Below are 142,283 nucleotides of genomic sequence, written 5' to 3' on the forward strand. Positions count from 1 at the left end.
GGGATAGCATAATGGCTTTGCAAAGAAACTGAGGCTCCAAATCCCCAGGTTTAATCCCCCACACCACCATAAGTCAGAGCTGAGCAGTGCTCTGGTGTTTATTAAAAAAAGATTAAAAAGAAGAAGAGGAATAATAATGATGATGATGATAAAAGGGGAGATGGAGAGGGAGAGAAAAGAAAGACACCTGCAGAACTGCTCAGCTTCTCTGCAGGTGGCGACTAGAGACTTGAACCCACATCCTTGTGCATGATGAGAGTGTTCCACTATCTGGCCCCTCTTCTTCCTTCCTTTTATTTTAATTTTTTTTATTTTTAAATTTCTTTATTGGGGAATTAATGTTTTACATTCAACAGTAAATACAATAGTTTGTACATGCATAACATTTTCCAGTTTTCCATATAACAATACAACCCCCACTAAGTCCTCTGTCATCCTTTTTGAACCTGTATTCTCCCCCCCTCCCTACCCACCCCAGAGTCTTTTACTTTGGTGCAATACACCAATTCCAGTTCAGGTCTACTTCTGTTTTCTTTTCTGAGCTTGTTTTTCAACTTCTGCTTGAGAGTGAGATCATCCCACATTCATCCTTCTGTTTTTGACTTATTTCACTTAACATGAATTTTTCAAAGTCCATCCAAGATCGGCTGAAAACAGTGAAATTGCCATTTTTTTATAGCTGAGTAATATATATATATATATATATATATATATATATATATATGCATGCCACAATTTGCTCAGCCACTCATCTGTTGTTGGACACATGGGTTACTTCCAGGTTTTGGCTATTACAAATTGTGCTGCCAAGAACATATGTGTACACAGATATGGGTGTGTTGGGTTCCTTAGGATATATCCCCAGGAGAGGAATTGCAGGATCATAGGGTAGGTCCATTTCTAACCTTCTGAGAGTTCTCCAGACTGTTCTCTACAGAGGCTGGACCTATTTACATTCCCACCAGCAGTGCAGGAAGGTTCCTTTGACCCCACAACCTCTCCAGCATTTGCTGCTGTTACCTTTTCTGATGTATGACATTCTGACAGGAGCCTTTTTTAAAAATTTAATTTTAATTTTGTAGTTCCTGGGCTTCACAAATATGTGATTCCACTGTACCTGACCAGTTTTTTCTCTCACTTGTTTAGTTGCAGATATAAAGAGCAGAGAGGGAGAGACAGCTATAGACACAGAGAAAGGCAATATCACAGCACTGCTCCATCATTAATAGAACTTCCTCTACTGTCTTGTTGCTCTCATGTGGTGCTGGGCACACACAGTACCAGGTGAGCTAGCTCCTGGCCAGATGAGTTTCTTTTTCTGTGTCTGTCATCATGGGCTACATGGTGTGGGGCGGGGGTGGGGGGCAGCAGCTGTACCTGTTCTCTCTCCGATGACACACAGATATTGCCTGGCAAACATTTATTGAGTAAATTAATGGACACAACACCACCACTACCCATTATGTTGGCTTTGTTTATTTAGTATATTTATTTATTTTTAAAGATTTTATTTATTAATGAGAAAAATAGGAGGAGAGAGAGAAAGAACCAGACATCACTATGGTACATGTGCTGCCGGGGATCAAACTCAGGACCCCATGCTTGAGAGTCCAATGCTTTATCCACTGTCCCACCTCCCGGACTACTATTTAGTATATTTAGATAGAGGCAGAGAAGGCAAAGAGGCAGAGAGTAAAAGAGACCACAGTATCAAAGCTTTTTATAACAAACCTTTAATATTTTACTTGTTGGATAGAAACAGAGATAAATCAAGAGGGGGAGGAGATAGAGTGAGATAAAGAAAGACACCTGCACTGCTCATGAAGCTTCTCCCTTGCAAGTTGGGATCTAGGGCTTGACCCCAGATCTCTGAGCATGGGAGCATGCATTCCCAATCCGGTGCACTGCCACTTGGCATTGAAGCTTCCTTCCTTTTCTCTTCTTTTTAATTTTTTTGTTATCTTTATTTATCTGATAGAGACGGTCAGAAGTCAGAGGGAAAGGGGAGATAGATACCTGCAGCCCTGCTTCACTATTCGCAAAGATTTCCCCTAGCAGATGGGAAACAGGGGCGTCAACCTGGATCCTTGTGCACTGTGATGTGTGCACTCATCCAGGTGCGCCACCACCCATTCCCCCTTGAAGCTTCCTTTCAATGTGATGGGGAGCCATGCCCAAATCTGGATCGCTCACATGACAAAGCAACACACTACCCACGTGACTTTATTTCGCCAGCCCCATATATATACTGGGTTCAGCACCATCGTGAAGAAGCAATTATAAGACAGTCCACAAATCTGCCAGCTCTGTGGCCCAGAAGCCCTGTGTAGAGGACCCAGTGCTGGTGGGTAACACTTGTGCAGGGTTGATAGATGGCACAGGGAAGCCTACCCAGTGACTTTGTGCCTAGGACAACATCAGGCCTTTTCTCTGCAGACCTTTCTCAGCCCAATGCACGGCACTTCCTGCTGCTGCACCTCTTTCTCTGGACCCACATACATGCAGCATCTGCAATTGACTCACCATCCACCCTACACACACGTTAAACAGGAGCAGGTGTAGAGCTTATTGGAATCTGCATGCTGTCACCCTCCCGCCCCAGGGTCCCTCAGAAGTGCCCACCAGGTCACCCCTACTCCCAGCCACTTTGAGGGAACAGTGGGTTTAGATTCTTCTCCTCCTCCTCTCACTCAAGAGGAAGGAAACCCAAGTCAGTACCCAGAAGTTCAGAGGTGTGGAGTCCATCTTGCCCTCTTCTTCCTCCTTCCACAACAATACGGTTTTGTTTGCTAGGCATAAGTTTTCAAGGCTGGCCTGCGTGGTCCTGGGAACCTCACTATTAAATACCTTTCCAAGCCCAAGCCTCAGTTTCCTCAACTGGCAGGTGTGTATGGGGGGAGGGGGTAAGGGGAAGTTGGATCACTCGGGGTTCAGTCTCCCCGGTTTTCAGAATGCAACCCAGGGGTATATGTGTGTGATGTGTGGGGTGTGCGTGATGTGTGGTGTGTGTGTGTGTGTGTGTGTGTTTGTGTTGGGGCTGGGAGTGGCAGAAGGTCCCGGGAGGCTGGGCGACAATGCAGCCCCCCGGGAATCCCCGCCATAGCACGGCTGCCTGAGCCCCAGAGCCGGCGGGAAAGGACCTGCAGCGAGGCGGGAAAGAGTGTGGCCGAGCGCTGCCGGGCAGCCAGAAGCCCGGTTCCTGGAGGACAGGGCTGGGTCCGGCGGGGGCGCGGCAGTCAGGAAATTCCCAAGAAATTCCTTTCCTTTTTCCCTTTTTCCCTTTCTCCTTTCCTTTCCTTTCCTTTCCTTTCCTTTCCTTTCCTTTCCTTTCCTCTCCTCTCCTCTCCTCTCCTCTCCTCTCCTCTCCTCTCCTCTCCTCTCCTCTCCTCTCCTCTCCTCTCCTCTCCTCTCCTCTCCTCTCCTCTCCTCTCCTCTCCTCTCCTCTCCTCTCCTCTCCTCTCCTTTCCTTTCCTTTCCTTTCCTTTCCTTTCCTTTCCTTTCCGGCACTAGTCTCCCCCTCTTTTTGGGCACTGACCTCCAGGGACCCTGGGAATAAATTAACGTGAAATAAAGGATTCTCCGGGTTTCCCCGCGTCGCCTCGAGCCCTAGGAGCCCCGCGAGCGCCGGCGCGCCCGAGTCCTGCGCCCCCCGTGGCCGGGCCTGGGAGCGCGTCCCGCCCGCGGAGCCTGCCGGGGTCCCGAGCGCGCTCTGGCGCAGTGCCCGGCCGGCGGAGGCGCCCCTGCTTGGGTCCCGTTCTGCTTAAGTCGGTGTCACATGAGCTGAGGGGGAGTGGGGGGCCCCGGGAGTGGGCGGGGGCGTCGGCTTGGGAAGGGGGTGCCCGGGCCACCTATGCGCCGCCGCCCGGCTGATGGATGCCAGGAATTCCCAATGAGAGGCGAGGAAGGGGAAGTTTGGGCGAGTGGGTCTGGCCAATGGAGAGCCTCGGAAGGGCCCGGCCCCGACCACCGGCCCGCCCCCACCCGCCCCCGCCCGCCCGGGCTCGGCAGCGCGAGCTTGCCGGCCGCGCTCAGTGTGCGCGGAGACCTACCCCAGCGCCAGCCCGCCCGCCTGCGGCCCCTCCGCCAGCCCCAGCTGCCGCCACTCGCGAGCGCCGCGGCAGAACCGCGCGCAGGGCAGACAGCTCCGCCTCGCCAGCCCAACCCCGCTCCGCCCGGCCGCGCCTCCCGCGCCCCCGCGGGCAGCAGCCACCGCAGCCTCGGCGCCCGGAGAGAAGGTGGAGGAAGCCCGCCCGCCCCGGCACGCGCGCTCGCTCCATCATGGACCATTATGATTCCCAGCAGACTAACGACTACATGCAGCCCGAGGAGGACTGGGACCGGGACCTGCTTCTCGATCCGGCTTGGGAGAAGCAGCAGAGGAAGGTGAGCAGCGCCCCCGGCCCGGGCCGCCGCACGCCGGGTTCCCAGCACGGGTTCCGGGCGCCCCGGGGAGGGGTGGGGGGGCGCCGCGAGCTAGGGTGTTGGGTTACGGGCGCCGAGCGGGAGTGGGGGTGTCCCTGCCCTGGAACCCGAGCTCCGGATGTGGTGCCGCGGGCGCGCAGGTTGGCTTGGGGTTTGAGAGTCCTGGCCACCCGGCCGGCGCCGCTGGGTCCTCGCATGGGCAGGGCGCGAGGGCGGTGGTCCGGGGCTGCGGCTGAGCGATCCGGCTGGGCGGGCGGCTGTCGGCTCGGATCGATTTCGCCTTCTTTCCTCGCCTCTGGCCGCCTCTCCAGATGGCGAGCGGCGGCGACGCGCTCCCTGAGCCGGGCACCTGGAGGGGGCTGTGCGCCCTGACCCGCCTCCCGGCCCCGCAGCCCAGCAGCCGCCTCGGGGTCTCCCCGGATGGGAGCCTTCTGGCGCGGGGCTGGGGCAGAGCACCCCGGGGCCCCCGGTGGGTTCCCCAGCAAGCCCTTGGGAGGCGGGGTCCGGATTGGCTAAAGGTTTTATTGCTTCACTTGGGGAGTGTTGGTGGCTCCGCGTCTCCATCCTGTGCCTCCGGCCCCCGCGCGGTTTCAGTGGGATCCGAGTCGAGGGGCTCCCGGGTGAGCGCTTGTCTCCAGGGGGTGCTTAGGGTGAGGGGTGTCTGTAATTGGGAATTCCGCCGGTGAGTTTGCGCTCGGTCACCCCGGCTGCGATCCGAGCTGGGATCTGGGCACACTGGCCGGTGGCAGGAAGAGGTCAGAAAACACTTTTGTGGCTGGGGAGGGCGCCCTACGTTTGCCTCTGCTTCCTGCTGGAGCGGTGAGCTCTTGCCCCCGGCGGCCACGTACCCTGAGCATGTCCCCTCCCTCCCCCGCTGCCCGCTTCCATCCGGTCGCTCACCCCCCCTCCACCCCGCCCTGCCGATCTGGGAATGGAGGGGGGGGGCAGGATGGCGCGTCCCTCTGGATAGTGCGGTTAGGGCTGGGCTTGAGGGAGAGCACTCATGTCCAAAAATGGTAACGCTCATTCCCTTTTTTAAACTTAAAGGGGGGGGGATTTAGGGAGCCGATTGAAAGCTTTTTTTTTTTTTTCAGCCAAAGGCATCCTGTATTAGCTCACTCAGGAATCCTCAACCCCAACACACGGGGCCCTTTTACTCACTTCATCAGACTAGCAGAGGTAATTTAAAACACACGCACAAAAGGCTTCCTCTCACCACCTGAGGGCCCTGCCCTGGGGCTTCTGAACCCAGCCCTGTCCAGAGGTCCCTGTGCAGCCGCTGGGACCTTCCTAGGGCTCTGAGCTGACTTTTTCCCAGTGTGGCAGTTGCTCAAACACCCAAGAAGTGAGACAACCCTTTACTTACCAGATTTATAATCTCCCCCAGATCACTGTGTTGCTGGTGATGCTGAGAATTTATCGGATAATTTGGAGATGCTTTTGGGGGTGAGACAAGGGAGAGAGCTTATTACCAGGTGAAGATTTTTTTTTTTTTAAATAATAATCTGGAATATGTTGACAAGGAGGGGCCAGATCGAGGTGTCTTGGGTGTTTTCATTGTGGGTAAAAGAGGAGGCCCTGCTTGTGCCTTGGAAGGTATAGAACCATCCAGTAATCAGATCTTTCTAAGGACCATGGGACTGGGGGGTGGACACTTATCTTCCCACCGCTGAGCACTGGACCATCACATGGTGTTCAGTATTCTGAATGAATGAATGAATGAATGAATGTGTGGGGGATGTATTTGTTATGTGGAAAACTGAGAAATGTTATGCATGTACGAACTGTTGTATATTTACTGTCAAATGTAAAACATTAATCTCCCAATAAAGGGGAAAAAAACCTCAAAGAATAGGTGTAGCGAGCTTCTGTATTAGTGAACATCATTTGATGATTTGATGACCCAGTGGAGATGATACAGAAGTTCCATTTCTATCTTGCTGTTTTTGAGTTTGGTATCCTTTTATAATAAACTGCTAATGTAGTAAAACAAAAACAAATGAATGAGTGTATTAAATGTAGTTGGGGGAGGGGAAAACATTCTCGTGTATGTGTGTGTGTGTGTGTGTGTGTTTCTCTGTATATCTTTGGGCTCCTAAAACTCTGGGTGGTGGTTATACACCAGGCCTATGGCCAGCAGCAGGGGTGGGGCAGGGTTACCTGGGGAGTTTTGTCATGTAGGGCAACCTCAACAGTCCAGGCTGCGGTGTGTCCGGTAGGTACTGTTCTCATTTCAGCTGGTGTATTGCTTTAGTTGTTAAGGTGGCACAACTCTGTGTCCTGAAATGAGTAGCAGAGGAGGGCTTGACCTGCCCAGAGTCCCAGCTGCTGCCTGATGGGTTGGGTGTGGCAGGCAGGCGGTGCCATCCTCTCCTTACTGGAAGGTAGGAAAGCTGGGCCTGGTATTCCAAGTCTGTGTGGAGCTCTGGTTCGGTTGAGGAAGCCAGGGAGCAAAAGCTCTGGGTCTGACCTGGAATATATTGGTTTCCTGAGTTTTTCTCCCTTAACCCCCTGCCATTTATCGTCTCTGTCACCTTACACTGGCCTCCATTTAATCCACTGTAGATGCATCCGGGGCTCTGAGGTGGTGGTAGGGTGGTCCAGGAGTAGCTCAGTGGAATTGGAGTCTCTCATGTATGAGGTCCTGAGTTTGATCCCTGGCAGTGCACGTACCAGGGTGATGCTCTGGTTCTTGTTAATAAGTGAAATCTAGTAGTAATAATAAGTATAAAAGGGTGGCAGTCCACCTGGAAGGTTGCATTGAAAGCACCTCATGACTTTGTTTTGTTTGTTTTGTTTTGTTTTGTTTGGATCGAGACAAATTGAGAGGGAAGGATGACTCAAAGGAGACACAGCACTGCCTCACAGCTTGTGAAACTCCCCTGCAGGTGGGGATTGGGGACTTGAACCTGGGTTCTTGTGCATTGTAAAGTGTGCACTTAACCAGATGTGGCACCACCCAGCCCCTCCTCATGGCTTTTGACACCCTCCCTGCTGACTTCTGGGTTGAGTGGGACCAGAGCCCATGAGGGTGGGGCAGAGGCTGGCCATTCTCCACTGAGGCAGGAGTGTGAGGGTACTGGGGAGCGAAGGCAGTGAGTGCACTAAGACCCAGCGGCCACTGGATGAGAGGCAGGAGTCCTTAGCCCTGGTGCAACCATGATTGTCTCTGAGACTCTGGGCAAGTCATTTCACTCTCTGAGCTTTTACTAGATTACTCAGCAGCTACTTTTTGAGTACTTCCTCCATGCCAGGCCTAGTTCCTGGTGGTGAGCACACAGCACAGGAGACAGTTGGACCTTCTGGGGTGCCTGTTGTCTCCTCTCTGTTTATGAGGCTCTTTGCTGCCCTGACTCTGAGGGCACAGGGCCTGCCCCAGGATCAGACAAAATGAGTAAATTCTATGCTGGTAGTTAGGACTTCCTGTGACCACAAGGCCTTTGTAGGAGGTGTGACTTGGATACCTGCACTGAGTGTTGACTGGGGCTGGTCCCTTCCTCATATGGTAGACTGATCTCTGCCTCCAGATGGAGGACTTGACTGGCCTCAGAATCTTCCTGACTTTTTTTTTTTTGCCTCCAGTTGCTGGGTCTCACTGCCGGCACTACAAATCCACTGCTCCTGGTGGCCATTTTTTCCCTTTTTCTATCCGTATGGGACAGAGAGAAATTGAGAGGGGAAGAAGAGACAGACCTCTGTCTGCAGATCTTTGTCCCCTCTGCAGGTAGGGAGCAGCGTTCAAACCCATGTCCCTTGCTCAGTTCCTTGCACTTACTACTATGCACACTTAACCAAGTGCACCCTCTTCCTGATCTTTTGGAACTGAGCTCTGTTGCTACTGTGTGTGTGTGTGTGTGTGTGTGTGTGTGTGTGTGTGTGTTGGGGGGTAGTAGCTGACCTGTATGCCTGTATTTTCTAGTTGATCATGCCCCCACTTCATTCTCTCATACCTTTACCATGTGTGTGGTAAGTGGCAGGCAGGCTGGAGAGGGAACGGACTTTGAGGAGCATCCTCAACCTATGTTTTTTCAGCCTTGTGACTGCTTTGGGGCAAGTTAATTCTCCGAGTCTCCATAGTTTCTTTTCTTTTTAACCAGAGCACTACACAGCTCTGGCTTAATGATGGTGCTGGGAATTAAACCTCGTTTCCTTAGAGCCTCTGGTTTGAGAGTTATTTGCATAACCATTATGCATAATGTCTCCCTGGCTCTAGTATCTCAGTTATAGAAAGGAGTTAATCCCTCTTTCCCCCATGGAGTCAATGAGAGTAGATAAATAAAATAACATCCTTTTCCGTGATAGAAACAGAAGGTAGAGAGAAAGTGAGAGGGAACAGAACACCAAAGCTTCCTTCAATGCAGTGGGGGGTGGGTTTGAACCTGGGACAGCAAGTGGTAAAGCAGCACACTACCCAAGTGAGCTATTTTTCTGGCCTAAAATAGCAGCTTCTGTTTGATTTTATTATCTCTGCCTCCTTAGGTCCTGGAGACTCTGTCTTAATGTGTATTCCCACAGGTGTGCCAGTCCTTAGTTGTTTTTTTGAAATGTGTAGGAGCTTAAGCAATATTTGCTGGACTCACTGTTGAAACAGAGAGGAGACCTGGGCAGGAGGCTGTGCACGGACTGAGATCATAGTCTTGCATCCACGTTGATTCACAGAGAGGGAGGCAGAGGGGCACCTGACTCTCACTGGCACCTTGGAACCCTTGCTGGCAGAGCTAACCAAGGCTGTTAACCAAGGCTGTTGAACCAAGGTAGGAAGGGCCTGCTGCAGCTGTGTTCACCTGGGGAGCAGAACTTCCTTCTGTCCTGGAGGTTAGGACTGGGAAGGCCAGGGGCATCTGGTGGAGGTGTAGTACCCAAGAAAGGAGAGAGTTGACTTTTAGCCTGAGTTCTCTTAACCTCACTGTTTTGTACACCAGCGCCTGTAGGGACAGGGTCTTAGCCCCTCCTGCCCTCTCCTCTGCTGAACCTCCGAACCCAGCACAAGGTCATACCTGCTGGAAGCACTTAAGAAATGATGCCGACTGATTGACTGTGTGGCGCCTTGCTTGGCTTTCAGCTCTAGGCTGGGGTGAAGCGTACCCCCTCTCGGGCTTCTGCAAATAGACATGCTCTGGGCACCCTGGGGTGAAAGCCTGACCCCTTCTCCAATGAGCTGGTGTGACTTTGGGTGAGTCATTTACCTGGTGGTGTGGAAGGGGCCAGTGGGGAGATGGGGGTTGTTCCTACCTGACTGAGGTGGGTGTCTGGAAGATTAAGTGGCATAGCATGAAGGAAAGTCAGCATCTGCTCACAGACAGTGGGTGCTGGATAAATATTAAATAGTTTGAGCAGTCTGTTCCTTATTTTAAATTACTTTTTGAAGTGGATTTAATAATTTACTTTTTTTGTTGTTTTACAACCTTATGAGATTGTTTCACACCGGTATATACATATATATATACACACAGTTTACTGCGCCCACCACCCAGGGTCCTGTGCCATTATTCCAGATGGAACTTCCCCACTTCTCAGAGTTCCCCTCTGATAACCACCATTGCCTTCACAGGGTCGAAGCGACAGTGTGGTTACTATTGTTATTTTTGCAAGTCTGTTTCCTTTATCTATATTCCACACGTGTGGAACCCATCTGGCAGTTGTCTTTCACTGTAGTTATTCCACTTAGCACAGTCAGTTCCATCTGTTTTGCAGGACAAATGCACAAAGGAAGAGGAGTTTTCATGACTTTTTATCTAGTAGACTTTGAGATTGAGTTGTGGTGCCTTGCCTAAACTCATTTTAGAAGGTGGTCAAGTTCAGAGGCTGGACGGTGGTACACCAAGTAGAACACACATGCTACAATGTGCAAGGACCCAGGTTCAAACCCCCTAGGGGTCTGTGGGGGGAGGCTTCACAAGTGTTGCATCTCTCTCTCTCTCCCTCCTTTCCTCCCTCCCTTCCTCCCCATCTCTCCCATAACTATTGATTTGTGTTTCTTTCTATCCAATAAATAAACTATTTAAAAAATTATTTACAAAAGAGCAATCAGGGTCGACAGGGAGTGTCTGGGAGTTTTGTTGTCCTTTGACCTCTCACCCTGACATCTGTTTGGGTTCATGCTTTGTCACTTTTTTGATCGCAGGGTCCTTTCCCTACAGACTGAGGCAGAATCCCTCGCTTGACCTTTCCTCTGCTTCTGGGTGTCCAGGCTGAAGAGGTGTATGCTAGAGTGCTTAACTCCAGCAGCTTGCTACACAGCACACGCACACTGACCCCAGAAGTGTTGTGTCTCCTGTAAATGATAGCCATCCTGTGAGGATTCCAGGCCATGGTGACATGGCTTAGGACCCTATTCGGGCCCTGCACACCCAGTAGATGATGCACCTTCCTTTTCAGAACCTGCCCCCTGTGGGTGTGTGGACAACAAAATGATTGACAGCTGGAAGGAGAGGTGGGCGTGGCCTGGGGATGGACACCAAGGCCAGCTGTGCTGAGCCAGAGGCATGCAGGAAGAAGACCTGAGCCTCTGAGACAGATCTTCCAGGTTGGAGGGACGGTGGTGGGACCAAGAAGGGCAGTTGGGGTGACTGGAGATGAGGAAGGAGGCTCCCAGGATCCCACAGGGCCCACAGTTAGGTTCACAAGAGGAAAAAGTAGAGGGGTCAGGCCGTGGTGCACCTGGTTAAGCGCACACACAAGTCCTTGGGTCCCCACCTGCAGGAGTGGTGAAGCAGGTCTGTACGTGTCCCTCTTTCTCCTTCTCCACCTTCCCCATACTTCTTAATTTCTCTATAATAAATAAATTATAATTATAAATAAAATATTTTAAAAACTTGGAAATTCATTTCCTGCGGTGAGACCTTGTGAACTGGGAATACAAGGGGCCCCTGACCCCTGGGTCTTTCCTTGTGGATTAGTTCTTTTGAGTGTGACCAGGACAAACCCAACCAAACGGGTGTCTTGCAGTTTGGGGTTCTGTGGCTGGGCTTTGGGCCTCGACTTCCTAGATCCAGTGCAAAGCCTGGGCTGGTGCCTGGCGCTCAGCCACAAGCTGTCAACCTGGCTCCAGGACTTGTCGCACAGGACCTGGTACCTCCTGTGGGTTTGAGTCCCACCCACTGTGGGTAGAAGCTTAACTGGGGTCAGTGACCTGTCACAGAGCAGTTATTGTGTGTCTCTGGGCATGAACCTGGTCTAGTGAGGGGTGGGAGAACATGGGCATTCTCTCTTTGGGGTGGGGGGAGTCATTGAATGCTGACTGCACCCCCATAGGTAACAGGCTGCACTCCTGTGGGGGGGGGGTTGTGAAAACCTGACTTTAAGTGCAGAGGGGAGGAGACAGGCAGAGAGCCAGCCGCACCAGGCCACGATAACAATGGCCTGAGGTGAGGCCAAGATAAACCTCACTGTGGGCACCTGCCAGCTGCAGTCTGGGGGTAAAGAAGAGGGGGTGCTGGGTTGCCTGAGCTGTGTCACAAAGGAGACCAAGATCTCCTTGGTTTTCCTGCCAAGTCCCTCTTTCCCTGGAGGTCAGGGTGTGTGTGGTGTGGTGTGTACACTTCAAAGGAATGGGGGCTGTCTGGCAATGAGTCACCCCAGACCAGGGGACACATCCCCTCCCATTATGTCCCCCCCCCCAACCTTCACTGTCCTTTCATTCTTTCTCCTTCCCAGAGCGACCCCTCATCTTTCTGGGGTCCTGGGCTGTTTGGGGCTCACTGGTGGGTATCTGGAGCTCCTCACCTTTGTATAGTTGCTAGGCCCTCCCAGGCAGTAAGCCCACCTGCACTGCCTTCCTGTGGAACCTGCCCAAAGCTTTCTGGGAGCTGGTGTGTGTGAAAGGAACCCCGGTTCAAGTCTCTGGTGCTTATCTGCAGGGCAGAAGCTTCACAATTGGTGAAGCAGTGCTACAGGTGTCTTTATATATATATATTTCTTTATTTATTCCCTTTTGTTGCCCTTGTTGTTTTATTGTTGTAGTTATTGATGTCGTCGTTGTTGGATAGGACAGAGAGAAATGGAGAGAGGAGGGGAAGACAGGGAGAGAGAAAGATAGACACCTGCAGTTCTGTTGCTTTTGCTTTTTCATACACTGACTTCATCCAGTTTCTCTTCTTACTTATTTTTCCCTTTTGTTTCCCTTGTTTTATTATTGTAGTTATTGTTGTTGTTACTGATGTCGTTGTTGTTGGATAGGACAGAGAGAAATGGAGAGAGGTGGGGAAGACAGAGGGGGAGAGAAAGACACCTGCAGACCTGCTTCATCGTCTGTGAAGCCTCATGCCGGTCTTTGCACTTTGTGTCACATACACTTAATCTGCTGTGCTACTGCCTGACTCCCACAGGTGTCTTTCCCTCTCAATTTCTCTCCTTCCTATCAAATAATAAGTGTGTGTGTGTGTCTCTGTGTGTGTGTGTCTGTGTCTGTGTAGGTAGGTAGCTGGGGGCCACCTGCACTACTTCTAAGCTGACTTTTTCATTCAGATGGGGGGAGGGGGAAGGACAGGGAAAGATACTACAGCTCCAGAGTTTCCTGTAGTGCCATGGCACTCGCATGTGGTGCTTGGGCTCAGACCTGGCCCACGTGCATTGGTACTACTCAGTGAGCTTCCTCCTTGGTCTGTTTTCATCCCTCTGAGTGTAGCTGGTAGGTCACTTCTCTGCAGGAAGGGCTGCTGAGCCTGGCTGAGGTGTTCTCCAAGGGTATCTACTGGACGCATCCCAGACACCGCTGGCTGGTGGGAATTTGGATAGCGCATGCTGCGGCTCTTCAAGGAGGCCTTGCCTCAGATCACAGGCAGAGGATGCCTTGTTAGACTGGGCCAGCTTCCTGGACTGAATGCTTCAGTCACATGATTCAGTCCTGGACCCTGACCCCCAGCATCTTGCTAAGGAGGAATTATTCAGACCTATTCTGACTGAGGCAGCATCTTTAGGAGTGATAGGGCAGGGGCTCAGGGCCGTTTGGGGTGCTCTTCTTTCTGGGAACATGTGGCTGGCTTTCTCACTGGCTTGCAGACGAGCTCCTGGACTCTTTCCCTCACTGTGGGGAGAGGCTGGCATCCTCCCACTCCACATGGCTAGCTCCCTCTGTTCGTGTTCCTGGCCAGGGTGGCCTGCTCAAGTAGAGATGCATGTGGGTCACAGTCAGGACCCCATCCTCTCCCTTCCTAGGGCTCCAGTAAATCACTCTGGGGTGGGGTGGCAGCTTCTGTTCCCTCCCGGACAAATGAATGAAAAAGCAGTGCCAATTTCCGGCAGCCAGGCAGGGTCATCTTCCCAGGTCAGAACCAGAAGCAGGACGGGGTCTTTTGTTTCATTTCATTTTGTTTTTGCAGGCTAGCAAAATAGTTCACTGCTTTGCTGTGTGCGTAACCCAGGTTCAAGCCTGACTCCCACTGCATTGAAGAAAATGTCTGTGTTTCTTTTCTTATTTTTTCTTGCAGATTTCAAAATGTCTGTGTTTTCTTTTCTTATTTTTTCTTGCAGATTTCTTTTTCTTTCTTTCTTTTTTTACTTCTTTTTAAAAGATTTTGTTTATTTATTCATGAGAAATATAGTAGGAGAGAGAAAGAACCAGACATCACTCTGGCACATGTGCTGCTGGGGTTGAACTCAGGACCTCATGCTTGAGAGTTCAGTGCTTTATCCACTGAGCCATCTCTCAGACCACTGTGCTGTGGTTTCTTTCCTTCTGTCTCTTTTTTTTTATATGTTTTTATTTTTTTCTTCTTTTTTAATATTTATTTTATTTATTCCCTTTTGTTGCCCTTGTTGTTTTATTGTTGTAGTTATTATTGTTGTTGTTGTCGTTGTTGGATAGGACAGAGAGAAATGGAGAGAGGGAGGGGAAGACAGAGAGGAGGAGAGAAAGATAGACACCTGTAGACCTGCTTCACTACCTGTGAAGCGATTCCCCTGCAGGTGGGGAGCTGGGGTTCGAACCGGGATCCTTATGTGGTCCTTGTGCTTTGCGCCACCTGCGCTTAGCCCGCTGCACTACAGCCCGACTCCCTTCTGTCTTTATCTTAAAAAAGAAAACAAACGGGGCCAGGCAGTAGCACAGTGGGTTAAGTGTGCATGGCGCCAAGAGCAAAGACTGGTTTAAGGATCCTGGTTCGAGCCCCTGGCTCCCCACCTGCAGGAGGGTGGGTGTCACTTCACAAACACTTCACAAAGCAGGTCTCCCTCTCTGTCTTCCCCTCCTCTCTCCATTTCTCTTTGTCCTATCCAACAACAATGGCAGCAATAGCAACAATAATAGTAACAACAATAATAAACAGCAAGGACAACAAAAGGGGAAAAAATGGCCTCTAGGAGCAATGGATTCATAGTGCAGGCACTGAGCCCCAGCAATAGCCCTGAAGGCAAACAAACAAACAGACAGACAAACAAACAAACTTGTATAGTTTTTGCTGCTAGGGCTACTACGATTCTACTGCTCCTGGCAAACTCCCCTCTATCCCTTTCAGACAGAGACATAATGGAGGTGGGGGGAGAGTGTGGGGGAGAGGGAGAGGGACCCACAGCATCACACCACTATTCATATAATGCCATATATGGTGCCCTCATGTGGTATCAAGGCCTTGAACCCATGTCCTCACAGCTGAGTGAGCTCTGTCTTAGCCCTCTGTGTATTTATTTATTTATTTATTTACTTATTTTTAGGGTGGAAAGTTTTTCTCATAGTGATTGCAGCAGCTCACCCCTTCTGAGCCTGTGCTTATAAGTGCCAGGCTCTAAGGACTCAGCACGCACAGATACATCTGCCCCCCACGAGGTGGGCATTGCGATTCCTCCCCATTCCACAAATACTGGCTCAGAGAAGCTAGGAACCTCCTGTGGGGTGTGTACCACCAGCCCCCCATGGAGGTGGGAGCCAGGTGTCCGCACGCCTCACCCCTCAGCCCCACTGCTCACGCAAAATACGTGCGTATCTAGGAACACTCCCCAAAGGCAAACGTAGACATGACCCAAAACACCCAGTGATGCGAACATTCTGGAATTAGGTAGTGGTGGTGGTTACGCAACCTTTCGAATGCATCAAAAACCACCGGGTCATACACTTGGAGTGGGTGACTTTTATGGTTTAAGAATTACAGCTCAATAAAAAAAAAAAAAAAAAAACCTCAAAAATGCTAGTTAATAAAAGTGGAGAATGAATGCCAGCTGTCCCCCTCCAGGGCCCCGTTCCTGCTGGCCGCCCCCTCTCCCTCTCATGTCCACCTCCTCTCCCTCTCGCTCAGTGTTTACTCTGGGTCAGGGGCCCAGGTTCATGGTGAGTGAGTGGGTGCGCTCAGGAGGCAAACAGTGGAGAAGGCAGCTTTCATAAAAAGCACCATGTGCCCCCTTTTGCTTAAGAATAGATCACAGATAAGCACAGAAAGCTGGTGTGGGGGTGGTGGGGGAGGCTCTCCTTGTTCCTCCAAATTCTTGGGGACATTTCTCTTTAATGTCATAAACCAGGGCGGAGGGGGCTGGTATTTCACCTTGGGCCAGTCCCGGGATAGCAGAAGGGGTGGTCCCGATGGGGCAGGACTGGAGGTGTGGGGAGGGGAGTCTGGCACACACCCAGGAGGGGAGCAGCTCACGCCCAGTAGGTTGCCTGGCAATAGTCAGAAAGGTGACTTAGCCCCCTCCAGAGGCGGAGGGGGAGGGTTGGGGGACTGGAGGGGCTGGAGGGAAAGGAGGGGAGGGAGGGGAAGGATGGGAGGGATGGGAATCGGAGTCCCTGCAGAGGATGCTGTTACCCTGGAAACCATCTGCTTGGTCCTTGGCTGCAGCCTGGCTGCAGCCAGTGACTTCTGGGCTGGGTTCCACTCTTCATGTAGAAGAGCATGTGAGGTACTCTTCAGGCCTGTCCCTGGAGGTGGGGGACATAGCGAGAAACCCTTCGTGCACGTGGCCTGTGTGTGAGATGTGATTCTGGCGGATGGCCTCGTTTAACACAAGCGAGCTGCAGCCTCGTCAGGTGTGTGGGCTGATCACCCGGGAGAGTTGAAGAGCTCCTGAGTGAGTTGACAGGCTTGTGGCTGCATGGAGAGAGGGGGCTGGGCACAGAGGTGCTAGTGCTACCCTGGGTCTCTGAAAGGAGCCTTTTATTTTGGTTGACAGCATTTCACAAGCCTGTGGGAAGCAATGTGATCAGTGTACCTGCTGGGAAGGGGAGAAAGAAGATGAGAGCTAAAAAAGGAGAGTTACCTGTTTTACAGTCACTTTTTCTCTTTTCTTTGCCTTTCTCTTCTGTGTCTTCCTTCTCTCCCCCCCATCCCCCAACACACACACACACACACACACACACACACACACACACACACTTCTTTCCTTCATTTTCCAGAGCACTGCTCAGCTCTGGTCTCTGGTGGTATGTTGGATTGAACCTGGGGCCTTTGATGCCTCAAAAATTAATGGGAGTCTTTTTGCATATCCTTTATGCTATTTCCCCAGCCCTGTTTTCTATCCAGTAACCAACTAACCAGTATTTGGAAGGTCTTGGTTCCCCTAAATAAGTAAAAAATATGCCTGAGGGCTATAAGAAGGCTATGATTTGTCAGTCAAGCCTTTGAGAAAGGCACTATTTTACCAGGGAAATTGAGGCTTAGAGAGGGTAACTTGACTAAGATTGACCAGCCTGTATACCAGATGATGAACGACAGGTTGATTAGCATCCTCCCGCCCCTTTTAATGTTTTATTTTAATGAGAGAAAGACACAAAGAGAAAGAAGACCAGAGCACTGCTCAATTTTGGCTTATGGTGAGGCTGGAGATTGAACCTGGGTCCTTGGAGTCTCAGGCATGAGAGTCTTAACAGAACCACTGTGCTATCTCCCCAATCCTAGAACTGGACTTCCCCCCCCACACCTCCAGGGTTGTTGCTGGGGCTTGGTGCCTGCACCATGAATCCACTGCTCCTGGAGGCTGTTTTTTTCCCCTTTTGTTGCCCTTGTTGTTTTATCGTTGTTGTGGTTATTATTACTGTTGTTGTTGATGTCATTGTTGGACAGGACAGAGAGAAATGGAGAGAGGAGGGGAAGACAGAGAGGGAGAGAAAAATATAGACACCTGCAGACATGCTTCACCTGTGAATCGACTCCCCTGCAGGTGGGGAGCCAGGGGGCTCGAGTCAGGATCCTTATGCTGGTCCTTGCACTTTGCGCCATGTGCGCTTAACCTACTACGCTACCACCTGACTCCCTGGGCTTTTGTTTTTATTGAGAGACAAGACTTAGCCAAATGAAATAGTAAGAAACAACTCACGATAGTGTGTACGCAAGCACTCATTGTATGATTCATAATTTTTAACCTTTATGCTTTCAAATGTGGTTTCTCACTAGACATGACAAGGTTGTGAGGGTGTGAACCCATTTTATAGGCAGAGAAAGTGAGGCTCGTAAGTTAAGTGAATGATTTTGCCAGGTTTTCTACCCCAGCCTGAATGAGGGTAGAGTTGGTTTTAAATCCAGGGCTTTGCATAAAGTGTTTGCAAGGCTAAGGGAGCGGGGCTAGACCTTTCTAAAGTTTCTTTGCTTGAAGACGGAGTAGCAGATTCTAGTGTGTTTCTGCACACTCTAGTAGGAGAGGTTGACAGAAAGTCACCTAGCTCCCCTGGACTTGGTTCCTGGCAGCCTCACTTAGAGCTACCTGTTATTTATTTATTTATTTAAATGAGAGAGAACCAGAGCATTACATGTGCTGCTGGGGCTTGAATTTGGAGTTTTGGGGGGACCTCATGCTTGAAAGTCCAGTACTTTCCGCCTCTGGGTGCATGTGTGTGGTGTTTTGCCACTAACCCTCGGAAGCCTCCTTCCCTGCTTTTAGATTCAGTCTCATCCTTCTGCTGCTTCCATCCACCCTCATTTTTACCTGTTTGGTCTTAAGGAATCGAACAGGCTGTGAATTCAGCAGGTTGCTGGGCCAACAGTATTCTTTTCTTTTTTCCTCCCATTTTTGTTCCCTTTTTGTTATTATTGTTATTGCTGTTGTTGTTGGATAGGACAGAGAGAAATGGAGAGAGGAGGGGAAGACAGAGTGGGGGAGAGAAAGTTAGACACCCGCAGACCTGCTTCACCGTTTGTGAAGTGACACCCCCTACAGGTGGGGAGCCGGGGCTCGAACCGGGACCCTTGCTCTGGTCCTTGCGCTTTGCTTCATGCCATTTGCACTTAAGCCACTGTGCTACTGCCGGGCCCCCTAGGAGGTGCCCTTTATATAGCCCAACTCTGCATCTGAGGCCCTAGGTGGTAGGGTTGAGGGCAGGAGATCGGATCTGCTGAAGAGTGATCCAGGGGGAAGGGAGGCTTGCCGGGACCTTCTGCCTTCCTCCCCCTGGTCTTTCATGTTCTGTGATGACTGAGACCTACTGTGGGGCTTTGGTCACAAGCCAAGGCCAGAGCAGACCAGGCTGGCCAGGAAGCCCTTTTACACACCAAAAGACTCATTTTTTAAAAGCTGCCTGTGAAACTGATCAGAACCAATGGCGGTGGAGTGGAGTGGCAAGTTCCCTGCAGGTGAGGGACTTGTGGAGGTGGGTAGCCTTCTTCAGGCAGGTCTTCCGGTTGGAACTTAGCTTCACATCTTGACAGAGGTGGGCCTCTGCCTACGGGGGCGGGAGGGGGGCAGCAGGAATGGGGCCCTGGTCCAGCCAAGCTCTTTCTTCTGTTTTCTCCTGTGCAGTTTGAGGATGACCAGAGAAATGATTTCCAGTCTCCCAGGTGCCAGCATTGGAGACTTAAGATTCCCCACCACCTTGCTCCTCAGGGTAGGGGTGGGGGAGCAGCAGTAGCAGCATCGAGGCCCTGCTGTCTGTCTCTTCATCTGTCTGTCTGAGCAGAGGCGCACATGTGTCTTTGGCCTGAGGAGCCCCTGTTGACTTTGGCGGCTGCCCTCCAGACACCCCCTAGATAATCTCCAGTGGCCCCTTCCAGCCAACAGAGTTCCCGCTACTTGGGAAAGGCCTTTCTTTCCAGGAACCCAGAATGCTTTTCCAGACTTGGCCGCCCTGGAAGCCACGGCTGGGACATGGAAGCGGTGGGGTGGGCCAGGAACCCTGCCTTCCCGGAGTAGGGGAAGTGGGGCCAGACCCCTGGTTTCCTGTCCTGTATCCTGGCTACTGACTGGGACTATTTGCAGGAGTCTGTATGTGTGAAGCCTGGAATCGTCTTTCTCTTCTTCTCCCTCCTTCTCCTCCTCCTCTTTTTTTTTTTTTTCCTTTTAAGAAATGTAGGGAAATTGTGAGGTTTCTCTCTCTTGTCGCTAGCCCGATAAAGAAATTTGGATAGTTTTCCAAACTTTATCCCCAGTGAAAGACTTCTCTATTTTTATTTTCTCTTTTAGGTTAAGCAATCGTTAAACCTAAAGATTCACTATATAAGTTTAACTTAAAAAAAAAAAAAACTAAGGGGGGCTGGGCAGTGGTGCACCTGGTGAAGTGCACATGTTACCATGCACAAGGAACAGGGTTCAAGCCCCTGGTCCCCACCTTCAGGGGGAAAACTTTACAAAGGGTGAAGCAGGGCTGCAGGTGTGTCTTGCTCTCATTCCTTAGTTCTCAGTTTCTCCTTGTTCTATCAAGATAAATAAATAAAGTTTTTTTTTTTTCCTCCAGGGTTATCGTTGGGGCTCGGTGCCTGTACCATGAATCCTCTGCTCCTGGAGGCCATTTTTTTTCCTCTTCTGTTGCCCTTGTTGTTTATCGGTGTTGTTGTTACTATTATTGTTGTCGTCATTGTTGGATAGGACAGGAGAAATGGAGAGAGGAGGGGAAGACAGAGAGGGGGAGAGAAAGACAGACACCTGCAGACCTGCTTCACAGACGGTGAAGCGACTCCCCTTCAGGTGGGGAGCTGGGGGCTAGAACCAGAATCCTTATGTCGGTCCTTGTGCTTTGTGCCAAGTGCACTTAACCTGCTGCGCTACCGCCCAGCCCCATAAATAAAGTTTTTTTTTAAATTAGGGAGCCAGTGGAATAGTTCACTTGGATAGTGCACTGCTTTACCATATGTGTGACCCAGGTTCAAACTCACCCACGTGAAGGAAACTTCGGGGCTGTGGTCTCTTTCACTCTTTCTCTGCTTCTCAGTCTCTATCCTAAAAAAAAAAAAAAACCTGAAAAATGCCACACTGGGGACCTCAGTCCAGTGGGCCTGTTGGGAACCCCCTTTGTGGGGCTGGTTGGCACAGGCAGTGAGGCTGCAGTGGGGTCCGGGGGTGCCCACTTAGAGGGGGACCTGCTCCCAGTTAATTCCTTTTGCATGGAAGCTGCTGGGTCTAAACTGGCCCAGATTAGACTCACCTTGGGGCTCAGGGACTAGTCTAGAGCCATGCAAGCTTCTCTCTCTCACTCTTTCTTTTTTTTTCTTTCTTTTTATTATCTTTATTTATTTATTGGATGGAGACAGCCAGAAATCAAGAGGGAAGGGAAAGATAGAGAGGAAGAGAGACAGAGAGACACCTGCAGACCTACCTCACCACTCATGAAGCTTTCCCCCTGCAGGTGGGGACCGGGGGCTCAAACCCAGGTCCTTGTGCACTGTAATGTGGGCTCAACCAGGTGCACCACCACCCAGCCCCCCTCACTCTCACTTTCTTTGTAGCTGGGAACCTTGTGCATGTGTGATTTCACTGCTCCCAGCTGCGGCTTGTTCACTCCAGCAATGAGAGAGGGAGGCATAGCATAGCACCAGAGCCCCCTCAGTCGCTGTAGCTCCTTCCCTGCAGTGTCAGGGCTCGAACCCGAGCCACACTCCAGGGAAGGCTTGCGTGGTGCCACGTGCATTGCAGGTGCTGATCCTTGTGCTGCTCATGACACTCTGCTGAGGGGGCTCAGCTGGTGGTGTGGGAATATACAAAGGCCTGTAAATGTTAAACAGCTTAACAAACCACAATTCTTGGGCCAACTAAGGCCTGTAAATATATGGGCAGGTGTAGCCGTGCCCTCTAGATCTCTTTCTCTCCCTGGGGCCAGCTCACAATGCTCGGGGCTCTGGCAGCCAGTCCCTCTTTGGAAATAAATAAATGAATAAATTTTTTTTTTTTTTCCCTTCTAAACTAGAGCACTGCTCAGCTCTGGCATATGGTGGTGCTGGGGATTGAACCTGGGTCATCTTGAGAGCCCCAGGCATGAAAGTCTTTTTGTAGAACCACTATGCTATCTCCCCACATTAATGCCTTGGAATTAACTGTCGTCCTGAGTCTGGTGTCTTCATCCCTAAACACACATGGTGCTTGCACCTGCTTAGCATGCGCATAAATGGTGCCCAACTCCCAGTGTCACTCTTGCTGCTCACTTCTGTTTTGTTTGTTTGTTTGTTTTAGATACAGGGTAAGAGAGGAGAGGGGAAAGGGGGGGGGTCATCACAGCACTGCTCCACCACTTGTGAAGTTTCTCATATGCAGGTCTCATATGGTGGCTAGAGGGCTTGAACCCCTGTCTCTGTGCTTGGTGAATTGTGTTGTCCTTGTTGTTATTGTTATTGCTGTTGTCCTTGTTGGATAGGACAGAGGGAAATTGAGAGAGAGAGAGAAAGATAGACACCTGCAGATCTGCTTTGCTGCTTGTGAAGTGACCCCCACCCCCGCAGGTGGGGAGCTGGAGGCTTGAACCAGGATCCTTGTGCCAGTCCTTGCACTTTGCACCGTGTGTGCTTAACCTGCTGTGCCACTGCCTGCCCCCCTCACCCCATACCATGACTTTCTGTTCTGTCTCTCACAGTGGCATCTTGCAATCTCTGGAAGCTTGTTCTCTGCAACATGGGGCTTGGGCTGCATTTGTTTTTGGAAGAGGCCAGAGATAGGGAGTTATGGTCAGCCTGCCCCTGAGCTGGGCCTCAGGAGCAGCCGCTGCGATTGATTCTAGTTCTGTCTCCTTGTCCCCCACCTGGGCTCCTGGCCTTCTTTTGCTTGTCCCCTGGCTCTCCCTCCCCCTGCCTTGCTTGCTGGGGACCTGGGAAAAACATAGGCTGGAGAGGCAGCCGGAAGGGACCAGTCATGTTGGCAGCGTCTTGGCAGCCCTCCCCACTCACTCTGGGCGCTTTTGTGAAATGCTCAGTGGTGCCCGAGACCTTTGGAACATTGTCAGTGGAAGTCACAATAAGTCTGTAACTCAGTGGGGCGCCTTGGGTCATGGGAGGTGGGCATGTCTTGGGGCACCTCCCAGTGAGGGGTTCATTATCTGGGGGCTCCTGAAAGGCAGAGCACCACTGAAACCCAGACACACACAAGTCACTTTCTCCAGGAGCCTGAAGCAAAGCAGCACACTATCCAAGTGTCCTATTTCGCCAGCCCTTACTATCCTTTTTGATTTACTTATATATTGGTTAAAGATGGGGGAGAGAAAAAGAGAGACCTGTAGTACTGCTTTAGCACTCAGGAAGCACCCCCCTGCAGGTAGGGGATGAGGGCTTGAACCTGAATTCTTGAGCATTTGGATGTGTGTACTCCACTGCCTGGCCCCTGTCCATTTTGAATGTTAGGCCAGAGTGCTGCTTGGTAGGAGCCTGCCCCACCTCCTGGGAGCAGAAGGGATGGCTCTGCTTTATTCACTAGGGCCTGTGGAGACCTGAGGTCCCTCTTGGAGCTTCTGGCGGTGGCTCCCGTGTGAACGCTGGATGAGGCACAGCCGGTCCTGCCCAGTGGAATGAAGTCAGAGCCTGGGGCTGGTGCGCCAGGTGCTGGATGCACCTTGTGTGGGTGAGCACGTCATGGACATGACTCCGGGGATGGGGGTCAGTCCAGCAGTCTGTGTTTCTGTCCTCTTTTTTTTTAAATTTTTTTTTTAAATATTTATTTTATTTATTTATTCCCTTTTGTTGCCCTTGTTGTTTTATTGTTGTTGTCGTTGTTGGATAGGACAGAGAGAAATGGAGAGAGGAGGGGAAGACAGAGAGGAGGAGAGAAAGATAGACACCTGCAGACCTGCTTCACCGCCTGTGAAGTGACTCCCCTGCAGGTGGGGAGCCGGGGTTCGAACGGGGATCCTTATGCCGGTCCTTGTGCTTTGCGCCACCTGCGCTTAACCTGCTGACTCCCCCTCTGTCCTCTTTTTTTAAAAAAATATTTAATTATTCCCTTTTGTTGCCCTTGTTTTTTATTGTTGTAGTTATTATTGTTGTTATTGTTGTTGGATAGGACAGAAATGGAGAGAGGAGGGGAAGATGGGGGGAGGAGAGAGACAGAGATACACTTGCGGCCCTGCTTCACCACTCACAAAGCTTTCCCCCTGCAGGTGGGGACGGGAGGCTCAAACCCGGGTCCTTGCGCATTGTAATATGTGTGCTCAACCAGGTGCACCACCACCCAGCCCCCAAAATCCATTTTTTAAAAGCTTCTATAACATGTTTACCTCCTCTACACAAGAGAATGACCCCCCCAAAAAAAACTAAGTGACTCACCAGGTTATCTTGGACACCATCTTTAATTCAACTGGGGAAGGTAGAGGAAAGGGAAGGTCAGTTAGCTTATCTGAGAAGACACAGTAAGCAAAGTCCTACAGATTCAAGTTCTGGGGGCGGGGGAGAGAAAGACAGACACCTGCCCACCTGCTTCACCGCCTGTGAAGCGACTCCCCTGCAGGTGGGGAGCCGGGGGCTCAAACCGGGATCCATATGCCGGTTCTTGCGCTTAGCGCCACCTGCTCTTTAACCCGCTGCACTAATGCTACTGCCAGTTTCTGTCCTCTTGATGGTGGTAGGAGTGACTCAGTGGAGTCAAGCATTTCCTGTTGTAGAGCCCCAGGGTTCCCAGCCTTCCCCAGTAGCTAACTGTTCTGGAGCCCTGCATCTTATCTGGAGGAGTCCTCAGTGTCATACCTCAGCTTTCAGGAATTTGTCCTCACCCTCCAGGGTGGGAGGGCAAGGCCATTGAAGGCTTCCTTGTGCGTCTCCCAGAGCTCTCTCTGGGATGCCTCCCCTGGGTGTGGCCAAGCCTGAAGGAAGGTGGTTTCCTTGAGGGGAACTAGTGGGGGAGGCCTTGTCTGGAGCCAGTGAAGGCCCATTGACACTGCCTTCCAACCTGGGTGCTCCAGGGGTGGGGACATCGGGGGAGAGCATCGCACCCCCCTGCCAAGGGGGCTGTGCCCAATCCGGATTTTGTGGGTGCCTGGCTGAGCCACAGGCCTGGTGTGAGGGAGGAGACCTTCTGTGTACTCTGGGGAGAAGAAGCTCCCACAGGAGTCAGGGAGCAAGGTCTGTGGTCTGGAGTCTGCCCAGCGGTCTGGAGTCTGCTGGCAGCCTCCTCTCCTGCTTTATTCTCAGAACTGGGCTCCATCCCTCCCCTTTTCTCCCTTCTTTCCTCCTTCCCTTCTTCCATTTCTTTCTTTCTATTTGATAGGACAGAGAGAAATTGAGAGGGAGAAAGAGACACCTGCAGCCCTGCTTCATTGCTTGTGAAGCCCCCCACTCGCTGTAGTTGGGTTCCAGGTGCTTGAACCAGGATCTTTGGTGTCTGATAGCATGTGTGCTCAACCCTGCGCGCCACCACCTAGCTTCACTCTCCTCCTTATAGTGGTTAGAAAAAGCAACAGTAACAAAAAACAAGCAGGCAGAATAAACAAAGAACCCCCACCAAAAATGATTCATAGATTCCTCGAGTCAGGAGACCTGCTGTCATCTTGACCCTCCCCTCTGTGAAGAGTCTAATGTCCCTAGTGGTGCTGTGCTTCGCCGGAGCACACTCCTTGTCAGGCTGGTGCTGGTTAAGATTCTTCACTCCTAGTATGTAGATGTAGGGACACCATCTTTTAAATTTTTTTCCTCCAATAAATTATTTTAAACCATTTTTTTAATATTTATTTCCTTTTGTTGCCCTTGTTTTATTGTTGCAGTTATTATTGTTGTTATTGATGTTGTCGTTATTGGATAGAATGGAGAGAGGAGGAGAGAAAGATAGACACACCTGCAGACTGGCTTCACTGCTTGTGAAGTGACTCCCCTGCAGGTAGGAAGCCGGGGTCTCAAACCACGATCTTTATGTGGCCCTTATGCTTTGCGCCACCTGCGCTTAATCCGCTGCACTACCGCCTGACTCCCTAAACCATTTTTAAAATTATTTATTTGTTGGGTAGAAACAGAAATTGAGAGGATCCTATGTTCAGCAGGGAAGCAATTACAGAAGCCAGACCTTCCACCTTCTGCAACCCACAACGACACTGGGTCCCTGCTCCCAGAGGGATAGAGAATGGGAAAGCTATCAGGGGAGGGGATGGGATATAGAGATCTGGTGGTGGGAATTGTGTGGAGTTGTACCCCTCCCATCCTATGGTTTTGTTAATGTCTCCTTTTAAAAATAAGTAAATAAGTGAATGAATGAATGAATGAATGAATGAAAGAAATTGAGAGGGAAGGGGACGATAGGGAGACAGAATGGAACCTGCAGCACTGCTTCACCACTTGTGAAGCTTTCCTCCTGCAGGTGGGGAGACCCCCGGTCCTTATACATTAAAAAAATTTTTTTAAAATTTATTTTCCTTTTGTTGCCCTTGTTGTTTTATTGTTGTAGTTATTATTGTTGTTGTTATTGATGTCATCATTGTTGGATAGGACAGAGAGAAATGGAGAGAGGAGGGGAAGACATAGAGGGGGAGAGAAAGATAGACACCTGCAGACCTGCTTCACTGCCTATGAAGTGACTCCCCTGCAGGTGGGGAGCCGGGGGCTTGAACCAGGATCCTTAAAACAGTCCTTGTGTTTTGCACCATGTGCGCTTAACCCACTGTGCTACCACCCGACTCCCTGTTACACATTTTAACATATGTACTCAGCCAGGTGCACTTTTGCTCGGCCCCCTGTAGACACTGCTTTATGAGGTCGTCCTGAGGGTGTGCTCCACAGCACTTGGCGAGGGTCTAGCAGTCAGGTGGGTGGGCCTCCTTTGCAGGCAGCTGGAGAGCCTGAGGGGTCTGGTGAGTATGTGGGTAGTCAAGATCAGGTGACTTTTCCAGCTACTGGCAGCTGTCCCTCTGCCTGCTTGGAGAGGGCGATCAGACTATGTTGGGGGTCAGGGACTGGCTCCCCAGTTTGTGGGACTGGCTCTCCAGTTTGTAGTTGAGGAGAGGAGTAAGCAATGGGCCAGAAACAAGTGCTGGTGGTGCTAATGGTCCTGGTCCAGATGGTGACAGGAACACTCGTGCCCCCTGCCCAGCACAGTGTGAGCCATTGCCTGCATTCTGCCCGTGAGTTGTTGTTACAACCACCCTCTGAACTCTAGTTCCACCTTCACTTCACAGAAGAAAGTCAGGTTTAAGGAGATGAAATAACCCTCCCCAGGGTCACACGTTCTGGTGTGCAAGGGTCCAGGTTCAAGACCCCATTTTCCACTTGCAGTGGGGAAGCTTCATCAGCAGTAAAGCAGTGCTGCAGGTACCCCTCTTTCTCACTCCCTCTCTTATCTCCTCCTTCCCTCTCAATTTCTGTTCTTATCCTAAATAAATAAAATATTTAAAAAATAACGACTCTCCCCAACACATTTAAGTCTAGAATAGGGTTCTGGACTTTGAACCCCAGGGCTGCTGACCAGCCAGGGTCCACCTCCCATCTTCGAACACCGCCCTGGCTACTGCCTCTCTGCCGGGTTAACCAGCTTGAAACCAGCTGACAGCCACTGTCCAGAGATGGAGCTGGTGTCCACCTGCCGGGGCTCCCAGATTCCTCTCTTCTGACGTAACACATTCCAGCACATTCCTCACAGCCAGGAAGTTGCTCTGCTCCCTGACGCTACTGGTCCCAGCACTATGTGAAAGAGTAAAGGTGGCAGCAGCTCCGAGCTAAGCGGGAACTTTTTACACCCACCCCCCTTCTCTGCCCCCTTCCTTTCTTCCCTGAGCCTGTGCTTTCTCTCTTGCAGCCACTGGTGTAGGGTTTGGCCTCTGAGAAGGGGTGGGCTTCCTTACCTTCCTGGGAGCCCGGGGTAGTGGCTGTAGTCAACTCCTCCAGGCCCCCCCCTTTCATTGTAGGCCTGTGCTGGCTCTCTTTTGCACACTCCATCTCATTGCACTCTTACAATGGCAGGGAACATCAGTCCTAAGTCAAGTTGAGGGAACAGGGCTGGTGAAATAGCTTGCCTTGGATGTGTGTGACCCAGGTTCAGGCCCAGCCCCCACTGCATTGAAGGGAATGTTGTCAGTGTTGTGGTCTCTGTCTCTCTTTGTCTCTACTCCAAATAAAATAAAGAGCAGTGGAAGATAGCATAATGGTTATGCAAAGGGATTTTCATGCCCAGGACTCCAAAGTTCCAAGCCCAGTCTCCCACACCACCATATACCTGAGCTGATCAGTGCTCTGCTAAATAAATAAAGTCAAGGGAATACAAACTCCAAGGAGGCATAGTACATACTCAGGCCCAAGGGGCTCCAGTGTCCACACCACCTGACGACCAGAGTGGGTAGAGGCGGCGGCTGGCTCAAACTCAGAAACAGAACTTGCAGTGGCCATGTGCTGCTCAGCCAGGCTGCACCATCCTGGGCCTGGGTGGGCCAGGCTGGATGAGATGAGGGAAGCCCTTCTCACCCATGAGGCCATGGCTTGGAGAAACTGAGACACGCACAGCCACAAGCCCATCTGAGCCTGAGCCTTCTGATGCCCTATGTGTGGGACTGTCCTTTGCTTTTTACATGTGAGCACCAGGACAAGGACATTTCCTGTACTGACTTGTGTAACCCTCACAGCAACCTTGTAAGGTAGCTACAGGCAGCTCCAGTTGACAGATGGGAAAACGAAGGTTCAGAGAGGTATAGTAATTTACCTGAAGTCCTGCAGTTAGCAACTGAATTCAATTGGAATTGAATTCAAGAATGCTTTAATATATGTGTGTGTGTGTATTTAAAGAATTTTTTTTTTCATTCATGAGAATGATAGGAAGAGAGAGAGAGAGAAAGAACCAGATATCACTCTGGTACACGTGCTGCCGGGGATTGAACTTGGGACTTCATGGTTGAAAATCCAATGCTATAGCCACTGCGCCACCCCCAGACCACCACACACACACACATATATATTTATTTATTTTTTCTAATATTTTACTTATTTATTTTCTCTTTTGTTGTCCTTGTTGTTTTTCATTATTGTTGTAGTTATTATTGTTATTGATGATGTTGTTGTTAGATAGGACAGAGAGAAATGGAGAGAGGAGGGGAAGACAGAGAGGGGCAGAGAAAGATAGACACCTGCAGACCTGCTTCACCGCTTGTGAAGCAACTTCCCTGCAGGTGGGGAGCCGGGGGCTTGAACCGGGATCCTTATGCCGACCTTGTGCTTTGTGCCACCTGCGCTTAACCCGCTGAGCTACAGCCCGACTTCCCCACACATATATATTTATACTAGTAATATAGTAATGGTTTACAAGATGATAAAATTATCAGGGTAACGGGTCAGGCAGTAGCGCAGCGGGTTAAGCGTCCTGCTGACCTGAACTCAAGAATTCCCAGCTAGAAGGACTGCACTTCCCTGGTGCTGAGCATGCTAAGGGCACAGAGGGATGATTCTGCAGAGGGTGTTTGGCTCCTGCCCTTGGAGGGGAAAATGCTGTGAAGTTGTTGGGGGAGCTTATTTTGGGTTCCGGTGGGTGCAGAGAACTCTGTATTCCCTTTACCTTCCCATCCCAAATTCTAGTAGCCAGTTTTTAGTTGCCAGGGAGAGGGAAGAGAGCAGGTCATTTTAGATGTAATAAAGTCACCAGTTCATGGAGAGGGATCTTTCTCTCTCTTTCTAAATTAATTAATTTAAAATTTTTCTGTATTGGGGATTAATGTTTTACAGTCGACAATAAAATAGAATAGTGTGTACATGTATAACATTTCCACATACTAATACAACCAGGGGTGTTTCTTATTTTCCTCATCGATCACATATGGTGTAGTAAGGGGAACCCAAGGAAGACCCTACCTTGGAGGAGACAGGTAAGACTTACTGGAGGAGGTGCTAAAGTGAGTTAACAATCTAGAATTTGCTAAGAGTGAGTCAGGTGAAGGGGGGAAGTGAGGTGGTGAAAGGTGGGGGAGTTGGGCCAGGCAGAGTGTGACCAAAGACAGGCATGAAATGGTGTGAATGGAGTTCTGGGAAGGGAGAGGCCCAGATGAGTGTGAAGGAGTGGGCTGGGAGCAGCTGGAGAAGCAGGCCCCCAGGGTAGGGGTGTGTGTGGAGGGTGCCAGTGAGTAGTGATGAGTCAGCCCAGGGGCAGGCTTGGGCAGTCTGTCTTCAGGACAGCAGTGGACTCCAGCCTAGCCCTGTTAGGTAGGCATGGCTGTCTGAACTGGACACCAGGAGAGAGGGGGAGAGAGAGACACTGACTGAGCAAATGCATTGGAGGGTGGGGGAGTCAGGGTGGTGGAGGAATAGTTGAAGGCACCTGGCTCTTAGCAAAGGTTTTGGGAATCTCTGAAGGAGAGGCCTGAGGGGGAGGAGTAAGATTTGGGAGATGAGACCAAAAAATAGCTAGCTCACTTAGCTTGTGCACTGCTTTGCCTTCATGTGACCTAGGTTCCAGCCCAGCCCCCACCGCACTGAAGGAAGCTTCTATGCTGTGTTCTCTTTCACACACATTCTCTCTGCCTCTCTCTAGCTCCTTGCTTTTCTGTCTTTAGACTTGAGATGTTGAGGCAGGGGTGAGAGGGAGGTAGAGGAGGGAGTGGGGCTTGGTCTTGCCTGGCCTTCTGGGCTTCTTGCTCTGTGGGCTCAGGGTTGGGGCTGGGGGAGGCAGATTGAGGCTTGTGGGTCCAGAAGGAGGGTGGTACTCCAAGGAAGGCGGCTGTGGAGGAGGTGCTGGCCCGTTGCCATGGGAACCATCTTCATTGTGGGTTTCCACCTGCAAGTGATGAGTCAGCTCCACCTCACAGGCCCTGCTTGCCATCCAGGGCGGGCAGGAGGCCGAATAACAGCAGACTCTGCCCCTGCTGGGACCACTGACCTCCTCTGCCCTCTATGGGGTGGCGTGGTCACACCAGCCATCCTGGAAGCCTTGGGGAGCCTGTACCAGTGGAGGTGTGTGTGTGCGTGTGTGCGTGTGTGCGTGTGTGTGTCTCCACACAGTCCACTGGGTCCACTCAGACCACAGCCCCTAGTGGGCCGACCTGTCTCTGAGGGCCACTTACACAGATGGGGCGCCTGCTACAGCAGTGCTGGTCTGGGACTTCAGTCCTGCAGCTAGGCAGGAGCTGAACCTGGGACCATTTTGAGAGTTTTGAAGGTGAAATGCAGAGACTGTTCATGAATGCCCGCTGGCCAGGCATGGCCATAGTTTCTGGGGCTCTTGGGGAAAGTTGACTGCAGGGAGTGGTATCTGATCTGCAACTGGCAGGTCGGTGGTCACTCATTTGCCCATCAGGTCTGAGGCCAGAGGCCAGAGGCCATGACTCCTGCCTCCCGCCCCCTCTCCCTATGTGTTCAAATAAATGACCAGTGTGTTGTTCTGTGAGGGAATGTGTAGAGTATGTCCACTGATCGATGGGGGCTAGTAAGAATCTCAAACAGGACAGCGTAATAGTTATGCAGAAAGACTTCCATGCTTGTGGCTCTGAGGTCTCAGGTTCAATCCCTCGGATCACCATCAGCCAGAGCGGAGCAGTGCTCTAGTCTTTCTCTTTGCATCATTGTTTCTAATTAAAATTAAAGAAGAAAAAGAATATCGGGGGGGGGGGGCTGTGATTTCAGAGGCATCTTCTTCCTCAAGACACAAACTATATCCTCTGCTAGGTTTCAGTCCCTTAAGGGTCCAGATCGAGGAGGAGAGGGGTATAGCCTCAGCCTATCTCTGCCCCAGTGTGACAGTTCAGAGGTCGACACTGGAAAGGCAGGGCGTGCTTCCTTTACTCACTGTTTCCATTTGAGAAGATAAACAGTGTCGGGGAAGAAAATGACCGTTGTAATCCTTATAACCAGACCCAGCCATTTTTATTTACAGAAGCCTTTTTAAAAAAGATTTTATTTTATTTACTTTTTTTGATAGAGAGAAACTGAGAGGTGAGGAGCAGAAAGGGAGGGAAAGGGGAAGGAAGGGGGCAGAGGCACCTACAGCACTGCTTCACCATTCATGAAGCTTCTCCCTGCAGGTGGGGACGAGGGGCTTGAACTTAAGTCCTTGTGCATGGTAGTGTGTGCTTAACTGGGTATGCCATCTCCCAGTCCTTAGAAAATTTTAAAAAAATAATAAGTGATTTTAAATTTATTTTTATTGCCACCACGTTCATCACTAGGAATCAGTACCTACATGACACATCCATCTACACACACTGGCCACTTTTCTCCTTTTCCTTTCTTTTATTTGCTTGGACAGAGAGAACTTGAGAGGGGCAGGAGAGAGAAAGAAAGACACCTGCAGCTCAGCTTTAACATTGGCAAAGCTTTCCCCCTGCAGATGAGGACCGTGGATTTGAACCCCAGTCCTTATGCATAGCAAGGTGTGCACTCACCCAGTCCTAGAAGCCCCCTCTCCCCCTCCCCTTTTTGTCTTTACCCTCCTGTGTGCATTATTTCTGATAGTGGTAATCAAAGTATACATACAATTTAGTTCTGCTTTTTTATTTCCCAGCTTGACATTGTATCAAAGACATTTTCTCCACTAGCAGCACAGCGTGTGTGTTCCTTCCCTGGAGAAAATGAGATCCAGATAGCGAGCTCCTTTTATGAATACACATTTATTTGTACTTTCTTGCCTCCTTCCCAAAAAAGCATTCAGGGAGAACACGTGAACAGGCTCACATATGACAGCATTTTGGATCATAGTTAGCAAAAGATCTAGAGCTTTATCAGAGTGGGGCTGAGGTGACTTAGAAGACAGTGCTGAGGTTAGTTTTGGTATGTTAGCATTGACCTCAGTTTTGAGCTTCCTGGCAGGCAGAACAAAAGGGGAAATTGGATCCCCCCGTAGGTGTATTTCCTAGTGAAGGGGAACTACATCAGCTCATGGGAAAGAGACTGAACACAGAGCTTTTTCATTTTAGGAAAAGTGGTGTGGTGGATGATTTTGTCAGTATTTATTTTACTTTATTTTTTATAACATTTATTTAGTTACTTTCATCAAAGCACTGCTCAACTCTGGCGTATGGTGGTGCTATGGATTGAACCTGAGACCACAGAGCCTCAGGCGTGAAAATATTTTTGCATAACTCGGTCCTCCTCAGCATTTATTTCATAACACACAGAAAAACTTTTGTTTGTTTGTTTGTTTATTGGTTTTTAAATGAACTCCCAGCAGAGCCTGAGGCCTGGTGTTAAATCATTTCTTTGGGGAACTGAAGAGTGGATGGAGTCTTGGTCCGCAGCTCTCAGAAGGTCAGATGAGCCCCAAGTCAACATTTCCGGGACTTTCAGCGGCAACAGCCTGAAGGGCAGCCGGTATTCTCTCTTCTTCTCCTTCTCCTCCAGTTCTCCTCCTTCTCCTCCTCCTTCTCCTCCTCCTCCTCCTCCCCTCCTCCTCCTCCTCCTCCCCTCCCCCTCCTCCTCCTCCCCTCCCCCTCCTCCTCCCCCCTCCTCCTCCTCCCCTCCCCCTCCCCCTCCTCCTCTCCTCCTCCCCCTCCTCTCCCTCTTCCCCCTCCCTCTGTCATCAGGGGCACATACCAACACTCCTCCTCTTCTTCCTCCTCCTCTTTCTTTCCTTTCTCCTTTCTCCTTTTTCTTTTTTCCTTTTTACCAGAGCACTGCTTAGCTCTGGCTTATGGTGGTGCAGGGGATTGAACCCCTACCTCTTTTTACTCCTTTTACTTCTTAATCGGTTGCCTTTAAAAGACTGACCAACAGCCAGGGGCTGAGGCTCAGCAGGTACAGCACATACCTTGCATGAGCAAGGCCCTGGGTTTGATTCCCAGCGTCATGCAGCCATGTTAATGTATCTTAAAATGAACTAAAAGGTGGAGCTAGCTTACTATGCCCCTGGCGATACACAACCAATTTTCCTCCCTCCTACCCTTTAATTACACAGACCTCCTGGGTATAGAAATAGGTGACTGGGGTGCTCCCGCACTACACCTGCTGCTTCTAGTCAGGCAGAGTTTGCACTGGCTGTTCCTGCACCTCTGAAACCTGAGGGGCGAGGGCCCCAGACATCTCAGCCACTAGCCTGTCTGGCTGTGGGCTTACCTGTCTGAGGCTCTGTAGGCTTTCATTCTTTCTTTTCTGTTTTGTTTTATTGCTAGGGTTATCTCTGGAGCTCAGTGCCAGCACTATGAATCCACCACTCCTGGTGGCCATTTTTTTCCCTTCCCCCCTCTATTTTACTCAATAGGACAGAGAGAAATTGAGAGGGGTAAGGGGAGATAGGGAGAAAGATAGACACCTGCAGACTTGCTTCACCACTTGTGAAGTACCTCCCTCAGGTGGGGAGCCAGCACTTGAGCTTGGTTCCTTGGGCTTGGTAACGTGTGCTTAACTGGGTGTGCTACCTCACATATTAATGTAGTGGTAGAGACATAGAAGGTGATTCTGCAAACAGGCAGGATTCAAACACTTCAGAGAGAGGGAACATGCAAAATCTCATCCATGGGCAAGGTGTCAGGCTCCTCAGTACCTACCACACGGCCACATGCCACCAGACCTTGGGACGGCGCCACCCACCATGGGAGTGTGTGGGGCACCTGCGTCTGGGAAGATTGTGCCTCACGACCGCCTCCCACTTCCTGTCTGTGTGTGCGGCTGGTGGGGAGAGCCAGGTTCTGAGGTAATGTTGCAGGGAAGTCAGTCATAAAGGAGAACCTAAACTTGCCATCCTTGTACCTCACTCTCACTTCCTCTGCTTCACTTCTCTGAATCCAGCGTCCCCAAGACCAGGTGACCCTCTCCTCCAGTTCCCAAACTCAGGAGGAGGGAGGCCTCTGGGCTAGGAAAGACTACTTCCTGCACCCCGAAGGACTCGTGCTGAACTCTTGACCGGGGCGTTTCTTCTGGGCTGAGAGTTGCTGGCATCCCCAACTTAAGACTGTTCCTGGGCCAGGCAATGGTGCACCCAGTAGGATGTACACATTACCATGCACAAAGACCCAGGTTCAAGCTCCTAGACCCCATCTGCTCGGGGAAAACTTAATGGAAGGCAAAGCAGGTCTGCAGGTGTCTCCCTTTCAGTCTTCCCCTTCCCTCTCAATTTCTATCTCCATCAATAAGAAGAAAAAACCTGTTGGCGGTTATAGAAAGAAAAGTGTTACTTCTGTCACCTGATGACTTCCTTGTCACTCATTGGTTACTGGGGCTTGAACCTGAACCATGTACATGGCAGTGCAGGTACCTTACTTATTGAGCTATCTCCCTGCCTCCTAATTATTATTGTTATTGTTATCTCCCCCCAGAGCACTGCTCAGTTCAGGATTATGGTGGTGTTGGGGATTGAACCTGGGACCTTTGGTACTTCAGGCATGAAAGGCTTTTTGCTATCTCCCTAGCCCCCCCACTTAATTTTTAGGTAAAGACTCTATGAAAGATGACCAGCTGAATATTGTTGATTCAATTTGCAATGTAGGAGTTCAGCTAAATAGTCCCAACTACTTCACTCTTAAAAAGTGATTATTTGGGGAGTTGGGAGGTAGCGCAGCGGATTAAGTGCACATGTGCAAAGCGCAAGGACCGGCTTAAGGATCCCAGTTCGAGCCCTCAGCTCCCCACCTGCAGGGGAGTCGCTTCACAAGCGGTGAAGCAGGTCAGCAGGTGTCTATCTTTCTCTCCCCCTCTCTGTCTTCCCCTCCTCTCTCCATTTCTCTCTGTCCTATACAACAAAGAGACAACAATAAAAAACAACAAGGGCAACAAAAGGAAATAAATAAATAAATAAAATATTTAATTAAAAAAAGTGATTATTTGGGAGTCCGGCGGTAGCGCAGCGGGTTAAGCGCAGGTGGCACAAAGCACAAGAACTGGTGTAAGGATCCAGGTTTGAGCCCCCGGCTCCCCACCTGCAGGGGAGTCGCTTCACAGGTGGTGAAGCAGGTCTTCAGGTGTCTATCTTTCTCTCCCCTTCTGTCTTCCCCTCCTCTCTCCGTTTCTCTCTGTCCTATCCAACAACAATGACATCAATAACAACAATAATACTACAACAATAAAACAAAGGAATAAATGAATATTTTCTTTAAAAAGTGATTGTTTTAGGTAGAGACAGAGAGAGAGAGAGAGAGAGAGAGAGAGAGAGTATGTGGTGGGGGGACATGTGCATGCTTAAGGAGACCACAGTACTGAAGCCTCCTTTAATGTGCTAGGGGCTGGGCTCAAACCTGGGTCACACACATGGCAAAGCAGCGCACTACCCATGTGAGCTATTCCAGGGGCCATAAAAAGATTGATGAACAAGAGAGGGAAAGCAGAGCACTGCTCTGGACTTGTGGTGTCAGGGAGCAAACTGGGGAACTCATTTGAGTCTGGTGCTTTGCCTCTGCACCCCTCTTCAGCCCCTCAGCTTCTTCACCCTCATTGTCTCTTCCTTCCTCTAGGACATTCTAACGATACCTTGTTTTCTCGTAACATTTATACCACATAGTCCCTAGTCATATCCCCCTGTCCCCATTGTTAACAAGTATCTCCTGAACACCAACCCTCTCATTGCTTTGAGGGAAAGTAAAGGGAGGTCAGCCACCAAGTTGCAGACGCTACTGTGATGCCATCCTGATGACTTCCCTGGGCAGATGACTTCACCAGTGTTTCCTGGAACCTCACCTCTCCAGACTCCTACCCCACTAGAGAAAAACAGAAATATCCCAATACCCATGTCCAGCAGAGTAGTAACTATAGAAGCCAGAACTCCCACCTTCTGCACCCCAGAAAGAATTATGGTCCATACTCCCAGAGGGATAAAGAATAGGGAAGTTTCCAGTGGAGGGGATGTGACATAGAACTCTCGTGGTGGGACTGTATGGAATTATATCCCTTTTACCTTAAAAACTTGCAAATCAATATTAAATCACTAGTAAAAATTAAATAAAAGTTTAAAAAGAAAGTAAAGGGAGGAAAGAAAAAAAAATTTTTTTCCTTTTCTTGACTAAAATTGATTTGGGCTTTGGAGCTGGAGGACCAGTTGACTTATCTGTAAGATCCTTTAAAATAATAATGCAGCTGCTAGGGGAATTAGCCTAGTGGTTCTGTAAAAGACTTTCTTGTCTGTGGCTCTGAGGTTCCAGGTTCAATTCCTGGCATCACTATAAACCAGAGCTGAGCAGGGCCTTGATAAAAAACCAAAACAATAAGGTAGTATAAGTGAGGGAGTAGTGAGCGCCCTTGCTGGTCCTTCTGTTTTTTTTTTTTTTTTTTTTTTTTTTGAGGGGTGGGGTGGGATGGGGGCTGTGCAGCACACAGGCAGCCTTCCCTACGTTCCCTGGCCTCTCATGGACTCTCCCCTGCCACCAGCACAAACACCTGTGTCCTTGAGTGACCTGTCAGCCCTGTTGTTTGGTTTCCCGTGGAGGGAGAGCTTTTTGGCACTCTGCATCCTGCCTTGCCCTGTCCCACCTTGGTGACCTCTGATCCTCTAGTTACCTGGAGTCAGCTTCTGACCATGGGCAGTTGTCTAGTGTCTAGCTTTTGTCCTGACCTTATGACATCCAGAGTTTGGGTTGGCTTGGGACCATGTGAACCCCTGGGTTGTCATGCTATCCGATCGTTTCAGCCTGAGGGGCTGCCAGCCCCATGTGTTTCGCTAGTTCAGAGCCAAGTGGCCCTTCTGAGCCTGGTGCCAGGCCTACTGGAGTCAACTCAGAATGTAGCTCCCTGACACTCACTCCTGGAGGGTCCACTCGAGAGGGCTGGCACTGCTCTGCTGCCACTCTGTCTGGTGGGCTTTGCAGGAGACGTGTGGTGCTGTGGGGCCGCAGTGTAGAAGAGAATCATGGGTCTCAGAACTGGGGCAAATGGAGAACACATCAGGGGGATCATGACAGTTCCACTGACATCTGAGTAATCTGGGTCTACAGCTGTTACAAAAGGGGTCAACTTGGAGCTGAGGTTAGAGAAAGGATTTTCACAGTGCTTAACCCAGAGGTCCAGAAAAGAGATATTCTGGTCAATGCAACTTAACTGAGAAGCAGTTTTTTTTTTTTTTCTTTTGCATTTTTGTATTGGGGTGGGGGTAATGGTTTATAGAAATACAGTTGTTGATACATGTGTAAAATTTCTCAACTTTCTGTAAAATACTCACCCTCCCCCCCCCAGCCTAGATCCTCCTCCACCGTCATGCGCCAGGACCTGAAAGTGCTCCCCTCCTACTCCCCCACCACAGAGACCTTAGCTTGGTGCAGTACACCAAACCCAGTCTAAATTCTTTGTGTTTCCCCTTTCTGGATAAACAGGTTTTTTTTTTTTTAGTTTTAAGTTTATTTTTTATTTAAGAAAGGATAAATTAACAAAACCATAGGGTAGGAGGGGTACAACTCCACACAATTCCCACCACCCAATCTCCATTTCCCACCCCCTCCCCCGATAGCTTTCCCATTCTCTATCCCTCTGGGAGCATGGACCCAGGGTCATTGTGGAATGCAGAAGGTGGAAGGTCTGGCTTCTGTAATTGCTTCCCTGCTGAACATGGGCGTTGACTGGTCGGTCCATACTCCCAGTCTGCCTCTCTCTTTCCCTAGTAGGGTGGGTCTCTGGGGAAGCGGAGCTCTAGGACACATTGGTGGGGTCTTCACTCCAGGGAAGCCTGGCCGGCATTCTGATGGTAACTGGAACCCGGTGGCTGAAAAGAGAGTTAACATTCAAAGCTAAAAAAATTGTTGAGCAATCATGGACCCAAAGGTTGCAATAGTGGAGAGGAGGTGTTGGGGGGGGGGGGTACTCACTGCAAACTCTAGTGTACTTCTGCTTTCAGGTACATATTTTGCACTAGTTTATGGATACATGTGAACATATGCTCTCTCTCACAGAACCTGGTCTATATCTAGGTTTTGGGACTTTGTTAGAAAGTGATCCACCTGGGATGGAATTAAAGAATACTATGAAAGGAAAGGTCTCACCTGAGTAATGAAGTTGAAGGGTTGTCATTCCACACCTGAAGTGGGGAAAATTAATTGTATGTCTCGAAGTTTTTAAAACACAGACTGAGTCTTTTTAATATATAGACTGTGTATTTGATATGCAGACTCTCTCAAAAGCCTAGACCAAGTAGATCAGAAGCAACCAGTGGCACAGCTATTTACAAGATACTGGGTACTATACAGCAAACCCTAACAAAAGGACTTTTCAAAGTTAACCCAATTACCAACTAATGTGATGATAACATTAACTATCCATTGTCTTTTTGAACCCTAAGACAGCAGGAACCTCACATCTCCATTTTTTTTTTTAAAGATTTACTTATACTTATCCACTTATTAAGGAAACACACACATGAAGAGAAGGGGGGAAGGATATGAAAGTATCACTCTGGCATATTTGATGCCAGGGATTGAGCTCAGAGCCTCGTGTTTGGTAGCCCTGTGCTTTATCCACTGCAACCTCAAAAGCTATTTTATTTTAATAATGATTTATTTATTTGTGAAAGAGAAGAGAGATAAGGAAGAGTATCAGAGCGCCACTTAGACACATGTAATATCTGGACTCAAACCCAGGACTTTGTGCTTGAGAATCCTGTGTCTTATCCACTGTGCTACATCCTGGACCACAAGAAACAATTTAAAAGGGGCAGGAGAGAAGCCATTCAGGGCCAGATTGTAGTCAGCTGAGTACATTCTGAGGGCTCTGATGCCGGGTGCAGCCTGTATATTAGTATCGTGGCGCGTTGCTGTGAGAAAACTAGGAAGTCTTTTTAACCCCTTAGCCTGATAGTTCCAGGATTTCGCCCTAAAGCAGGGGTCTAGCTGGAACAAAGAGATGTTTAAGACTATTTTCTGTGCTGTGCAGAAGAGCAAAGCTGAGGCACTACTTTCAAACCTCACTTGCATCCAGAAAGGGGCCAACCCATTCCTGGTGTTTGAGAGTGGGGGGATGGATAGCTTTTCAGCCACAAAATGATAGCTAGAAAAAACACAGAGGAACACATGTTCAGTGGACTGTTGACAGTGGGAGGACACTGTAAATTGTATATGTTATTACCTGGCACTGTAAAAGCAGAGTAAACAGTGAGAGAGTGTGTTATGATGGTGGGATTAAAAACTTCAAAAAGTGGGGCCGGGTGGTGGCGCATCTGGTTGAGCGCACATGTTACAGTGCACAAGGACCTGGGTTCAAGCCCCTGGCCCCCACCTACAGGGGGAAAGCTTCACAAGTGGTAAAGCCAGCCTGCAGGTGTCTCTCTGTCTCTCTCCCTCTCTGTCATCCCCTTCCCTCTTGATTTCTGCCTGTCTCTATCCAAATAAATAAAGATAATTAAAGAAAAAGAAAAACTTTAAAAAGTAATGTATACATAGTATAGTCAGGGACTTTCCATCTGAAGCACCCCTGCTCTAAATCTTTACATCTTTTTTTTTTTTTTTTTTTGCCTTTGCCCTTCCCTTGGCAATTGACAGCCCACTGAGGCTTGTTCTGAGCATGCTTAGTGTGTGCTGTGCAGCGCTAGGTACTAGACACTAGGCCCCAGGCCCTGCACCTGCCGGGAGGGTGCAAGACACAACCCTTGAGCTTAAAGGAGGATGTTGGTGAGGGGACATTGTGCGTCTCTGGTGGGACACACTGATGGGTATTGGGTACTTACCTGGGTGGGGCACGGCGAGGGGGTCCATCTTCACATCTTCAGCTGGGGTGGGTAGGACCCTTAGGAGTTAAAGGAACTTTTGGTTGAGAGCAGAAAACCAGCCTGGCAGCTGGGGAATCTGCAAAGGTTTTCAGAGTCCTGCTCTCTCTTAAAATGGACTCTGATGAAGTAGGGTAGGTAGCATAATGGTTATTTGAAGAGACTCATTCCTGAGGCTCCAAGGTGCCAGTTTCAACCCCCCACACACCGTTAGCTAGAGTTGAGCAGTGCTCTGGTTAAAAAAAAAAAAAAAAAAAAAAAGATGGACTCTGTCCCTGCTCATCATGACTTTGAATGAAATCTAACTTAAATAAGATTCCTCATGTTTGGGAGTTGGGCTGTAGCGCAGCGGGTTAAGCGCAGGTGGCGCAAAGCACAAGGACCGGCATAAGGATCCCGGTTCGAGCCCCGGCTCCCCACCTGCAGGGGAGTCACTTCACAGGCGGTGAAGCAGGTCTGCAGGTGTCTATCTTTCTCTCCTCCTCTCTGTCTTCCCCTCCTCTCTCCATTTCTCTCTGTCCTATCCAACAACGACGACAACAATAATAATAACTACAACAATAAAACAACAAGGGCAACAAAAAGGAATAAATAAAATAAAATTAAATAAAATTTAAAAAAAAGTTAAAAAAAAAAAAAGATTCCTCATGTTTGTTACATTTTCTAGAGACTGGAAACTCAGGTCCAGCAAACAGATTCTTCCAGAAAAGTAACCCAGGTGTGTCCAACAACACATGAGTGGCTGAGCAAGTTGTGTTCTGTATATACAATGGAATACTACTCAGCTATTAAAAATGGTGATTTCACCATTTTCAGCCCATCTTGGATGGAGCTTGAAGAAATCAGCGGGTTAAGCATAGGTGGCGCAAAGCACAAGGACCGGCATAAGGATCCCTGTTCGAACCCCGGCTCCCCACCTGCAGGGGAGTTGCTTCATAGGCGGTGAAGCAGGTCTGCAGGTATCTGTCTTTCTCTCCTCCTCTCTGTCTTCCCCTCCTCTCTCCATTTCTCTCTGTCCTATCCAACAACGACAACAACAATAATAACTACAACAATAAAACAAGGGCAACAAAAGGGAATAATTAAATAAAATAAATATTTAAAAAAAAAAGAAAAAAAAAAAGGATGGGCTGGAGGAGTCGGGCGGTAGTGCAGCAGGTTAAGCGCAGGTGGCGCAAAGCACAAGGATCCTGTTTCAAGCCCCCGGCTCCCCACTTGCAGGGGTGTCGCTTCACAAGTGGTGAAGCAGGTCTGCAGGTGTCTATCTTCCCCCCCCATCTTCCCCTCCTCTCCATTTCTCTCTGTCCTATCCAACAACAGTGGTATCAATAACAACAACAATAAAACAAGGGCAACAAAAGGGAATAAATAAATATTTTTAAAAATCTTAAAAAAAAAAAAAAAAAAGGAGTGGGCTAGGGTGAGAGTAGCAGGAGGCACTGGCTCTTTAAGGCATAGCCTTCAAGTGAGTCTTGGCAGCAGAGACTCCAAAATGTTTAATTTTAGGGTCCAGGGAGGGGCATGGAGCAGAGTCCCTACCACATCTGGTTTGTGTTAGGCCCTTTCCTTTAGAAAGGGTCTGTGTTTATGGTTCAGATCTGGCAGAGTGGGGGTAGGGGCAGGGGGCACAGTGTCCCTCACCCTCACCCCCAGGGACCATGCACCCTGCTGCCTTCCGCTTAGACTCTGTCCTGACCTATGTCACCTTGACTGTAAGACGCCTGCAAGATCCATTTTATCCCTGATGTTTAAACAGACCTTCAAGCAGACGTTTGTCTTCAGACAGCCTCTAGCAGCTGGGCTTGAGGGCCATCTCCTTCTCTCTTTCTCTCTCCCCCCCTCCCCTTCCTCTTCCTCTCCCTCTCTCCTCTACCCCCTACTCTCTCTCTTCCCCGAACCCCCCCCCCCCCCCGGGCTTCAGAACTCCCTAGAGTTGGCAGTCTGTCAACTCAGCTTGTTTGAAGTCTGCTGGTCCCCATGGGTCAGCCAGCGCCCATTACACAGTGATCCTAGAGATGCCCAGGCTGGTGGAGCTGACAGGTTCCACAGAAACCAGCCCCAGCCCCTGCCAAGTGGAGGAACTGAGACCTCAGGGGGCCAAGGTCGCACAATAAGCTGGTGACAGACTTGGGACCCAGCCCTGTTCCCAGCCTTAGTTTGGCTCAGTGCTATATTCAGGCTCTGTCCCCTCAAAGGTCCAAGCTTGGGGACAGGACAAGGGAGGGATAGTGGGTCTTGAGACCCTGGTGGCCGAGTTCACCAGGTTGTGACTGGCTTAAGGACTGGGCCAGACTCACTGCCGCTTCCTGGCACATGTGCCACCCTAGCACCCAGTAAGAGCTTTAAAAATATTAAATGAGCAAGTGATGGGGTGGCTTGGCCATTGTGGCAATCTGAAACATTGCTTCAGGGTTGGGTGATGGCACAGCCAATAGAGTGCGTGTGCTACCATGCACAAGGACCCGGGTTCAAATCCCTGACCCCCACCTGTGGGGGGGCAAAGCTTCATGAGCTGTAAAGCTGGGCTATAGGTATCTCTCCCTCCCTCTCTAGCTCCCCCTTCCCTCTCAGTTTTTCTGTCTCTGTTCAAAAACAAATAAAGCTTTACAAAGAAAGAAAGCCCTTGTTTCAGAAAGGGTGGTGAAATAGCTCACCTGGCTAGTGCTCTGTTTTTTCCCTGGGCACTACCCATGTTTGAGCCCAGCCCTCACTGCATTGGAGGAAGCTTCAGGACTGTGATCTTTTCACTCACCCTGCCCCCACCCCCATCTCTCTGTGTCTATCTAAAAACAAACAGAAACTAGAAACCTTGCTTGAGGTGTGCTTTACTGGGTCCTAGTCTCGAACGAAGCTCCCCTTGTTCCAAAGCCCAGGCCTGCCTTCTGCTGCTCCTCAGTTCTGCCACATCACCCAGCTCTTCCTGAGCCCTGCAACTTCAGGGCTGCAGTTTCCACCACCAATTTTCTAGTGACGGGGTAGGGAGGAGGGTGTACTAAGGCCAGGCCACACACACAGCCAGCTCAACCTTCAGAACCAGAAGCTGGGTCTTAATGGCTCCTGTTGTGCTCACATTGGGGGTTGAGGGGCCTGTGTCACCCTTCCTGGGCAGCCTCCTCTGTCTCTTTCTCTTGTGCTTCCTCTCTGCAGTGGAGGCTGGTTCCCTGTAGCCTCAGTGTGGGTGGAAGGCTGGGCGTGCAGGGACTGGGCTACGTCATGCCCATGTGCCTTCCTCGAAAGGGAGTCAGGGCAGGCTGGCTCACTTCCTTCCAGGGAAACCAGAGCAGCGTCTCTCGCCCCTGGGGACGCTTTGCAGGAAGGGCAGTCCCTGTGTGCAGTGCAGCCTGACCCCACCCTGTGTCTGTCTTGACTGCTGGGTTGGGGACAGGGGTCTTGCTCTACGTGGGGCAGGCTGGCAGAGTCAGGTGATGTGACAGCACCACCTCATTGTATGCCACTGGCCATTAGCCACCCTCAGGTGGTATTCAAAGAATTTCTTTAATCTCAAGATGCTTTCAATGAACTCAAAAATTGAGTCTTTTTTTAGGACACGTTCTGGGTCCTTAAGGTACTTTAAAGCCCTTAGGATGAGTAGTTTTGTTTTCTTTGAACAGACCACTGAGAGACAGTCTGCAGGATCCATCCCTGGTGTTCTGTAACCTCCAGACTTTTCCACAAGGGAAACCCAGATGTCCAGCAGCACATGCTTTGTTTAGAAAGAATACTGTTTCAACTGTAAAAAATTGTGAAATATTCTCCGTTTCCATATCTTGGGAGGAACTTGATGGAATCATGTTAAGTGAGATAAGCCAGGAGTAGAAGAACAAATACCGATGATCTCATTTACAGGGGTATTTAACAAGGCAAGAAATAGGAAACATTGGGTGAAGTGTAGATTTGGTGGGGTGTGTTTCAGCAAAGTAAAAGACTCTGGATTAGGGGGAAGTGAGCAGAGCTGTCACAATGGTACATAATGGTAATGAGAGGCTTGTGTTGCTAGTGTGAGTGTTTGCGGACACCTGTTATGGAGAGGAAAGAATCTGTACCCATATGCCAATGGCTGTTCTCTAAACCATTATTTCTGCAATACAATTATTTGAGTAAATAAATAATCACATATCCCATTAAAAAAAAAAGTTCACTTTTTTTTTTTTTTTTTGCCACTAGGCTTATCGTTGGGTCTTAGGGCCTACACAGTGAGTCTGTCACTCCTATTGCTCCCCACCCCCCCTTTTTTGGAAGGAGGGAGAGACAGAAGAAAGGAGAAAGAGAGACATCAGCAGCATTGTTCCACTGTTCATGGAATTCCCCTGCAGGCGGGAACCGGGAGCTTGAACCTGGGTTCTTGGGCTTGGTGACTTGTGCTCTGCTGGATGTGCTGTCTCCCACACTGTTGCCCATTCTCAAGTAACTAGTTCATAAAGCAGTAGGTACATCCACACTTTTGTCACCACCACCTACCTCCCTCCCTGCCTCTAGAAGACGCTCACCTGCCCTAATCTAAACTCTATCCTGACCGTCCCCATTCCCTCCTCCTCACAGCCCCTGGCAACCCAAACCCCACCTCTCTGCATCAGACTGCTTTCAGCGCCTCTGGAAAGTGAGATCATACTGTTTGTCCTTTTGTGTTTGGCTTGTTGTCCTCCCCCCCACACACACACACATTATATGCTCAAGGCCCATCCCTGTGTCAGTGTTTCCTTCCTCTTTCAGGGTGAGTAACAGTCCACTGAGTCTGTGTCCATTCCACGTTTTGTTTGTTCATTCATTTGTTGATAGACATGTGGCTCGTTCCCACCTCAGGATGGTTCTGTGTAACGTTGCTGAGGACACGTGTGCACAGATGTCTGAATCCTAGCTTATAGTTCTTCTCTCTGTGTGCCTGGGAGCAAGGCTGATTTACTCCCAGCCCCCTGGAGTCCTGAGGCAGGGCTGGTAAATCAGCTGAGGGTCCTGTTACCACCACCTTGCTCCTCTCCTCCGCCTGGGTTGGTTCCTTGACCTGGCAGATCTGCCTGGGGAGCTGCCTGCACAGTGGGCAGGCCAGCAGGTTGGGTGGCCGTGGCCACACCCTGCCCAGCGCTCACTGCAGTACTGTTCTGGGGGCCTGGGCCACTGAGCTAAGAAGCTTGATGGGCTGGGGAGACAGCATAGTGGTTATGCAAAAAGAAATTCTGACGCCCCAGGTTCAGTCCCCAGCACCACCATAAGCCAGAGCTGAGCAGTGCTCTGGCCAGCCTCTCTCTCTCTCTCTCTTATTAAAATAAATAACATATTAAAAAACAGCTTGACATTCTAGAGAAGCCAGGTGCCTGCACCATGGGTGGGTAGGAGGGATCCTAGAGCCAGCTGGCCCACTCTCCCTAATGGCTTTCCCCCCTCCCTTCCTCCTTCCTTTCCTGTCCCAGGCTTTTGCTATCCCTAAAACTCTCTTGGCAACTTCACATGTGATAAAGACTTTTGGCCAGTGAGTGATAGAGACCAATGCAAAGCTCCCCTTTGAAGAAAGGTTCTGGAGCTAGAGAGATAGTGTAATGGTTATGCAAATAATTTTCATGCCTAAGACACACACCCAAGGTCCTAAATTCAATCCAGCACCAGAAGCCATAACTGGGTGAGCAAGTGCTCTGGTGGAACGAAGGAAGGAAGGAAGGAAGGAAGGAAGGAAGGAAGGAAGGAAGGAAGGAAGGAAGGAAGGAAAAGACAGGCAGGTGGGCAGGGATAGTTAGGCTAATGGTAATGCAAACACATGCTCATGCCTGAGACTACAATGTCCCAGGTGCTCTGGTAGGAAGAAAGGAAGGAAAGAAAGAAAAGGAGAGAAAAGAAAAGAAAAAAGAAAGCATGCTTCTGATTCTCAGGGCAGGATTGCCTCTCCCACTCCTGCCCCAATGAGTCTCCCCTGTCTTGGGCTGTTAGGCTGTTTTGTAAGTGTCTCCTACCTTCCCAGATTGCAGACTCCACAGCGCCCCCCCCCCCCCGCCCCCAGTTTTGACCTCCGTGTCCATGCAGCAGAATGTCTGGGACTCCCATCAGAGGCCGTACTCGGACTCCTGCGTGGGGGCAGATGAGGGAGTGCTGCTAGGGGTGCCCTCTCTCACCTACCTGCCCCTTTCTGCACTAGAGTCTGCCTTGCAGAGGCTCCCGGGTGTTGGGGCAGAGCCTGGGTTTGGGGTTGGCAGCCCTGGGCTGGAGGGGAGCCGACGTGTTACTTGTTGCAGCTGTGAGCAGGTTCTTGTCCCCAGTCTGTTTCTTCATCTGTGAAAAGAGGATGGTCTGACGCTCAGGGTCACTGTCAGGATTTCGGTGAGATGATTGATGGGTGAGAGCCACCCAGGTTGTGTGTCCTATCAAGTGGGGTCCCTGAATGTGTTGGGGGGAGGGAGGTGATCGTTACCTTGTAAGTGTGCACAAAGCCGAGGCTCACTCTGAGTAAACTACTTTCTCTGCACAGAAGGTGAGTGGTAAAGACTTCCTGTATGTTCCCCCACCCCAGCCCAGAATTGCCTGAACTTGTCTGTAGGATTTACCCAGAGTACTTGTTAAAATACTGATGCACGGGCCCCACCCCAAACTCGCAAACCGCCGTTGCATTTGTCAGGGTGGAATCTGCATTTCTTCTTGTTTTTGTTCTCTCTCTCTCTCTCTCTTTTTTTCCCCAAATGGTCCTGCCTTCTCTTCCTTTCTGAGTCACATCTACACCGGTTACTACTTCCGAGTGTCCTTCCTCTCTCCCCCCCCCCTTTCTCTCCCTGGGCCCTGATGGAAATGGGGTTCAGAGCCCTCTAATCATCTTTCCCTAATATTTCTCCCCCTCTGGGAGTATGGGTCAAAACCCTTTTTGGGGTTGCAGAAGATGGGGAATTCTGCCTTCTGTAATTGCTTCTCAGACCTGCAGTTCTTTAAACATGTTTTTATCATTTGGCCAGCTGAGGAGACAGTTTCCATCAAATGTTCTCTTAGATGTGGGCAGATGGGAGACGTCTACAGGTGATACTGTGGAGCTTGAAGGGATGGTCAGATCAGAACACAGATGTCCCAGTGCACTCACTGTGTCCACGGGGTTCAAGCACACTCCACGAAAGCATGACACATGACACATGTGGAGCCCCCGCTGCATTGAAGGGGGCGTCGGTGCTGTGGTCTCTTTCACTCTTGTTTTTTTTTAAAATATTTATTTATTCCCTTTTGTTGCCCTTGTTATTATTGTTGTTATTGATGTCATCGTTGTTGGATAGGACAGAGAGAAATGGAGAGAGGAGGGAAGACAGAGGGGAGAGAAAGATAGACACCTGCAGACCTGCTTCACTGCTTGTGAAGTGACTCCCCTGCAGGTGGGGAGTCAGGGGCTTGAACTGGGGTCCTTACGCTTCACATCACGTACGCTTAACCCGCTGTGCTACTCCCTTCTTTCACTCTTTCTACCTTTCTGTCTCAGTCAGTCAATCAATCAATCAGTCAATCAAGAGAAGCCATCCTAATGTCCTGTGTCTTTCACCTGACTCCCCTCTTTCACTCTTTCTACCTTTCTGGCTCAATCAATCAATCAATCAATCAGTCAATCAGTCAGTCAAGAGAAGCCATCCTAATGTCCTGTGGATGCCCGCTCAGTGTCCCCCTGCTGCCCGGCCCCGTGGCCAGCTTCTGCAGTATGAGCCGGCCTGTGCCCTTCCAGCTAGGTCTTTTCTCCTAGCTGCCTCTGCTTGGGCCCCCACCCCAGCCTCCTCCACCAGCCAGCCCATCTCAGTTCCCTGTGTTCACCTGATGAACAGAACCTCCTTTTACAGCTGCATAGCCTTTCTGTCTAATTGAATGCTCTCAGCTTTCAAGCTCTTTCTCCCCAGGTTCCCCTCATAGAGCAGTGAGCAGTGAGCGCTCTCCCCCCCCTCCCCTCCCCTCCCTCCTCCCCTCCCCCACTTTAGATTAGGGACTCCTTTTAGCCTCCCACCTCCCAGAACATGTCCCGTGTTCTGCATTTAGCTTACTTTGCAAAACTTGCTTATGTACGAGACTGTGATTACTGTCTGTCTCCTCTCTCAAACCAAGGACCCTTCGATGTTGGGATCATGTCTTAATTTGCTTATCATGTGAAGCCCATTCTCACTCCCTCACCCCCTGTTCCTGACACAATTTGTGTTTAGAAAGCATTCACTGAATATCAACCTAGGAGTTGGCACAGCAGGGAGAATGCCAGACTTGCACGCTTGAAGTTCCTAGCTGGATTCCCAGCATCTCATATGGCAGAGTGATTCCCCAGTTCCTTCTGTCTCCCCCTCTCTCATTAATAATTAAAAACAAGTCGTCTGGGAGGTGGCGCAGTGGCTAAGGCATTAGACTCTCAAGCATGAGGTCCTGAGTTCAGTCCCCGGCAGCACATGTACTAGAGTGATCTCTGGTTCTTTCTCTCTCTCCTATCTTTCTCACCAATCAATAAATAAAATCCTTGCTAGCCCCATCAAGATCCCAACCACATTTTTTAGGAGAATAGAACAAATGCTACAAATGTTTATCTGGAACCGGAAAAGACGTACAATAGCCAAAACAATCTTGAGAAGAAAGAACAGAACCGGAGGCATCACACTCCCAGATCTCAAATTGTATTATAGGTCCATTGTCATCAAAACTGCTTGGTACCGGAACATGAATAGACACACTGACCAGTGGAATGGAACTGAGAGCCTGAAAGTAAGCCCCCACACCTATGAACATCTAATCTTTGACAAAGGTGCCCAGACTATTAAATGGGGAAAGCAGAGTCTCTTCAACAAATGGTGTGGGAAAAAATGAGTTGAAGCATATGAAACTGAATCACTATATTGCACCAAATACAAAAGTAAATTCTAACTGGATCAAGGACTTGGATGTTAGACCAGAAACTATCAGATACGTAGAGGAAAATACTGACAGGACTCTTTTCCGCATAAATTTTAAAGGCATCTTCAATGAACCAAATCCAGTTACAAAGAAGACTAAAGCAAGCATAAACCTATGGGACTACATCAAATTAAAAAGCTTCTGCACAGCTAAAGAAACTACTATCCAAGTCAAGAGACCCTCACAGAATGGGAGAAGATCTTTACATGCCATATATCAGACAAGAGGCTAATAACCAGATATATATAAAGAATTTACAAATCTCAACAAGAAAACAAATAACCCCATCCAAAAATGGGGGGAGACATGGACAGAATATTCACCACAGAAGAGATCCAAAAGGCTGAGAAACACATGAAAAAATGCTCCAAGTCTCTGATTGTCAGAGAAATGTAAATAAAGACAACAACGAGATATCACTTCACTCCTGTGAGAATGTCATACATCAGAAAAGGGAACAGCAGCAAATGCTGGAGAGGCTGTGGGGTCAAAGGAACCCTGCACTGCTGGTGGGAATGTAAATTGGTCCAACCCCTGTGGAGAACAGTCCAGAGAACTCTCAGAAGGCTAGAAATGGACCTACCCAATGATCCTGCAATTCCTCTCCTGGGGATATATCCTAAGGAACCCAACATACCCATCGAAAAAGATCTGTGTACACATATGTTCTTGGCAGCACAATTTGTAATAGCCAAAACCTGGAAGCAACCCAGGTGTCCAACAACAGATGAGTGGCTGAGCAAGTTGTGGCGTGTATATATATATATATATATATATATATATATATATATATGTACACACACACATACAATGGAATACTACTCAGCTATAAAAAAAAATGGTGACTTCACCATTTTCAGCTGATCTTGGATGGACCTTGAAAAATTCATGTTAAGTGAAATAAGTCAGAAACAGAAGGATGAATATGGGATGATCTCACTCTCAGGCAGAAGTTAAAAAACAAGATCAGAAAAGAAAACACAAGTAGAACCTGAAGTGGAATTGGTGTATTGCACCAAAGTAAAAGACTCTGGGGTGGGTGGGTGGGGAGAATACAGATCCAAGAAGGATGACAGGGGACCTAGTGGGGGTTGTATTGTTGTATGGAAAACTGAGAAATGTTATGCGTGTACAAACTATTGTATTTACTGTTGAATGTAAAACATTAATTCCCTAATAAAGAAATAAAAAAATAAATGAAATCTTAAAAAAAAAAACAACACAGGAGCAAGCAAACTGTTTCTAAGACTTGCGAGAACTGTGGTTATCTTTGGGGAAGGGGGCAGCGTGGGAGGGTGAGGATTCAGAACTTTGGTGGGTGTGGTGTAGAACGATACACTGTAATTTTGCAATATACTATTACTAACAAATACAAAACAAAATTAAATAAAGGCAGGGGTTTAAAATTTAAAAAATTTTTTTTAATGATTTACTGAATGAGTGAATGAAAGAATTTGGCTGTGACTCACTGGCAGGGACGTCTGGGGGAGTCTGAAGAATCTGCAGCGGCCTGCCATGAGGGAGCTTACTGACGCCAAGCCAAGCCAAGCCCAAACAAGCCAGTTGCCCACATTCTGGCAAACGCAGCCCCGGACCTGGCCGCCTCTTTGATTATTCATGGTCTCTTCTCAATGGACTTTGTGTTCAGAAAGCCAACAGAGACCAGAGTTCAAACCCTCTTTCCACACCCTCAAAATTGAGACTTAGAAGAGAATCCTGCCCTGCCCCTTCTCTCCCCCCATCCCTGTGCCCAGGGATCTACAAGATCCAGGACCCTGCTGTGCCCGGATATGAGCACCCGGGCAAGTCTCTGCCCTGTGTCCTGGGCTGCCCTTTAGCTCCCCTCCCTGGTCCAGGCCCAGGAGGTACCCGGGCACAGCTGCAGAGGCCCCTCATTCCTCCAGAACAGCTGTTGCAGGGTGGTGGGCTGGAGTGGACAGGAAAGGAGGAATCTCTGCAAAGAGCCTTCGCCCCCTGGAGAGTGTTGAATTCCCCCCCATGTGTGTCTGTCTCTGTCTCTCTGTCTCTCTGTCTCTCTCTCTCTCTCTCTCTCTCTCTGACTGTGAAGCTTGTTTAATGCTTCTGGCCCTCAGTTTTCTTTCCTCAGCTCAGAATTATTTGGAGGATTTACTGAGATATGGAGCCTGCTTGACCAGGTGGTAGTAATGATAGCCAACATCTTTGGCTCCCAGAAGCCTGCTCTGCCTTCAGTATGTGTTCCTAGCTTGAAATTGCTATCCATCCCTCCTACACAGGGTTTGGTGGCTCCTGCTCCCTGTGGCTCTTCTTTTTGTCTGCCTGCAGCCTGCCTGCCTTCCTTCCTTTTTGCATTTATTTTTGGATAGAGACAGAGAAATTGGGGTGGGGGAGAGACAGAGATCTATCTGCAGCACTGTTTACTGCTTTACCACTTGTGAAGCCTTCCTTCTGCAGGTGCGTACCAGGGGCTTGAACCCAGGTCCTTGCAGTGCACTGTAATATGTGCACTCAGCTGGGTGCACCACCACCTTGCCTTCCTGTTTCTGTGTGATCTGCCTGTCCCCGCCAGGCCCACCTGCCCCTGCTTAGCCTTCCACTCTTTTGAGATATGGACATTTCCACAGATAGTTCCTGTCCCTGGCCTCCTGCTCCCTGCTGCAGACTCCCCCCCCCCCCCCCCATTATCCCAGCTGCTTTACCAAGGACCTGGCCACCAACTCACGGGCAGGCCTGCAGTGCTGAGGTGCTGACACCCCAGATTACTGATGGGTGTGGTGGACAGGCAGTGAGGACAGCGATGGCACTTGGACCAGGTCAGCCAGGATGGCGTTTTTTGTTGTTGTTGCCCTTATTGTTTTATCATTGCTGTGGTTATTATTATTTTTGTTGTTGTTGCTGTCGTTGGATAGGACAGAGAGAAATTAAGAGGGGGGAGAGAAAGACAGACACCTGCAGACCTGCATCATCACCTATGAAGCAACTCCCCTGCAAGTGGGGAGCCGGGGGCTTGAACCCGGATCCTTACTCTGGTCCTTGCGCTTTGCGCCACGTGCGCTTAACCTGCTGCGCTACCACCCGACTCCCAAGATGGTGTTTTCAGTGGCCCCACAGGGTCTCAACACCTCCTTAATAAGGGGGGTTTGGAAATGGGCTATAGCTTAGTGGTTAGAGTGCATGCTTTGCTTCTACAGGGTCCTGAATTCTGCCTCTGGTAACATCGAAGAACAAAGTGTAAAGGAGTTCTGAGGTTTCCATGCTGCCTTAAAAAAAAAAAGATTTTGTATATATATATTTTATTTGTTTTATTATTTTAATGAGATAGAGAGTGGCCAGAGCACTGGCCAGCTCTGGCTTGTGGTGGTGGTGTTGGGGGCGGGCGTTTAATATAACTCAGGGATTTGGAGCCTCCGGCATGAAAGCTAAGAAAGTTTAAGAACTTTCTCAGGAAGCACTAAGCAGAACTTGGACTGGAGTTGGTGTATTGCACCAAAGTACAAGACTCTGGGGTGGGTGGGTGAGGGGGTGGGTCCAGTTCAGCTCCTAGAACAGGATGGCAGAGGGCCTAGAGGGAGTTGTATTGTTGTGTGGAAAAATGAAAAATGTTATGCTTGTACAAACTATTGTATTTACTGTCGACTATAAAACATTAATCCCCCAATAAAGAAAAAAAAAAAAAAAGGAACTTCCCCAGGTCTCAGAGTCAGAAAATGACAGATCCAGACCGAACCCACTCTGTTTCCAAGCCAGTCCTCTCAGCCCCGAAGTCCTTGGTGTGACGGCCTGGGAGCAGCAGCCACAGCACCACCTGGCTACTTGGTACAAAGGCCATTTCTCTGTTTGCCCAGCACCACTGGGCCAAAAATCTGGCGGTTGGAGGCGCACATCTGCTTTGAGCAGCCCTCCAGGTGATGCTGGCGCTTGCTCAACTTTGAGAACCATCACTCTGAACCATTTTTTTCTGCCTTTCTGTTTTTTTATTTATTTCATGTTATTGGACCAGGCACATCACGCCCATCTCAAGGAAATACAGTCACCTTTCATCCCCGCCGATGCCCCAGATGCCTCCAGCTACAAGGATTCGTGACAGTGGGGACAGAATTCCTGGCAATGTGCCACAGCAGATGCCTGGGGAGGACTGTGGGGCAGGTCTGAATAGAGGGTTCAGACCAAAAGTTATCTAAGGTTACAGAGATGAATGAGACCTGGAAATTTTTTTTTTTAATTTTTACTTATTTTTTATTGGATAGAGACAGAAATTGAGAGGAGGGGGGAGGTGGAGAGGAAAAGAGATGGAGAGACACCTGGAACTCTGCTCCACCATTCATGAAACTTTCCCCCTGCAGGTGGGGACCAGGGGCTTGAACCTAGGTCCTTGCCCACTGTAGTGTGTGTTCAACGAGGTGTACCACCACCTGGCCTCTGGAAAGACTTCTTTGTGCAAGTAGCATCTCTTTCTGCGTTGTACATTTTCACCAAGTCACTTCGCCTCTGGGCTTGAACACAGGCAGGCTCTTTATTCTTGTTGACACTTTGCAGAAGTGGAAGAGCTAGTTCTGCTTTATTTTGATTATTATTATTATTTTTTTTTTGCACCACCCTACCCTACCCTCAGCCACAAGTCGAGTGTCCTGCTGTATAGTTCTTACCACAGCCCCAGGAGGGCTTGGTTCTACCATTTCCATTTCTCCAGTGTAGGATGGGGAAGATAGCATAATGTTTAGCAAACAGACTAACGTATGAGGCACCCATGTCCCAGGTTGAATCCCCCACACCATCATAAGCCAGAGCTAATCAGTACTCTGGTGATTAATCAATTCCAGTGTGACTGATGATGACTTTTCTTCTTTTTTAATTTTTGACTTTTTTTTTTTAAATTTCTTTATTGGCTAGAGACAGAATCTGAGGGGGATGGATAGAGAAGGAAAGGGAGACCTCTACAGCAGAGCTTCACTGCTTGGGAAGCTTCCCTCCTGTGAATGGCATCCAGGGACCTGAACCCTAGTCCTTGCACATGGTGACCTGTGTGCTTAACCAAGTACACCACCATCTGCCTGCCCACCCCCTCCCCCAGCTGAATTTTCAGGCTGTCTAGCTGAGGGTTACACCTCAGATCCACAGTGAAGTTAAAGGATTGAGTCAGTCAAACTGCAAACACCCGTGTTTTCTGAATACCAGGCTAGGCCAAAGCCTTGTCATTCGGGAAAGTTCTTTGTGGAACCAAGTGCCCCACAGCCCTCTGCCTCTGTGCCAGAAAAAGCAGATGACCTCACTTTGGGGTGGCTCTCCCTTCTTTGGGAAAGGAATGTGTGTGGGCCTCTCCTGAGAACTGTCCCACTGAGGCCTGTGCACTGTCAAATCTGCGGGGGCCGGGATCAGAGTCCAGACATGGGTCTGTGTGTGCGTGCGTGGGAGGCAGGCACTGCTCACTGGCCACCACAGTGGGTGCCACCCTGATGTGGGGTGGGGTGAAGTGTGTCAGGAGCGCCAGCTGGCTTTTGATGGCTAAGCGGGTGCTCTTGGCAGTACCTACTCTCTGGAGGAATAGGCCTCAGGGAAGCAGCAGGGAGAACTAACTGCAGCTGTGTCAGGTGTCGCATACAGCCGGAGAGGGTGTGGACCCTCCCACTTTGGAGTCTTTTTGTCAGCCTTCCTGCTGCCCAGCAGTTCAGGTAAAAAAATGCTTTCTTCGACTGAGGAGATAGCATAGTGGTTATACAGAAAGACCTTCCTACGTGGGGCAACAAAGCTTCCAGGTTCACACCCCAATACCACCAGAAACCAGTTTAGCAGTACTCTGGTAGAAGTAAATCAATCAGTCAGTAATGTTTTAAAATTTAAAAATGGCTATCTTGCCAGTGGACCACATAAACTAAAAAATAGAAGCAACAACAACAAAAGACATCTTGATAAAAGGTTTAATGGGGGGTGGGGTGTATCCTGGAACATTTTATTTAAGAACAATTTTTAATTAGTTTCATTGAGATATTCACACACTGGCAATTGAATAATTTCTTATTGGTTTGTTGAGTCATGTTCTGCTGTTGGGCCTTTTTCCATTTGTGTGATCTCACAGCTTCTAGTGGACTCTTGGTCTTTCTTTCCCTTCCTTCCTTCCTTCCTTCCTTCCTTCCTTCCTTCCTTCCTTCCTTCCTTCCAACCAGTGTTATTGGTGGGGCTTGGTGTCTGTACTAGGAATCCATCGTTCCTCATGGCCATTTTAAATAAATAGATCAAACAAACAAAAGACCTTAACTAGCTACTTGAGGGTCACATAGCCAGCAAGCGACAAAGGCCGCCTGGGTCAGCAATGTCAAAGGCCCCGCTGTGCACTTGGCACCATGCTGCCTTGAAGGGCAGGATTGGCTTCCTTCTCATCCCATGCGGCCATAGGTCTCGTTACCTCCATCTTCCATCAGCATTTTGTACAAGGGCATCCCAAGGCCAAGTCCAGACAGACAAAGCCACTGAGCCCAGCCCTGTCCTGTCCCAAAGTCCTGCTCCTGCAGTCACCCTGACCCCCTGAACCTCAGTGTTCACATGGGTGAATTAGGTGTCCTTCCTGGGTGGAGGAAGTCACCTTTTCAGTCACCGCTCCCAGATGGCAGCGAGTAAACAAATCCAGGTGGGGATGTTCTAGAGAACTCAGCTGCCAGGGAACCAGCTGACACTTGCTTTGAAAGGCTGGCAGCAGGCCAGTAATAAGCCAACTAGGTCCTCCCATTTCTGTTACCGGAGCATTGAGCACCTGACATCCCTGCTGAGCAGAGCTTTGCTTAGACAAACTACCCAGTGCCCACACCTTGGCCCCATGCCTGGCCCCATGTGGCAGACCCAAGGGGCTCTAGTGTGACCTGAGGGAAGGAGCGTGTCCCTGGCTGCCCCGCAGCCTGCTCCAGCAGCAGTAGGGGCTACACCCTTGCACCTGCTGGTCCAGCCCTCCTGGGGGGCTCTGGCTGGATGGCATGTGCCATGGCAGACTCTGGTGGCAGGTGTGATGGGCCAGGCACCTTTCTGGAAATATGGAATCATGATGGCACTGCCAGGCAGGAAAGACCACCTGAGAGGAACCAGTCCTGCCTCACTTTCCTGAGGCTCAGAAAAAGCTGGTCTGGGGCAGGGGGGCACTCTTGGTGTGTGAGGGGTTGTACTTGTTCAGGGCATCCTGTCTGTCCTTCCTCATTTCCCACAGCTACCAGTTAATGGTATTGGGGTGAATGTATATACAATGGCTGGCTTGTCCTTATGTCTGGGCCCCCCCGTTTGGACTTTTCTTCATAATATTTGGCATTAGTCATGCCCTTCAATTTTTTTTTTTTTCTTCTACCAGGGTTTTATGGCTGGAGCTCTGAGGACTCTACCAAAACTCTGGTGGCTTTTGTGTCTCCATTCCTTCCTTTTTCTCTGAGATGGAGAGAGATGGGGAGAGAGGAGGATAGTAGAGATAACAGCAGCACAACTCCACTGCTTGTGAAGTTTCCCCTCGTGCGTGTGAGAACTAGGGGCTTGAACCTGGGGCCTTGTGCACATGGTAACATATGCACTCTACTGAGTGTGCCACCACCTTTAAAGTTTTTCAGAACTCTTTCTCTGTATCCTATCTTGTATAATTCCTTATTAACTTTTTAATAAGATGTGATTTTTCCCCCGTTTTATTTTTGCCTCCAGGGTTATTACTGGGGCTCAGTGCCTGCACCATGAATCCACTGCTCCTGGAGGCTATTTTTTTCCCTTTTTGTTGCCCTGGTTGTTTTATCGTTGTTGTAGTTACTAATATTGTTTTTATTGCTGTCATTGTTGTTGGATAGGATGGAGAGAAATGGAAAAAGGAGGGGAAGACAGAGGAGGGGGAGACAAAGACAGACACCTGCAGACCTGCTTCACCGCCTGTGAAGTGACTCTCCCGCAGGTGGGGAGCTGGGGGCTCAAACCAGGATCCTTACACCTGTCCTTGTGCTTTGCGCCACCTGCGCTTAAGTCACTGCGCTACCGCCGGACTCCCTGAATCATCTGTTTTATCCTGTTGATTAAAGCACGAACATTACTTCCTCCTCTTTGCCCCCCAAGACCCCCCCCCCAAATCCCAGCGAAATGAAGTACATTTAATCCTACCCTAGAGGCCTGGCTCGACAGATGCACACTTATCTCCAGGCAGGCTTTTCTCATATTTGCATACCTTCTCTTTCTTTTTTTTCCAGTGGTAATGGCAAAACTCCTGAAGAGACAAAGGATGTTCTGTGAAAAGCACGTGTCCCCCTCCCTCCCTCCAGGAGCCTTCTGATTCCCCTCCCTGGAAGCAGCCACTGGCTCAGAACCTTGGGTGTTCTAGAGACACTGGCACGAAGCTTCTGTGGACTCTGCAGTCAGCAAGTCAGCAAACAGCAGGTGTCTGGGTGTGAGAGTTGGGAACTGACGATCTTGAGGCAGTAATACCCACTGATCACTCTCTGAAGCCTCTGAGGTGAAACTGTCCTCATGGGGTGGGTTGGGCTCCTTCGATAAAGACCAGGACCCAGCAAGTGGAGTCAGCCCTGCACAAAAGCCAGAGTGTGTACCTGGTGCTTCATCTGGCTGTGTCTTCTCGGCAGGTGTATTAGGATGGCCACAGTGGCTGAGCCGGCCTGCAAGGTATGGGGGCTTCTTAGGGGCTACCTAGCTGCCAGGGCTTGAGCTGACTTCTCTGCTTCTCCAAGGTGCCCTGTGCTTTGGTGAGGCAGGTGAGAGTATAGGTTTCCCGCCCCCTGTCCTTTGCACAGTAACCCTCCCCGTCCCTTGCCCCAATGTGGCATGGGGACTGGCCTCATGTGGCTGCAGATACGTTCTCTTGTTTACTCTGCTGTGCGCCTTTTGCTAAAGCACCTTTGTCAATGGAGACTTCCCTGAGGTCAGCCAACTGTGACTGGCCTGGATTGTACACAGAGGCCAGTAAACACCAGAGAGGAAAGAAGGGAGGAGGTTGAGTCAGGTTGGTCTGCTTTGTTGACCACATTTGCAGAGGACTGGGCCAGGAGAGCTGGAAAATTTACCAATGATCCAATTACTGGAGCATAGGCACTGTCTGCACTGGGATGTTTTTGTTTCAGTCTTTTTTTTTTTTTAATTTTATTTATTTATTTGATAGGACAGAGAGAAATTGTGAGGGAAGGTGGAGATAGAGAAGGTGACAAAAAGAGAGACTCCTACCCAGCACTGCTTTACCACTCCTGAAGTGTTACCCCTATAGGTGGGGCCTGGGGCCTTGAACCTGGTTCTTTGCATATTGTAATTAGTACACTTAACTGGGTGCACCACCCTTGCCCCCCACCATATTTGTGTGATTGCTCATAACTTGAAACCTGCAGCCCATTCAATTTTGTAGCCTGCTTTTTCTTTTTTCTTTTGTCAATTATGCATATGCCCCCTTTCCCATAATAACACATCATTGGGAGTCAGGCAGTAAGGACCGGTGTAGGGATCCCAGTTAGAGCCCCCGGCTCCCCATCTGCAGGGGAGTCACTTCACAGGCGGTGAAGCAGGTCTTTAGGTGTGTATCTTTCTCTCCCCCTCTCTGCCTTCCCCTCCTCTTTCCATTTCTCTCTGTCCTATCCAACAACAATGACATCAATAACAACAACAGTAATAACTACAATAAAACAACAAGGGCAACAAAAGAGAATAAATAAAATAAATTTTAAAAAGCCACATCATTTCAGAACCCCATCATTTTGGTTGTGTGAATGTTCCATTTAATAGAGGAACCGGCATTATCTAATGCTTGCTTAATATCATGTGAGGCAATGAGTGTCTCATTTTTCCCCTCTCCAATGATACTGGTCAGAACAGTTTTTATATTGAAGGCCTTTTCTTTATTTAGCATGATTTACTCAGGATAGCAGCCCAGCTTCAGGTGAATGGTTTGTGCCCATTTTAGTTCTTGGCAAGTTGCTCTCTACCAAGCCTGCTCTCTGTGACACTGTTGTAGATTTTGTCACTTTACCCATCTCTGTGACAGGTCTCATTCTTCATCACACTCAAATGAGGGACTAAAGTGGGTTTTAGGCTCTGAGGCTCAATTGTGCTCTGAGTGCTTGTTTGTTTGTGACCAGAGCACTGCTACTTCTTCTAGCGTTTGCCCTTCTTCCGTAGCCAGTCAACAGTGTCAGGTTGAGCCTGATGTAAAGTTTCGAGACCTCCTTTGAATCTGGAGAGGTGGCAGTCGTTGACTATGTGGGTCATAGTCTGTCTGTAGCCGCAGGGGCAGTTCGGGTCGTCTCTGGCTCCCCAGCGATGGAACATAGCGGCGCACCGGCCATGGCCTGTTCGATAGCGATTGAGGAGGGCCCAATCATAACGTGCTAGGTCAAAGCCGGGTTGACGCTTGCAGGGGTCTGTGATGAGGTGTTTGTTCTTTACCTCAGCTGACTGCCAGCTCTGTTTCCAAGAGTCTGGAACAGAGAAGTTCAGTGTAGGCGTAGGGGACCAGATTGAGTGACGAGACGTCAAGCGTTGGACAGGGTGGGCGAAGATATCCGCGTATATTGGCAGGTCCGGTCGAGCATAGACGTGGGAAATGAACTTAGATGATGCTGCATCTCGATGAATATCTGGTGGGGCGATGTTGCTAAGAACTGGCAGCCATGGAACCGGGGTGGAACGGATGGTTCCAGAAATGATCCTCATGGAGGAATATAATTTGGAATCGACCAAGTGGACATGGGGGCTACGGAACCATACTGGGGCACAGTATTCTGCAGTGGAATAGCATAATGCCAGAGATGATGATCGTAGTGTGGAAGCGCTCGCACCCCATGAGCACTGCTCAGCTCTGGTTTATGATGGTGCTGAGGCATTGAACCTGGGACCTCAGAGCCTCAGGCATGAAAGTTTGTTGCATAATCGTTATGCTATCCTCCCGAGCCCTGTTTAAATCCAGCCCAGATTTCTTATTTATTTACCCACCCTTTTGTTGCCTTGTTGTTTTTTCATTGTTGTTGTAGTTTTTATTGTTGTTATTGATGTCATCGTTGTTAGGACAGAGAGAAATGGAGAGAGGAGGGGAAGACAGAGAGGGGGAGAGAAAGATTGACAACTGCAGACCTGCTTCACTGCCTGTGAAGCGACTCCCCTGCAGGTGGGGAGCCGGGGGCTCAAACCAGGATCCTTACGCCGGTCCTTGCACTTTGCACCATGTGCGCTTAACCAGCTGCGCTACTGCCTGACTCCCCCTTTTTTTTTTTTAACCAGAGCACTGCTGGTGGTGTGGGTGGTTGAACTTGGGACTTTGAAGACTCAGGCACGAGAGTCTCTTTGCATAACCATTATGCTATCTACCCTCCACCCTAAGTCCAGATTTCTGGCTCTTTACTTTGAAGAGGACCTGTGTGGAGCCTGAGTAAGTGACTCTCAGACCCCTGCCACCCTGGCCCTGAGACCGAGGCTTGCCATCTGCTTGTATGCTGGAGACGGTTTCTGTTTCCAGGTTGTCCTCCTAAGTGGAAAGCCAGAGGGCTGACAGGACCCCCTCCTCCATTTGCCCAGCTTTGCTCGTTTGTTAGATTTCTGTGACTTGTGCTTATTTATCTTCCTGCACCCCGTTAACTTTCTTCACCTGAGGTTCCACAAGGTACTGTTTGAACCCCAGGCTTTCTGCACCCTACACCACAACTTTCATACCCCCTGCCCCTCATAACACACCAGGTCCCGATCAACAAAGTTCTCCATCAGGGGTCACCTGGTACATGCTGAGCTGCACTCCCAGGGGTGGGGGCATGAGAGGCAAGTCCTTAGCCCAGGGCATGGAAGACAAGATGATGGGCAGTGGAAGGCCTCCACTCTGCAGATGTGGGTGGACAGGCCATGTGATCACACACCCACAGAAGTGCAAATGTGTCCAGATGACAGCTGGCGGGCTGCGGCAAGCAGAGCCAATTACATGCATTTTACAGCTTTAAAACCTCTTCCCCTGAGGTAAAGGGCTGGGTCGGGCACACCCATTGGAGCACACACGTTACCACGCAGATTCAAGGACCCAGATTCAAGTCCTTGGTCTCCCCCAGCAGGGGGAAGCTTCACATGCGAAACAGTGCTACAGGTCAGTCCCTCTGTCTTTCCCTGTCTCCCCTTCTTCTCTCTCAATTTCTCTCTGTCTCCATCTGTCAAAGGAAGAGAGTGAGAAGAAGGAAAGAAAAGGAAAAGAGAAGGGGTAGAGGGAAGAAAGGTTGCCAGGAGCCGTGGATTTGTTGTGCAGGTACCGAGCCTCAGTGATATCTTTGGTGGCAACAACAACAACAACAAAAATCATGAAAACTCTTCTTGGGGTTGTAGCTTACAAGCAGAGTGTATGTTTTTCACACACAGGAAACTTTGGGTTTGATTCCCAGTGCCAAAATAAATCAGTAAAACTTTCACTTCTTTCATATTCTTTTTACCAGAGCACTGCTCAGCTCTAGCTTCTGGTGGTGCTGGGGATTGAACCTGGGACTTGGGAGCCTCAGGCATGAAAGTCTTTTGCATAACCAACCCACCCCCCCTTTTTAAATTAAAAGTTTTTTCTTTTCTTTTTGATTTAGTGGCAGGGAGTGGATGTTGGTGGTGTGGTAGTTAAGGTGACGGACCTACAGGTATGAGATACTGAATTTGAACCCCTGCATCGAGTATGCCAGGGTGATGCTCTGGTGCTCTCACTGCCCCCCCCCCCCCATTATAAATAAAAGGGAGGCAAGCACACCAGAGCACTCCTCTTAGGTGAGGCCAGGAATCGAACCCATCTCCATGTGCAAATCCTGCATGTCACCCCGGAGTTGCCTCCCTGACCACCACTACTGGGGGAACTCCAGGGTGAAGTAGCAATGAGGGGGCAGGGGTGAGGTGGGTGAGGGGACAGGGAGGAACAGCACACCAGTCAGTGGGGCTGGGGAGAGGACCAGTGGACAAGAAGGGGAGGTCTTGGAGGTCAAGCGGTAGCGCAGTGGGTTAAGCGCACATAGTGCAAAGCTCAAGGACCGGTTTAAGAATCCCGGTTCGAGCCCCTGGCTCCCCACCTACAGGGGGGTCACTTCACAGGTGGTGAAGCAGGTGTCTATCACCTTTCTGGATTTCTCTCTGTCCTATCCAACAACAATGAGAACAATAACAATCCCAACAATGACTATAATAAACAAGGGCAACAAAAGGGGAAAAATAGCCTTCAGGAGCAGGGAGCAGTGGATTCAAGGTGTAGCACTGAGCCCCAGGGATAACCCTGGATGGAAAAAAAAGAAGGGGAGATCTCAGTCTATGCTGGGGGGAGGGGAGGGCAGCATCTGTACCCCTCCCCCCAACTCTGGACCTCATCTATAAATGACATCTCCCTAGGAACTTAAAGATACTTCTCTCTCTCCCCCTCTCTTCCTCTCTTCCTCCCTCCAAAGACATCTCCACTTTGTATCAACCCAGTACCCCCTGCCCACCCATTACCACCCATTACCCACTCCACTCTGGAGTTGTGTCGTCATCATCCGTCCGTCCGTCCCATCCGCCATCCTCCATCCCCCATCTGCTAGAGGAAGTAGTAGTGGGGACCATGAGGGATGAGGAAAATAGTGGGAGGAGAAAGAGGTGGTTAAGAACGACCTTTCAGAGGAGTAGGAGTGCTTCCATCCCACCCCACTCCTCAAGGATGCGTAATTTCACCATTTTGAGCTGCTGCTGCTGCTGCTCTTTCCGACAGAGGGAGAGGTGGCACCTGGTACCAGGGCCCCAATCTGGGTCATGGGCATGACAGGGCATGTGCCCTACCCAGTGAGCTTCCTCTCTGGCCCAGGCAGCAGGGAGGGATGTTTCTTGCATGGCCGCCACTGTCAAAATGACTGTCCACTCCAGCTTTGAGGGTATCTGGGAAGGGAGGCCACTGTCCTGTCCGCAGGGTGGGGAGGGGCACTGAACACTGAGCCTCACATAGATGAGAGTGCGGGGAGGAGGGGGCAGGGCAGAAACATCTGGAGTTGGCCAGGAAGCAGGTTGGATCTGCAACAAGAGCATGAATCTCCGTTCCCCATGGACCATGACAGCTGTGAGAGGGAGGCACTTGCCCGTGGTTTACACAGGCCTGCAAAACTGAAGCACTTGCGTTCCTGAAGTTTGTTGAGAGCCCCTGTTTCTTCTTGTTGGAGGCAGGGAGTGGGGTACCAGGTGGTACCGTTGGTCTGCATAGCTCAGTGGGTGGCCTGCCTCCCTGCTGGTCTGTTTAATAGAGAAGCTTCAGTGTTGCTCCCCCTTCCCACCACCCCAAGCTGGAAGACTCTAACACTGATGACCATTTATATTCTCCTTTCATTCACTCCCTGCAATTCTGACTTAGTCTTTGGCAGGTGACACTGCCTCTACCCAGCACCCAAACACTAGGCATCTACTCAGCGGTACTTAGCCTTCTCTCTCCTTATCCTGACACCACACCTTTAAACTCTGTCCCCAGCTGGCCAGTCCTTCCCATTAGCCAGCTACCAGGTGGAGGAGGATTTGATAAGCAGATGTCTTATCTTAAGATGCCAAGGAGGGGAGTCAGGCGGTAGCGCAGTAGGTTAAGCACACGTGGCATGAAGCTCAAGGACCAGTGTAAGGATCCCTGTTCAAGCCCCCAGCTCCCCACCTGCAGGGGAGTCATTTCACAAGCAGTGAAGCAGGTCTTCAAAGATGTCTATCTTTCTCTCCCCCTCTTTGTCTTCCCCTCTTCTCTCCATTTCCCTCTGTCCTATCTAACAATGATGACATCAATAACAACAGTAATAACTACAACAATAAGGGCAACAAAAAGGAATAAATAAATATTAAAAAATAATTTTTAAAAAAGATACTAAGGAGGCTTAATGTATTATTGCTTGGGTATTCTGCCTTGAGAGTAATATGATGATGTTTTTTATTTGTCTACTTATTCTTCATAGAGACAGAAATGTAGAGGGAAGGGGGAGATAGAGAAAAAAAAGAGACAGAGGGATACCTGCAGTGGTCCAGGACGTAGCACAATGGATAAAGCATTAGACTCTCAAGCAGGAGGTCCTGAGTTCAAACTCTGGCAGCATATGTACCAGTTCTTTCTCTTCTCCTTTCTCATTAATTGGGGGGGGGGAGGGGAAACACCTGCAGACCTGCTTCATTGCTTATAAAAAGCTTCCTCCTGCAGGTGAGGACCAGGGGCTTGAACCTAGGTCCTTGTACACTTGTGCATGGTAATATATGTGCTCAACCGGGTACACCACCACCTGGCCCAAAAAAGTGATGATTGAAACCAAGTCTTATAACCTAGAGGTTGAGCTGCCATCTCTTCCATATGAATGGGGGTGATTTTTGTTCAGGGCCTGGAGGGGAGATGCTAAGAGGGAATGCTGCTTCATCCATCCCCTTGGTACCCACCACACAGGCCTTGTCGAGAAGAACCAGGAAGATGGCGCGAGGCAGATGGCTCCTGGGAACCACTGAGGACCTGGGTGCCCCCTATCTAGGGAGACCCTGACCTTTTACTCTTCTCTCCTTTGCCCAGACCTTCACGGCATGGTGCAACTCCCACCTACGCAAGGCAGGGACGCAGATCGAGAACATTGAGGAGGACTTCCGGGATGGCCTGAAACTCATGCTGCTGCTCGAGGTCATCTCGGGTAAGTGGACGCTGGCCTGGGGTATGCCAGGGTGGAGGTGCGGTACCTGCAGACAGGGCCACTCTGGCCAGGTTGGGGTGCTGACCAGACCTCCTGCTGCTTCTGCTTAGTCACCGCAGGCTTAGGGCGCTTGGAAAGAGCCAGGCATCCTTGGATAGACCTCTGCCTCCCACCTTCAACTCCCTTGTTTGCAGAAAGAGAGAAGAAGAGAAAACGGGGTTTGAAGCAGGTGAAATAGCGCACTTGGATAGTGCTTTGCTTTGTCATGTGTGTGAAACTTTGGTCTTTCACTCTGTCCGTACTTCTGTCTTCTCTGCCTCTATCAAAATAAATAGTAGTAATATAAAGTACTCCCAAGTAAACCAGGTCGCTAGCTACATTGTCTTAGCACTAAGCAGCCTGCTTTAACACAGGCTGGCAAAACAATTGGATCGCGTGTTGCTTTGCCCTGTGCATGACCCAGCTTCGAGTCTAGCCCCAACTGCATGGAAGGAAGGTTAGGTCTGTCTGTCTCTCTCTTAGAAAGTGAAGTAGGGGGGAGAGAGGGATCTAGGAAAACAGATGGATCTTTTTATATTTTCCCAACTTGCCACTCAAAGTGTTGTTGGTTCTGCTTCTTTCTCTTGCCTCTGCTGCTTGTGGAGTCCCTGGGGTCTGCCTTGACTCCTGGTCAAGCCTTCATTCCCCTGCCAAAACCCCTCCCCCCCCTCCCCCGCTACATCCGCATGTAGTCAGAGGGTCCATTCAGCAGTCCAAATATGGTGACACTGTTCCCCGCTAAAGCCTGGCTCTGCCTCCCCGAGGCTTTGAGCCCTCAGCTCGCATTCTTGACCTCAGTGTAGCTGAGCTGGCACCTGCTTTATTCTCAGTGAACTCTTCCCAAAAAGGTAGCAGTGCCAGACTCTCTGTCACCCTGGGAGGCTTGCAGCCTCACTAGATGACACGCTGCCAGCTCTCTGCTTTTACACAAGTTCCAACTGCCTCTTCCCACCACCCCTACCAGGGAGGGGTATTGCTGGGATCCAAATCCACCACTACCAGTGGCCATAGTTTTCTTTACTTGTTTGTTATCTGTGAGATGAGAGAGAGAGAGACAGAGACCTGTAGCTGTTGTACCACTCATGAAGCTCCCCCCTACAGATGGGAGCTGGGGACTTGAGCCTGGGTTCCCACACATAGTGATATGTGCGGTCTGCCTTCTGTGCCATTGCCTGCTCCCCTCCCCACCCATTGTCACCACCAAGGTTATCACTGGAGTTCAGTGCCAGCACAGTAAATCCACCACTCCCAGTGTCCGTCCATCACCTCCCACCACCACTCCATTTTTACCCCCCTTTTTGATAGAGACAGAAAAATTGAGAATGAGAGGGGGAAATAGGAAGGGAGAAAGGGCGACACCTAGAGCCCTGCTTCACCACTTGTGAAGCTTTCCCCCTGCAGGTGGGGACTGGGTCTTGAACATGGATATGTGCAGAAACACACTTCTTCTTTTCTGGGAAATAGGCTTGAAGAACCCACACTACTACCCCCAGTCCCCTGCTGTTCCCCCCCCCCCCCACACACACACACTTGAACACCAGAAGCTCACACTGGGCTGGAGGTGGGGTAGGGGGCAGTGGGTGCTCATGGTGGGTGACGTAACAGCAGACAAGCTGTGGGTCTCGGGTGGGAGGAGAAGTGACCTGGGCTGCCCCAAGTAAACCCAGGTACTTTATTCCTAGATTGAAGCAAAGTGCCTCCCAGGCCCGAACAGCTGGACTAGAAGGAGCTCAGAGCCTTTTTTGCACATGCTGTATTTTTCTGTCTTGATCCCCACTCCCTGTGTTCTAGGCTTATCTGCCCTCCCACTCAGGTGTTCCCTGCCTATATCTGAAGACTCCCTCTAAGCACCTAAGTGTTTCTCTTGCTCAGCGTCTGTTCACATCTATGTGCAGGTTTCTCTGTTGCATCTCTCTCTCTCTCTCTCTCTCTCTCTCTCTCTCTCTCTCTCTTCATGAATCCTGAGTTCATAAGGCAGCGGACTCTTCTGTCCATCCCCAGCTATGTGTTGGGGCCTCGGTGCAGGCTCTCTCAGTGGATGCAAACACTTCAGACCCAAGGAAAGAAGAGCTGCAGTGGCCGTTCCGTCTCAGTCACTGCACCCAGGGGCACAGACGTATGACTCCAGGTCTGGGCGCAGGTGAGGGTGTCGCAGGCGCAGCCACAGATAACAATACCTCTCCTTCCTTTTCATCCCTCCCCGTCTCTGTTTAGGTGAACGCTTGGCCAAGCCAGAGAGAGGCAAGATGAGGGTGCACAAGATCTCCAATGTCAACAAGGCCCTCGACTTCATCGCCAGCAAGGGTGTCAAACTGGTATCCATTGGAGCCGAAGGTAAGACTCAGACATCACACCTAGCTCCTGGCAGCTCCCTATAGTCAGTCTGTGGAGTCTCCATGCATCAGCAGCATTTGCTGTCCATCAGGAGTCTGAAGTCAGTGCCAGGGGAGCTGGGCAGATAGCGTAACAGTTATACAAAATGACTTCCATGCCTAAGGCCCCAATGGTTCCAGGTTCAACCCCCAGCACTACCATAGCCACAGCTGAGCAAAGCAGTGTTCTGGCAAATAATAATAGAAATAATAATAATAATAATAATAATAATAACCACAACAACAACAGTAAATAAGGCTGGATGGTGGCATACCTGCTTTAGCACACGTTATAGTGCACAAGGACCCAGGTTCAAGCCTCAGCCTCTAACCCCTAAGCTTCAGGAGCAGTTGATTAGTGCTACAGGTGTCTGTCTTTCTCTCTGCCTCTATTCAATAACTAATAAATAATTAAATAAGAAATACTCTGGGGGGGGCGGCGGTGGCACACCTGGTTAATTGCTAACATTAAAGTGCACAAAGATCCAGGTTCAAGCTCCTGGTCCCCACCTGCAGAGGGAAGGCTTCACGAGTGGTGAAGTAGGGCTACAGGCCTCTCCCTCCTCTCTCAGTTCCTCTCTATTTCTATCCAATACCCAATAATAAATAAAAATAAAATACTTTAGCAGCCCAGGAGGTGGTGTAGTAAATAAAGCATTGGACCAGCAAACATGAGGGAGGTCACAAGTTGAATGCCTAGCATCCCATGTGTCAGGATGATGCTCTGGGGGTCTCTCTCCCTTTCCCCCTCTCTCCATCTCTCCATCTCCCTCCCCTCCCCACCACTGGCACTTTCTCATTAAGTAAATAAACAGAATGAGTGTTAAGGCCTTGCACATGTGTAACAGAGCAGCTCCCCGCTTGACTTCATTCCTTTTACAGTGTGTGTATGTGTGTGCGTGTGTGTGTGTGTGTGTGGGTGGGTGGGTGGTCCACCAGCCCTGGAGCTTCCTCAGTTCTGTCCATGGAAGTCCCACTTGGTCCCCCAGGACTCAAACCCAGGACCTCATTTGTGGTCAGGCACACGCTCTACCAAGTGAGCAACCTCCCCACCGTCACTCAACCTGAAGTTTGGTTTTAAGACAGAGGCCTGAGCAGCCCTGTGTCCTATATAGTGCCAGCGTTCAAACCTGCAGCCTCGTGCATGCAGGGAATGTGCTCTGACCATTTAGCCACCTCTCCAACTGCTAAAGCAAAATGGTTCAAACTCAAATTTAGGGGCCAGGAGATAGTTCACTCAGTAAAGTCCCCATTTTGGCCAGGCCTGAGGACTGAGTTTGAGCCCCCAGCGCCACATGGGAGCATCATGCGTGACACCAAAGGGGAGCTCCATGAATGGTGTGAGTGCTACCGTGGTGTCCTCTCTCTCTCTCTCTCTCTCTCCCTCTCCCTCTCCCTCTCCCTCTCCCTCTCCCTCTCCCTCTCCCTCTCTCCCTCTCCCTCTCCCTCTCCCTCTCCCTCTCCCTCTCCCTCTCCCTCTCCCTCTCCCTCTCCCTCTCTGTCTTTCTTCATCTCTCTCCCTCTCTCTGCCTTTCTGCCTTTTCTGTCTGGAGTTGGAAGGAGGGGGCCGGAATGTCTTCTGGGAGCCTCCCAGCAATGGGGGTGGGAAGGAATCAAATTCAGTTTAAACCATTGTCACCTGTTTTGATGATTAAAGGGGGCTGGGGTAGCAGGGTTTATTGTGCAGGCTGTGGTGACTCTGAGTGGTGGTGGTGGTGGGGGTGATAAGAAGACCAGCACCAGGCCCCATGTGGTTTCAGCAAGTATTGGCTGTGCATCTGCTCTGCTGTGCCAGGGATCAAAAGATGAGTAAGACTGTTCATTCATTCATTCATTCATTCCTGGGGACACAGCCACAGCTGTGAATATTGGATACTTCCTCTGGCAGATGCTGTGCCAAAACCCTTTTCTTCAACAATCTTGTTTAATTCTCTCAATTAAACTGGGCCAGACAGGAAATCGTTTCATCTCTGTGATTACTGTCCCTGTCTGACAAAAGGAAGCAAGGCCCAACACAGTGCTATAACTTGCTCAAAGTTCCCCCGCCAGTAAGCGACAAAGCCAGAACTCACCTCCTTGTCTGTGACACCAGGAACTGCATGTGAGGGGGATGGGCCAGGGAGGGCCAGGGAGTGGTGGCCTTTTTTTAAAGAGATGCTCAGTCACCAGGTTCCAGATGCCAGCATGATGCCAACCAGATTTCCCTGGACAGACAACCCCACCAGTGTGTCCTGGAGCTCCAATTCCCCAGAACCCCGCCCCACTAGGGAAAGAGAGAGGCAGACTGGGAGTATGGATCGGCCTGTCAATGCCCACGTTCAGCGGGGAAGCAATTACAGAAGCCAGACCTTCTACCTTCTGCAACCCACAATGACCCTGGGTCCATGCTCCCAGAGGGATAAAGACTAGGAAAGCTATCAGGGGAGGGGGTGGGATACGGAGGTCTGGTGGTGGGAATTGTGTGGAGTTGTACCTCTCTGATCCTATGGTTTTGTCAGTGTTTCCTTTTTATAAATAAATAATAATAAAAATAAAAAAAAAAGATGCTCAGAAGGTGCAAAAGCTCGGGTTCTTTATCTGGTTTTGAGTTTGAAGTCTTTTACTCCTTTTTTTTTTTTTAAAGAATTTCTTTTTTTTAATTTTTTTTAATATTTATTTTATTTATTCCCTTTTGTTGCCCTTGTTGTTTTATTGTTGTAGTTATTATTGTTGTTGTTGTTGTTGGATAGGACAGAGAGAAATGGAGAGAGGAGGGGAAGACAGAGAGGAGGAGAGAAAGATAGACACCTGCAGACCTGCTTCACCGCCTGTGAAGCGACTCCCCTGCAGGTGGGGAGCCGGGGTTCGAACCGGGATCCTTATGCCGGTCCTTGTGCTTTGCGCCACCTGCGCTTAACCCACTGCGCTACAGCCCGACTCCCTTTTCCTCCTTTTTTTTACGCTCTCTAGAAGTGAGGGATTTTCTGCTCCTGCATCAGACTGAGAAGCCTTAGCACGGGGCGCGGCAGGCTGCAGGCCAGAGGGTCAGAGCCTCGGACCCAGGTCTCTGTACTGTACATGCTGATGCTTGCCCTCACCCGTCTGTTTACATGCTCTCTGCAATGCTTTCTTGTTGCGACAGCAGAGTCGAGCAGTTGCGACAGAGGCCAAGTGGTCTCCAGAGATGACGCTATTTCCTGTCTTACCCCCCACAGAAAGAAAGCCTGCCAACACCTCTGCTTTGCAGCAGCCCCCAGGAAGTGCTTGAGTGGCGTCCTCTATACCCGTTGGTGGTCAGCTGTAACCCATATCCACAGCCCCCTTGAGCCCCAGCTCCTCTGTGCAGAATATTCCCTGTTGTTATACAGGGATTCTGCATAGCAGGCTCCTGAGCTTTGCAAGGGAGGGAAGATACTCTGTCTTTTTTTTTTTTTTTAATTCAGTTTAATTTAATCTAATCTAATATTTTCCCCCAGAGCACTGTTCAGCACAGGCTTCTGGTGGTGTGTGGAAATTGGACGTGGGACCTTGGAGCCTCAGGCACCAAAGTCTTTTGCATAAACATTATGCTATCTCCCCCATCCATTTCATTTTTTAAAATATTTATTTATTCCCTTTTGTTGCCCTTGTTGTTTTTATTGTTGTAGTTATTACTGTTGTTGTTATTGATGTTGTCGTCATTATTGGATAGGACAGAAAGTAATGGAGAGAGGAGGGGAAGACAGAGAAGGAGAGAGAGAAAGATAGACACCTGCAGATCTGCTTCACCACCTGTGAAGCGATTTCCCTGCAGGTGGGGAGCCGGGGGCTCGAACCGGGATCCTCACGCTGGTCCTTGCGCTTTGTGTCACCTGCGCTTAACCCGCTGTGCTACTGCCTGACTCCCCATTTCATTTTTATTTTATTTTTATTTTATTCACCACTAGTGTTATTGCTGAGCCTCCTGAGCCCAATTTTTTCATCTTCTCTTTCCATCCTTCCCATGCCTTTCTTTTCTTTTCTTTTCTTTTCTTTTCTCTTTTTTTGTTTGATTTTCTTTTTGCCTCCAGGGTTATTGCTGGGGCTTGGTGTCTGCACTACTAATCTACTGCCCCTGTGGTCATTTTTTTTGATTTCTTGGATAGGACAAAGAGAAATTGAGAGGGGAGGGGAAAACAGAGGGAGAGAGAAAGATACACACCTGTAGACCTGCTTCACAGCTTGTGAAGTGACCCTCCTGCAGGTGGGGAGCTGGAGACTCAAACCAGGATCCTTGTACTTTGCACTATGTGTGCTTAACCCAATGTGCCACCTCCCAGTTCCCCTTTGCCTCTCTTCCTTTCTTTCTTTCTTTCTTTCTTTCTTTCTTTCTTTCTTTCTTTCTTTCTTTCTTTCTTTCTTTCTTTCATTTTTTAAATATTTATTTCCTTTTGTTGCCCTTGTTGTTTTATTGTTGTAGTTATTGATGTCATCATTGTTGTTGGATAGGACAGAGAGAAATGGAGAGAGGTAGGGAAGACAGGGGGAGTGTAAGATAGACACCTGCAGACCTGCTTCACCGACGAGGGCTCGAACTGGGATCCTTACGCTGGTCCTTGTGCTTTGTGCCACCTGCACTTAACATGCTGTGCTACCACCCTACTCCCTCTTTCTTTAAATTTTATTTCCACAGAGCCATAGGAAAGTAAAGAGAGACAGGGGGAGAGGAATGTAAAAGCATGTTAAGTGCAGGTGGCACAAAGCACAAGGACCAGCGTAAGGATCCCAGTTCGAGCCCTCGTCGGTGAAGCCTGACTATCAGGCATGGCACATGGGGTACTTGGGTGTCAAGCTCAGGGACTTACACCTTCAAGTTCAGTGCCCCACTGTCTGTATCACCTCCCAGACCCCATGCACTGATTTTTAACTGGTTAACTCTTCGCGTAGATCATGTCATACAAAGGATTGGCTGACTGTATATTTGGTAAGGTAAGTGGCTGCCCTTTGCTTCAGCTCCCAGGCCTCCAACTGTACCCTGCTGTCTCTGGGGCCTTAGAAGGAGGAAGAGTTGCATCCTGTCATGTGTCCAGGATGGACACTGTTCTTCCTTATAGGCTGAGCAAAGGAGGAGCAGGGTTCATGCTGTACAAGGCAACTGGGGTATCCTCTCATTGCTGGTCACTCAGCAGTATAGAGTTTAGCCCTCACTTTTGAGGACAGGCATAAAAGATCTTGGAGTAAAGATCTTACACTTTTCTGACTGAGTTCCACTCTTGCCTAAGGAGTGTGTGACTCGTGGGCTTAGGCAGCCAGAGGTCCCTGGATGGGAAAGAACCTTTTCTCATGGTTCTGTTGGATCTGCCCTAAACTTAGTGTTACAGAAAGGAGTTCTTTGGCTGCTTTATTCGTAATTGAGATTACTTTCCCTGGGCCATGTTACCATTTACTGGCTGGAAGCAGGTGAAGATAAGGGGTTATTTACTTGTCGCCTACTACTCAGCCCTCAGAACCATAAATGGCTCCATATCTTAGGCTCCGTAGACTGGGTTTGCTTATAACTGCATTCTTTGCTTCTAGGCCTGGTAAAAGAAACTAACAAATAGGAAGGGAGGAGTTGCTCCATAGACTTTACAGCATTTTTAGTCTGAAAAGTGCTGACTAGACTGAATTTAGTGGGTATCTCTTAGTCATAATTTTGAAACTGTTTGATATTTTTAAATATTTTATTGGTTTATATTTGTTTATTTATATTTATTTATATGAGAAAGAGGCAGAGAGACCAGAACACTGCTTAGCCCTAGCTTATGGTGGTACTGGGGACTGAACCTCAGACCTCAGAGCCTCAGGCATGAAAGTCTTTTGTATAACCATTATGTTATCTCCCTAGCTGATTTTTTGTTTATATGTATTTTTACATCCAGCTAGTGGTGTTAAGAGGCTGGTTTCTGAGTGGATTTTTCCAAGATGGCATTTTAGAAATTGCTCCCATTCAGTAGGCTGTGTTGTTTGTGGTTTTCTTTGCCTTGGAGAATTTTTTTTTTTTTAAGTTGGATACTTCCAGTTGTGTATGCTTGCTTTTGTTGCCTTTGTTTTTGGTATCAGACCCACAGAAATCACACTTGTGAGCAGTGTCAAGGGTGCCTAACTTTTTTTAAGCATCTTGGCTTCATTCTAGAGTGGGAGCTATGTGGTCTCCAAGGTGCTCAGGAAATGAAATGCTAAGACTGTTCTAAGGATTTCAGATTTTTAGTTGTTTTTGTTTGTTTGTTTGTTTTCCTCTTTCAGAAATTGTGGACGGGAACGTGAAAATGACTCTGGGCATGATCTGGACCATCATCCTGCGTTTTGCCATCCAGGACATCTCTGTGGAAGGTGGGTCTTCAGCTGTGTTCCTTATGTTCCCCCCTCCCCTCAACCATCTTCACTGTCTTCCTCCCAACTCTGCTTTTTAAAATCGAATATATTTCCATTTCAGCATTGCATTTCAGCATTTCTTTAAATGTTTTTATTTAGTATTTTATAGAGACAGAGGGAAATTGAGAGGGGAGTGGGAGAGGGACAGAGAGCCACCTGCAGTTGGGAACTAAGGGGCTTGAACTTGGATCCTAGCGATGTGTACACTTAACCAGGTGTGCCACCTGCTGGCCCCCATTTCAATATTCTTACAAATGTCTTTCAAAAGTTTTATTTTATTTTATTATTGGAGAGAGACAGAGAGAAATTGAGAGGGATGGGGGGATAAAGTGAGAAAGAGACAGAGTGGCCCCTGCAGACCTGACTTAACACTCATGAAGCTTTCTCCTGCAGATAGGGACCAGGGACTTGAACCTGGGTCCTTGTGCTCTGTAATGTGTGCACTGGTGTGCCACCGCCTGGCCCCTTCAAAAATTTTTTATAAAATATTTTATTATTATTTTTTAAATTTTATATTTATTTTCCCTTTTGTTGCCCTTGTTTTTGTTGTAGTTGTTGTTGATGTTATTGATGCCATCGTTGTTAGGACAGAGAGAAATGGAGAGAGGAGGGGAAGACAGAGAGGGGGAGAGAAAGATAGACACCTGCAGACCTGCTTCACCGCCTGCGAAGCGACTCCCCTGCAGGTGGGGAGCCAGGGGCTTGAACTGGGATCCTTAAGCCAGTCGGTGCACTTTGTGCCACGTGCGCTTAACCTGCTGAGCTACCGCCGACTCCCTATTTATTTTTTAAATGAGAGATACAGAAAGACTAGAACACTACTCAGTTCTGGTTTATGGTGGTGTTAGGATTGAACCTGGAATCTTAGAACCTCAGGTGTGAAAGGTTTTTTTGTTTGTTTGTTTAATCTAAATTCAGAACGTTTTATTTATTGACTTGTAAAAGTTAATGAACTGCAATGGGGGTGGGGTGGATAGAGGAAGCAACTCTTTTTCCTCATCACATAGCTTCTGTAAAGATCTCCTCATTCCTTCTGGTCCCAGGCCTTACCATTGCCAGTCCTTCTAAATATCTTCTTCAGATACTGGAAACCCTACCCTATACTTGGGTTGTCCCATCTAATAGAAGTTATAGAAGGGAGTGTTGAGAAAAGGACCACCGGAACTCAAGCCCTCGACTTTGCTCTCATAGCACCCTCTGCTGACCACTTTGCAGATTTGCAAGGGGCCTCCTTGGTCAGGTCAGGCAGGGAACTTGAGACTTTTGATTGCACACTCCAGCAAGTTTGAGCCTTTTGTCTGACATCGATATACTTATTTGGCACTGAATATATATATATATATATATATATATATATATATATATATATATATATATATTTCTATACATGCTAGCTACAAAGCACACACACAAAATGAAATATAAGAAGATGAGATGGTGATAGTGGTTTTTGACATTTTTTAAAAAATTCATCTCAACAGCCCAGAAATATATATATATACATACATATATATAATTTATTTATTTTCCCTTTTGTTGCCCTTGTTGTTTTTCATTGTTGTTGTAACTGATGTCATTGTTGTTGGATAGGACAGAGAGAAATGGAGAGAGAAAGGGAAGACAGAGAAGGGGAGAGAAAGATAGACACCTGCAGACCTGCTTCACCGCTTGTGAAGCAACTCCCCTGCAGGTGGGGAGCCGAGGGCTCGAACCGGGATCCTTATGCTGGTCCTTGCGCTTTGTGCCATGTGCACTAACCCGCTGTGCTACCACCCAACTCCATATATATATATATATATATATATATATATATATATATATATATATATATATATATAAAAGTTTTTACTCAACTTTTGCTTTATACTTGGTGGTAACTGAAATGTGAAAATCTATAAGTTTGGCCTTGGGAGATTTAGCAGTTAAGACTAAGAAGGATGTGAGGAGTTGTACCCCTCTTATCCTATGGTTTTTGTCAGTGTTTCCTTTTTATAAATAAAAAATTTTAAAAAAATCAAAAAAAGAGGATATTGTGTCTTTTGGGAGAAAATGGATGGAACTGGAGGTGATCATGCTTAGTGAAATAAGTAAAGAGATGAAAGGCAGCTACCAAATGGTTTCACTCATGTGGAATCTGGAGATCGGATATACATGAACCTGGGGAAGAAAAAAAACAACAGCAAACTGTTTCTATCTTTGGGAAGCAGCAGGTTAGGGACACAGAACTCTGGTGGGTGTGTTGTGGAACTATACAATGTAATCTTACAGTCTATTAATAACAAAAACAACTATTAATAACAAAAAATGAATGTATACATATAGATGTATATATACATTTTCTTTTTTAAAAAAAGTAGTCAGATAAAAATATGTAGGGGTGCTGAGGAGGTAGCGTAATGGCTATGCAGAAAAGGCTCATGACCAAGGCTCTGGAGTCTCAGATTCAATCCCCAGCACCAGCACAAGTCAAAGCTGAGCAGTGCTCTGGTGAAGAAGGGGCCGGGGGGAAATAATCCAGGTTTCTTCTTAGTGATGGTAAAATTGAGTCTGCTTTTCAAATAGATTTGGGGCAAATTGCTTGTCAGCTCTGATTCAGTTCTTATTGTTTAAATGTTGTAGTAGAGGTAATGAAGAACTTGGAATAAGAGTAGAAGTGTGAGCTTTGGGAGTCGGGCGGTGGTACAGCGGGTTAAGCGCACCTGGTGCAAAAGTGCAAAGACTGGCGTAAGGATCCCGGTTCGAGCCCCCAGCTCCCCACCTGCAGGGGAGTCGCTTCACAGGTGGTGAAGCAGGTCTGCAGGTGTCTGTCTTTCTCTCCCCCTCTCTTTCTTCCCCTCCTCTCTCCATTTCTCTCTGTCCTGTCCAATGATATCAAAACGACATCAAAACCACAACAATGTTAAACAACGAGGTTAACAAAAGGGAAAATAAATAAATAAATATAAAATTTAAATTTAAAAAAGTGTGAGCTTTGTGGGTTTTTCTGTTTCATCTTGAGTTACCTAAGTCCATTTGGGAGCCATCAGCCAGCTTGCCCATGAAAACTTCTCTGGGTGTCACCATCTGTCACTTCTGTGTTGGGGGCTCTGTGGGAAGCCTCCAGTCCCTGCCTTGTCTTTAAGGCCAGTGTTCACTTTACACACACAGCGGCACTGCCAACCCATAAAGTACATAGAAGTAAACCTTACTTTCTGATTAGCACTGTCTCTCTCTGAGGCTTGGCTTCCACATACCTTTGTGCACTCTGAGGGGCACCGACATACCCTGCCCAGAGGTGCTTGGATTTTAGATAGCATATGCCAGTGAGATCTCCGAAGCAGCCGCCTGATATAGATTGCTGATTTTACAATTTTTGACGGAGGGTAAGAGACAAAAAGATAGAGAAGGAGAGAGACGGAGAAAAAAAAAAAGATGCCTATTAGCCCTGCTCCTCTGCTTGTGAAGCTTACTTGCTATAGGTGGACACCGGGGCTCCAACTTTGGTCCTCACGTATGGTAGTGACATGTGTACTCTGCCCGGTGAGCCACTGCCCAGCTCCTGGTGACTATTTTGTTGTGGTTTTGTTTGCTACCAGTTTGCATAAAAGTCAGTGATGGGGAGATAGCCTGGACGTTTGAAAGGCTGTTCATCATCTCACTAACTGTGTGGTGCGCTTGACAAACTTCCCACCTTCCCTCTAAGGTTCTCAAGTAGCAGCTCAAGTTCTGCCAAGGAGATGGACATGCTGGCATCTGGTGACAGTGGGGTTGGGGCCTAGTGATCTTTGTGTGGTGGCACCCCTGTGTGATTGAGCAGGGACCCCATTCACTGAAGGGCCCCCTGTGAATTAATGCCACCTCCCCTACCCTCTCACTGCCTCTGTCCCTGACCTCTTCACCCACTTCTCCTTCCCCACAGAGACTTCAGCCAAGGAGGGGCTGCTCTTGTGGTGCCAGAGGAAGACAGCCCCTTACAAAAATGTCAACATTCAGAACTTCCACATAAGGTGAGCAGCCGGGGGTCTGGGGGCCCATGCAAAACCGAGGCTGCCTCCTTCAAGTACCCACAAGCCCCCTTGGTCTGTCTTGGCTGGACAACAGAGCTGAGGCCCTTGTGGAATAGGGCGCTTGGGGTGGGGGTTGAGAGAAGAGGGGAAGACAGAAAAGGGGGTGAGAAAGACTGAAGACCTGCTTCACCACTTGTGAAGCGACCCCCCATGCAGGTGTGGAGCCAAGGGTTTGAGCCGGGATCCTTGCGCCCATCCTTGTGCTTTGCACTATGTGCGCTTAACCCGGTGCACTACCGCCCATCCCCCACCTCCTTTTTCTTAATTGCTGGTAAGGTTGTTATTGCTAGGACTTAGTGCCTACTTGATGGATCTACTATTCCTGGCAGCCATATTTTCTTTTGCTTTGCTCTTTGTCAATGTTCAACGTCATTCACCCCCATTTGAAAACACCTACCCACTCACTTCTCCCCTCGGCAGCTGGAAGGATGGCCTCGGCTTCTGTGCCTTGATCCACCGCCACCGGCCTGAACTCATTGACTATGGGAAACTACGGAAGGTAGGCATGCACCCCTGCCCACCCCATGCCAGTCCCATTTCCAATCCCATGACCCAGCCAGAGGAAGAGGCATCCTTAGAGTCATCAGAAGATAGCCATGCAGAAGTTTGAGAAAATGCCATCACTGTGGGCCGGCTGTGGTACCTCAGGGTGGATGTTTTAAGGGTCGAGGTGCCTTTGGCATCGTGGCTACATTCCTCCTTGCAGCTCAGCTGGTGGTGTACTTTGGTGACAGGTGTGCATGGGTCAGTGTGTCTCCCCCCATGAAAAGCAAACATGTGCTAAGTGGACCCTCCCCTACCACCACCACTTTTTGGGAGGCAAGAGTCCGGCAGGCTTGACACCCGTCAGCTCTCCCTGTCCTCTGTTCCTCTCTGCTCCTCATTCACTTCTCCCTGTTTCCTTGTATCTTTTTCACCCTCTTTTGAATTCATAGTGTTAGTCAAACTCGGGCCACATGTTAGTATCGACTTGTTTCCGCAGACTCCTGGGTGGACTTCATAAAACAAGGGGGTGGCTGAAGTCCCAGGGGCTTGGTCCAGGGATGGGGTGAGGAGCTGGGGCTGGCGGGGCTAGGAGTGGACTGGGGCAGGTGGGTGTGCACCCAGGGCCTGGGTTACTTCACACCCTGGACGGAAGGAAGTGACCTTTGCTGCCTGGCAGTGATTGTTTAATCATTCCGGCAACTGCCAGAGATTTTCCCAGAAGGACTCCGCCTTCTCCCTTTGGAGAAGTGTCTTTTTTCTTTTCCTCCCTGAAAGCACCCCAAATGGGTGGGGTTTTTTTGTTTGTTTGTCTTTTAATATTTATTTATTCCCTTTTGTCACCCTTGTTGTTTTATTGTTGTTATTATTGTTGTTATTGATGTCATTGTTGCTGGATAGGGTAGAGAGAAGTGGAGAGAGGAGGGGAAGACAGAGATGGGGAGAGAAAGATAGACACCTGCAGACCTGCTTCACCGCTTGTGAAGCCCTGCAGGTGGGGATCTGGGGGCTTGAACCGGGATCCTTATGCCGGTCCTTTTGCGCCACGAGAGCTTAACCCGCTGTGTTACCGCCTGACTCCCGCCAAATGGGTGTTTTTAACCCCTGTGGTACTTTGTAATTCTCACCTTGGCAAAGGGGGAAACTGAGTCCTGGACTGACAGAACCAGCTTGCTTCAGGTTAACTTGGGAAACCAAAGAATAGAATGGGAGATTCAGAAAGAGACCCCCCCACACACACACACACACAGAATTTATTTATCTTCATTTAAACATGTCTGATTATAAAGAATATGTATGACATGAAATAGATTTCTTTTATCAGTTTAAGTGGGCACTTCAATAGCAGAAATAACATTCACCTCCAAAACTTTTATCACCTTCCAGAATTGCAACACTGAACCATTTCATTAAGCTTTCTCGCTGGTTTCACCCATGTGGGTAGCATGTATTGGAATTTCCTTTTTAAAAATATTTATTTGCAAGTTACTTTATTTATTATTGGATAAAGACAGAGAAATTGAGAAGGGAGGGGAGATAGAGACAGAGAGACACTTGCAGCCCTGCTTCACCATTCGTGAAGCTACACACACACACACACACACACACACACACACACACACACACACACACACACACACACACACACACACACACACACACACACGGGATCCTTTCACTTGGCAGTGTGCACTCACCACACATTTGTGAAGGCACTTTTGCACTGTGCCCACCTTCTGAGAGATTGTGACTAGTGCTGTGAACATGGGTGTCCAAACACCTATTTGCATCCTTGTTTCAAATCTTTAGAATCTGTACCCAGAATAGAGTTGCTGAGTCGGGCGACTGTTCTGTATTTAACAATTTAAGAGCCCCAAATACTGTTTTCCATGGTAGCCACACCATTGTACAGTCCCCACAAAAGTATCCAAGGGTTCTGAGTGATCTGCCTTGTTCTTGCCAGTCCCTAGTAGAAAAGAGAGCAGAAGCCAGAGGCCCTGTGGCGCACCTGGTTGAGCATACTCTTTACAGTGCGCAAGGACCTGGGTTCAAGTCCTTGGTCCTCACCTGCAGGGAGAAAGCCTCACGAGTTGGGAAGCATGGCTGCAGGTGTCTCTCTGTCTCTCTCCTTTTCTGTCTCCCCCTTACCTCTCAGTTTCTCTCTGTCTCTATCTAACAATAAGTAAATAAATATCTTTTTTAAAAAAAAAAAAAGCCAGAGGCCATGGCTGTGTGTTTTATACTTCTTTATTGTTAGTGGCTATTTATGTACTTTATTTGTGTCCCTTTTTAAAAAAAATTTATATCAAAGTACTGCTCCATTCTAACTTACGATAGATAGTGCAGGGGATTGAACCTGGAATCCCAGGCATGAAAGTCATTTGCGTAACCATTATGCTGTTTCCCCAGCCATTTATTTGTTTGCTTATTGATAGATAGATAGATAGATAGAAAGAAAGAAAGAAAGAAAGAAAGAAAGAAAGAAAGAAAGAAAGAAAGAAAGAAAAAAAGAGAGGCAGAGAGAGTGAAAGAGACTACACCTTCAAAGTTTCCGTCAACGAGGTGAGGGCCAGCTCGAACCCATGTTGCACACATGGCAAAGCGACATACTCTTCACATGAGCTATTTCCCTGGCTGGGCTGTAACTGTCTGAAGGAGCCCCACAGTTTCATGCCATGGGAACAGCAAAGTGACTTGAGAGCTGCTAGACCAATTCTAGTGTAACAGATGGCAGAGCTGCCACCAGCCAGAAACCAAGGTTAGTGGTCCCCAGCCCAGTGCCCTCTTTGGTTTTGTTTTTAATTTATAAACTAAGCATATTGCTGCTGCTGCTGCTGCTGCTGCTGCTGCTGCTGCTGCTGCTGCTGCTGCTGCTGCTGCTTCTCCTTCTCCTCCTCCTCTTCCTCCTCCTTCTTTTTTTTTTACACAGGATCTGAATTAACAAGTGTAATTGCAGTGTGTCCTTAAAAAAAGATAGTGTCTTCTGAAAGCAAGGTCTCAATTAAACAAAATAATGTGACTGTCTTCATAAACAATGCTCAGTTCCATTTCAGTCTTGTAATATTTTCACTTTAAAGTAAAAGACTCGGGGGGGTTGGGGAGTACAGATCCAAGAAGGATGACAGAGGACCTAGTGGGGGTTGTATTGCTATGTGGGAGATTGAGAAATGTTATGCATGTAAAAACTATTGTATTCACTGTCAAATGTAAAACATGAATCCCCCAATAAAGGAAAAAAAAATTTTTTTTAAAGAGATAATGTGCAGTTTAGTAAAAGTATTAAAAAGCCATTCAGAGGTTACTTTTTTTTTTTTAAATTCTTAATCACTTTATTTGGGAGTCTTCATGGTTTTCAGTACCCATGGCTACAACTTCCATCTCTCCCTGACAGGCATCTACAGATTAATGCCCAGCTCTTGGTATGCATTTTTAAGCAAGTTTTCTTGAATTCAGGCCAGTACTCTCCAGCCTATTTCTTTGCCAAAGAAATTTGTCTCAGGGAGGAGGGATATAACATTCTCTGTCCCTGCCCAGTGAGCCTTCTACACCCAGAGCTGGTTTCTGAGGGTCATCACCCCAATGGGCTAGCCAGTGGCTTGTCCTGCCTTTCAGGAAATAACCCCTCCTCCTCTTCTAGGATGACCCCCTCACCAATCTGAACACAGCCTTCGACGTGGCAGAGAAGTACCTGGACATCCCCAAGATGCTGGATGCTGAAGGTAAAGGCACTTTCCTCCTGACCCTTCCTCCTGCCAACCAGCCCGCTGGGGTGGTCCTGGCAACACGGGTGGGGAGGGAGGTCTGGTCGTTGGGACCTCATGTGAGGAGCTTGGTGGTTACCAGCCTATTAGGGACCCTAGAGCTTCCTTGAGGTCTGGGAGAGGAGTTGGCAGTTGGTGCACAGTTTTTTGCTTTGGTTGCCTGTGGACGTTGTTCACGTCTTTGTCTTGGAGCCCTGCTATGGGTACTGGGATGGAGCATGGTGGTTCTTGGCTAAAATAAGGAACAGGAAAAAAAAAAAAAAAAAAAACTCCTCCTTGGCCCTCCTAGATTCTTCTTCTGGGTCCCTGGCAGATAAAAGGCACACGAGGAAGGCCAGACTTGAACAGTGCTCTGGTGGCGGGCATTTGTAAAAGCAGAGCAAGGAGTGCAATGAGCTTATTCTCCTCATCTGGCTGTAGCTCTGAGATTTGTGAAGGCCCCCCCCCCTTTATTTTTCTTCATTGAAATATTAAAGTGGCTAAGAGGTGATGCAGTGGGTGGAGTGCATATGTGGGGCTCCAGGTTTGACCCTCGGCATTGCTAATGGCTAATGCCAGCAGAGTAGCTCACTTGAGTGGTGCTGTGCTTTTCCATGTGTGTGAGACCCAGGTTCAAGCTTACTCCCCACCACATTGAAGGCAGCTTTGGTGTTATGTTCTCTTTCCCTTCTCTGAGCCTCTCTGCTTCACTGCCTCTATCTGGAAGGTAGAAAATTAAAAAAAAAAAATGTGTGTGTATTTAATACACATGACAGCATGTACCCTAAACTTATGGATATTTTCTTCCACAACTTAAAACGTTTTTGTACCTGACAAGCAAAGAGTAATTGCTTAATACATTTCCTGCTCCATTCAGACTCTCATTTCTCTAGTGTTTCCTCTCTTAGAGTTGGGGTGGTTTGGTTTTTTTTTTTTTTTTTTGCTGTTGCTATTGTCACTGGGGGTTTGATGTTCCAGTCAAGAGACAGAGATAGTGAGACAGAGAGGAAGACGTCACTGCACCAGAGCTTCCTTCAATACAGTAGGGGCCAGCCAGGCTTGAACCTGGGTCATGTACACGGCAGAGCAGCACACTATCCAAGTGAGCTATCCAAGTCTTTCTTACCAGACCACCTGGGTTGTTTCCATCAGGAGCCAAACAGGGTTAACACATATCTGTCTATTTTTCTTTCTTTTCTTTCTGATTTACTCATTTATTTATTTATGAAGGAGGAAGAGATAAAGAACCAGAGCATCATTTTGGTACATTTGATGTTGGAGGTTAAATTTGGGAGGCTCATGCTTGAAAATTCAATTCTGGGAGTCGGGCGGTAGCACAGCGGGTTAAGTGCACATGGTGTGAAGCAAGGACCAGCGTAAGGATCTCGGTTCCAGCCCCTGGCTCCCCACCTGCAGAGGAGTCGCTTCACAAGTGGTGAAGCAGGTCTGCAGGTGTCTGTCTTTCTCTCCCCTCTGTCTTCCCCTATTCTCTCCATTTCTCTCTGTCCTATCCAACAACGGCATCAATAACAGTAACAGTAATAACTACAACAATAAAACAACAAGGGCAACAAAAGGGAATAAGTAAAAAAAAAAAAAGAAAATTCAGTTCTTTGGGAGGGTGTGCAGAAACAGGTAGTGGAGTCCCTGGTATAAGGACCTGGGTTTAAGCCCCAGCTCCCCACCTACAGGGGAAAGTTTCACCAGTGATGAACCAGTGCTGCAGATGTCTTCCCCACCCCCACCCCAGTCTCTCTCTGTCCTGTCCAAAAATTCAATGCTTTATTTCCTGTGCCACCTCTCAGACTACAATTGTTAGGTTTTTCCATCTTTTCCCAGTCTGGACCAACTCTTCCTCCCTCCAGCCCCCTTTATCTCTACTCCTGGCCTTGTCTGTCTGCTTCCTCGCAGCACTTTCTCACTTCTTCTGGTCCCCTTCAAGCTCCAAATTCCAGTCCGGAGAGGTGGCAGCTTCCTCATGCGCCATGTCCACTGGCTCATTAATGTCACATTTCTCTTCGCAGACATCGTCGGCACAGCCCGTCCAGATGAGAAAGCCATCATGACTTACGTGTCCAGCTTCTACCACGCCTTCTCTGGAGCCCAGAAGGTACCGGGGGTCCCCTTCCTCCTTCCTTGCCTAGCACACCTCACGCTGGACCCCAAGCCATACCTTTGACCCCCTTTCTCCCACCTCTCCTCTGTGACCCACCTCTGGATGGTCTGTCCCTTGATTAGAGTCAGCCCCTGGTGCTCACGTGCTACTCCACTCAGCCCTCTCCCCTCATTCTCTCAGTCTCTCTCCTTCCTCTGCTATTTCCAAGAAATCTAGGCAAGAGGAGTTGGGCTGTGATGCTCCTGGCTGAGCACATATGCAAGGATCTGGGTTCAAGCCCCCAATCCTCACCTGCAGCAGATCTGTCTCCCTATCCCTTTCAATTTCTCCCCTCTGACCTGTCAAATTAAAAAAAAAAAAAAAAGCAGACCACTAAAAAATGGCTACCAGGAAATGTAGATTCTTCCTATAGGTACTGATTTGCCAGCAATAACTCCAGTGGCAGTAAAGGAAAAAGGGGGGTGAGGAGGGGGATTGAGGAGAGCAAGGGAAGAAGAAGAAAAAGGAAGGAAAAAAAGAGAGGAGCTGGACAGTGGGTCAGTGGTTGAGTGCACATGAACAAGGACCCTGGTTCAAGCCCCCAGTCCCCCCACCTCAGGGGAAAACTTTATGAGCAGTAAAGCAGTGCTATAGCCCCCCCCCCCACACACACACACACAGCTCCTTTCCCTCTCAATTGCTTTCTATTTTCTGTCCAAATTAAATAAAACAAATAGGAAAAGGAAGGAAGGAAATTAGGCAGGAGCTCACCTTCTGGGACCCGGATGATTATCTTACTCAGAAAGAGTTGCCTGTTTGAATTCAGCCTGGATGGGTTGGGGGAGAGTGGCAGGGCCTCCCTACAGGCCCGACTCTTCTGCTCTGTTCACAGCCCCTTCAGGCCCTGGTGCCTGCCCCACTGTTAGCCAGGTCACTCTGCTCCCCTGGGCTAAAGTGCACCTCTTGGGGGGGGGGGGCAGGGAAGAGCTGGGCAGCTGAGAGCCCCTCCAAGTGTCTCAGCCTGGGTTTGTTCAGCGAGGACCAAAGTTCAAGTCCAACCATGTCTGCCCCTCATAATACAAGAACACTGAAGTTTGAGGGCACCATCCACACTGGAGGCTTCCAGTCTCGGGGCTTAGCACAGGCAGCAGAGGCCCCTGTTGAGGGTCTCCAACATAAGCAGGAGCCCAGAAGTCCAGCATCCTGTTCACCGTGGGATGTGGCTTTGAGGCTCTGGTGTCAGCTCAGTCATATTCCCCCTTCTGCAAGGAGCTGGGGTGACGTGTCCTGGTGTCCCACAGTGCATGATAGGGAATGCTCCCTCTGTCCTGTCTCCCACCCCCCCCCACGCCCCCACCCCATCCCCAGCTCATCCTCTCTGTCTGCCCACACCTGCCTTGCCCATTTGTCCGTCTGCCTGTCCTGTGTCCTCTCTGGCCACCAGGCCCATGTGTTTTCCTCAGTGCTGCCGCTGCCGCCTCCTTTCTCCTCTCAACCTCTTTTCCTTCTCTGTGCAGATGTGTAGGCACGCTAAGGCCGGAGGGGAAGGCCATGTGACCTAGTGTTTCATGTCCCTGCCACGCCCTCTGGGTGCGCAGAAGGTGAGCTCTCCCTCGGCCTCGCCCACCCTCCTCGCCTCCTTCTCGTCCCCATCTCTCTCTCTGCCTCCTGACTCTCCTACAACAGCCCCCCTTTGCTCTCCCCCCCCCCCCCCCCGCAGAAGGGCAGGCTGCTCCCTGAGCCATGGTCAGGGCACTCAAAGATGCCAGAGAGCCCTCAGCGTCTGTGCCCACACACTGGGCCCGGTGGACAGCACGGACGGGAAGGGAGCTTGTGGCCTCTGCCTCATCCCAGGTGGTACAGCTCTTGGCTGTTCTTCCTGGATGTTCCCTGCCCTAGCCAGGACCCCTTCATGTCTCCCTCTACCCCCTTCCTGCTTGTGCAGGATCATCCTATCAAATGACACAGCAGCCAGGACTGGGAGCAATCTCCCTGCCTCCTGCCTGATCCTTCTCCCTCACGTCTGCCACGGACAGTGGGGCAGGTTACACACTGCTCAGCAGTGCCATGTGTGCACCTTAAACAAGACTTGAGTATTCATTACTAAAAGAATACTGCACATGACAGTAAAAAATGTCTTCTGACCTAAGCAGTATAACACCCTTCCAGTAGAAGTCCCTTGGGGAAGAGGTCTCTTTAAAAAAAAAAATCACACACAGGCACCATTGTGGTCCTCCTGGTTCCATGCCTGGATGGGCCCTCAGAAACCTACTAACCTTCCTTCCAGGTATCACTGGCTCCAGGATAGGTGAACAGCCCCACCCAGAGGCTCCTGTTGTCTCCCACCCTCAGAATGCTCAGGACACCCAATCCTTTTCACCCTCCTCTCTGGCCTGCCTCTCTCGGGCTTTCTTCCTCTTCCTCCCACCTGCACTGCTGCTCTCACTTGTCAGCATCTTCTGCCCCACCCCCAACACCCCACCTTCCAGCCCGGATGTGAGCAGCGTCTGCCTGTCTGCCTCGGTGGCACCCCAGCCCTGATAACCAGAGCTGCCTGCCTGCATCTGAGTCAGGGGCCAGGCCTTCCCTCATTCCCTCCCTTTCCTGTCTCCCCAGCTCCTTCAGGGCTTCTGTCCACACTGGCCTTCCCCGTGTCCAGATTGAGGACAGTGTGAGGAGGTGTGAGTGTGTGCACGTGCACGTGCACATGCATGTGAGTGAGCGTGCATAGCTGCCTGCTTTCTCACCTCCTGGATCTCATACCCCCTGCCCCATGCTTCCTCCCTCTCTCTCTCTCATCCCTGTTGCAACCATTTCATGCTCCTTTTGTCCACATCCAAGGGCAAGACTGCACTCTGGAAGGGAGGGGATTGGCATGTTGGGAAGGGGCGGGGCAGCAAGGAGATGATTTTTCTCAGGTCCTGTAAGTGGGGGCCTCACCCAGAGCTGCCTTACTGAAACCATTTATCTGAGGATCCTGCCCTCTACTCTGAGCACCTGGGAGGGGCATCTCCTTCTTCTTTTCTTCCTCCTTCTCCTCCTTCTTTTTCTGGAAGGAGATTTCTTTTATACTCAGTCTTCTTGGCTGTCTTCCTGTCTGAGGTCAGTGGGAAAAGTCTTCCAAAACCTGTGCCCTCTGTCCTTCCCACCATCTCTGTCTTGTCATGCTGTGGCCAGTGAACTGGAAAGGTTCCAGGTTGATACTCACACAGGCACATATGCATGTGTGGGAGCCCGGGGAGCGATGTCCACAGCATGTAGACAGACAGACAGACAGCGTGCAGGTTTGCAGGTTTCATCTCCCTTGCCAAATGAAGATCCACTTCTGTTTGGCAGGTTGGCTCATTCTTCTCTGAAGTCAGCTTCCTTTTCCCCTTCTAGTCCCCTCTCAGGATCTAGTGTAGGGAGAGAACAGCCAGATTTTGTTTCTGTAGTTTGTGCTTTAACGTTCACAGGCTATTGGGAACTGAGCCTGAAAACAGCCTTTAAACATGCAGACTCAACCGGGATGCTTTTAATGGGAGCTGATGGTCTTGCATCCATCCATCTTTGTCCATCTGTCACTTTATTCATCATTGTGACTCTTCTAAGGGAAAAGGTCTTTATTTATTTATTTTACCCTCAAAGAAATTCCTGGGACAATTTTGATAACAAACGTCACAGAAAATCTCCTTGTGGCATTAAAAACTCCTGTGGGTTGCAGGTGGCAGAATCACTGTATCACTTGATGTCACCTTGATTGAGGGGTGGGTTCCTCTCTAGGCCATACCTGTCCCATCTACCTGGGTGTTGGTTATGAAAGTAGCATTTTGGTTGGGGGTGGCTGGAGGATTTTGTTGGGGATAACTAAATCTTTCAGGAATAATAATTCATAACTTAAAAAACAGTTTTATGTGTGTCCAATTGTATTGTGTACCCTAAAGTAGTTTCATGAAAGTAGAAGCCAAGTATAGGTGAAACCCAATGTTCTAGAAGTCTCTTCCTTTGCTCTGGGAAGTAACCATTTTCCTAGCCCTGTGAAGTATTGTCACAGGCCATTGATGATTCATCTTTATATCTTCTTTCTCAAGCATGTTCTGGCAATCTCCGAAAGGTCTGAGCAGCCCAAAGCCAGGACACCCTTAGGGTTTTTGTTTGTTTGTTTTCAATTCTATTTGATAGAGAGGGATGAGGGATGAGTCAGGAGATTCAAAAGGTTATGGGGCCACTTTATCTATCAAATATCCTCTCCCCCACCCCAGCACTGCTCAGCTCTGATTTATTGTGGTGTGGGGAATTTAACCTGGGACTTTGGAGCCCCAGGCATGAGAGTATCTTTGCATAACCATTATGCTATCTACCCCTGCCCCTTCCTCTCCAACCCCCCTCTCTCCCTCCCTCCCTCCCTCCCTCCCTTTCTTTTTAATTGGGAAGTCAGTGACTTATAGTACAGTTGTTGGCACAGGGGTACAGTTTCCTGTCTCAAAAGAATAGGTGTCTGCAACACACCCTCACCCCCAAATTACATCCTTTCCCATCATCGTGTACCAGGACCTGAACGCCCCCCCCTTTTCCCCCCACCTCTCTCCTTCCCTCTCCTCCAGAGTCCTTTGCTTTGGTGCAATACACCAAACCAGTCCAAGTTTTACTTTGTTTTTACTTTCTGTTCTTGTTTCTTCAGTTCTGCCTATGGAGTGAGATCATCCCATATTCATGCTTCTCTTTCTGGCTGATCTCACTTAACGTGATTCCTTCAACTCCACCCAAGATGAGGTGAAGAAGGTGACTTCATTTTTCTTAGCAGCTGAGCAATATTCCATCGTGTCTATATACTGCAACTTTCTTAGTCACTCATCTGTTGTCAGACACCTAGCTGTTGCTTTTTTAATTTGCGACGTGGGGGAAGGGTTTGCAAACATTGGGGCCTCCCTGCCCCACCCCCAACATTCAAAGATGAATGACTCCAGGCAGATTGGTGCCCCCAACAACCTCCTGGGGTTGATGGGCTCAGTTTCCATGGCCTTCTGTTGAGACAGTCTCCAGGGAAGAATTCCCCCTTTCCATCACTGCCTCCTGGGGCTCTCCACGGCTCCCTGTTGGTTCTCAGAAGGCAGAGTGGTGGTTAGGGAAGTCCATGTGAGAAGCAGCTACAGCATCTCCAGGACAGAGAGGAGCTCAAGGCCAGGGGGAAGAGCATCTGACAAGGTCACTTTTCACCTTGATGTCTTGAGACCTGGGTCTCACTGTGCCTTTCTCAGACGATTCAACACTCATTCTGGCTGTTTCCACCATTTTCCTGACTCACCACTCTGGAGGGTACAGTTTCAGCTTTGAGTTTGAAAGCACCTTTTGTGATGATGCTGTTCTGCCCCTTAACATGTGCACATCCCAGCCCAGGCCGACATAAATCACATGACTTTATGTGGCTGTGTGTCCCTCAAGGAAGAAATGTTCACTAGATTCTTAGTCCTGCTTTCCTACTCAAAGCAAGTTCCTCCTTGTGTCAACTCTCAGTGTCTTGCCTTTGAGTGCGTGGCAAGGTCTTGGGTCTTCTCTAAAGTTCTTTGGAATTTGACCCAGTGAACCCTGTGCTACTCAACTGGGCAACCTCACTGCTGCTCAGTCAGTACCTTACTCCAGGATAGAATCATTTGCATTCTTGTATTTTCAAAATCCTAGTCACTTGAGCTCAAAAGTCTGGGATGTGGAATTCCAGCTCCTCCACTAGGAATTCTAGGTGAGGCATGAATGTCTTGCCTCTCTTCCAGGTCTGAGCTTTCAGCTTCTATCAGTCATTCAAAGAGTTTCTTTCTTTCTCTCTCTCTCTCTTTCTCTTTCTCTTTCTCTTAAATATATATGTTTATTTATTTATTTATGAGAAGGATAGGAGAGAGAGAGAAAGAACCAGCCATCACTCTTGTACATGTGCTGCCGGGAATTGAACTCAGGTCCTCCTGCTTGAGAGTCTCATGCTTTATCCACTGCACCACCTCCTGAGCCACAAGGAGTTTCTTTCCAATGGCATGTTGGACCTTGAACATGTGGCCTTCTCCAGGGGCCCAGTTCAGCAAAGACCACTATCTGGGCCAATCCCTGGGATCCAGCTTGGGTTGGTCAAGAAGATGGTGAGGAGGGCTACGGGGACATGAATTCACAGTCTCTGGAGCTCGGGGGGCAGAGCAGGCTTGTGGGCACAGGTGTGGCAGGTGCTCTTGCCATTGAGGGGCTGACTGTGATCTCTTGTTTTGTTGCCAGGCGGAGACAGCAGCCAACCGCATCTGCAAGGTGCTGGCCGTCAACCAGGAGAACGAGCAACTCATGGAAGACTATGAGAAACTGGCCAGTGATGTGGGTATCCTCTTCCCGACCCTGGGTTCTCCTGATTTCATCCCAGCAAGGCCCTGACATGCATCCTTGTAGAAGGGACCCAGTACCTGCACCTGAGGGCCACCTGGGGGTGGGGGGTGGGACAATCCTAGGCTGCTGACACACACAATTCCAGCCCACAGCTCTGACTCTCCCAGAACATGGGGAGGTGGTGCAGAGGCCAAACTTTCATCTTAGGAGAACACAGTTCTGGGCCATTTCTGCTCCAAACAAGCATTAAGCCTGAGAAATCCTTTCCCCTTTCCTGGACCTAGTTTATTTGTTTGGCCTTCCCCCCTCCCCCCCAAACCCACTTACTGAGTAAAACAATTGAGATGGGGTATCTCAGAGGCCTCTTCACCTGTGTGTACATTTGCTCTGAGAGTTTTGCTGAAGCTGAAAGAAGAGGAAGTCTGGTTCTGAGAAGGGTGTGCACTGGGATAAATAAGTGCCGGTCCCGAGGGAGGACAGGGCTGAATTGGCTGTTCTGCCACAGTAAGCCTTCCCTTGCTTCTCTAGGGAATTCAGCCTTTTGGTTGAGGATGTAGTTCAGGGTAGATAATGTGCTTTGCATAGTTGAGAACCCTGGGATTCAATCGTGGGCTTGGGGAGGGGGAGGATTGAGAATTCAGACTTTGGTACAGTTCAGCCCAGCCTCTTGGTGGATCTGCCGGGAGGGGGGCGGGCAGGATAAGAACCCAGGAACCTGGGTTAAGTCCCTGCTCCACCATCCCTGAACCTAAGAGGCTCTTGTCAACTGTGGAGCTGAGTGAGTTTACTTTGGGCCGTGTGCCTGGTAGATAGCTGGTATTTTTTCACACACTCATGCCCACGCCTCCTCTTATCTTTTTTGCCACATGACCTTGGCTCAGGGAAAAACAGTCTTAGCCTGTCTCAGGCCTTCCCTGTGCCCAGAGGCCAGCCTCTTCTCCCTTTTGGCCAGAAATCTTTCTAGAATCCTGAAAGGTCAGAGGTAGCTGTTAACACCTCCACGATGTGGTTGAAGACACTGAGGCCCAGCCAGATGGCTGTCCAGCTAAAACTTGGGGCGTCTGCCTCTTGGCTGAGTTGTCTTCCTTCAGGGCCAGGGCTGTCCCGGGGCAGAGCAGGGAGGTTGAGTGACACTGGCCATGAGGTGACATACCTCAGACCAGGCTTTGCAAGACCTCTGACTCTCAGAGGGAACAGCCTGAAGCCTGAGCTCGAGGCCTGGGAATGGCCCAAGAGAGTGTGAGGGAGGCCGTGCTCCCCCCACCCATCATCCTCATCCCCCTCGTCCCTTTCCTCCAGCTGTTGGAATGGATCCGCCGCACCATCCCCTGGCTGGAGAACCGGGCCCCCGAGAACACCATGCATGCCATGCAGCAGAAGCTGGAGGATTTCCGTGACTACCGGCGCCTGCACAAGCCTCCCAAGGTGCAGGAGAAGTGCCAGCTGGAGATCAACTTCAACACGCTGCAGACTAAGCTGCGCCTCAGCAACCGGCCTGCCTTCATGCCCTCCGAGGGCAGGATGGTCTCAGTGAGTGTCGGAGGAGAGCGCCCAGACACCCAGTCTGGCCATTAGCCCCCAGCTGCCCAGCATTCAGATGGGAAGGAGAGGGCTGAGGAGATAGCGTAGTGGTTATGCAAAGAGACTTCCTATTTTTTTCACTTTTGTTTTTCTTTATTTTGAATTGAGGCAGATATTGAGTGGGAAGTGGGTGATAGGGAGAAGGAAAGGGAGACACCTACAACACTGCTTCACCGCTTGTGAAGCTTCTCACCTGCGGGTGGGAACTGGGATCCTTGCACATGGTAATGTGTACTATACCAGATGCATCACCCACCACCTGACTCCACAAAAAGACTCATGTCAGAGGCCCCAGGTTCAATTCTCCAGCACCATCAGAAGTTAGAACTGAGCAGTGCTCTGCTTAAAAAAAAAAAAAAGAGGAAGGGAGGGAGGGAGGGGCAGGGCTGGGGAGACAGCATAATGGCTCTACAGAAAGATTTTCATGTAAGAGGCATCAAAGGTCCCAGGTGCAATCCCCAGCACCACCATAAGCCAGAACAGACATGTTACAACACACAAGGACGCAGGTTCAAGTCCCCAGTCTCCACCTGCTGGAAGAAAGCTTCACAAATGGTGAGGCAGTGTTGCAGGTATCTCTCTTTGTCTTTCCCTCTCTGTCTCTTCCTCCCCTCTTGATTTCTTTGTGCCTTTATCCATAAGTAAATTAAGATGCTGAAAAAAAAGTATTTTCTTGTAGGAGGCTTATCAAAGCCAACCTCAACCAGTAAAGTATTTAAAAACAAAATTGAAACAAACAGATATACACTAGGGACAAAGCTGGGCTGGGGGCCCCGGAGGTTACTTCACACCGGTCTAGACTTCACCCTTTTAGGTATCCAGCCCACTCTCAGCACTTCGGGGGCTCTTCTCTGCTCACTTGACCACCCCAGGTCAGATTTGGCCCTTAGACCCCAGACCTCTTTTAAAAAAAAAAAAATCATGTAGGAGTCAGATGGTAGCACGGCATGTGGGTTAAGCGCATGTGGCACAAAGCGCAAGGACCGGCATAAGGATCCCGGTTCGAGCCCCCGACTCCCCACCTGGAGGGGAGTTGCTTCACAGGTGGTGAAGCAGGTCTGCAGGTGTCTATCTTTCTCTCCCCCTCTCTATCTTCCCCTCCTTTCTCCATTTCTCTCCGTCCTATCCAACAACAATGACATCAACAATAACTACAACAAGAAAACAATAAGGGCAACAAAAAGGAATAAATAAATATTAAAAAAAAAAGAAAAGAAAAAACTCAGAAAAAAATTACCTTTGCAAACAAATGCCTTTTGACCTATTGAACTAGACAGGACATGATTCAGTAGAAAGATAGAGAATTTTTAGATCCACAGAATTGTAAAAGCTTCATTCCCTAGGGGCTGGGCAGTGGCCCATCTGGTAGAGCACAAGCGTGACAGTGCACAGGGCCGAGATTCAAGCCTCAGGCCCCACCTACAGTGGGTAACTTCAAGAGCAGTGGAGCAGTGCCCTAGGTCTCTCTCCCCCCCACACACACGCCTATACCTAATTTCCCTCTCAATTTCTCTTTGTATCTAATATATATATATTTTTTAATTTCCTAATTGTCGTAAGGATCCCAGTCCGAGCCCCCGGCTGCCCACCTGCCCACCTGCAGGGGAGTCGCTTCACAGGCTGTGAAGTACCTCTCCCCCTCTCTGTCTCCCCCTCCTCTCTCCATTTCTGTCCGTCCTATCCAACAACGACGACATCAATAACAGCCACAACAATGGTTAAAAAAAAAAAAAAAAAAGAAAAGGGCAACAAGGGGGGAGCACTAATCAAAAAAATCCCTTATTGTGTCAGGAAGCCAGTGTCCTCCAGTTTGAGACCCATCTTCTAGAATCCCAAACATCAGGCAATAAGGAAAATGGATTCCGGGAGGTGGTGGGAAGGTAAAATTGTGTTACTTGAAGTAATACAGGGCTGGGAGAGAGCACACCTTCTCGAGCCACACGTGGGAGCACCGAGCAGTGGAGCACTGCAGTGGCATCTCTTCTGTCTCGCTCATTGTCTGTCACACTCTCAAAAAAGAATCCACTGGGAGATAAGCCAGAAAGTGAAGTACAAATAGGGGATGATCTCTCTCATAGACAGCACAAGAAGAGAAGACACAAAGCAGATCTTGGACTGGATTTGGTGTACAGAACTCGGGTGGGAAGGAGTGTTCAGGTCCTGGAACATGATGATAGGGGAGTTACAGTATTATGTGTTGTATGAAAAACTGAAATATTATACATGTACCACTACTATATTTTATTGTTGACTAAACCAGTAATCCAGGGCCGAGTGGTGGCATACCTGGTTGAGCACATGTATTACAATGCGCAAAGATCCAGGTTCAAGCCCTCGGTCTCCACCTGCAGGAGGAAAGCTTTGCGAGGGGGTGTAGTAGTGCTGCAGGTGTCTCTTTGTCTCTCTCCCTCTCTATCACCCTCTTGATTTCTGGCTGTCTCTATCCAATAAATAAAGATGATTAAAAAAATTAAAAAAAAAAAACAGTAATCCTCCTATAAATCAAAAAAGGGGTGGTCCCCACTGGTAGCAGTGGAATAGTGCAGGAACAAACCCTGTTGAAAGAGAGAGACACACAGAAGTTGGGCGGTAGCTCAGGGGGTTAAGTGCACATGGCGCAAAGCGCGAGGACCAGCGTAAGGATCTCAGTTCGAGCCCCCGGCTCCCCACCTGCAGGGGAGTTGCTTCACAGGCGTGGAAGCAGGTCTGCAGGTGTCTGTCTTTCTCTCCCCCTCTCTGTCTTCCTCTCCTTTCTCCATTTCTCTCTGTCCTATCCAACAATGATGACATCAATAAAAACAATAATACTACAACAATAAAACAATAAGGGAAACAAAAAGGAAATAAATAAATAAAATACCAAAAAAAGAGAGAGAGACACACACACAAACACAGACCTGTAGTTACCCATGTGGACTCGGGTCCCATGCTCTGTTCAGGAGACTTTGTGCCCAGGAGCCCAGGGCAGTACAATTGAGGGCTGGGTATAGCCGAAGTGGGGAAGAGGCCCCTCCTGGAAAACATGGAGCATCTATGAAGGCCTAGGGGGCCACCCCTGACCCTCTGACTCTGTCCCCTGTCCCCACAGGATATCAACAATGCCTGGGGCTGCCTGGAGCAGGCAGAGAAGGGCTATGAGGAGTGGCTGCTGAATGAGATCCGGAGGCTGGAGCGACTGGACCACCTGGCAGAGAAGTTCCGGCAAAAGGCCTCCATCCACGAGGCGTGGACGGATGGTAAGGACACCCAGTCACCGTGCCTTTCCTCCTCTGATCTTGCTTTGTTTTCTGTCTTACTATTCCTTGACATTAGCCCATACATTCACTTGGGGGCGGGGGGGAGATTTATCTGCTATGACAGAAGGAGGAAGAAAGCAAGAAACAGAGCATTGCTCTAGCTGGTGCAAGGATACCAGAGAATTGAATGTGTGACCTCGTGCTTGAGAGTCCAAGACCATATCCATCTGCACTACTTACTGGTCCTTCATTTATTTATTGTATAGAGACAGGCATAAATTGAGAGAGAAGGGGAAGGAGAGACACCTACAGCACTGCTTCACAGTCATGCAGTTTCCCCCCTCCCGGTGAGGGGCATGCGGGGGTTGCTTGAACCTGGGTCCTTGTGCATTGTAACGTGTGCACCGCTGTCCAGCCCCCTAAATAAGAAAATCTGTAAAAAGCAAAAAAAAAAAAAAAATCGCGGTGTGTCTCCATTGCTCTAACCTGGAGGCAGTTGCAGGCCTGTCTGGCGTCCCCAGGGGTGGATGGTCAGGGTCGCCAAGATGCCCTCCTCGCCCCTCCCCCAGCGTCTCTGCTCAGCTTTATTCAATCCCCTCCCCTTCTTGAACCCAGGCAAAGAAGCTATGCTGCAGCAGAAGGACTATGAGACGGCCACCCTCTCGGAGATCAAGGCCCTGCTCAAGAAGCACGAGGCCTTCGAGAGTGATCTGGCAGCCCACCAGGACCGAGTGGAGCAGATCGCCGCCATTGCCCAGGAGCTCAAGTAGGTGCAGGCTGGGGGGGGGGAGGACAGCCAGCACCTGGGTGGAAGGTGTTTATACAGAGGACCAAGCACATCCCTCCCCACAGGCAGTGAGGCCATGGGGGCATCGGGACCAAGGCCGCTATCACCCCATGGGCCAGGGATCTCAGAGGAGAAGACTGACTTCTCTGGCCTCCTCCTCCAGTGGTTCCAGTGGTTCCCGAAAACCAAGGGAATTAGGCTATGGCAGAGGGCCACCTGAGAGCCTTGGTGGAGAGGTCACCCTCTGGCCTTCTAGAATCACTAGCCTCCCCTCCCCCTGACACCCCCCCCCCAGGAGAGGACACAAGCCTCTGAGGTCCCCGAGTCACTTGTGTGTGTGTGTTGTCCTCCCACCAGTGAGCTGGACTACTACGACTCCCCCAATGTCAACGCCCGGTGCCAAAAGATCTGTGACCAGTGGGACAATTTGGGGGCCCTGACCCAGAAGCGGAGGGAAGCTCTGGAGGTGAGGGTCCCCTGCGGGGCGGTACAGGGCTGCCTCTATGGGCTGAAACGCTCCTGGATTTCCTGCATCCCATCCTCATCTCAAACCCACCCCCACCCTAAGCCCTGTGCTGGCTGTGGACGCCACTTCGATGATGCTGAATCTGGGCTTCATCCCTGTGGATGGGCTTCTTCTCTTGTCCTAAGTACCACTCCCCCCCCCCCCCAAGCTCCCTCCTCTTCTTCCTCCCCCTCTTCCTGTTCCACCCCAGCCCTGTGAGAACTTACCTCTTTCACACACCAGATTCCGGGGGAACAGGCCTGGGGACTCCAGCATGGGGTGGTCTGTACAGCTCACATTGAGGACCAGGGTGCCAGAGACAGGCCATTCTTTCTGTCTGTGTGGCCTGATGCTTCCAGACCTGGATGCCCACCCCACCCACCCATACACACACACACACACACACACACACACCCTTGGGGCCCACCAGAAGGATGGGGTGGAAGGGTAGGGTGGGGTTCTGGTTCTCACTCTGTTAAACTCCCCATCACACGCTCAGCGGACGGAGAAGCTGCTGGAGACCATAGACCAGCTGTACTTGGAGTATGCCAAGCGGGCCGCACCCTTCAACAACTGGATGGAGGGCGCCATGGAGGACCTGCAGGACACCTTCATCGTGCACACCATCGAGGAGATCCAGGTGGGCTTCCCCCTAGGATGGCTTCCTTGCTGCTTCAGTGCTTCACGCTGCCACAGAGCTGGCCCTTCAGAGGACTAAGGCAAAGCATCCTAGGAATCTGTAGTCAGGAGCATGGGGGGCGGGTGTGTTTGGGACTGGGGATACACCATAGGTCAAATCCAGGGCCTCATACACGCAGGATGTACCCTGCACTGAACTACATGCCTGGCCCCCAGTAGTTTTGTCTTATTTTATGTTATTTATTCCTCTCGATCTTCTCCTACCCTCTCGGTTTCTGGCTGTCTCCATCCAATAAAAAAAAGTTAATAAAAATTCAGGAAAATAAATAAATAGGTAAATGCCTAAGAGTGACATTGCTGAATCTAAGGTATTTCTGTTTTTGTTTAAGGATTCTCCATACCGTTTTCTTTAGTAACTGTACCAGCAAAACCTTTTATTTATTATTATTGTTGTTGTTGTTGTTGTTATTGTTGTTGTTTTACCAGAGCACTGTTCAGTTCTGGATTATTGGGGGGTGGGGGGTGTTGAACCTAGGATTTTGAAGCCTCAGGCACGAGAGTCTATGTGTATAATGAAATGCTATCTTCCCCTTAAACCTTTATTGTTTAATTTAGCAATTCTTCCGGGGCTCATTTCACATTCATAAACAACTTGCCTACTCTTTGAACTACAGAGGGTGGGGTTTAATTTGCAAATTGCTGAGGAGATCCATGTGGGGGAATGTTGTCAGGGCAGCCCTTGTCTCTGTTCTGACTGTGGGGTGGTGAGCTCCCCCTGCTGGGACTTGCTGGCTGTGGTGGGCCCTCCCATGCTGTCAGTCATGGGGCCCCTTGGTTAATCCCTCCAGGGCACTAGCCATGAGAAGTGGCCCCTCCACCCACCTCTACACCAGAGTCTCTGTCTTTTTTTGTTGTTGTTGTTATTGGATAGAGACAGAAATTGAGAGAGAAGGAGGAGATAGAGAGGAAGAGAGACAGACACCTGCAGACCTGCTTCACCGCCTGTGAAGCTACCCCCCTGCAGGTGGAGAGCTGGGGGCTTGAACCGGGATCCTAACCAGTCCTTGCACTTTGTGCCACATGCGCTTAACCTGCTGCGCTACTGCCCGACTCCCCAGAGTCTCTGTCTTATTGTACTTCTTCTCCACGCCCCCACCCAGGGACTGACCACAGCCCATGAGCAGTTCAAAGCCACCCTCCCTGATGCTGACAAGGAGCGCCTGGCCATCCTGGGCATCCACAATGAGGTGTCCAAGATTGTCCAAACCTACCACGTCAACATGGCGGGCACTAACCCCTACACAACCATCACACCTCAAGAGATCAACGGCAAATGGGACCATGTGAGTTCGGGGGAGGGGGAGAGTTTTTGTCGAGTCACAAAGTCTGGGCTCTCTGTCGAGTGAACAAATGCTTGAGTTTCTGGAACACATCACTGCTGTTACTCCTGTTCCTGACAGGCCCTTTCCCTTCCTGAGTCCTCCGCTTCCCCATCCCATAGGGGCGGTGGTTGGTCCATCTTCAGCGTTCCACACCTTTCCCTATCCCAGGTGCGGCAGCTGGTGCCTCGAAGGGACCAGGCCTTGACAGAGGAGCATGCCCGTCAGCAGCACAATGAAAGGCTACGCAAGCAGTTCGGGGCCCAGGCCAACGTCATCGGGCCCTGGATCCAGACTAAGATGGAGGTGGGTCCTGTCCTGGGCAGCAGGAGGCAGTAGAGGGAGGATTTCCCTTCTTGCCAGCACCAGCCCATGCCTATCTCCATGGAGGTCTGGGGAGTCTAGCCCACTGGGATCTGCTGACCGAAGAGGGTGTGGATCCCTGAGTTGAGAGCAGTGTCCCATGGGAAATTGACTTGTTCCATCTTTTGGCTGATCTTGGTGACTAGGTCTCTTCCTTCTGGACAAGGAGTTTGGTCAAGAGAACAGCCTTCCCAAATCTGACAGACATGGTGTTTTCTGCTGAACTGAGTACACTAGCTGGTAGGGTACTATCCATGAGAAAGGGGCACCGCTTGGTTTAGATCATGGCGTCTCTCTGAACGCCTTAAGGGCAGAGACCAGGCCAAGTTTTATGTCTGCATCTCTCCAACGCCCCACCCCCCTACCTTCTTACCACACTGTACATAGTGGGTGCGCAGGCAGTGTTCGCTGAGTTGAGCTAAGTGCACAGAAAAATGCTTTCACAAACAAGAGGAGGTAAGGTAGGTGGGAGGGATGGAAGGGTGAGGAAGCAGGCTCCTTGGGCCCAGAAAGGATTCTTGAACAGCTCACAGTTGGGAACCAGGCTGAGGAAGAGCTTGACCCACAAACAGGGGTGAGCACTTAGATTAGCGCCTGACGCCGTGCAGTGCCCTGGAGTTGGAGGAGGCACTTCATCGTGTGATAACAGCACTCATGCTGTTTCTGTGTGGCGGAACACTTCTATGACGTGTTCTTGCTCTGCCCTTAATCTCCCACTCGTGAGTCCTGAGACTCAGCTGAGAAGTTCGCTGGTGACCTTGAGGCCCCAGGAGCATAGGGCGGGCTGGTCTGACCAGGGCCTTCCTCCCGCACGACCAGGAGATTGGCAGGATCTCCATCGAGATGCACGGAACCCTGGAGGACCAGCTCAGCCACCTGCGGCAGTACGAGAAGAGCATCGTTAACTACAAGCCAAAGATTGACCAGCTGGAGGGTGACCACCAGCTCATCCAGGAGGCCCTCATCTTCGACAACAAGCACACCAACTATACCATGGAGGTGCGTGCGGTTCCCGTTCAGGGGCTGGGCCAGGGCCAGGGCCAGGGCACGGGGCCCATCCATCCTCCAGGGAGATGGGCCTGGTCAGTGTCAGCACTCGCTCTGGGGTGAGGACACTCATCTCTCGACCCTGAGCCCTGGGTCTACAAGTCATTGGAGCCTGCTGAGTTTCACCACATTTGTTAAAAATAGAGATTCCCAAGCCCCACTCCAAAATCTGTTTCCCTAGGGCTGGAGTGAGAGGGACTTGGAACTCTAAAAAAGATTGTTTTGACTTTTTATTTATTATATATGAAAGAGGGAGTTTGCAGGACTGAGTAGTATCACACTTAGTTCAGCACAGATATCACTATGCCCAAGGACCCAGGTTCAAGCCTGCAAGTCTCCAGCTGTAGGGGTGAAGATTCACAAGTGGTGAAGCAGTGCTACAGGTGTCTCACTTTCTCTTTATCTCCCCCATTATCTCTCTCATTAACAAATGAACAAATACTTTCATTCTTGAGGCTCTGAGGTTCCAGGTTCAATCCCTAGCACCACCATAAGCCAGGACTGAGCAGTACTCTTTACTCTCTCTATATATATTTTTTTCTCTCTGCATCTCTTTCATTAATATAAACAGAATATTTTTTAAAACTAAAATATTCTTAAAGATTTTTAAATAGAATTTTAAAATTATTTTTTATATTTATTCCCTTTTGTTGCCCTTGTTGTTTTATTGTTGTAGTTATTATTTGTAGTTATTGATTTCATTGTTGTTGGATAGGACAGAGAGAAATGGAGAGAGGGGGAGAGGAAAGATAGACACCTGCAAACCTGCTTCACCGCTTTTGAAGCAACTGCCCTGCAGGTGGGGAGCCGGGGGCTTGAACTGGGATCCTTGCACTTTATTTCATTGCACTTCATTGCTGGTCCTTGCACTTCATTTAAAAAAAAATTTTATAATTATTTTATTTATTACTATTAGTGCTTTTAGTGGAAAACTATTTGTTTTGGTTGTGACCACTTCATAATTACCAAATTGCATTCCAAACATTTTCACTCTAAATATTTTATTTATTTACTTACTTGATATAGGCAGAGAGGAATCCAGAGGGAAGGGAAACCTAGATACCTGCAGCACTGTTTGACCACTTACAAAACTTTTCCCGTACAGGTGAGGACTGGGGACTTGAACCTGGTTACTCACGCATTGTAACACATGCATTCAACCAAGTGCACCACTACCTAGCCCTTATTATTTTTTTTTAACCAGAGCAAACAGACTCTCATGCCTGAGGCTCCCAAGTCCCAGATACAATCCCCCACACCACCATAAACCAGGGCTGAAAAGTGCTCAGGTTAATAAAAAGGGGGGGGGGGGTAGGATGTTCAGGGAATCACCCAGTATTTTTCCTTTTAATCTTTCCCACTGTATCTTCACTCCTTACTTTTTAAAAAAAAATTTTTATATTTACTTTATTTTCCCTTTTTGCTGTCCTTGTTGTGGTTATTATTGTTGTTGATGTTGTTAGATAGGACAGAGAGAAATGGAGAGAGGCAAGGAAGACAGAGGGGGGAGAGAAAGACAGACACTTGCAGACCTGCTTCACCACCTGTGAAGTGACTCCCCTGCAGGTGAGGAGCTGGGGGCTTGAACTGGAATCCTTACACCGGTCCTTGCACTTTGCGCCAGTGCGCTTAACCCGCTGCGCTACCGCCCGACTCCCTCCTTACTTTTTTTTTTTAATATTTTATTTTATTTACTTATTCCCTTTTGTTGCCCTTGTTGTTTTATTGTTGTAGTTATTATTGTTGTTGTCGTCGTTGTTGGATAGGACAGAGAGAAATGGAGAGAGGAGGGGAAGACAGAGAGGAGGAGAGAAAGATAGACACCTGCAGACCTGCTTCACCGCCTGTGAAGCGACTCCCCTGCAGGTGGGGAGCCGGGGTTCGAACTGGGATCCTTATGCCGGTCCTTGTGCTTTGCGCCACCTGCGCTTAGCCCGCTGCGCTACAGCCCGACTCCCCCTCCTTACTTTTTTTTAAAAATACATTTGTATTTACTAGTATGAGAGAAAAGAGAACCGGCGGATCCAGCATGTGCTGTGCTGGGGATCAAACTGAACACTTGCTGCTGGAGAGTCCAATACTTAAACCACTCTGCCACCTTGCAGGCTGCTTGCCCTTCTTTCTGGCCTCACCCCACTGACAGTTCTGGTCTCTGATGGCTTCCCCCTTCATCTGGGTCTGGGTCCTGGTCCTCCTGCGTGGGGCGGGGGGTGACACTGGGAATCTGAACAGAGGGGCTGCAGTATGGTCGTCATCGACCATTTTGGCTGTGGGCCCCTTTTGCTGATGGGGCCCCCCACTCCCACCCCTTAGCACATCAGAGTGGGCTGGGAGCAGCTCCTCACCACCATTGCCAGGACCATCAATGAGGTGGAGAACCAGATCCTCACCCGGGACGCCAAAGGCATCAGCCAGGAGCAGATGAATGAGTTCCGGGCCTCCTTCAACCACTTCGACCGGGTGAGCCCCTGCCCAGCATGGTATCCCATGGCCTCCAGCCCATGCCCATGCCCCAGGGCCCTGGAGCACACTACCTGGCGTGCACAGCCATGCTGGGGAAGGCCCTTTGCCCTCTGACCTTTGCCCTCCTGCCCTGAAGGGTCAACCCTTGGGAGGAAGGCTTTTAGAGCCTCTGGTGCAAGTGTGCTCTCCGTGGGCTGTGGGGACTGTCCCTCGTCTCTCTCAGGACGGAGGAGGCCAGCTCCTTTCTACCCCCACTCTCCTAGGGCAGCCTCTTGGATACACTTGAGGGGCTTGGGGAGGAGATGATCAGAATTGCGAGACCCATGGGGTCTTATCCCCACTATGGTGGGATGGTGCTACCCAGCCCAGCTCCTTGGGGCTCTGGGGTGACCTCAAAGTGTAGGAGCATGAGTGTGGGTTCTGTCCTCTCCCCCTGCCTGCTTCACTGCCCTCCAGTGGGGTGAGGCTCTCCTAGAAACCTGGGTGGGGTATCGGGGCTGAAGGGGGCTGGGATATCTGGAGGCTGGGTGGGGGCTTTCCATGTTTCTTCACTGTCCCAGCGTCCTACAGCAGGGCTGTGTGCGCCAGGGAGCGGGCACTCGGGGGAGCCTCGTCTGTGTGTCTAACTGTGTGCACTTTTATTTCCCCTCCCACCCGTCCACCCCCCACCCACCCCCGCATGACTGTCCTGTGTCTCCCCACACATGCCACCTCCCCCCACCCGGGCATGGCCCATCCCGCCCCTCACGGCCTCCACCTCCCCGGCACCGCATGGCTCGCTGCCTGGCGCCCGGCGGCCCCAGGATCACTCCGGCACGCTGGGTCCCGAGGAGTTCAAAGCCTGCCTCATCAGCTTGGGCTATGATATTGGCAACGACCCCCAGGTACTCGCCTCCTGCATGGAGCACTCTCGGGGTGGCGTCTGGGGCGAGAAATAACGCGTGTTTCTCCTTTCTCTTTTCTTTCCTCTTCATCTCCCCTGTCCTCCCACTCTGACCTCCACCCTCTGCCATCGGTTCTCTGTCCTGGGAACCTGCTTGGGGGCCCACCTCTCCTCTTCGTCCCATGGACTAATTTCCGGCATCTCCCGGCTCTCCTCTTCCCCTGTGGACATCGTCCCCGGACCTGCCTCTGCTTGTCTTCTGCTCTCCTCCTCATCTGTGCCCTGTCTTTTTGGGCCCCCCGGGCACCCCTTTTCCTACCTCTGCCTCTCCTGGTGTGGACTGTTGTGGACTGCCCCCACAGAAGAAGACAGGCATGATGGACACGGATGATTTCCGCGCCTGCCTGATCTCCATGGGTTACAACATGGTAACGTAAACCCCATCCTGTCCTGGCGAGAGGCCTGACAGCCAGAGAGGCCTTGTCAGGGATCTGGCAGGTGGGGACCATTAAGGAAGATGGTGCCTGGGAGGCCTGGCTGTCTCTCTGCAGTGCCAGTACTCGGTGCTTGGTACCTAATGTGGAGTACTTAATTTTCACGCCACCCTGGATGGTTGGGCTAGCTGACCCAGAGTGGTGAGAGGGACTGTGAATTCATGGATGTTCCAGCTGGAGTAGGTGCTGCCTCATACTACACAGGGCACAGAGATTTCTACCTCCATTTGTGTCAAGGGTCCAGCTAGGACTGCCACCTCTCTGCAGTTGTCCACACCCTTCCAGGGCTGTGTGCCAAGTGCAGGCTCTTCAGGCTGCTCAACACAGAGAAGGGCTGAGCATGGGCTTTAGAGCTAGTGAACTTGGGAGTAAATCCTGGCTCCCAGCTGGAAGTCCCGGGTCTGGTGAGTCCTACTGAACAGCTGGAAGGGTTGTGAGTGAAGGCACTTCTGTGAGTGACACACAGACAGTACACTCTAGTGGAGAGAGCACAGGCTGTGCCCTGAGTTCAAATCCCCGCTCCCCCACCAACTGTGTGTCCTCGGGCAGATCACCAGGTCTGCTAGCATCTCTGTTTTCTTACCTGGAGACCTGATGAAAACAATAAACACTTGCCTTATATAGAGAAGGTCAAATAAGTTAGAATACTAATGACCTCTAGATTAGTGCCTGATATAGAGCAGAGGCTGTGCGGGTGTTAGCCATTGCTTTTGTCGTGATCCTTACAATCAGCATTACTCTGTTTCCTCCAAGGGGAGCCAGGTTGCTTGTAGGGAGTGGCAGGCCTCAGGGTCTTCACTGTTGGGGGTTCTGGCCCTCTAGCATCCTCGGGAGAACCCAGACTAGGCCAGAAGCCCACTGTGCTCTCTCTGTAGCAGCCACAGGCTGCTCTAGGCCTGCAGGGACCACAGGGCCATAGGGGATTGTGACGGAGACTGACAGGCCCACGACTCTTCCTCCAGGGAGAGGCAGAATTTGCCCGCATCATGAGCATTGTGGACCCCAACCGCCTGGGGGTGGTGACGTTCCAGGCCTTCATTGACTTCATGTCTCGAGAGACAGCAGACACAGACACGGCAGACCAGGTCATGGCTTCCTTCAAGATCCTGGCTGGGGACAAGGTGGGTCTGCTTCGGGGTGGACATTGTACCCAAAGCAGGGAGATCATGAACATCCGGGGCTTTGCTCAAGTGCTGGAGGACCTCCTTGGTTCTGTAATGGAGGCAGGTGGTGGAAAGCAGGGGAGTGAGATGTGGTGGGAAGTCTGTCTGAAAACCTGAACTTCATTCTTGCTTCCTCTTGGGGTTGGGGGCGTGTGTGTGTGTGTGTGTGTGTGTGTGTGTGTGTGTGTGTGTGTGCGCGCGCTTTCTGCCTTGCTGAGCAGTGAGTTTCAGGTGTCCAACTCTCCTCTCCCAAGTGTCTGCTTGGCCATAGAAAAGTGGGAGCACCTGGGGGCAGGGGGCCTTGGCAGAGTTGGGACAGGAAGGAACAGAGGACAGAATTTGTTCTGTGAAAATTTCACAGAATGATCCTTATGACTGCCTACCTTCTAAACTTAAAAAGATGTCCTTGAACTTGAATGAGAATGTTAGCAACCTCCCTTTTAGGTTCAGGCTTTGTTCCTTGTAAATTACAGGTGTCAGAAACACTCTGAATTAGCTCAGAAACTGGCTGAAGTACATACGAGATAGAAACCAGATTAGGTTGTGATTAGGAGTGAGTAGATCCGTGCACAGATACCTATGTGTATCTATTTATTCACTGGATAGATACAGCCAGAAATCAAGAGGGAAGGGGGTGATAGAGAGGGAGAGAGACAGAGAGACACCTGCAGCACTATTTTACCACTCGCAAAGTTTTCCCCCTGCAAGTGAGGACTGAGGGCTCGAACCTGGGTCCTTGCACATTGTAACATGCACTCAACCGGATGCCAACACCTCTCCCCCCCCCCAATTTAATTTATTATTAATGATAAAGATGGGGAGAGAAAGAACCAGAGCATCATTCTGACACATACAATGACACATACAATGTCGGGGGTCTAATGTAGGACTTAATGCTTGAGAGTCCAGTACTTTATTATTATTTTTATTATTATGAGAGAGGAGAGAAAGGACTAGAGCACCATTTTGACACGTGATGTTGGGGAGCAAACTGGATACCTCATGCTTAAGAGTCCAAGGCTTTTTTCTTTTTATTTATTTATTTTTTTCCCCTAGAGCACTGGCGCTTAGCTCTAGTTTATGGTGGTGCAGGGACTTTGGCGCCTCAGTCATGAGAGTCTCTTTGCATAACCGTTATTGCTGTCTACTCCCTGTCTTTACTCATTATTAAAGAAGAGAGAACCAGATCATCATGCTGGCACACTGAGATGCTGGGGATCAAAGATGTGGCCTTATGCTTGAGAGTCCAACACATTTGGATTTGATTTGAAGTTTTTATGAATGAGAGAGAGGACCAGAGCATCACTCTGGCATATGCGATGTCAGGGATCAAACTCAGGACCTCATGCTTGAGAGTTTTTAGTCACTGGTTTAGTCAAGGTTTTTAGTCACTGCACCACCTCCCAGCCCACCGTGTGTGTGTGTGTGTGTGTGTGTGTGTGTGTGTGTGTGTGTGTGTGTGTGTGTACGGGTGTATAAATGTATGTGCATGCATGTCTGTGCCTATCCAGGCGTGTGAAGAAGGGGTCAGGGTGGGGAGCTACAGGCTGGCTAACACCATGAACCGTGAGGTTCAAGGCCGCCATCACTCTCTCTGCAGAACTACATCACCGTGGATGAGCTGCGCAGGGAGCTGCCGCCTGACCAGGCCGAGTACTGCATCGCGCGGATGGCCCCATACACAGGCCCCGATGCTGTGCCGGGTGCTCTGGACTACATGTCCTTCTCCACGGCGCTGTATGGCGAGAGTGACCTCTAGCCTGCAGCTGCTCCTGCACCTGCGCCAGCCCGGCCCTTTGCCCCGCCCCCGGCCCCGCACCCACCCCCGCCTCTGCTCCCCCCTCTCGCCATGCGGATTCAGGCTCTGAGCTCCGCCTGAACCCCGCCAGCTGGGACCCACGTGGCATCGAGCTTCCCTGCCCACAAAGTGACAGTTTACAACATTATTTTCTGCAAAAAAAAAAAAAAAGAAAAAGAAAGAAAGAAAAGAAAAATTACATTTAAAAAAAATAAAAAAACAAAAAACAAACAAAAAAACACACCACATATTTTATTATAGAAAAAAAAGTATTTTTTTTCTCCACCAGACTTCTTCAATGGAAAAGAGGCAAGCTCATTAACTCTTTGCACCTGAACGTTTTGTTTGTGACATAGGAAAATAACCAAGCACAATGTTACAGTCCATTCCTCTTTATTGATTTTCCCTTTCCCCTCTCTGTTCCGTCTGCTGTATTCATTTCTTCAACCTCATGTCCACCACTGATGTGGGGGTGGGGGTGGAGGGCAGGGGGATGATCTTGTCAAAAGACACACTGGTGCATGTGTGTTTGCTAGCTCACTTGTCCATGAAATTATTTTATGATATTAAAGAAAAGAATCTTTTGAAATGAATGTTTTTTTAAGTCCAGAGCGGTGATGAGCCTCTTGAGCAATGCATACTTTGGTGTTACCTATTTAAAAAAATGGTCAGGACAAAACCGAAGCATGTGGACCACTTCTGTTGACCAACACACCCCACATCAGAGTGCCAACAGCCGTGTGTCAGGATGGCCGAGCGGTCTCAGGTGCTGCGTTCAGAGTGCTAACAACCACCCAGGCAGCTCTAGGCTTGCTCCTTGCTTAGTGTTCTGGAAGCGTGCTTGGTTCAAGGGAGGTGTGGGGGCAACTAGCCCAAGATATTTGTGGTTTCTTTTTTTTTTTTTTAATTTTTTTTTTTTATTTAAGAAAGGGTTAATTAACAAAACCATAGGGTAGGAGGGGTACAACTCCACACAATTCCCACCACCCAATCTCCATATCCCACCCCCTCCCCCGATAGCTTTCCCATTCTCTATCCCTCTGGGAGCATGGACCCAGGGTCATTGAGGGTTGCAGAAGGTAGAAGGTCTGGCTTCTGTAATTGCTTCCCCGCTGAACATGGGCGTTGACTGGTCAGTCCACGCTCCCAGTCTGCCTCTTTCCCTAGTAGGGTGTGTCTCTGGGGAAGCTGAGCTCCAGGACACATTGGTGGGGTCTTCAATCCAGGGAAGCCTGGCTAGCATCCTGATGGCATCTGGAACCTGGTGATTGAAAAGAGAGTTAACATACAAAGCCAAACAAATTGTTGAGCAATCTTTTTTTTTTTTTTAAGTGAAAGAGATCACAGTACCAGAGCTTTCTCCAGTGCCATGGGGTCTGGGCTCAAACCCAGGTCACATAGATGGCAAAGCAGCATTATTTTACCAACCCTCCCCCCCCCAAACATTGTTTTATCCTGATGTATTCCATCTCCTTATCCTTCAGTTTTTTCATTTTCTAACTGTAAGAGAACTTATTTGGAATGGTAAAATAGCTCACTTAAGTAGTATGCCACTTTGCCACGTGCACGACCTAGGTTTGAGCCCATTCCCACTGCACCGAAGGAAGTTTCCACACTGCTATGATCTTAAGATTTCATTTTAATTAATTAATTTTTTTTAAGAGGGACCAAATGGTGGTGTACCTGGTTGAATGCACTTGTTACAGTGCCCACAGCCCTTGCCTACAGAGGAAAGCTTTGTGAGCACTGAGGCAGTACTGCAGGTGTCTCTCTGTCTCTTCCTTTCTGTCACCCACTTCCTTATTGATTGATTTCTGGCTGTCTTGTCTCTATCCAATAAATAATAAAACTAATTTTTTTTTTATTTATGAGAGATTTTCACATAATACAGAAGCCAGAACACCACTCCAGTAGATGCAGTGCTGGGAACTGAACCAGGACTCTCCAGCAGAAAAGTCCAAACTCTACTAGCTAAAATTTCCCTCCAGTTGCTTGGTTTCTTCATTTTTTTTTTCTTTTGCCTTTGTTGTTGGGTAGGACGGAGAGAAATTGAGAGAGGAGGGGAAGACAGAGAGAGAAAGAGAAAGATAGACACCTGCAGACCTGCTTCACCGCTTGTGAAGTGACTCCCCTGAACCTTATGCCGGTCCTTGTTCTTTGCGCCATGTGCCCTTAACCTGCTGTGCTACTGCTTGACTCCATCTTTTTCATTAATGAAATCTTAAAAAAAAAAAAAAATTGAAGAAAGAAAAACATGATTGGGGCCAAGTGGTTGTGTACATGGTTGAATAGGACCCCAGTTCAAGCCATCACCACCTCCTCATCCCCGCCTGCAGTAGTGAACACTTCACGGCCGGTGAAGTAGGGCTGTGAATTTCCTGTCAATTTTTCTGTGTCCTATAATAAAAAATTAAAAGTTTTTTTTTGCCTCACTGTGGTTTGCCTTCCACAGCTCCAAGCAGCTCTGTGACACCTACCCTACCCCCCAAATCCTTGAAGAATTCTTGGAGAGCCCCTTGCCCCCTGCTCCTGGAGGCTGTTTTTTTTCTCTCTCCTTTTGTTGCCCTGGTTTTATTGTTGTTATTGATGTTATTGATGTCATTGTTGGATAGGACAGAGAGAAATGGAGAGGGAGGTTCTGAGTTTGATCCCTGGCAGCCCATGTGCCTGAGTGATGCTCTAGGTCTCTCTCCCTCTCTTTCTCTCACTAGTAAATGAATATGTAAGGGTCAAGATAGTGGCTCACATGGTAAAGCACACACAGGGGGGCCGGGGAGTGGGGAGCAGGGTTTCACGAGTGGTGGAGCAGTACTGCAAATATCTCCCACTCTAAAAATAAAGGGGGGGGGGTTGCGCGGTAGCGCAGCAGATTAAGTGCACATGGCATAAAGCACAGAGACCAGCATAAAGATCCCAGTTCAAGTCCCTGACTCCCCACCTGCAGGAGGGTGGCTTCACAAGCAGTGAAGCAGGTCTGCAGGTGTCTCTCCCTCTCTGTCTTCCCTTCCTCTCTCCATTTCTCTCTGTCCTATCCAACAACAATGACAATAACAACAAGGGCAACAAAAGGGGGACAAATGGCTTCCAGGAGCACTGGATTCGTGGTGCAGGCACCAAGCCCCAGCAGTAACCCTAGAGGGAAAAATTAATTTTTAAAAAAAGGAAAAGAACAAACTGGAACATGGAAAAATTCTATTAAAAATAATTATAGGGGGAATAGGTGGGGGTGCACCTGGTTGAGCACACATTACAGTGCACAAAGACCCAGGTTCAAGCCCTTGACCCCCACCTTTAGGGGGAAAGCTTTGCAAGTAGTGAAGCAGTGATGTCAGTCTCTCTTGTCTTCCCCTTCCCTTTTTATTTCTCAAATATATCAATAAATACAAAAAACTTAAATTCTTGTCCAGGAGGTGGCACAGTGGAGAAAGCATTAGATTTTATGGCCCAGGAGGTGGCACAGTGATAGGGCTTTGGACTCTCAAGCATGAGGTCCCGAGTTCCATGCTCAGCAGCACATGTGCCAGAGCGATGTCTGGTTCTTTCTCTCCTCATATCTCTCTCATTAATAAATAACCAAGGGAGTTGGGTGGTAGCGCAGCGGGTTAAGCGCAGGTGGCGCAAAGCACAAAGACCGGTGTAAGAACTCCGGTTCCAGCCCCCGGCTCCCCACCTGCAGGGGAGTCGCTTCACAAGCGGTGAAGCAGGTCTGCAGGTGTCTATCTTTCTCTCCCCCTCTCTGTCTTCCCCTCCTCTCTACATTTCTCTCTGTCCTATCCAACAACAACAATAAAAAGGGCAACAAAAGGGAATAAATAAATATTTAATAAATAAATAAAATGGGTGGGGGTGGATAGCATAACGACCATGCCAACAGATTCACGTGCCTGAGGCCCCTAAGTCTCAGGTTCAATTCCCCATACCACCATAAGCCAGAGCTGAGCAGTGCGAAGAAAAAAAATAGTAAAATTCTTTGAGAGTAACCAAAGAAGACACATCTCTTTCATATAAATGTCTTTCCAAAGAAACTGTTGTCTAGTTTTCAAGGCCCATCCGTAAAATCACCCCTTTTCAAAGTTGCATATTAGGGGGCAGATTTTTGTTCCAGTGAAGTGAGAAAATGAGGTGCCTCCAGTGTGCCTGTTGCAAAAGGGGGGTGGGGAGGCTCTTGGCACTCAAGACATGGGCACTGCAGCCCAGGACACAGGTCATGTGGGAGAGCGAGATGGCACCAACTCCCCGGTTCAATCTCAACACTACCATAAGCCAGAGTTGAACCGTGCTCTGGTGTTTCTCTGTGTCTTTCTCTACGTATATCCCATTTGTTGTAAATGACGTCCAATTAAAATTACTTGTCAAGGCAAAAAATAAGGAATTGAAGCAAGGTATTTATTCTTTTGCAAAGAGACATGCTGCCAACAGTGGCCAGCAGGCAGCAGTGCACCCCCCCCACCCGTCTCCCATCTTTTATACCTGACCCCTAGGCTGGGCTTCAGAGCTCACAATCTCCCCCGTTGCCTAATTAAGTAAAGGAGGAAGAGAACCTGAGGGTCTCTGCTGGAGCAAGCACTGCAAGGAGCTGACCTAAAAAATACAAAACTACTGGCCACAGGTGGTCATAGATAACAATTTATAAAAAGAATTTTTGTCCTAAACAGTTGTTCTGTTCATGTTCTTTGGAAGAGAAGACCTAACCATCTGTCACCACACATTAAAATAATATAAAATTTTTTTACTGGGGGATTAATGGTTTACAGTAAATACAGTTGTTGATACATGTATAAAAATTCTATTTTCTGCAAGACATTATTTATCCCCTTTTGTTGCCCTTGTTTTATTGTTGTAGTCATTGTTGGAAAGGACAGAGAGAAATGGAGAGAGGAGGGGTGTTGGTATGCATGAGACCCCTTCTGTTTCATTTGGTTTAAATCCCCCCTGCTTAACACTATTCTATTTACATAACCGCTTCATTCTATTTACATAACCACTGTTAACAAGTTCCACCCTCCCTCCAGGGCATTTGTGGTTCAGTGATAGGATTCTCGCCTGCTCTGCCCCCTCTTTGTCACACTCTGATTTTCACCAGTCACTTTTCTCTCCACCCTCTCTATGTCACATCCTGTTTCCACCCTACTTCGCAAGTATATATAAAGACAGCATTGTGAGTTTTACTGTACTTTGAGTTTAACTTAGCTCGTCTTAGATTGTGCTGCGTCCTGCATGAATAAAGAGATACTGCCTACAGCTCAACTATGAGTCCCTGGTCGTCTGTTACCTGCCCGTGAAGCCAGCCCGGCGAAAACAACATAACCCATCGAAAACAACAGAGGGGAAGACAGAGAAGGGGAGAGAAAGATAGACACCTGCAGACCTGCTTCACCGCTTTTGAAGCGACTCCCCTGCAGGTGGGGAGCTGGGGCTCGAACCAGGATCCTTCCACCGGGCCTTGTACTTTGCGCCACCTGTGCTTAACCCACTGTGCTACCACCCGACTCCCTCTGCAAGACATTATAACATACCCCCACCTAGGTCCTTCACTATCATGTTCCAGGACCTGAACATTTCTCCACCCACACACCAAAAAAATGAGTGCTTTACTTTTGTGCAATACACAATAAATAAAATATTAATTTTTTTTTGCCTCCAGGGTTATCTCGGGCTGGGTGCTACACGAGTCCACTGCTCCTGGAGGCCATCTGTTTTTCCCCATGGTTGTGATTGTTGTCATTATTATTATTGTTGTTGGATAGGATAGAGAAAAGCCAAGAGAGGAGGTGAAGACAAGGGAGAGAAAGATACCTGCAGACCTGCTTCACCACCTGTGAAACGACCTCCCTTTAGCTGGGGATCTGGGGGCTTACGCCAGGATCCTTCAGTTGGTCCTTACACTTCATGCCATGTGTGCTTAACCCACTGTGCTACCGCCCAACCCCCCAAAATGATACTTTTTTAAAAAAAGAATTTTTATATTCATTCATTAGAAAGGGGAGCGAGAAAGAACCAGACGTCATTCTGGTACATGTGCTGCCAGGGATTGAACTCAGGACCTCATGATTGAGAATCCAATGCTTTATCCACTGCACCACCTCCCGGACCACCAAAAGGCTACTTTTTAAAAAAATATTTTAAAAAATATTTATTTTCCTTTTTGTTGCCCTTGTTGTTTTTATTATTGTTGTTGTTATTGATGATGTCGTTGTTGGATAGGACAGAGAGAAATGGAGAGAGGAGGGGAAGACAGAGGGGGAGAGAAAGATAGACACCTACAGACCTGCTTCACTGCCTGTGAAGAGAAATTCTGCCTTACAGAGAAATTCCTATCACCCGCCCAAGCTGGTTTCCGCCCAGGAAGATCTACCTGCGAACAAGCCCTGGCCCTCTCAACTTACATTGAAAATGGATTCCAGAAGAATTTAAAGATGGGTGCTGTCTATGTTGATCTCACAGCAGCCTATGACACGGTCTGGCACCGTGGTCTCCTAGTCAAGATCTCAAGATGCCTGCCTCCATGGGCGGCCAACACTATATCGTTTCTTTTCCAAAACAGAAGATTCCGGGTGCATCTGGGTGACAAGTCTAGCAGATGGAGACTTGTCTCAAGTGGCCTCCCCCAGGGCTCTGTTCTGGCTCCTACGCTATTTAATATTTACATCAATGACCTCCAGAAACTTCTTCAAGGAAGTTCATCTACGCCGATGACATCTGCTGTGCAACTCAGGCATCCAAGTTTGACATCCTTGAGGAAACACTCACGAAAGACATGTCTCTGATATCTGATTACTGTAAAAATAGGCGACTAATCCCTAGCACTGCAAAAACGGTATCATCTGTTTTCCATCTACACCATGCCTCGGCCTCGCGTGAGCTTAATGTGCAGCTTGGCGATACGAGAATCCGGCATGAAGCCCAGCCAGTCTATCTTGGCGTTACTCTCGATCACACCCTGTCATTTCACGAACATCTCATAAAAACTGCAGCAAAGGTGGGCGCGAGGAATCACATCATTGCAAGACTGGCCAGCTCCTCCTGGGGCGCGAGCGCTTCCACACTACGATCATCATCTCTGGCATTATGCTATTCCACTGCAGAATACTGTGCCCCAGTATGGTTCCGTAGCCCCCATGTCCACTTGGTCGATTCCAAATTATATTCCTCCATGAGGATCATTTCTGGAACCATCTGTTCCACCCCGGTTCCATGGCTGCCAGTTCTTAGCAACATCACCCCGCCAGATATTCGTCGGGATGCGGCATCATCTAAGTTCATCTCCCACGTCTACGTTCGACCGGACCTGCCAATATACGCGGATATCTTCGCCCACCCTGTCCAACGCTTGACGTCTCGTCACCCAATCTGGTCCCCTACGCCTACACTGAACTTCTCTGTTCCAGTCTCTTGGAAACAGAGCTGGCAGTCAGCTGAGGTAAAGAACAAACTCCTCATCACAGACCCCTGCAAGCGTCAACCCGGCTTTGACCTAGCACGTTATGATCGGGCCCTCCTCAATCGCTATGGAACAGGCCATGGCCGGTGCGCCGCTGTGTTCCATCGCTGGGGAGCCAGAGACGACCCGAACTGCCCCTGTGGCTCCAGACAGACTATGACCCACATAGTCAACGACTGCCACCTCTCCAGATTCAAAGGAGGTCTCAAAGCTTTACATCAGGCTCAACCTGACGTTGTTGACTAGCTACAGAAGAAGGGCAAACGCTAGAAGAAGAAGAACTGCCTGTGAATCGACTCCCCTGCAGGTGGGGAACCAGGGGCTTGAACTGGGATCCTTACTGAGATCCTTAGTCGGTCCATGTGCTTAGCACCACCTGCGCTTAACCCACTGTGCTACCGCCCAACTCCCCAAGGCTACTTTTAAGACAGGTTAGGGGCCGGGCAGTGGCACTCTGTTGCGAGCACACGTTACTATACACAGGGACCTGGGTTCACGCAGGGATCCCTGCTCCCCACCTGCAGGAAGGGAGCTTCACGAGCTGTGAAGTAGGTCTCCAAGTATCTTTCTCTTGCCTTATCTCCCCTCCCCCTCAATTTATCTCTGTCCTCTCAAAAGAAAGGAAGGAAGGAAAAATGAGGTCACTGGGAGTTGTGGCTAGGAAATAAATATAAATAAATATATAAATAAATATAAAATATAGATAAAATAAATATATAAATGAGCTAGGTTGTGACCCAGAAAGTGGTGCAGTAGGTAAAACATTGGACTCAGAAGCATGAGAACCCAATTTTTGTTTGATTCCCCGGGATTGCCTGTACCAGAGTGATAATATGATTCATTCTCTTAACATTTTTTTTTTTTTGCTTCCAGGGTTGTTGCTGGGGCTCGGTGCCTGCATCATAAATCCACCGCTCCTGGAGGATATTTTTTGTTACCCTTATTGTTTTATCATTGTTTGACTTATTATTGTTGTTTATTGATATTGTTGTTGTTGGATAGGACAGAGAGAAATCGAGAGAGGAGGGGGAGAGAAAGACACCTGCAGACCTGCTTCCCCGCTTGTGAAGCGTCCCCCCGCAGGTGGGAAGTGGGAGGGGGTGGGGGGGTGGGCTTGAACCGGCTTCCTTATTCCGGTCTTTGTGCTTAGCACCCTGTGCCCTTAACCCACTGCGAAACCGCCCAACCCTCTAACACATTTTAAGGTTTTTTAAAAAAAGTTGAGTGGATGCTGCCATCCAGTGGTCAAATGTGTTATTACATACAGTGTTTCTCAGGGACTGGGCACAAAGCCCAGGGGTCCCCTGGCTTTACCACCTTCCATTGGAATTAGCAGTAAAACCTGTGACCAGAAGCCAGCTAGACCAGGGCCTGGGCCTAAGACACCCATCAGCGGAATTTGAAGAAGAAAGACCTGTGGCCAGAGGCCAAAAGGAGTCATCCCCTAAGCGGTAGATCAAGAAGTAAAGAATGAAGGATGCCTGCATCCACCTAAGAGCCCTCCAGGCATTTGGGGTGTCTCAGCTGGCCTCCCTGCTCAAGAGGTACCTGACCTGGACTGGCAGTCAGGAAGGGCTTCCTGCAGGAGAGGACAGCTGAGCAGAGCCTTAAAGAGTGGCTGGGTGGCCTGGGGGAACTAGATGGAAGGTGGAGTGGTGCCGTGGTGCAACTCCTTTCTGTCTGTCTGTCTCCTCTCCCTTTCTCACGCTCTCTGTATTTCACTCTAAAGGAAAGAGCTGGAGAGAGAGCATAATGGCTCTGCAAAATCTCATGCCTGAGGCTCCAAAGGACCCAGAAGCCCACAGCACTGTTTCACTTCTCCCAAAACTTTTCCCCTGTAAGTGGGCTCTTAAACCTCCGTCCTTGACCACTGTAACATATTTGCTCTGCTGGGTGTGCCAGTGCTTGTATAGATATATAAAGGTTTTTAAAAAATATTTACTTATTTTCCCTTTTGTTGCCCTTGTTTTTTTATTGTTGTTGTTATTGATGTCGTTGGATAGGACAGAGAGAAATCGAGAGAGGAGGGGAAGACAGAGGGGGGGGAGGGAAAGATAAGACACCTGCAGACCTTCTTCACCGCCCGTGAAGCGACTCCCCTGCAGGTGGGGAGCCGGGAGCTTGAACCAGGATCCTTACGCTGGTCCTTGCGCTTTGCGCCGCCATGTGTACTTAACCGACTCCTTTTTTTTTTTTAAATAAGTTGCAGCACATTCAATCTGTTGTTGAAGCTCCATGCCACAACTTTTTTTTTTTTTTTAACCAGAGCACTGCTCAGCTCTGGCCTCTGCTCCTTCCCTTCCCTCTCAATTTCTGTCTGTCTCTATCCAATAAGTAGACTTACAAAAAAAATGTTATCTTTGTTTATTTATTGGATAGACAACCAGAAATCAAGAGGGAAGGGGGTGGTAGAAAGGGAGAGAGACAGAGAGACACCTGCCATACTGCTTCACCACTCACAGAGCTTTCCCCTTGCAGTTGAGGACCAGGGACTTGAGCATTGCAATATGTGTGCTCAACCAGGTTTACCACCACTCAGCCCCTAAAACTTTAAAAAAATTTTTCTTTCTATTTATTTATTCCCTTTTGTTGTCCTCGTTGTTTTATTGTAGTTACTATTGATGTCGTTGTTGTTGGATAGGACAGAGAGAAATGGAGAGAGGAGGGGAAGACAGAGAGGGGGGAGAGAAAGATAGACACCTGCAGACCTGCTTCACTGCCTGTGAAGCGACTCCCCTGCAGGTGGGGAGCCGGGGGCTTGAACCTGGATCCTTATGCTTGTGCTTTGCACCACATGCGCTTAACCCGCTGTGCTACTGCCTGACTCCCCCCTAGAACTTTTTAAAGGTGCATAGTCCAAGGCCCTGTCCCCAGAGATCCTTTTATTTATTTATTTTTAATTTAATCTTGATAGGACAGAGAGAAATTGAGAGGGGGAGGGAAATAGGGAGAGAGACCTGCAGATATGCTTCACCACTGGCAAAGCTTGACCCATGCAGGTGGGGAGTGGAGACTAGAACCTAGGCCCTTGGGCCTGCTAACAAGTGTGCTTTAACCACCTGCGCCACTGCCCAACTTACCACTTCCCTAGAGATTCTGAAAGAACTGGAAATCTCTTTCTAGGAGTCCAGTAAGAATAAGCCAAACAGACTCAGTGGATTGTACTTTGAAAAACATCAGAGGGGGAGAAAATAAAAAGACAGAAAGAAAAGGAAAAAACACCAGAGGATCTCCTTAGCAACAGTGGCCTTAGCAGCAGTAGAATTTATTTATTTATTTGTTTGTTTGTTTATTATTTTACCAGTGCACTGCTCAGCTCTGGCTTATACTGAGTGGTGTCAGGGATTGAACCTGACATGAAAGTCTGTTGCATAACCATTATGCTACCTACTCCCCAAATCCCTGCCCCCTCCCCGCAATAGTGGAATTTGATCATCATGTAAGAAAACTTTTTTTTTGCAGCCCAGGAGGTGGCGCAGTAGATCAAGTGTTGGCTTCACAGGCATGCAGTCCGGAGTTGTTTCGTTTTTTGCCTCCAGAGTTATTGCTGGGGCTCGGTGTTTGTACTACGAATCCACTGCTCCTGGAGGCCATCATTTTGCCATTGTTGTCGTTGTTTTTGGATAGGACAGAGAGAAACTGAGAGAGGAGGGGAAGACAGAGAGGGGGAGAGAAAGACACCCACAGATCTCCTTCACTGCCTGTGAAGCGACCCTCCTGCAGGTAGGGAGCCTGGGGCTCCATCCCGGAGCTGCGCTGCCACCTAGCCCCTGAGTTTAATCCTAGCATCTCTTACATTCTTTCTCATAAATACATAAATAAATCTTTAAAAGAAAAAAAAACACCTGGTGAGGCTGGGTGGTGGCATGCCTGGTTGAGAGTCCATGTTACCATGCACAAGGGTCTGGGTTCAAGGCCTCAGACCCTCCTGCAGTTGGGAAGCTTCGTGAATGATGGCGCAGTGCTGCAGATGTTTTTCTGTCTCCTCCTTCCCTCTCAGTCTCTGTGTCTATGCAACAATAAAAAGTAAATGATGACTTTTTTTGCTTAAAAATATTTTTTATTATTGATTTGAAAGTGTTCTACAAAGTTATAAGATTTCAGGAATATATTAACACCCACTTATGACATATAAAGCACCAAGCTGGGGGTCGGGTGGTAGTGCAGTGGGTTAAGTGCAAAGTGCAAGGACAAGATCCTGGTCCAACCCCCCACACACACACCTGCAGAGGAGTCGCTTCACAGGCAGTGAAGCAGGTCTGCAGGTGTCTATCTTTCTCTCCCCCTCTCTCTATCTTCCCCATCTCTCTCCATTTCTCTCTGTCCTATCCAACAACAAATGACATCATCAACAATAATAACCACAACAAGGCTACAACAACAAGAGCAACAAAAGGGGGGGGTGGCCTCCAGGAGCAGTGGATTCATGGTGCAGGCACTGAGTGCCAGCAATAACGCTGGAGGCAAAAAAATAAAGCACCAAGCCCTCCACCAAGGTCAGTGTATCATTCCCCCCAAACCACTAAGTCCAAGAGGCATTAGATTAATCTATGTCTATGTATGTAGCAAATTCATTTACTTTAGTCACCTGTATGCCACATAGAAGCAGAACTGTTAGAAGTTGTCCTTCATTTTTTTTTTTTATCATTTAGCAGTCACCTCCGGTTCCACCCATTTTGTTCCAGACGATACGATCTCTTTTATTTTTTTTATTATCTTTATTTATTTGTTAGACATAGCCAGAAATTGAAAAGAAGGAGGATATAGAGAGGGAAAGAGGAACTGGGTGGTGATGCACCTGGTTGAATGTACATGTTACAATGCTCAAGGAACTGGGTTCAAGCCTCTGGTCCCCACCTGCAGGGGGAAAGCCTCACAGGTGATGGAGCATTGTTGCAGGTAACTCTCTGTCTCTCTCCCTCTCTATCTCTCCCTTCCTTCTTGATTTCTGGCTGTTTCTACCCAAAAAATTCATTCCGATAAAAAAAATTAAAAAAAAATAGAGGTCCTGGAGGTGGCACAGTGAACAAAACATTAGACTCTCAAGCATGAGGTCCTGAGTTCAATCCCTGGCAGCACATGTACCAGAGTGATGTCTGGTTCTTTCTCTCTCCTCCTATCTTTCTCATGAATAAATAAATGAAATCTTTAAGAAAGAGAGAGAGGGATAGAGACAGAGAGACACCTGCAACATTACTAATTATAGGACCTACTTAAAGAAAGTAGAAGAATAAATGTAGTAGACCAGAACAGAGAAATTATAATAGGGCATAAAGAAACTTGGTAGTGGTGGTAGTCCTGAATGTCTGAATATTTAAAAGATTATTAATCAAGTTAGCCAGCTATTAGGCTAAAAAAATATGTTAGATCACCAAGTAGAGCCCAATAGATAGCACCAAGGGAATATTCCATGGATGGTGGGGCAATGCTGAGGTATCTCTCCTCTCTGTCTCTTCCTCCCCTCCTCATCTCAAGGAATTTGAAATTTAGGGGTTGCTGGATGTGTGAGTTACCTTGATTGGTTACTGCTCTAGTTATATGAATATATATATCCAGAGAGATAGCATTGTGGTTATATAATAAGACTTTATTATTTTATTTATTTATTATTTATTTTCCCTTTTGTTGCCCTTCATTTATTGTTGTAGCTATTATTGTTGTTGTTGGATAGGACAGAGAGAAATGGAGAAAGGAGGGAAAAACAGAGGGGGAGAGAAAGATAGACATCTGCAGACCTGCTTCACTGCTTGTGAAGCGACTCCCCTGCAGGTGGGGAGCCGGGGGCTCCTACCGGGATCCTTACACTGGTCCTTGGCTTCGCGCCACCTGCGCTTAACCCGCTGCGCTACTGTCCGACCCCCTATTGTTTTATTTTTAATCAGGGCACTGCTCAGCTCTGGCTTGTGGTTGGGGGGATTGAACCTGGGACTTTGGAGCCTCAGGCATGAGTCTTTTTGCATAACCATTATGCTGTCTACCCTCCGCCCATAAGACTTTCTTCTTTAAAAAAGTTTTTATTAATTACTGGATAGAGACAGAGAAAATTAGAAGGAAGAGGAGATAGGGAGAGAGACAGGGTGGGGAGACAGCACAGTGGTTTTGCAAAGAGATTCAATCTCCAGAACCACCAGAAGATACAGTTGAGCAGTGCTCTGGTAAAAAATAAATTAAAGGGGGGTCAGGCAGTAGCACAGCAGGTTAAGCGCACATGGAACGAAGCACAGACCGGCGTAAGGTTCCCAGTTCGAGCCCCTGGCTCCCCACCTGCAGGGGAGTCGTTTCACAAGCAGTATAGCAGGTCTGCAGGTGTCTATCTTTCTCTCCCCCTCTCTGTCTTCCCCTCCTCTCTCCATTTCTCTCTGTCCTATCCAACAACAACGACATCAATAACAACAACAGTAATAACCACAACGATAAAAGAAGGGCAACAAAAGGGAAAAAAAATAGCCTCCAGGAGCAGTGGATTTGTGGTGCAGGTGCCAAGCCCCAGCAGTAACCCTGGAGGAAATAAAATAAAATAAAATAAAATTTAAATTAAATTAAATTAAAAGAAATTAAAATAAGTGAATACATTAATTAAAAAAGAGACCGGTTGGTGACACACCTGATTGAGTGCACATGTTACAATGTGCAAGGACCCGGGTTTGAATCCCTGGTCCCCACCTGCAGAAGGAAAGCTTTGCAATTGGTGAAGCTGTGCTGCAGGTTTCTCTCTTTCTCTCTCTTTATCTCCCTCTAACTTCTCTATTTCTGGCTGTCTCTATCCAATAAATAGAGATAAAAACAACTTTTAAAAAATTAAATGTCCAGAGCCAGGTGGTGGCACACCTTGTTAAGCACACACCTTGTTAAGCACACACCTTGTTAAGCACACACACACACATTACCATGAGCAAGGACTCAGGATCAAGCCCACTTACAGGGAGAGAGCTTCACAAGTGGTAAAGCAGAACTGCAGGTGTCTCTCTGTCTCTTTCTCTCTCTCTCTATCTCCCCCTTCCCTCTCAATTTCTGTCTCTATCTAATAATAAATAAGATATAAAAATTTAAAAAAATATTAAATTGCATCTTGTAAAAAAGAGAGAGAGGTCCAGGAGGTGGCGCAGTAGATAAAGGGTTGTATTCTCAAACATGAGGTCCTGAGTCCCATCTCCAGCACATGTACCAGAGTGACGTACCTTTCTCTCTCTTCCTATCTCTCTCATTAATAAACAAATAAATTAAATTCATTTTTAAAAAGAGGGGGGCTGGGTGGTTGAGTGCACGTGTTATCACGTGCAAGGACCCAGGCTCGAGTCCCTGGTCCCCAACTGCAAGGGAAAGCTTTGCGAGTGGTAAAGCAGGTCTGCAGGTTCTGTCTCTCTCCCTATCAACCCCTTCCTTCTCAATTTCTGGCTATGTCTATCCAATAAATATAATACAAAAAAATAAATAAAAATAAAAATTCCCGCCACCACCATATAAACCAGAGCTGAGCAGTCCTCTAGGAAAGCAATCTCTGGGGATCAACCTGGGGGCCCAAGAGAAAAAGGTTGTCTCCTCTCAGAGGACTGAGAAGAGAAGCCTAAGGTTGCAGTTACAACCCCTGGAGTAACTCAGGGGCAACAGAGGCACCCCCTCTTACCCTTGCAGCCCCCTTGTCTGACTGTTGTGCTGCCGTCATGTGGTGGCAGGCTTCAGATAGCACAGAGGTGTGGGAGTCATCTCCCCAAAACTGTTCAGACAGGCCTTTCCCAACATGTGTCACCTTGCCATATGGGATGAAGGCCAACCCAAGCCCTGGGCGAAAAGGTCACCATGATCTTAAAGAATGAAAATTACCTAATTTTGGCACTGACCCAGAAATAACTTTCTTTCTGCTTTAAAGTCTGTCTCCCACCCTCACCAGGGTTATTACTGGGGCTCGGTGCCTGCACAATAAATCCGAAGCTCCCGGGTGTCATTTCTCCATTTCCTGCTTCAATATTTTATTGTATTTTAATGAGAGAGACACAGAGAAAGACCAGAGCACTGCTCAGCTCTGGCTTATGCTGGTGCTGGGGACTGAACCTGAGTCTTCAGAGCCTCAGCCATGATAAGCTTTCGCGTGCTGTCTGCAGTTAACTCGCTTATCCGCCCGCTTCCAGATGGACCCAGAGTGGTGGGGAATTTTTCCGCCGTTGTTCCCCAGCCCCCGCAAGGAGCTAGCTAGTAAGACCCTAGCTCATGTACTGGAGGTGGGGCGGAGGGGTGGGGGTTGCTCTCAGTTCCCGCGTCTCTAAAGCTTGATCAGCAGCTTCCAGTCCTAGAAGCAGCCCAATTTCTCGGGACTGACAGCTGCCCCTGGAGTGATGATTTGCATATCCCTGTTTACCTGGAATTGTCTTCAGGCTCCTTCTTTGTGAACGTGATGGTGGGTGGTGGCCTTTGTATCCACATTAATCCCCTCACCTCCCCGCTGAGATTTTGTTAAGCATTTGAAATAATGCATAAAGATCTTGGGAAGGTGAAACAGTTTTGGGGATGGAGTATTGCCTTTTAAATTGAGGCGGGAGCGGCCTATTGTCAGGATAAAGTCTTGCTCTGCAGGAGCTTAAGCTGCACAGGTCGCCCGTGGCCTTGGGGCCTCAGGGCCCAGCGGGATCACACTGTCTTGCCAGGGTTTGAAGCTCAAGGGTGTTCGCCCAGGGCCAGTCATTTCCCCAGGGGGAGCCTCATTTCCTTCTGTAGAGCTGTATTGATGAGATCAGTGGATGGAAGCCAGGTGTCCTGCTTCTCCTGGATTGCTAAATTTTATGCCCTCTTTATTTTTGAAATAAAAAAGTAATAGAAATTAAAAATAAATCGTTTTAGGGCTCTCTCTTCAAGAATCTTCTTTGATGTGCTCCTTGAGTCCACAGTGATTCTCTGTGTTAAATAAAAAAAAAAAAAGACCTGAACTGGAATTGGCATATTGCACCAAAGTAAAGGACTCTGGTGTGTGTGTGTGGGGGGGGGGGAATACAGGTCCAAGAAGGATGACAGAGGACCTAGTGGGGGTTATATTGTTATATGGAAAAACTGAGAAATGTTATGCCTGTACAAACTTGTATTTTTTACTACTTTTTTAAAAATTTCTTTATTGGGGAATTAATGTTTTACTTTTGACAGTAAATACAATAATTTGTACAGGCATAACATTTCCCAGTTTTCCATATAACAATACAACTGCCACTAGGTCCTCTGAAGGACCAGTATTCTCCCCTCACCCCCACCCCAGAGTCTTTTACTTTGATGCAATACGCCAGTTCACGTTACAAACTATTGTATTTACTGTTGAATATAAAACATTAATTCCCCAATAAAGAAATTTTAAAAAAAGAAAAGAAAAAAAACCCTCTTTTTTTTCTGATCAAATACATATAACATATCCTGTTTTACTTTTTAGAATTTGTTGGGGATGGAGAGACAGACAGCATAATGGTTATGCAAAAGATTTTCCTTTCTGAGTCTCCCAGATTCAGTCCCCTGCATGAGGACAGCCAGAGCAGAGTTGAACAGTGTTCTAGTTTTTGTGTGGCTATTTATTAGAAATAAATAAATAAAATTTTATTTATCAGTGAAAGAGACAAACCAGAGTACCACTCTAGCACAGGCAGTGCTGGGGTTTGAACTCAGGATGTCAGATGACAAGCTCAATGCTTCATACATGCCCTGCTCCACATCCCAGGCTACCCACTTTAGCAGCTCTAAAATGGCATTAACTTAGTGGCATTAACACATCCTGACTGTGTTACCATCATTATTACCCCTTCAGAACTTTCTCATTTTCTTTCTCTCTTTCTTTCTTTCTTTCTTTCTTTCTTTCTTTCTTTCTTTCTTTCTTTCTTTCTTTCTTTTTAAGATTTTATTTATTTATGAGAAAGATAGGAGGAGAGAGAAAGAACTAGACATCACTCTGGCACATGTGCTGCTGGGGATCTAACTCCGTATGTTATGCTTGAGAGTCCAAAGCTTTATCACTTTGCCACCTCCCAGACCACACTTTTTCTTTTTCTTTGAGGAACTTTGCCCCCTTCTTTAAATACTAACTTCCCAGTTCTCAGACTTTTCCTTGTCAGGAATCTTTACACTCTTAAATGGCATTGTGAACCCTAAAATACTTTTGTGTATATAGGTTACATGTGTCAGTACTTTGTTTTCAATCTTAAGGAAATAATGATTTACAAGGCAGTTGTCATGGGTACAATTTCTTCCTCCTCTCCTCCTCCTTCTTCTTCTTCTTTTTTTAAAAAATATTTATTTAATTTATTTATTCCCTTTTGTTGCCCTTGTTGTTTTATTGTTGTAGTTATTATTGTTGTAGTCGTTGTTGGATAGGGCAGAGAGAAATGGAGAGAGGAGGGGAAAATAGAGAGGAGGAGAGAAAGATAGACACCTGCAGACCTGCTTCACCGCCTGTGAAGCGACAACCCTGCAGGTGGGGAGCCAGGGGCTCGAACCGGGATCCTTACACGGGTCCTTGAGCTTTACGCCACCTGCGCTTAACCTGCTGTGCTACCGCCTTCCTCCTTCTTCTTTTGAGACCGACAGAGACCACTGAAGAGATCTTCAACGTGATGGGGGCCAGGCATGAACCTGGGTCATGTTCTTGGCAAAGCACTAGTCAGCGGAGCTATTTTGCTGGTTCCAGGTATGATTTCTGATCTCCTTGTGATGGGTGTTTGCACAGCACTCCCACCAGCAGTTTAAGTCCTCTTTCACCATCATGTGATGTGTATACCATATGATAAATGAAAATTATAAATATAGATAACATTTATTAAAATTAACAAAGGTTGTAGATATTGCTATATCTGCAGTAAAAATTCCTCTTCAATTTAGTTATATCTAGTAGGAGAGATAGCATAATATTTATGCAAAGAGACTCTCCTGCCTGAGACCCCAAAGTCAATCTCACACAGCATCATAAATCAGAGGTGAGTACTACTCTGATGAAATAATAGTAATGTAGATATTCCAAGATAGATGCTAGTGAGTAAATCAGTTTTAATACATTTTCTTTCCTTCCTTCTTTCTTTCTTTCTTTCTTTCTTTCTTTCTTTCTTTTTAAGATATTTTAAGTGTCTTTTTTTTTTTTCTTGGCCTATCAGAGCACTGCTCAGCTCTGGCTTATGGTGGTGCAGGGGACTGGACCTAGGATTTTGTAGCCTTAGGCAAGAGAATCTGTTACCATAACCATTATGCTATCTAAAGATTTTTTGTATTAATGAGAAAGATAGGTGAGAAAGGATCATATTATTATTCTGGTACATGTGCTGCCAGGGATTGAAGTCAGGACCTTATGCTTGAGAATCCATTGCTTTATCTACCGTGCCATCTCCTGGACCACAATACATTTTCTTTTATTATGATTATTAATTGGTTATCATTGGGACTTGGTGCTGGTACTATGAATCCACAACTCCTGGCAGCCGTTTTATCCTTCTTTTCCCCCCTATTTTACTTGATAGGACAGAGAAATTGAGGGGGAAGAGGAGATAGAGAGGGATAAAGATAAACACCTGGAGACCTGTTTCACTGCTCATGAAGAGACCCCCCCACCCTGCAGGTGGGTAGCAGGGACTCCAATCATTGCACATGGTAATGTTTTTGTTTTTTTTAAAGATTTTATTTATTTATGAGAAAGATAGGGGAGAGGAGAGAGAAAGAACCAGACATCACTCTGGTACATGTGCTGCCAGGAATTGAACTCAGGACCTCATGCTTGAGAGTCTAGTGCCTTAGCCACTGTGCCACCTCCTGGACCACACACATGGTAATGTTAAAGGGGAAACATGGGGGGAATGGGAAGGCCAATGCTTGCTTGCTTCCCCAGGGAAAAAGAGGAGTCCCAAAGGTTGACCCTTTAAAGCCAAAGGCTCCACCTACACCAGCAAGCCACACCTGTAACCACCCCCATTTCTGGGTGCGAAGTAACACCCCTGCAGGTGGGGCTCAGACGCTGGAACTGGGATCCTCAAAGTCGGTCCTTGCGCTTCGTGCCATGTGCGTTTAACCCACTGTACTACCGTCCGGCCCCCAAGAGCTTCGTTTCATCCTCTCAGGGCTTCCACCAGTCTTTAACATGAAGTGATCTGTATTCTAAAGTAATGGTCCAGAGTCCCTGAGGTCCACAGGAACTCCATCAGCCCTTAGTCCGCCAGACCCCAGTGACAGTTACTAGAAGCCAGCTCTGACCATTTTCTAATAGAAAAACCCCTGCCTGGCCCTTTTTGGGGAAATGGATTTCACAGGACAGAGCAAGACACTGAAGGAAAAAAAGAATCCACATTTCTGGGCCAACCACCTGGACAGAGCCCAACCACCACTATGCCATGAAGTCAACAACAAAAACAAGAACATCCAGTTTGAAAGGTCTGATAAAGAGAACTTTTGCCTGTAGATCCTGTCACCTGCCTGATTTACCTCCTGACTCCCTCATCTACTTTTCCCTTTGTTGGGGCTCAAAGGGCCTCTGGATCTTTCAGGGGTGAGTGAATAAAAGCAAATATCAGCCAGATTGATGAGAAAAGTTGTCTATTTAACAGTGGGAAAAGTAAGAATTTTACTAATAACACAAGTCTCACCTATATACAAAGCTGAGCAGCTCACCGTGTGACTTCAAAAGCCATCTTGAGTTTTGCTGGGACCAAAAAATCGCACACCTGGGATAGCACACACTGCCTTGCCTTGTGGGACTCAGGTTTGAACCTAGCCCCTATCACACTGAAGGAAGCTTTGGTGCTGTGTGTGGTTGGTTTGTCGCTCCCTCGCTTTCTTTTAATTTTTATTTCTTTATTATTGGATAAAGACAGAGAGCAACTGAGAGGGGAGGGGAGATAGAGAGGGAGAGAGACAAAGAGACACCTGCAGCTCTGCTTCACCACTTGTGAAGCTTTCTCCCTGCTGGTGGGGACCAGGGATTTGAACCTGGGTCCTTGTGTACTGTACTGTGAACGCTTAACAAGTTGTGCCACTGCCTGGCCCCTGGTACTGTGGTTTCTTTGACTCTCTACCTGTGTAAAAAAAAAAAAAAAAGACAAATAAAAAAATAGGTTAAGTTTTGCTAGAGAGGACTTAGGAAGGAAAAGGTAAACTCAGGGACATTCTCAGGGGAAGCATGGTAACAAAAATCTACAAATTTCCAGTTTTGCTTTCTCAGTTGGAAAGATAAAAAAAAAAGATTAGGCAGTGGTCTGGGAGGTGGCGCAGTGATAAAGCTTTGGACTCTCAAGCATGAAGTCCTGAGTTCAATCCCTGGCAGCACATGTGCCAGAGTGATGTCTGGTTTTTTTCTTTCTCCTCCTATCTTTTTCATAAATAATTAAAAAAAAAATTAGGCCTTTGAGCACCCGGCTCCCCACCTGCAGAGGAGTCACTTCACAGGTGGTGAAGCAGGTCTGCAGGTGTCTATCTTTCTCTCCCCCTCTGTCTTCCTCTCCTCTCTCAATTTCTCTCTGTCCTATCCAACAACAATGACAGCAATAACAACAACAATAATAATGACAACGATGATAAACAACAAGGGTAACAAAAGGGGAAAAAATAAAGTTTATATAAAAAAACTACTTTAAAAATTTATTTATTTATTCCCTTTTGTTGCCTTTGTTGTTTTATTGTTGTAGTAATTATTGTTGTCTTCAATGTTGGATAGGACAGAGAGAAATGGAGAGAGGAGGGGAAGACAGAGGGGGGGAGAGAAAGACAGACACCTGCAGACCTGCTTCACCGCCTGTGAAGCGACTCCCCTGCAGGTAGGAGCCCTGGGCTCGAACCAGGATCGTTATGCTGGTCCTTGCACTTTGTGCCACGTGCGCTTAACCCACTGTGCAACTGCCAGACTCCCTAAAAAAAAACTACTTTAAAAAAAAGATTAGGCCTTAGGGGGTTGGGCAGTAGTGAAGTGGGTTAAGGGCACGTGGCATGAAGCGCAAGGACTGGCTCAAGCATCCTGGCTTGAGTCCCCATTTCCCCACCTGCAGGGGGGGGTCACTTCATAAGCAGTTAAGCAGGTCTGCAAGTGTCTATTTTTTCTCTCTCTCTGTCTTCCCTTCCCGTCTTGATTTCTCTCTGTCCTATCCAACAACAATGACAGCAATAACAATAATAATAATCACAACAAGATAAAAACAACAAGGGCAACAAAAGGGAAAAAAAAGTCTCCAGGAGCGGTGGATTTGTGGTGCAGGCACAGAACCCCAGCAATAATCCTAGCAGGGGGAGGTGGGCAAGATTAGGCCTTCTGGGAATATATATACTTATAGATGTCATTTTATTATTAAAAAAATTTTTTTTTCAGAGGGTTGGGTGGTAGCACACCCAGTTGAGTGCCCAGGTTGCTGTGATCAAGGACCTGGGTTCTAGTCCCCACTTCCCATCTGCTGCTATGGGGATGCTTTGAGTGGTGAAGCACATCTGCAGGTATCTCTCTTTCTCTATCTCCTCCTCTCCTCTCCTCCTCTCCTCTCAATTCCTCTGCCTTATCAAATAAAATAGAAAGAAAAAAGGGGGGAATGGACACCAGGAGCAGTGGACTCAGAATACTGGCACTGAACCCCATCGATAATCCTGGTGGCAGTAAAAAAAAAAAAAAAAAAAGTGGGAGTCCGGCGGTAGTAGCTCAGCGAGTTAAGCGCACATGGTGCAAAGCGCAAGGGCCCAGCTTAAGGATCCCGGTTCGATCCCCTGGCTCTCCATCTGCAGGGGGGAGTCACTTCACAAGCAGTATAACAGGTCTGCAGGTGTCTATCTTTCTCTCCCCCTCTCTGTCTTCCCCTCCTCTCTCCATTTCTCTCTGTCCTATTCAACAACAATGACATCAACAACAATAATAACTACAACAATAAAACGACAAGGGCAATGAAAGGGAATACATATTAAAAAATTAAAAAAAAAAACACAATAAAAAACAGCCAGGGCAACTAAAGGGAAAATAAATAAATAAATAAATATAAAAACTTAAAAAACAAACAAACCAGTTTTGATCCCATGGATTTCCTGAGAATCCAGAGGCCTCAGTGGGCAGAACAGTGGCCTCAGTGGGCCAGAGAGCTGGTGTGGGGAGACCTCCAGGCTGGGGAGGTGCCCTGCTGCAGAAGCTGCTGCTCCAGCCCAGGTCCCCATGGCTCTCCAGTGCAGAGGAGGTCTGGTGTCAGCACCTGAGCTCTCAGGTGAAGGCTTCTGGAGGCAGGAGGAGGTAGCATCCAAACACAAAGCCTTCAGGAAATGCTGGGGGAGCCAGTGCCAAACCGAAGACCGTCAGGAACCCAAACTGGAGGAAACTGTTACTTCCAGCCTCAGAGCCCCTCACTGTCAGCTGGCCCCAAGACAGAACTGTGTCTGTAAAATGGATTGGACCCTCTTCAGCATGGACCTTCTTTGCCCTGCCTCACTGCTGCTGCTTCCTGCCACCAGCTTCACAGAAGTCACTTGAATTTCTTTCTTTTTTTTTTCTTTTCTTTTTTTCTTTTTCTTTTTAAACCAGAGCACTGCTCAGCTCTGCTTTATGGTGGTGCGGGGGACTGAAACTGGGACTTGGAGCCTCAGGCGTGAGAGTCTCTGCATAACCATTATGCTATCTACCCCGCCCTCTTTCTCTCTCCCTTTCTTTCTTTCTCTCTCTCTCCCTTTCTTTCTTTCTTTCTTTCTTTCTTTCTTTCTTTCTTTCTTTCTTTCTTTCCTTCTTTCTTTCTTTTTTTTCTCCTCCAGGGTTATCGCTGGGGTTCAGTGCCTGTACTAGGAATCCATGCTCCTGGTAGCCATTTTTTCATATTATTGGATAAAACAGAGAGGAACTGAGAGGGGAGGGGGAGATAGAGAGGGAGAGAGGGGCCCAGGTGGTGGCACACCTGGTTAAGTGCACACATTACAATGCACAAGGACCCAGGTTCTAGCTCCTGGTCCTCACCTACAGGGGGACGGCTTCATGAGTGCTGAAGCAAGGCTGCAGGTGTCTCTCTGTCTCTTTCTCTATCTCCCCTTCCCCTCTCAAATTCTCTGTTTCTATCCAATAAGTACATAAAATATTTTTTAAAAAAGAGAGAGAGAGAAAGAGACAGTGGCAGGTCTGCTTAGCTGTTTGTGAAGCATCCTCCCCACAGGTGAGGAGCTGGGGGCTCAAACCGGGACACTTTTTCAGGTCCTTGCACTTAGTACTAAACACTTAGTGTGTTACATATGTGTGCCACCACCTGGCCCCCTCTAGATTTATTTATTATTTTTTCCCATTTTTAAAATTTCTTTATTGGGGAATTAATGTTTTACATTTGACAGTAAATACAATAGTTTGTATATTTATTTATTTTAATGTTTACTCTATTTATTGGATAGAGAAAGTCAGAGATTGAAAGGTAAGGAGGAGATAAAGAGGAAGAGAGAGGGTGGGGGTAGATAGCACAATGGTTATGCAAAGAGATTCTCTTGCTGGGGGGGAGGTGGCACACTGGGTTAAGTGCACATAGTATGAAGCGGAAGGATGGGGTTGGAGATAATACTCCTCCCCCCCCCCCCCGCCTGCTCCCTACCTGCAGAGGGGTGGCCTCAGAAGCAGTGAAGCAGGTCTGCAGGTGTCTTTCTTTTTCTCTCCCTCTGTCTTCCCCTCCTCTCTCAATTTCTCTGTTCTATCCAATAAAACGGAAAAAATAGCCGCAAGGAGCAGTGGATTTGTGGTGCAGGCACCGGAGCCCCAGCGATAACCCTGGAGGCATAAAACAAACAACAAAACCAAAGAGACTCTCATGTCTGAGGCTTCAAAGCCCCAAGTTCAATCCCACACACCACCATAAAACAAAAAAGAGAAAAAGAGAGACACTTACAGCACTGCTTCATTCACCCCTTGCAAAGCTTTCCCCCTGCGGATGGACACGCGAGTTGAACCTGAGTCCTTGTGCTATATATAACATGTGCACTTAACCAGGTGGCCACTTCCTGGCCCCCTAGATTTATTTATTTATTTATTCCCTTTTGTTGCCCTTGTTGTTTTATTGTTGTGGTTATTATTGTTGTTGTTATTAATGTCGTTGTTGTTGGATAGGACACCACTTGTGAAGCGACTCCCCTGCAGGTGGGGAGCCACCGGCTCCAACGCTCCAACGCGGGTCCTTACACGGGTCCTTACACTTTGCGCCATGTGCGCTTTACCCACTGAGCTACCGCCTGACTCCCTAGATTTATTTATTTATTTTTAAAGATTTAATTTATTTATTAATGAGAAATATAGGAGGAGAGAGAGAAAAGAACCAGTTATCACTCTGGTACATGTGCTGCTGGGGATTGAACTCAGGACCTCACACTTGAGAGTCCAGTGCTTTATCCACTGCACCATCTCCTGGACCACTAGACTTATTTATTTATTATTTTTATTTTAATTTTGTAAATATTTATTTATTCCCTTTTGTTGCCCTTGTTGTAGTTATTATTGTTGTTGTTACTGATGTCGTCGTTGCCAGATAGGGCAGAGAGAAATGGAGAGAAGAGGGGGAGAAAGATAGAAAGAAAGATAGAAAGATAGACACCTGCAGACCTGCTTCAGCGCCTGTGAAACGACCCCCCTGCAGGTGAGGAGCCGGGGGCTCTAACCGGGATTCTTACTCTGGTCCTTGTGCTTTGCCATGTGCGCTTAACCCACTGCGCTACCGCCTGACTCCCCTAGATATATATTTTTAAGTATGTATTTATTAAGGAAAGAGAAAGATGAGGGGAGAGAGAATGAGAACCAGAGCACACTGGCATATGTGATGCCTAGGATTAAACTCTGATCTTGTGCTAGAGGGTCCAATGCTTTATCCACTGTGCCACTTCTGGGCTGCTTGATTTGTTTACAGAGGAAAAGAGAGAGTGAGAGATATGGACAGAGACAGAGACAGACAGAGAGAGGCATGCTAGATCATCACTCTGCCATAGCACATTGCAGAGACTAAATTTGCGCCCTCATCCATGCAAGTATTACATTCTACCTGCTCCCCGACTTCTTTGGCAAAAACCACTTATTCTCTTCCTCTTCTTCTCTCTCTTTTTCCTCCTTTCCCTCCCCTTCCCATCCTCTCCCTTTACATATTTATTTATTTAAGGGCTGGGTGGTGGCGAACCTAGTTGAGCACGTATGTTGCCATGCATAAGGACCCTCGTTCAAGTCCCTGGTCGTTGCCAGCAAGGGGAAGCTTCACAAATGATGAAACAGTGAGGCAGATCTCTCGCTTTTATTTTTTTTCTTTTTTAAAAATTTTTATTTGGGGATCGGGCGGTGGCGCAGTGGGTTAAGCGCAGGTGGTGCAAAGCCACGGGCGGTGAAGCAGGTCTGCAGGTGTCTATCTTTCTCTCCCCCTCTCTCTGTCTTCCCCTCCTCTCTCCATTTCTCTCTGTCCTATCCAACAACAAAGCAACGTCAACGATGGCAATAATAACCTCAACGAGGCTGCAACAACTAGGGCAACAAAAAGGGGGGGAAATGGCCTCCAGGAGCGGTGGATTCATGGTGCAGGCACCGAGCCCAGCAATAACCCTGGAGGAAAAAAATATATATATTTATTTATTTCACCAGAGCACTGCTCAGCTCTGGCTTATGGTGGTATGGGGAATTGAACCTGGGACTTTAGAGCCTCAGGCAAGAGAATCTCTTTGCATAACCATTATGCTATCTCCCCTGCCCATCTCTTTTAAATTTTTTTTATTATCTTTGTTATTTGTTGGATAGTGACAGCCAGAAATCAAGAGGGAAGGGGAAAACAGAGAGGGAGAGAGACAACAGCAGCACTGCTTCACCACTCATGAAGATTTCCCCCTGCAGGTGGGGACTGGGGGCTTGAACCTGGGTCCTTGCGCATTGTAATATGTGCTCAACCAGCAGATGTCTCTCTTCTTATCTATCTTGCCTTTCCCTCTCAAGTTCTCTCTGTTGCTATCAAAAAGAAAAAGAAAAAAGGGAAAGGGGTGGGGGAGACCATTGGGAGTGATGGCTTTGTCATGTAGACACCGAGTCCCAGCGATAACTCTGGTGCCAACAACAGCAACAAATACTAGTTTTATTAACGGGGTGGTGGGGGACAGAGAATGAGAGCATCACTCTGGCACATGTGATTCCAGGGATCAAGTTCAAGACCTCAATGCTTTACCCACTGCACCACTTACTAGGCCACAAATCACTTTTTTTTTTTTTTTGCTGTTGTTCTTTGTTTTGAAATAGAAACAAGGAGACACACAGAGAGAAAGTCTGGTGGTGGTGGTGGTGAGGGGCAGCCTTAAACCTGGGTTGTGTGGGTGGCAAAGCAACGCACTATCCAAGTGAGCTATTTCACTGGCCCTCATCTGCTGTTTGGAATGTGGGCTCCAGACTTGACCATCCTGCTAACCTCTGTCCCCAAACTGCCACCTTGAGAAGCTCCCTGGAAACTCCTCAGGCCTCTCTGCCCCTCGGGGCCTGGGGTGGTGAGAGGGCCAGTGGCTGACTTGGCCAGTGAGGAGCCCAGTGGGCTTGGGAAAGGCGACAGGAAAGCCACAGTCACAGGAGGAGGAGGAAGGAAAAGGAGGCCAAGTGGGGGCCCAGTGGGGCATGAGCCAGACTTCCAGGAAGCTGCTGGGCCCAAGGCTGAATGGTGAGGTCCCAAAGAGAGCTGCCGGCATGACCAGCTCTGGACAAGTTTGTAGAAATGGCAAACCAGCTTGCTGAGCAGCTTCTCTGTCAGAGGACTGGCCCAGAGGACATGTATCAAGTGGACTAGGAAACTGGGGTCCTGCAGTGGCTCATGACCACTCTCAGTGGGGTTGGTTGCTGGCTGATGTAGGTTTCCCGGGTTCTGGAAAGCAGACAGGCCTGCTTTGGTCCGGGGGCAGGCAGAGAGGGGCACTGCAGGCTGCATGGGTGTGTGTGTGGGTGGGGGGAGTTGGGGGGGAGAGGCTCTCCATTTGTGCCCCCAGGACTGATGGACGTGCCTGAGCACAGGGTGGGAGTGTTTCTAATCCTTGATTTGGCTGCAACCTTCTTTCCATTGTGTGGAATGTTTTCTTTTAACACCTGACTTACTCCAGCTTCCCTCTTGCTACACTCTGAATTAAGATAAGACTGCTATGAGTCAAAAAACAAAAAAAAAAAACCTCTTCAAAGTCATTCTGTTACTTAAAAGATATTTTGGCTAAAAGGCTGACAGATTTTCTTATTCCTGTAACAGTTATACCTGCATGTCAAAACCTATTGATCAATTCCTTAGCTCACTGGGTCTGAAGTCTATATGGTCCAGGGAGCTTGAACACCTGAAAAAATGGGTTTCCTTTGGAAAATGTTCTATAGTGTTTTTATTCTTTTTTTAAAAAAATATTTCTTTCCTTTTTGTTGCTTTTTATTGTTATTACTGTTGTAGTTATTGCTATTGTTTTTATTGTTGTTGTAGTTTTATTGTTGTAGTAGTTATTATTGGATTCAATTTTTTTTTTTTTCACAAAGAGAGGCAGAGAACCCTCTGTCAGTTCTGGGATGTAAAGAGGGTCTTTTTATTTTTTATTATTTTTTTAAAAGAAGTTTCTTTTAAAAAATTTTTAATTTATTTATTTATTCCCTTTTGTTGCCCATGTTGTTTTATTGTTGTAGTAGTTATTATTGTTGTTGGATAGGACAGAGAAAATTGAGAGAGGAGGGGGAAGACAGAGAGTGGGAGAGAAAGATAGACACCTGCAGACCTGCTTCACCACCTGTGAAGCGACTCCCCTGCAGGTGGGGAGCCAGGGCTCAAACTGGGATCCCTACGCTGGTCCTTGTGCTTTGTGCCACCTGCGCTTAACCCGCTGTGCTACAGCCCAAGAGGGTCTTTTTAAAATACCTTTTATAATTATTTTATTTATTTATTTTAATGAGAGAGAGCAGGAGAGGGAAAGACAGAGAGAGAGAGAGAACAGAGCACCACTGCTCATCTCTGGCTTTTCGTGATACCAGGGATTGAACCTGGGACCTGAGAGCATGAAAACTTTCTGCAGAATCATTATGCTGTCTCCCCAGCCCAGAAAGCCTTTTCTTACTTCAGTTCTCTTGGCCTTATACATTGGTTAACCTTTGTCTGGTTTCTGAAATGCTGAAATATGCCTATTTAAAAAAATATTTATTTATTCCCTTTTGTTGCCTATGTTGTTTTATTGTTGTAGTTATTAATGTTGTTGTTATTGATGCCGTTGTTGTTGGATAGGACAGAGAAATGGAGAGAGGAGGGGAAGACAGAGAGGGGGAGAGAAGGACAGACACCTGCAGACCTGCTTCACCGCCTGTGAAGCGACTCCCCTGCAGGTGGGGAGCCAGGGGCTCGAACCGGGATCCTTACACCGGTCCTTGTGCTTTGTGCCACCTGTGCTTAACCAGCTGTGCTAGGGCTGGACTCCTGAAATGTGGCTATTATCACTTATCACTTTCCCTGCTTTTTTCCTTTATGGATTTTTAATAATAAAAAAGATAAGATAGGAAAGGAAGAAAGGGAGGAAAGAAGGAAGGGGAAAGAGGATTTCTGGAAGCAGTAGAGATATATGGGTGAGGCCAGCTCACCAGGCTAAGCTGCCAGGGCTGCCTTTCTTCTTTTTCCCCTTTCTGTCCCGCAACACCTTCTTTCTGTTCAGATCACTCCACTGATGGCAGGATAAAAAAAAAAGAGAGAGAGAGAGAAATATTCAACATGGCAGGCAGTTTTCATTTATTTATTTAGCTTATGTCCCCAAATTAGACCTTACTCTTCTCATGGACCAAGCTGCGTATGATTCTATGGATTTAAATGAAACAGCTATTTCAGAACAACTAGAAGCCAGAAGTACCCCAAGCTGACTTTTGTTCTCCACTAAATTTCGCAGTCAAGCCTAAGAGAGAACTTACCTTCTACCAGCAAATTGCTGAGTGGCTCTGAGTCCCTGGGCTCAGTGATGGCGGTGGTGCATGTGTGTGCATGTGTGTGTGTTTTCACACCCGCAGCTTCATCCCTGAGTTTGTCTAAGGAATTTCTAGCTTATGCTGCCAGCAAAGAGAAGGGAGAGCTGGCTTTTTTATTCTTTTTTTTTCCTTATATATATATATTTATTTTTGTTGCCCTTGTTGCTTTTTATTGTTGTTGTAGTTATTGTCATTGTTATTGATGTCATCGTTCTTGTATAGGACAGAGAGAAATGGAGAGAGGAAGGGAAGACAGAGAAGGAGAGAAAAAGACAGACACTTGCAGACCTGCTTTACCGCCTATGAAGAGACTAGCCTGCAGGTGGGGAGCCGGGACCTGGAATTGGGATCTTTATCCTGGTCCTTGCACTTCGCGTGCTTAACCTGCTGTGCTACCACCCGACTCCCAGCTTTTGTATTCGTTCCAGGGCACAAATTGCACCTGGTGGTAAAGTTTGTTCAGTCTCTCTGACTGTGAGGTCACAATGGTCCATGAATTAGGGAGACATTCATTCACAGGGTGAGCTGATAAGATTACCCCCCAAAGTGGGAGGCTTGTCATTTATTATTTACTTATTTATTTTTTATCGCCACCAGGGTTATTGTTAGTGCTCGGTGCTGCACAATGACACAGTGAATCTATTGCTCCCAGGAATAAATTTTCTATCTTTTTTTTCCCTTCTGTTTTTACTTGATAGGTCACAGGAAAATTAAGAGGGGAGGGGAAGATAAAGAGGGAGGGAGATGGAGACACAGGTGACTCTCCTTCACCATTAGTGAAGTTTTCCTCCTGCAGGTGGGGAGTGGGGGTTTGAACCTAGATCCTTGTGCATGGTGACATATGCATTTAACTGGGTGTGCCACCACCTTTGATTTTAATTTAATTTAATTTATTTTAAACCAGAGCACTGTTCAGCTCAGGTTTATGGTGGTGCAGGGGATTGAACCTGGGATTTTGGAGCTTCAGGCATGAGAGTCTGTTTGCATAACCATTATGGTAGCTACACAGGCCTCCTCCCCAATTTTTTTTTTTTAATGAGTGATAGAAACCACAGCATTGTATGGCTCTGGTTTATGATGGTGCCAGAGATTGAACCTAGGACCTCAGAGTCTCAGGTTTAATTACTGTGTTCTCTTCCTGGCCCTTGACATTAATTTTTTTGTCTCCCCTATAATCTTAAGGGATTGTTATGAACACAGGTAGAACAAGTAGAACTCTTTGGTAGAACTTTCTCAAAATGAGGGGTATTGATATATTTAATCTATTACCATATATTTAAAAATGCCAGTATGAATCATTCCAACAGGAAATTTTGGTGATTTTTGCTAAGAATTTCCCAAATAAACAAACAAACTTGCCAGAAGTGGCATATCAGGTAGACTGCCTGACTTGGCAAGCATAAGGTTCTGAGTTCAATCCCTGGCATTGCATGTACCAGATTATTGCTCTGTGTCAGAGAGAGAGAGAGAGAGAGAGAGAGAGAGAAAGAGAGAGAGAGAAAGAGAAAGAGGGAGAGGGCACTGCTCAGCTCTGGTTTATGGTGGTACAGGGGATTGAGCCTGGGACTTCGGAGCCTCAGGCATAAGAGTCTGTTTACATAACCATTATGCTATCTACCCCTGGCCCCTTCTCTCTAGTAATAAATAGAAAATGAATAATAAATAAAAAGAAAATAGAAGTACCAGACTCCCTCAACTTTCTTTCTTTCTCTTTTTTTCTTTTAATTTTTGACTTGATTCTTTTTTGTTTTTTCTACCAGAGCACTGCTCTGCTTTGGTTTATGGTGGTGAAGGGGGTTGAATCTGGGATTTTGGAGCCTCAGACCTGAGTGACTGTTTGCATAAACATTATGGTATCTAGCCCCTGCCCAACCCCCTGACATTTCACTATGCTACAAAGCAATAGCAATTGAAACAGTGTAGTACAGGAACAAAAGCAGGCACTTAGACAACAGAATAGAGATCCCCAGAAACAAACCCATCTCATATATGACAAAGGTGTCAGTATCATACACCGGAGGAAAGAAAGCCTTCTCAACAAATAGCACTGGGAAAACTAGGTAGCCATGTGTAAAAAAAAAAAAAAAAAGAAAGAAAGAAAGAAATATCACTATTTGCACCATATATAAAAATTAACTAAAAAGACAATAAAGATGTTTATGCCTAGGGGCCAGGCAGTGGCATACCTGGTTAAGTGCACACATTGCAGTGTGCAAGGTTGCAGGTTCAAGTCCCTGGCCCCCACTTACAGGGGGGTAACTTCACGAGCGGTGGAGCAAGGCTTCAGGTGTCTCTCCATCTCTCTCCCTCTCTGTCTCCCTTCCCCCTCTCAATTCAATAAATAATAAATAAAAATATTTAAAAAATAAAAACATTTAAAAAAAGACTTGTATGCCTAAACCCGAAACTTTAAAATATTGGGTTGTCAGAAAAATCATGACTTCTTTTTCTTTTTCTTTCTTTCTTTTTTTTTTTTTTTTCCTCCAGGGATATTGCTGGAGCTTGTTGACTACACTTTGAATCAACTGCTCTTGTGGCCATTTTTTTTGACAGGACAGAGAGAAGTTGAGATGGAGGGGAATAGAGAGAGGAAGAGAGGAAGATGACACCTGCAGACCTGCTTCACCCCTTGTGAAGTGACCAACCCCTACACAGGTGCATATTTTCACTGCTCAGCTCTGGCTTATGGTAGTGCGGAGGACTAAACCTGACACTTGAGAGCCTCAGGCATGAACGTCTCTTTGCATAACCATTTTGTTATACCCCGCCCAACTGGGATCCTTACACCGGTCCTTGCCCTTCATACCATGTGCATTTAACCTGCTGCGCTACTGCCCAACTCCCTATTTTATTTTTTTAAGGGGGAAAGGATAACTCGAATCTAATGTATATGCTTCTGCGGATCAAACTGGGAGACTTATGCAGGAGAGTATGTGCTCTACTTGGTGAGCCACCTTTCCAACTCTTTTATATATGTATATGTATATGTATATGTATATGTATATGTATATGTATATGTATATGTATATGTATATGTATATGTATATGTGTGTATATATATATATTCCCTTTTGTTGCCCTTGTTGTTTTATTGCTGTAGTTATTATTGTTGTTGTTATTGATGTTGTTGTTGGATAGGACAGACAGAAATGGAGAGAGGAGGGGAAGACAGAGGGGGAGAGAAAGATAGACACCTGCAGACCTGTTTGACTGTTTGTCAAGCCGGGGGCTCCAACCAGGATCCTCACATTGATCTTTGTGCTTTGCGCCACCTGCGCTTAACCCGCTGTGTTACCGATTCCCATCTCTTTGTTTTTTTTTTTTTTTTTTTTTTAAGTTTTGTTGTTGCTGTCTGTTTTACCAGAGCACTGCTCAGCTCTAGCTTATAGTGGTGCTGGGGATTGAACCTGGGACCTCAGAGCCTCAGGCATAAAAGTCGTTTTTGCAGAACCATTAGGTTGTCTCCCCAGCTCCTAGCTCTCAGTTGTGTGTTCTCGCCTCTAAGCATAAGCCCAGGGCAAACGCTAGAAGAAGAAGCACAGCCCAGCACTAAGGTGCTACCCATGACGGCCCTTTGATAGTGCAGACTGTCCTCACCTGTCAGGGATGTCGCTGCAGTCCTCTTTTGGGCCAGAAGATGGCAGGTGTACACCCCAGTGGCCACAGGTCTGTGAAACTGGACTTAATATAGTCAGCCAAATGCCCCAACGTGTAATTTTCAAACCCCCATTCACCACAAAGGAAAGCTCGGAGGATTTTCTTCTGGGAAAAAGCAATTAGCCTAACCTCTTAGGAGGAGAAAATTGCATCTCTCAGCTTGACTGGGAAAGTAAAATATCCTCCCTGAGCTGTCTTAAGGAAGGTGGGGAGAAACGACCATAGCCCCTGTGGGAGGTGGAAGGGGTTGCTAGGCTGGGAACCGCAGAACAGGGATGAGGGCTCAGGGTGGGAAAGTCCCCAAGCTGTGGGCCTTTGGGATTAGGGCCATGGAGACAGTGAAGGAGGAGGCACAATGAATGAGGTGGAGTGGGGGACGAAGCTCTCTCACCGAGACCTTTGGAGACCAGCCCAGCCCAGGGCATTCTCCACCTCCATCCACCGACTGGACAAAATGCCACTAGGACACAGTTGTGGCAGTGGGTCCCGCCCTTAAACTCACAGAACCTCAGGTGTGAAGGGTTTGGGTGTGGAATGTTGTGGTGGGAGAGGCAGCCTAACGATGTAGTCTCCTTCAAGTCTGGTTTCCACTTGCTTTAGACCCGGGGACACCCTGGGATGAGAGAGAAGAGTGAGAGAACCACCAGGAGTGGAATGAGCTAACCAGAGTGGTAGCCTTGAGAAACCCACTAGGTCGGGGAAGAGATACTGCGACCCTGAGCTGCAGGTTCCGTCCTCCTCAATCATAAGCCTCTCTCTGCTCAGCCCGGCACACTCAGGGTCCCCACCTGAGTTGACTCCCAAAGTTGACACAGAAGTTCCCACCAGGGGCTGAGCTCGAGACTGCTGTGAAAATCCACTAGTGAGTGGATGTGCACACAGTGCCATGTGAACAACCCAGGTTCGAGCCCAGTCCCCACCACACTAAAGGAAGCTTTTGAGTCCTCCTCCTCAGCTTCTTCCCCAAGCTGCTTGTTTAGAAAGACTCCATCAAAGACTGGATGTCCGTAGGTGTGGGGGCTCACTTCTGGGCTCTCAATTCTATTCCACTGGTCAGTGTGTCTATTCATGTTCCAGTACCAAGCAGTTTTGACGACAACGGCCCTATAATACAATTTGAGATCTGGGAGTGTGATGCCTCCGGTTCTGTTCTTTTTTCTCAAGATTTTTTTGGCAATTCTAGGTCTTTTCTGGTTCCAGATAAACATTTGTAGCATTTGTTCTATTCTCCTAAAAAATGTGCTTGGGATCTTGATGGGGATAGCATTAAATTTGTAGATGGCTCTGGGTAGTATATATACATTTTGATGATGTTAATTCTTCCAACCCATGAACATGGAATATCTTTCCACTTCTTTGTGTCTTTTTCAATTTCCTTGAGTAGTGACTCATAATTTTCAGTATACAAGTCTTTCACTTCTTTGGTTAGGTTTACTCCTAGATATTTCATTGTTTTTGTTGCTATAGTAAAAGGAATTGATTTCTGGATTTTAATTTCTTCTAGCTTAGTGTTTGCATAGAGGAATGCCACTGACTTTTGAATGTTAATTTTGTAGCCTGACACCTTACTGTATTTCCTGATGATTTCCAAAAGCTTCTTGCTGGATTCCTTAGGTTTTTCTGTGTATACTATCATGTCATCTGCAAATAGGGAGAGTTTTGACTTCTTCTCTTCCAATCTGTATCCCTTTAATTCCTTGCTCCTGTCTGATTGCTATGGCAAGAACTTCCAACACTATGTTGAATAGTAATGGATCAAGGACTTGGATGTTAGACCACAAACTATCAGATACTTAGAAGAAAATATTGGCAGAACTCTTTTCCGCATACATTTTAAAGACATCTTCAGTGAAACAAATCCAATTACAAAGAAGACTAAGGCAAGTATAAACCTATGGGACTACATCAAATTAAAAAGCTTCTTCACAGCAAAAGAAACCACTAGCCAAACCAAGAGACCCCTCACAGAATGGGAGAAGATCTTTACATGCTATACATCAGACAAGAGTTTAATAACCAACATATATAAAGAGCTTGCCAAACTCAACAACAAGACAACAAATAACCCCATCCAAAAATGGGGGGAGGACTTGGACAGAATATTCACCACAGAAGAGATCCAAAAGGCTGAGAAACACATGAAAAAATGCTCCAAGTCTCTGATCATCAGAGAAATGCAAATAAAGACAACAATGAGATACCACTTCACTCCTGTGAGAATGGCATACATCAGAAAAGGGAACAGCAGCAAATGCTGGAGAGGGTGTGAGGTCAAAGGAACCCTCCTACACTGCTGGTGGGGATGTCAGTTGGTCCAACCTCTGTGGAGAACAGTCTGGAGAACTCTCAGAAGGCTAGAAATGGACCTACCCTATGATCCTGCAATTCCTCTCCTGGGGATATATCCTAAGGAATACAACATATCCATCCAAAAAGATCTGTGTACACATATGATCTTGGCAGCACAATTTTTTTTTTCCTATTTTTCTTTTTTTTTTTAAATTTTATTTATTTATTTTTTATTTAAGAAAGGATTAATTAACAAAACCATAGGGTAGGAGGGGTACAACTCCACACAATTCCCACCGCCCAATCTCCATATCCCACCCCCTCCCCTGATAGCTTTCCCATTCTCTATCCCTCTGGGAGCATGGACCCAGGGTCATTGAGGGTTGCAGAAGGTAGAAGGTCTGGCTTCTGTAATTGCTTCCCCGCTGAACATGGGCGTTGACTGGTCGGTCCATACTCCCAGTCTGCCTCTCTCTTTCCCTAGTAGGATGGGTCTCTGGGGAAGCTGAGCTCCAGGACACATTGGTGGTGTCTTCAATCCAGGGAAGTCTGGTCGGCATCCTGATGACACCTGGAACCTGGTGACTGAAAAGAGAGTTAACATACAAAGCCAAACAAATTGTTGAGCAATCATGGACCCAAAGCTTGGAAAAGTGGAGAGGAAGTATTAGGGAGGTACTCACTGCAAACTCTAGTATACTTCTGCTTTCTTACTTTGGTGCCATACTC

The 142,283-nt window shown here is 48.3% G+C and overlaps 1 protein-coding gene and 2 long non-coding RNA genes across 5 annotated transcripts; 1 reads left to right on the top strand and 2 right to left on the bottom strand.

The window, feature by feature from the left end:
- Positions 1 to 3,987: 3,987 nt before the first annotated feature.
- Positions 3,988 to 106,866, top strand: ACTN1 (actinin alpha 1). 3 transcript variants are annotated; one of them, XM_007535327.3, is made up of 22 exons: positions 3,988 to 4,383; positions 64,361 to 64,475; positions 66,729 to 66,848; positions 73,109 to 73,195; positions 77,136 to 77,223; positions 77,704 to 77,782; positions 81,404 to 81,485; positions 83,531 to 83,616; positions 89,836 to 89,928; positions 91,237 to 91,467; positions 94,607 to 94,754; positions 95,370 to 95,520; positions 95,899 to 96,007; positions 96,546 to 96,686; positions 97,846 to 98,028; positions 98,236 to 98,370; positions 99,247 to 99,426; positions 101,788 to 101,934; positions 102,741 to 102,821; positions 103,183 to 103,248; positions 104,277 to 104,435; positions 106,078 to 106,866. In XM_007535327.3, exons 1-22 carry the CDS (start codon positions 4,279 to 4,281, stop codon positions 106,234 to 106,236), a joined length of 2,745 nt encoding a protein of 914 aa, XP_007535389.1. In that variant the 5' UTR covers positions 3,988 to 4,278; the 3' UTR covers positions 106,237 to 106,866. The 3 variants fall into 3 exon arrangements, with proteins under 3 accessions (XP_007535389.1, XP_007535390.1, XP_007535391.1); XM_007535328.3 differs by lacking the exon at positions 103,183 to 103,248 and having other exon boundaries at positions 3,989 to 4,383; XM_007535329.3 differs by lacking the exon at positions 102,741 to 102,821 and having other exon boundaries at positions 3,989 to 4,383.
- On the bottom strand, positions 94,983 to 96,539 carry LOC132533418 (uncharacterized). Its single transcript, XR_009545290.1, has 2 exons — positions 96,274 to 96,539; positions 94,983 to 95,187 (listed from the first exon to the last, which is right to left on the bottom strand). It is a non-coding gene; the product is annotated as an uncharacterized LOC132533418 (long non-coding RNA).
- On the bottom strand, positions 101,140 to 103,647 carry LOC132533419 (uncharacterized). The gene is made up of 2 exons (XR_009545291.1): positions 103,512 to 103,647; positions 101,140 to 101,427 (listed from the first exon to the last, which is right to left on the bottom strand). It is a non-coding gene; the product is annotated as an uncharacterized LOC132533419 (long non-coding RNA).
- Positions 106,867 to 142,283: the final 35,417 nt, after the last annotated feature.

This window comes from Erinaceus europaeus, chromosome 16 (genome assembly GCF_950295315.1).
Source record: "Erinaceus europaeus chromosome 16, mEriEur2.1, whole genome shotgun sequence".
Classification (NCBI taxonomy): Eukaryota; Metazoa; Chordata; class Mammalia; order Eulipotyphla; family Erinaceidae; genus Erinaceus; species Erinaceus europaeus.

What these genes read in the sequence shown, in the direction of transcription:
- ACTN1 (XM_007535327.3), top strand. Translation starts at nt 4,279, where the DNA reads ATGGACCATTATGATTCCCAGCAGACTAACGACTACATGCAGCCCGAG. An exon ending in CCAGGACATCTCTGTGGAAG is followed by an intron (nt 73,196 to 77,135) that starts GTGGGTCTTCAG and finishes CCTTCCCCACAG; the next exon opens with AGACTTCAGCCAAGGAGGGG. An exon ending in TCAACGGCAAATGGGACCAT is followed by an intron (nt 98,029 to 98,235) that starts GTGAGTTCGGGG and finishes TCCCTATCCCAG; the next exon opens with GTGCGGCAGCTGGTGCCTCG.